This window comes from Polistes fuscatus, unplaced genomic scaffold (assembly GCF_010416935.1).
Source record: "Polistes fuscatus isolate 324 unplaced genomic scaffold, CU_Pfus_HIC Scaffold28, whole genome shotgun sequence".
Classification (NCBI taxonomy): Eukaryota; Metazoa; Arthropoda; class Insecta; order Hymenoptera; family Vespidae; genus Polistes; species Polistes fuscatus.
In genome coordinates, this window is record NW_025113105.1 from 618854 (window position 1) to 763032 (window position 144179).

The window sequence follows — 144179 nt, forward strand, 5'->3', positions numbered from 1 at the left end:
ACCATACCAAGGGTTTTTTAATATTTGGTATATTGAATTGTCTATAACCAAAAAATAGTGAAAAAAACCTTTTTTTGGCGAAAATTCTTATTTTAGCGAGCGCTAACTGAAAAATGAAGATAGAAGGCTCAAATTTTGACACAATTTTTTTTTCGTCACTCTCAACGAAATTTTGATATGGGACCGAAAGAAAAAAATAGTCGATTTATTTGGCACAGTCTAATATATAATAAGATTCAGTTTTATTGCAGTTATACGGATAGTGAGCATCATTTTTTTATATTTTAAAGTTTTGTTGTGTTATTGATATTGATATCGATAATTAATATTATTATTGTGGATTATTATATTGTAATTATATTCACATAAAGTGAGTGAAAATTATATAAACTATGGAAGAAACTGTGTATATAATAGTGTCGAAAAATCCGATAAACCGTGGGTGCTAGATATGTTTAAATTCATGTATTATGCTCCTGAAATTAGTAGTAGATCCACGGATAGGACGGAAATAGCGATGAAAACGGCAAGCAAAAGGAAATATATAATGAAACGGAAGAACATGAAAACGCTTAGAATAGGAGCTGGAGCGTAACTTCCATAAAAAACGAGACCCGTAATTAATAGAGGAAATGAGAAAATGCAAAATAGATATCTGCAATTTTTCCGAAACAAAAATAAAGGCAAAGGAAACATTCGATATGGAAAATACATCCTATTCTATAGCGGGAAGACAAAGACGAAAGAGCCACCTCAGGAGTAGGCCTTACTGGTACACAAGAGATACGTAGATAATGGTACTAGAGTCCAAATACATCAGCGACAGGATACTACAAGTACTGACAGCTCCAAGAAGACAAAATACCGCCACACACAATTAGTGTATATGCTCCAAATCACAAAATCACAAAACGAGAAAGATGAATTTTACGATCTGCTGCAGCACACCTAGACAACATCTAAACGAGATGAGATTGTTGAAATACCCGGGAACTTAATAAAGGACATGGGAGAAATTCTCGGCCGACATGGAACACGACCTACTCGAAGCACAGAAAAAAGTATGGAATATGCTACGAAACCGAAGAAAACATGTAAAGTGTCCATGCAGACCACCAAAATCACAACAGTTGAATAGGAAAAACAATGCACAGAGCTGTACAAAAACGAGACGAAGGAGACTTATAACAGATGCGAAGAAGAAGAAGAGGAGGCACTAAACGATTGAACTATCTCATCTGGAGAATACAAAAAACATAGACAAATTGAAAAACCGAAAAACACCAGGAACAGATTAGCTAACAAACGAACTAATAAAATATAGAGGAAGACAACTAACAGAACAACTAAGTACGCTATTCAATAAAATAGTAAAAAACATAAAAGTGCGAACCCAATGGAAGGAGAGTATAACAGTTCCCATATTTAAGAAAAAAACTAAGACAGAACCGAAGAACTACCGCGGAATTAGCCTCCGAGATGCAGTACAGAAGATGATAACTACTAGTGTGTGTACTTATGTACGCACGTAAGAAGTTCAGCCAATCAATTTAAAATTTGCCACTATAATAGTGTAAAGCTACAGAGTTATGCTATCGTGTATTCCCTTCTCTATTACTTGTTTCAGAATCCACTATCGTGTGCCAATAAAGACGATCATGCGAGAATGTGTTACTCTTTGAAATTTATTAGAATAATAAATAAAAAAATAAGGTAAACAATAAGTAGATTAAATTGAAGTATTATTATTTAAGGTTATAAGGTAATAGATAAAAATATATTTGAAGTTATTTGAAGAAAAGATAAGAGAGAGAAAAAAATAAGAGAACAAAATATAGAGTTTTCTTTTCTTGTCATATTATTATCACGCCCATATCCAGCTATATGCGTTGCAATGCCTACATTTAATTATAACAAGAGTGAAAAATTTCTTTGATACTCAAAGCTTAAACGCTTTGAGACCGAATACTTTTTTATCTATTTTCTAACTAAGTATTCTTGTTTGAGTGATCTGGGTCAATTTCTGGTTTATTAACTATAAACTATTTAATGAATTTATTGTTGGGTGCTACTTAGATTATAAAACTAACATACCTATTATGATTACTCCGTGTATTCTCAGCTAGCTCGACTATTACTTGAGACGATCAAAAGACAGGTAGGACTAAATGATCTGAAAATTTATTTGTTGCGACAACAAAGGAAGCAATTTATTATTTTCTTAAACAAGAAATGAGATTAATTAAATGATACTTACCTGCGTTTATTCGAATTTTGAGTGCTAATCGTTTCATTGACGAATGAATCTGTTTTGCAAGTAGCAAAATGATGAAAAACGTATTTAGAAATTAAGATTATTCGAGATTGACTCAAGAGAAATCAATATCTATTTACAAACTATCTACGAGACTCTTCTGGAGCTGACTTCATCGCTCTAAGACGGACGGTGAAAAACGTTTACTTTCCGCACTTTATGACAGTCTATTGAAAAATATTCGTTCTTTGTCATATTTCACAATCCATATAAATTCGGCGTACATGCAGTACGTTCTAAGGCTGCCTTATCGAACCCGTGAATTAAGTGGCCACATTACTCAACTTGTTCTGGCTCGTTAATGCTATGCCTATCTTTGTCGGTATGAAGATTTCTGTCTCGAAATCTATAACAATTACAGAATAAAGATAGTATAGAAGATAAAATAATTTCAATAATTATAATCTAGTGACATGATTTCTCGCTCGTGCTCAAGGAAATGACGAGGCCGATGACCTCGAGAAACGTTTCATTTTCCAATTTCTGTGAAAATATTAGTGTAAAGTTTATCAAGTCGTAGCCTATATGAAAAAAAGCGTATAAATTGTGTGGTTTGATGTATGAATAAGAAATATTTTTTTTTTCCATAGTTTCTGTCAACATTGATTTCATTTATTTTAATAATATTCGTAATTCGATACGTTTCTCCATTAAAGTAACAAAACTTATTAATTAAATAATATCAGCACGACTAAAGAATGTAATAATATAATAATGTAATAATAACTTATATAAATTTTAAGGAAGAGGAATCGGATGCAGCGAAAAAACTCACCGATGAATGAAAGTTTTTAAGGATGGTATTGCGCATGGAGATTTAAGTTTAGATGCAATACAACGATGTGGGAAGAATGTTTATCGCAGATATTTATTGGAAACACACAAAACGGTATACAAGAGCAACCTTAGCCTTCAAAAAAGATAGAGTAGAAGCTTTCGAAAGAAAATTAGAAGAAATCGGATGCAGATGACTGGTGAAGCTAAAAAAGCCGCTAGAATGGAATAAAAATTGGATAGTTTTAACAGGAGGTTATCTCTCAGATAATTATTTAACATATATAGTTAAATATATAGTTAAATATTGACATTAATGCAATCTTAACATAATTTTTTTTTTAGACCAGGGCACAAGCTTAATCAAACAATTACACGATTGTGTGCGAACAAATAGAACAAGCCTATTTGGAACTTTCGACATTTAAATTTTTACAAATCAAGAGGAAGCAGCAATTCCGAGGAGANCATCACTGAATCGGTTTTTTAACACGTTGAGTGCCACGCGAATTCTTAAGGGAATCTCTTAATGTTAGTACTAAAAAAAGAATTAAGTGTTAGTTACCGGTGATTGACATGGAAATCAACGTGTTAAAAATGAAATTCAAATTTATAAATTGAAAATCGCTTAAAACAAAATAAATCTATTATAATTAAAAAAAAGAAGATAAAAGAAAATAAATAAAACTTCACAAAGTTATGAATTTAATTATGCTCACTATATACAATGCTTCTGTGCCACGTTCAAAAATATTTAAAATATTTGACAAAAACCATAACTAAACGGTCCGCAAAATAAAGACGATTAGTTCTAGTGAAATACAATAATACTGTATCATTGAAATAGAGGAATAAAAAGATCTCTTTAGTCTCTAATAGTACAGTACTCATATACATACCTATACTCGATTGTAGGTAAGATTTTGTTGTCTGCCGGGATGTTATTACCGAAAAAAAATTTCTGCCGTATAAAATTTAGGCTCCTAATACATATAATAATGTTCCGTTGTTGTCGGAACACTTAAAGAAATTTATCGCAAGGGATATTCTGAACATATTCATAAGGAGATAAAGATACCAGACTAAGAATCTACACAGTAATGAGAATATTTATTTAGGATCCCAGGGTTTTTCTTCGTCGAAAAACAGACGAATATCAATAGATACCTAGCTATCGTGTCCGATATCCTATCTTAATTTCTAGAGTTTGGAGAGTAGTATTTGATCAGTTACCCCCACTCCAAGTCACAACGGTGCCTTGGTGAGACATACCTTAGAAGTGGCGGGGGAAGACCGCTACGTACCAAGTTAGTTGCTTCAATTGTCCATACTCGTTAGGCGGAATCACGCACAGGTGATCCGTACATAATTCAATCTATTACATAACTTTAGCTAGCAGTAAAAATTAGAAGTTACTGTTAGTAAAAAACAACGAAATTAGGGCAGATAGTGATACAGGGTCCAAGCGCCACACTGATTTGCTGCAGAACGTGTATTAAATATATATCTTCAATTCATTACGTTTGAAGTGTATTATTTCTGGATCAACTCCTTCCGTCCTTACAACGTGGAAGTGGAAAAGGATAAAAGTCCTTTTTCAAATAAAGTGAGAAAGCGCGTGCACGAGAGCGTGCACAGTACCTCACAAATAACATATTACAATTTCGGATTTGTTAAAATACATTTGAAATTTGATTTTGTTTCAAAAGTGTATTCTTTTGGAATAATATTAATAGCAAATAATAAAATATCCAAATATTTACCTTAGTAAAATGCTTTCGAAGTTAGTTTTAATTTTGTATCTGTGCTACCTGAGTGACGCTATATGGACCGCTGCCGAGCTTAGTTAGACTCCCTCTAATGTAGTAGGTATGAGGAATTGACTGGACGAAATTTGGAATTTGGTAAATTACATGCAGTCTGCTGATTACTAGTTTTTGGTCTTAACACAGAAACATACCAGGAGGCGTTCATGGTAGGAGAGTGAGAGAGAGCAGGAACGATTCTCCTCTCTATCTTCCTAGCTGCCTCTGAAAATAGTAGACGCGCTCATGGCTAGAGAGAAAGAGAGAAAGAAAATGAGTTGGGAATATTCTCCCTCTTTTGTCTACACTTATTACAGCAAACATTTTCCGTAATATTCGTATGTATATGAGTACTGTACTGTTACGTCCGGAGACGCGAAACGTTAAAATGTAACAAACAAAGCCTATTTTGGCCACTCTGCGTACACCGAGTATAGCCGGGACCAGACAGGCTCGTCTTTCTCGATGATTTAATAATTAAAATGGCGAATAAAATTTGGAATATGAGTAAATTATTAAAGGAATAAGGAATGAAACGAAAAGATTTATTAGAGGTGAATGCCAATTCTCGTTTACCGATGCTCTGGTTCAAAAGATATTTTATATAAAAAGAAACTATTACTTATAGAATAAGTCCTTAAAACGAGCAGCACGCTTACATACACACACAAACTTCCAAATACAAGCTTATAATTAGTAATATTCGAATAATAAAAAATGAAGGAAATAATAAAATAAATGCTTCTGAGGAGAAATGAATAAACTTTGAAATATAAAACTACGGAATATAAGGCTTTTGATAAGTACGACTTTTTGATAGGAGAGCTTTTTGGTCAGAGACACTTTTAATAAGAAGAGCTTTTCCGGTAAGAGTTTTTTCGATAAATGATTTTTCGATAAGAGAGCGCGGGGCCAAAAAGAGGCTCTTTATCCTTTGTATCTATCCTGATAGGGGTTTTGTTTTCCACTCATTTCGTCATCTCAAACAAAATCTGCGAGCATCCGCAATGGCGGATTGCTACACGTGTACGATCCGTTTAGCGGCAGCCCGCAATCCCGCTTTGTTCCGTCACAGAATGTCCATTTCCTAGCAACGGTTCCGTTATTGTCGTTAGCAACGGCGTCGGTTTTGTTCTTGTACACGTACATCCGCATCTCTTCCTGGTGGGGGTTTGTTTGCACAACCTCGCAAGCACATCACAACGGCGGAGAGTGCACTTGCTGAGCGCGTGTACCGCCATAGAGGACAAATGGGTCGTACACGTGCAGGAAACAGGGAGTAGGGGTTTCCCGATATGTTGTATAATGGAAAATGTATTACAAGAGAAAATAACAATGTTAAGAAATTTTACGCGTGGCGGGACGTCACAGTACTATATAGAGACTAAAGAGATATTTTTTATTCTTCTACTTTCAAGGATACAGTATTATTGTATTCACTCGACTAATCTCCTTTTTTTTGCGGACCGTTTTAGTTACGATTTTTTGTCAAATATTTTTAATGTATTTTTGAACGTTGGCATAGAAGCATCGTATATAGTGAGCGTCATTAAATTCATAATTTTGTGAAGTTTTATTTAATTTTTTTTCTTTTTCTTTTTTTTTTCTTTTTTATCTCAGTGCATGCGAGTAACTTAACCGTGGATTTACGTATGTAGCGGGCATTTTATCGTGAATCTCGCGTAAGTTTGGTCAAATGCAAAGCATTGCCTAGAAATATAAATACGTGTTTTTACAATCTACGAAAAACGTAAAAATACGTTTCCCGCAAGCAATATGTTAATTGTAATAAATTTATTTTATTTTAAATATGACTGGTTCAATTTACAAATTTGAATTTCATTTTTAAAACGTTGAGTTCCACGTCAGTCACTGATGAATAACACTGAACTTTTCGTTTATAATACAATTGTTTTTTCAATTCTAACATAAGTAACGCACGTGGCTTGACGAGGATTTCTTTAAAAAGTCGCGTAGCACTCAACGTGTTAAAGAAACCGATTCAGTGAATGATGAAAATCTATCGTATGATGGAAATGATTCCGAAAATGACATCGATGAATAGAACAACAGAATATTTGTTTTAGATATGAAAATATATTATTTCTTAGTTGTGTAAACAACTATTATTTTCTTTTATTAAATTCGTGTTTCGCTTTAAACAAATAAAAAATACAAATGCAAATTTCAATTATATTATTAGGTTGGGGAAAAAGAAATCCATTATTTTTTCGATGGGTGGCTTAGTAATCGATATCTTGTAAAGTATAGATCAAGCACAATTTCAGATTTATGCTCTTTGGAAAGGTGACATTGCATACTAAAAAAATTCTTTTGCTGATTTTTGTTTGGTCCATTCAGTTGTGAGTTACAGGGTGTTAAAAATGGAAGTCAAGAGAGAAAATTCGGTACATTTTAGTTTTTCTTTGATAAAGGCGAAAATACGATCTTTACGAATTGTACAGTTTGTAGATAAGGTTTTGCTGTCTGCCGGGATGTTATTACCGGAGAAAATGTCTACCGTATAAAATGTAGGCTCCTAATACTATAATAAATAACGTATTAAATTCACAATTTTTAATTTCAAATTAAAATACATTTGAAATTTTATTTCTTTTGGCACTTTCAAAAGTGTCTGCCATAACTTTAAGACCGTCATAAATGTTTGCCATTATTTTTTTTGAATAATAATAATAGTAAATATAACCAGATAGCAGCCTTGGTAAAATGCTTTTGAAGTTTTTATAGAAAAAAATGAATAGAAAGAATTTTTATAAAAATTTCGAGTTTCTAAATATAATTTTCTTTATGACAAATTTATTTTATTTTAGTTACCATACCCGATTTCAATTAAAATATTAGTGATTTAAAAATTTTGATTTATAATGGCTTTGCACTTCATGTATAAATTTTTCAAATTATTTTTTTTTTTTTTATTCATTACAGAACATACAATCAATTCTCGACGAGAATTATAAGTACTTTAGGCTGGCGTGATGTAATAACATGAAATGTAAATAAATAAGATTTACAATGGTGAGTGTAGATATAATACATTAGACTCAAATAATATTACTATGTTTTAAATCATTCAAATCTTGTTTTAAGGTCAGAAGGGTAGAACCTTTTTAGTCTTCGTACTAGTTCATTTGTTTCCAGTAAATTTTTTGCTAAAGGGTTGGGATGTTTGGCTAAACGGGAGTTGTAGCGTTCACTGAAGCTAACAATTTCTTCTTTTATTGTAGATATTCTTAAATCTTGATGAATTCTTTCGTTTGTAACGTACCATGGGGCATTGCAGATGTTTCGTAGAGTTTTTGATTGGAACCTCTGTAAAATCTCTATATTGGAGTTACTCGCAGTTCCCCATAGTTGGATTCCGTAAGTCCATATGGGTTTTAGAATAGCTTTATAGATAGCGAGCTTTTTTTCCAAATCTAACTTAGACGATCTACCAAACAGCCAATAAATTTTTCTTACTCGTTCTTTGAGGTGTTTTACTTTGGTTTGTATATGTTGCTTCCATGTCAGCCTTTTGTCTAGGATAATACCTAAATATTTGATCGAGTCTCTAACAGGAAATTTACCCCATTAATGACCACAGGGGGACACGTGCCTCTGCGCAATGTGAAGGTTATATGAGCTGATTTACTTTCGTTGATATTGATTCGCCATTTCTGACACCATTTTCTAGTAAGTGCAGATGACGTTGGAGAATATCAGTCGCGTTTCGTGGATCACTCTCAGATGCTAGCAGAGCTGTATCGTCTGCAAATGTAGCAGTAGTTATCCCTTCCGAGGTAGGTAGATCTGCCGTGTAAATTGTGTACAGTATGGGCCCAAGTACGCTGCCTTGTGGAACACCGGACAAGATTGGATAAGCTGAAGTGAATTGGTTTTGATATTTAACCATGAATTTTCTATCTGTAAGGTAGGATTTAAGGATCAGGAAAAAAGGATATGGAAATATTTTCTTAAGTTTATAAAGTAGTCCGGTGTGCCAGACTTTGTCGAAAGCTTGCCTTATGTCCAGGAATACTGCGGAGCAGTATTTTTTCTTTTCAAGATCTTGCGATAGTTGACGAGTTATTCTATGGACCTGTTCAATTGTTGAATGGTATTTCCGAAACCCGAACTGATGGTCGGGAAGAGTAGGGACATCCAAGACATTTAGTAGGCGATTAGTGAACATTTTTCAAATAGCTTAGATAAAGGGATAGAGACTGATTGGTCGGTATGACGTAACGTCGTGAGGTGGTTTACCTGGCTTGTGAATGAGTGTAATCACTGCTACTTTCCATGAAGTAGGATAGTAGCCTAGGCGTAAAATGGCGTTGAATAGTGAGGTAATATACGCTATTCCTTTTTTTGGTAATTCTTTGATCATCTTTCCGTTGATTAAGTCGAGGCCAGGTGCTTTTTTCGGATTAACGTGTGATGCAATTGTTGCTTTGACTTCCATTGAGGTAAACGGTTCTATTTGTGGAGATAATTGGAAAGGTGAGTGCATAAATGTCCAGACGTCTTCATCTTCTGCAGGTACTGAATGAAGATGGTTTGAATACATCTGCCAGGTAGGAGGCGAAGAGATTGGCTTTATCTATTGGTTTTCTTGCCCATTCACCCTGGGACTGACGGATAGGTGGAATGTCTTGAATTGGACGAGTAAAACGCCTTGTTGCTTTCCAGAGTGAATAGTTAGAGTCTGCAGTAGGAGTTAAGTTCTGAAGGTAACTTTGAAGACCTTCATTTTTAAGTTCTGCAGTATTTTTTTTAACACTTTGGTAGCTTTATTAAGTTTACGTTTGTCCTCAGGAGATCTACTATTGTGCCAATTTCTACGCAACTTACGTTTTTCTACAATTTTATTTAAAATATATGCAGATAGTCATGACCAGAAAATACTCCAGAGAAGGTGTAGAGGCTCGAACTGCATTTATTGTTGTGCGTTAAATGGTTTACTGCATGGTCCACATCATCAGTTGTTTTCAATGGTAAAGTGGTATCAACAGTATTATTGAATGTTTCGCGGAAGAAATCCCAATTTGTTAGTCTATTGTATAAGGAGATTGGTGGCTTTTTGTCGATAATAGTTGTATTTATTGTTGCTATGATTGGAGTGTGATCGGAAGAAAGGTCAAATGAAGAGCAGACCTGTATAATCGAGGAGATAGATTTTTAGCGATAAAAAAATCAAGCAAGTCAGGGATTTTATTTACATCAGTTGGCCAGTAGGTAGGCTCACCTGAACTAATGCAACATAATCTATTAGTTTCGATACTTTTGAGAGTGCTTTACCTCTTGGTGTTATAATTCTACTACCCCAGATGTTATGTTTGGCATTAAAGTCACCTCCGGCTAAGAATCTAGAGCCTAGACTTTCGAAGAAATTATCAAAATCTTCTTTTTTGATAGTATGTCTAGGAGGACTGTACACTGCCGAGAAAGCTATTGGGCAATGCCAGTCATATATCATGACACTTGTTGCCTGAAGATGATCTTGTTTATATGGCGCAAGCTCGTAATGTCTTATGTTAGATTTAACTAGAATCGCAGTACCACCATGTGCCCTTCCACTTGGATGATTCGTGGAGTACATCTTATAACCGAAGATTTTAAAATAATTTTTAACCGTAAAGTGTGTCTCCGATATTAATATAATTTGTATGTCATATAATTTTAAAAATGCTTCCAGCTCCAATTTACGTTTCATTAGGCCATTAGCGTTCCAAAGAGCAATGCGTAATGTCTTCATTATTTATTAGTACACGACAGCTTACTTACTATTACCGTTAATAATGAAATGAGATTGTTTGATTGTTCGATTTGTTTATTTATTAGTTCACTTTGTTTTTCGATGAGTTTTTCTAGTCTACTTATAGAATCTGTAAGACTTGAGCCGTTATTATTGTTTACGTTATTTGAATGCTGCGGATTTGAAGTATCTGATATTTGTATATTTTTATTTACGGCTTGTGCGTAAGACATAGATTGGTCGGCGTAACGTTGAATGTTTACCGGTGGGTTGGTTTCGAGATTAGATTGAATATTTACAGTTTTCCTTATTCTAGGTGTAGGAAACGTCTTTTTGTACATCTCTTGGTAGGAAGGGCACCCTTTGTAGTTCGCAGTATGGTTGGCACCGCAGAGGAAACAAGTTGGTGGAGTATCTATAGATTTCTTACAATCTGCCGTAGCATGCTGACCAGAACATTTAACACACTGAAAATTGCGATTGCAATACTTTTGAGTGTGACCATACTTTTGACATCTCTTGCATTGAGCAATTTCCTTTTTCTTACGTGGTGATTCAAATTTGACTATTGTGTTATTCAGTTTTTTTATATTGTAGACCATGTTGTTGTTAGGTTTTTGTTTAAGGTCAATAAAGAACATGGATAGTGGGTTGTGTGTAGCTCTGTGATAAATATTACTGATGTTTACAACTTCGTGACCCAGCTCCATTAGTTCGTCTTTCAGGTCGTTCAAATCAGCAGAGTGATGTACGTTACGTAACACAACTCTAAACGAACGTTCTTGTTTTAATTGAAATGTGTGAAAGCTAGCATTTAATGATTTTAAGGTTTAGTAATTTTCTGTAGGAGTCCGCATCTGCTGGTAATATACGAACCTGATTATTACTAATTTTATAGGTGTAATTATCTTTTTTAACTACATTATTTAGGCATTTAGTTAAAGATTGAATGTCAAGGACGTCATCTATGTAAATTGGAGGAGGTAGTGGTATTTTCTGCACTTGTTCGTTTTGCGGCATATCGCAATCTGTGACTATACTTGAAGTTAAGACCGAGAATCTGTTAACGGTTTCGGGTACTCCATTACTTCGAGGAACATTGTTGTTATCATCATCTATTCTTGCTCTTTTATTGCTACAAGAAGCATGCTCACGCCTATGAGTAGTAACCTTTTGCCATGATGGAAATGTGGTTGATGTTTGCATATCCCGGTCAAGGATATGCGAAAGGTTTATTGCCATGAGCAGGTGACCGATTTGTTAAAAATTTGAAAATTAAACAACCAGGTAACGAATTTATTCGTTATACATAAAATGTAAACAATAAAGTTATAAACACGCGGATCTACACTCTGAACGTCCGTACACTTCGAATGCTAAGACGCGACTTTTCAAATTATAGACTTGGGTTTCTAAAATTTTGTCGGTTTTCAAATCCTTGGTAAGATAAGTAAAAATTCAGTTTTATGTTTAGAAAAGTAATAATAAGAATTTGTAAACGGTATTAAAAAAGTAAGAAGGTAACAAAGAGATAAGAAAAGAATTTGAGACCCAAAACGTGATAAGGTGAATAAGAAGGAGGAGTAGAGAGTGGCGAGACCATGTAGACGGGATGGACGACAGTAGGCTGCCGAAGGTGGCAAAAATAGGGAAAATAGGGACAACGAGACCACCTGGAAGACCTCGAAAAAGGTGGCACGAAAGCTGGACATCATCGTCGCAGAAACAACAAACGGCCTAAAAAGAATATATATAAGAATATATATATAACAGGACGTAGTCCTAATAAGAAGAAGATGAAGAAGAAGAAAAATTCCAGGTAATCTGCTAATTACCTAGATAATCTGCACATTACCTACTAGGTTACCTACTAGGTTACCTACTAGGTTAAAGTGATAATAAGATGTTTGCTTGAAAAACAACAACAATTTGGTACGCTTAAATTAACATAATGTTATTTATTTTATAATCAGTCATTAATTGTATTAGGCGAAGCTACATGTTATATAGGCTATATAGAATTGAAAAATCCTAGATTTTGATCGTTTAAATCCTTTCTCTGCTTATGGATATAAGAAAGTGAAAATTTGGAAATTTAGAAATTTAGATAGCGCAACGCTACGAATCTTTCTTCGACGAGTCAAAGGAACACTTTTAATTTTAGTCCAACTTTCAGAATAATCCTTGCGTTTTTTCTGGAATTTTTTTCTTTATTTTTAAAGAAAATTTACAAAGATTTACTATTGTGAGGATAAGAGAAATTCGGAGTGAACAAAAAAGCAGTATTTCCTGTCTCGAGTGAAAGAAAAGAAAATTAAGACGTAAATTACGAAAAGTAATTACTATTAGAAGTGTGCGTATAGATGTTTCGAGAATAACTACGGACGATTTCCTTATAGGGAAAGTTAAAGAAAATGTTGTTTCTTTTGTCGTGGGTGATGGTGTGAGTTGAGTGTATGAAAATGGATGTGTGTGTGTCGGATGCGTGCTTGTGGCGTACGTGACCGAAAGCAAGGAGATCATACGATCAATTGCCATCCGCGAGGTTGCGAAGTGGGGATTCAAAAGAAAGGAAAAATTAAGAAAAAAGACATTACAAAGAAATGACGAATGACGATAGGGGGTATTAATACGTATGTGTAACGAAAGGCGAGCGCACTGTATGTATTGTTTTGATAAACTATAAAGAATGTATTTTGTACGACTCTGATGTTACCGATATCTATATCTTATCTCGACTGTGCGTGAATCGGCAAAGGGGCAGGGGCAAAGTATGTTTTCAAAGTCGGTTAAGGAGCCAGTCAGTATAATATGATCTAACATCACGCTGATCTTCATTGTAACAGAATAACAGAATACATTTTTAAATATTAATAATTGTATTTGTATCTTTCATATTTACAATTATATGCATGGTTTTTGATACATTTTTCAACAAAAAATTATTTTTTGTTATTATTATATATTATTTAATTTATAATTATTAATTCTATCACTTGCGTAGTAATGTTGATTTTTGAATTAAATTTATAACGTTAGCAAAAAAAATTCACACGCCCTATAATATTATAAAAATGCACTTTTTTTGTTTAATTATATTCCCTATAAAATTAATATAAAAATACTCTAGAAAAAATAAAAAAAAAAAAATTTATTAGTTTAATTCATAATAAGGAAAAAAAAAATTAGAAAAAAAAGGAAAACATACTTACAATAAGATGTGACTCACTGATCGACTCTTTGTAAGAGTCTTATTCAAAAAACTTTACAATTATTATCGAAAAAACAGAAGAAAGGTTGAATACAAAATGACCAAATGAAAATAGGAGGTGTACTTTCGAAAAATTTAAGTATCAATGATGATTTGTATCTGTATATTTGTATTGAAATATTTGAATAAGGTAAAAAAGGAGAACAAATACAACAGGGTTATATGTTCAAGATGGGTGAAGGTATGAGTGAGCGTAAGTATTGGATGAATGAGCAGAAAAGACTGTTCAGTATGTGTAAGATAAGTGGAGTCGTGGAAGCATGTGCTAGATTGGTGAGAAAAGTTGGAAAGGCGGAGTAAAGCGTAGGGGAGAGAATCTGTTGAATTTTAGAGGGGAAAAGTGAATGAGAGAGCTGGAAGAGAATAGAGAAGAGAAGAGGAGAGGAGGGAGAGAAAAAAAAAAGTCGATGAGAAAATAGGTGAAGTAGGACAGCCTCTGTAAGATTTGATGTGCCTTTATTAGAGTGTTAAGTATATTTTTAAACAGTTTTATGGTTTTGTTCATTGTTTATTTCTTATTATAGTTTTATGGTATTGTTCAATACATATTGTACATATTTATTTATTAGCCTAATCTTATGTTCACGAAGATAGCATTGATAATTAATGCAGATAGATTATAAGGATTTTTGTTAAACGATTATAAAGGGAATGAACCACTCAAACTCATAAATGAGAGTTAAAGAGACAGTTAAATTATAAAGTATACAATAGTTTTAACACGTAATTAATAAAATTAGGCTAATAAAATCAGATTTTTTAAATATTTTATCTTAACTATTTTTGAAAAAATTACTTTTCAAAAATGCCCTGATATTTAGAAGTAGATATTAATAATTTAACAAATTTTCAATAATTATGGGTTCATTGTTTTGAATTGTCTTTCTTTCTCTCTCTTTTTCAGTATTATTTTTTTCAATAATTTATACATAGTAAAATATACATATTATAATATGATAATGTCAACATACAACTATCCACATACGCACATCTATACAATAATCTTTCATGCTTAGGTTAGCAAAGTTTTAAGCATACTTATATCACATATAAATTTCAAAATATTATGTTTAAAGATTAATACAATTGTTAACATTTGCTATATAATATTAACATTGCTGAAGTTTATCTTGCAATTGTGCATATCGCATTTGTAATATACGTTCACGTTCAGTTTGTCTATTAACATCTTCAATAAGAGCATTGACTCTCCTCGGAACTGCTGCTTCCTCTTGATTTTGTAAAAATTTAAATGTTGAAAGTTCCAAATGGGCTTGTTCTATTTGTTCGTACAAATCGTGTAATTGTTTGATTAAGACTTGTGCTCTGGTCTAAAAAAAAGTCATGTTAAGATTACAACTAATGTCAATATTTAACTATATATTTAACTATATATATTAAATAATTACCTGATAGCCTCCTGTTAAAATTTTCAATTTTTTTTCCATTCTAGCAGCTTTTTTAGCTTCACCAGTCATATGCATCCGATTTCTTCTAATTTTCTTTCGCAAGCTTCTACTCTATCTTTTTTGGAGGCTAAGGTTGCTCTTGTATACCGCTTTTGTGTTTCCAAATATATCTGCGATAAACACTCTTCCCACACTGTTGTATATGCATCTAAACTTAAATCTCCATGCGCCATACCATCTTTAACAACATTCATTTCATCGGTGAGTAATTTTTTCGCTGCATCCAATTCCTCTTCCTCAAAATTCATATAAGGATGTTGTTCGAGATATGCTTGTGCTTGAGCTAAAGAGTTGGAAGCACTCTTTCTATTCTGTTGCATAGGATTTTGAAGCGCATCATATTGCATCATTGTAATCATTTCCCTTTTAATTAGCTCTTCTGCTCGTTGCATATCCGTTAGTGAGTATCCATGAAAGGCCTTAAAATATTCATGTTAACGTCAACTGGCCTTGGCAAATCCCGTTGTATAACTTGTGATCTACGAGCTAATTCCCTTTTCTTTTGTTCCAGCAATTCTTGTTGTTGTCTAACATCTATATCAGCTTGATCTTCAATTATGTCATTTGCAAGAGTAGAGGTATTTTCATTTATAGTTTCATCATCAGGAACAACTATTTCGTAATCGTTACGTGGTGTTGGCAATGCTATTAAGCCTGCACGTAATTGTTCTTTAGCTTGTTTCTGTATCACTGGTGTTTCTGACCCAGAAATACCATCATCAGGATTAATGCTAAGTTTATCACGAATTGGTGTTGCCAAAACTCCATTTTGCAGTCGCGAAGATGCTGGTGTATTAAACGAATTCAAGGGTGTTCCGTCGCTACGCTGAGAACGGAAAGGAGTTGCTAGAATAGTATTTGGAGTTGCAATAGCATTTGTTACAGGTACAATGCCAGAAAAATCAGAATTATTTAACGGTGTGTTTAAGCCACCTTTCAATGGAGTATCAACATGTGTCAAGCCATAACATTTTGAGCTTCTTGAAGAATTTTATCTTGCGCAGCTGGAGTTCTGGGAGTTACAGCAACATTTGTTGGAAGAGAATAATCAGCTAATAAACTATCCGATAATGTAATTCCACTTTCGGTAGCAACTTCACGTGCAACCTCTGATGCACGTCCAAGTTTAACCACTTGTTGTAACTCTTGATCAGAAATCTGTGGTTCAGGTAAAACAAGTTTACTTCTTTTCTTCACTGGTTCTTCATTATTAAGCATTCCCATTGGAATATCATTTTCTTTCCGCTGCTTCAGTTTTTGCTTATCTTTCCTACGTTCATTTCTTCCTTTTCCTGTTTATGATCTCCATCTAATTGTTGTTGTCTCATTTTAGAAAAATCTATTGCAAGTGGATCTATATGTTCCTTAGAAGTATCATAAAATCCTGGAGCAGGACGTTTTACAAAAGGTATTTCAGAATTATAATTAAGTCCACGCTTGCGCTTATTCTTTTGCGACACTGTTATCCCAGCAGCGCGTAATTCCCTACGCTTTTGTAAAGCTGCAAGCCTGCGTGCTTCTTCTAATTGTTTTTCGCGAGCTTTTCGTTTAGCTTTTTTCCCTTGAGTATTAGCGAGTCTTGCACGAGCCTCGGACAACATTTCCAATTCATCCTCGTCCATGTCTTTAGGATCAGGCCTGGCAGGTTTTGTCTCAGGATTAGGATCTATTTCACCCGGCTTTAGTTTACGAGGATCATCAGCTGCATCGTCTCCTTCCTCTTTTTTTTGTGCTTGGTCTAATAAATATTCGTACCTTTCTAAGCATTGTGCTGCTGTACGTCCTACAATAGGAGCTATAGTTCTCCACTGCGTTGGCATGAGTTTGGCTAAATGTAAAAGCTTTTCATCTTCTTCTCTGCTCCATTCTGTTTTTTTAATACTCGGATCTAACCATTCAAACCAACGTGCTTTACATTGTTTTGCAGATTTTCTATGTAATAATGAGGCTATACGACTCCATTGGTTTTTTCCATATTTCATTACAGCAGCTTTCAAAATCTCATCCTCTGTGTTACGCCAAACACCACCTTTTATCATTATACGCGGCATTTTGATTTATATACAATCAGTTTTTAATACTCTAAATATTTTTGTCGCGTACTTTACAATAAAGGCGAAAACCCGACAAGTTTAATTCTTCGAGTCTTCTATTACCACTAGCTTAAATCTGGCTTAAACTATACTAATAAAAGATCGGCCGTTTGCTAGAATCGTCGCTTGTCCATTGGACAAGCCATTCAGCGATAGTCATGCCTCTTGTGGATGTAAGACTAACTAAATACTATTCAATTGAACCTTGTGCCCTTAATTTCGCCATAAATAACATACAACTAACCTCTACGCCAAACATATCAAAATAATTTAGAAAAAAATTAATACAAAAGTTTAAATTACTAATTTTTCTCATTTTGAAGTGAAACTTTTTAAGTGACAGTAACGAAGAAATTTTGTGAAACGACGTGAAAAGAGAGGGAGCATAGATATAATTGTCCAATAAGTCAAGCGTCATAAATTAAATAAACATCTCTCAAATTCGGATAATGTAGCCTGATGAGAACTTTTACTATCATCCGAATTCAGACGACGTAGCTATTAACGTGTTAATTGACAGAAAATCTGGAATTATTGTAATTTAATTTATTCAATCTACAATCAATCTCTTGTATTTGACAATTTATATCCGAACATAAAGCAGTTTCAGAGTTTCGAGAATTCATAGCTGAAATTGAATTAACAATCTTTTCCATAAATGCAACCATAGTATTACAGTCATGCAATTCATAATAATCGTTTTTATACATAGATATTATAAATTTTAATTGGCGTGATAGTAACTAAAATACAAATTTAATTAGATGGATTGATTTGTATGGGGTAAGAAATATAAATAAAAAGCAATTCAAACTTGGATTTTTACGAACGAAAAATGTAAAAATAATTCATCAGTTACTGATAACAAAAAATGTACAACATACTTGCATTGCAAGAAGTACATTCATTTTTTAAAAACCTTCAAGCTTTAGATAATGGGGAGAGAATTTAAAAGCAATAAAGCGTTAAGAATTTAATAAGAATTTAAAAACGATTTTTTAGTTATTTATTCAATTACTCACTCAGAAAGATAGAATATCAATTATTCTATTTCTCAAACATTTCAGCAAATGTGAAAAATCAAATACAAACCATAAGTTTTTAATAGAATCAAAGGGATGCGTACAACTAAATTTATGGTCTTCTATTCCAAACAGTTTCCACACTCTGCGGTTCCATTGCGCACCATCGCAAGTTATTCAATCAACATGAAATCCTGATTTTTCAAGTAACAGTACGCATTCTATAAGTAACTTAGGTTAAATTTCATTAGTCACTGCATTTTTATTGAAGATACGCAACAAAAGATAATAAGATATCCAACAACTTGTACCCAGCCACCTTGGAAAGACTGTAACATGAACACTAAATCGTGAGCAGCTCTAATGTTCATTAAATGCTCTGCTCCTAATAAAAATATGTGCTTTCAAATTAACAATGCCATCCAATTATATACTCAACCTCAACCCTCCTATAACGGTACTCTCAGAACGCGGAGCTGAAAATGCGACAGCCCTCCTATAACGCGGTACTCTCAGAACGCAGTTTCCAAAACGCGAAGCTGAAAATGCGACAGCCCTCCTATAACACGATACTCTTACAGCGCGTTTCCGTCAACAGCATCCCATAAGTTCCTTCCGCGTAGCCTAAGAATGTTTAGCCTATGTTTAGTTCGTTAGGGCCAGTTTCATGTAGGTCCAGGCAATCGGATCGCGACATAGTAACTAGATATGTTTATATAAAGATTATCTCCGGCTTATCTGATAGCCGTCTACGACATCGGTTTTAGTCTTCTCAGAGCTCTTTCACAGTGTACACGTTTTGTTGGTGACCAAGTCTTTCTAAAAATTTTTCTGCACCGTCCGTTCGTTCAGCTTTTTGCTGCTTAATTTGTGGTTTATAATTGGACAACATTACATAATACTGTAAGTAATATTCTTCATTTGTTCTAATATAATAATAATAAAGTAATTATTAACCCTAGATTTGCATCATGTCAAACACGAAAGAAACAAGGAAAGGATTAAAAAGAAAGTTTATATCTCTTGAAGATAAAATCGAAATTCTAAATCGTTTAGAAGGTGGGGAAAATCTATCGTCGGTTGCAAAATCAACCAAGTTGAATGAATCTACAATTCGAACCCTAAAGAAAAATGCAGACAATATAAGGAAAACTGTGGCAGATGGCTGTCCGTTAGGTCGAAACGTGTCACTCGCACACGAAATTCTAATATGGTTAAAATGGAACGGGCGTTAATGATCTGGTTGGAAGACTGTATAGCCAAAAAGATTCCTATCAGTGGAAATCTTATCAAGCAGAAAGCACTTAAAATTTGAACATTTAAGGAATATTGGGCATTCTTCTGCAGAGCTAGAAAATCATTCGTTTGTCGCGAGTAAAGGGTGGTTTGAAAAACTAAAAAAAGGTACTCATTACACAATATTAAGTTTCAAGGAGAACAGGCCTCAGCAGATGCTGAGGCTGCCGAGAATTATAAGCTGGAATTAGCTAGAATTATCAATGAAGGAGGCTATTCACCTCATCAGATTTTTAACGCCGATGAGACGGCATTATATTGGAAAAAACTACCATCTAGGACCTTCATTTTGAAAAATCAAAGGCGTGCTCAGGGGTTTAAACCTTCAAAAGAACGTGTCACCCTTCATATGTGCAGCAATCTATCAGGGAGCCTGATGATAAAACCTATGATAATAAATCGTTCTTCAACTCCCTGTGTTATGAAAAACATTAATAAGACCGAATTGCCTGTATTCTGGCGATCTAATAAGAAAGCTTGGATGACCCAAGATGCACCCACCTCAAATCCATTGGTAAACGAAAATAAGGAAAACGAATGGGTGCCAAATGTCGATTTACAAGATGTGAAAAAAGGGCTAAATTTGGCTAAAGAATTAGAACTCCATTTCATTCAAACTGATCATTCAACGGTGCGTAGCGCAAAGTTTAAAAGAGAGTTAAGAAATTGCTTAGCTCCCTATAGAGAGGTTTTAGTGGAGTTAGAAAAAAAAGCTACAATCGAAAACCAATGTGAAGATGAGCCAAGTGAGGAAGACATTTTGCCTATTAAAAGAAGACGAGTTAGGCGACTCATATTATCTGACAGCGAGGATGAGTGTTGAAAGATTAAATTTTACAAAAGTCTTTCTTGTTTTTGTTGGAAAACAGTTTTTCAGTTTAGTTTTGGTATCATTTCTTTATATAAACTCTTCAATTCAATAAAAATAATTTATAATTTATCTTGTCCTTATTGGTCTCCATATAACGTGGTACGAATAATGTGATTTGTACTAATTCTGCGTTTCTTATAGCGCGGTTTCCATACAACGCGGTAGACGGTTTCCATAGAACCCGCTACGAATTAGCCTGGTTTGTACGGTTAAATCCGAGTTTCTTATAGCGCGGTTTCCATATAACGCGGTACGCACTCACCGCGTTATAGGAGGGTTGACTGTAGTACGTGAATTTAATTTAACCCCTTCACTTAAAGCTATTTTATCAATAAGACGTGTGCTTGATAGAAAATGTGTTGAAATTTTTTAAATGAATTTTATTCAAACATTATTGCAAAGTTTCAAAAAGTAATTATTTGAAAGCAAATGAAAAGTTGATAAAAAGAAAGACACTGGAGCAAATTTACAGAAGAGATAAAGCTAAAGAGGAAGAGACAACAGCAATTCGATAGTTACATGAAGAATAATTTAGGAAACCGAAAACACTATTCAATTTTTGGATGTAAGATTTAAAGTATCTTTTCCAAGTTGGTCATATACTGCGGGGCTTTTAATTCTAATTAGAAGACACTTATATACCCATTCTATATCATATCTTTGCTTTCTTAAAATTTGTAATCTTAGCGGAATCGAAACTGGCACGAACGACTTTTTGTTGGATTTCCAATAGGTCAGCTATTGCTTGCTCGAATTCTTTCACTTGTTACTTCTGCACATTTTAATTTTAGCTCATTAATTAATTAAAACAGTTCATTATTCTACATATTAAATACACTAATAAACTATTAATTCGAATAAACCATAAAAATACTATATACTACACTTTAATTACCTTTATTTGCAAACACGAGCATTTGCTTTTTTTGAACATTTATTTATATTTAAATTTTTGATACAATACTTAAAACGTTTTGTAACTGTCTTCTAAATGTCCAACAGGATTCAAATTGATATACTCCTTTATATTGTTATATTTTTTCATTTGGTAAAATTATATTAGTTCACGTTGTAGAAAATCTGTTAAAAAAGCATCTGACTTCAGAAATTGAGAAGTTTAAAATAAGAGAGACAAAACAAAAATAGTTTTTTTATAGGATTAATGTTTAAATATATAACAGAGAAAGAAATTATAAGATATAAACTTAACATTTTAAATGATAACATCACAGTTAAAAGCAGAAAAATATAATATTTTATGTTATTTTTATATTATTTATTTTTATATTATGTTATTTTACCTATTACTATAAAAAACTAATTCTATCACAAAAATGACTACTTTTCATCCGTTTTAATAAGTTCCAAAAATCACATCGATGCTTGAAAAATTAAAAATAAAATCTCTAGACACGTTGGTTTTAATATTTGTTATCTATACGTCAAAAAACAATTTGCTCTTATTTGAATGTTAGTCATAATAAACAAAATAAATTTTAATTATACCAATAAGATACCTCGATTTTCAAAATTCGTTTTTCGTTAAAAAATTGAATTAATGACTACTTCGTCCGAGTTTTTTTCTCCATTTCTCACGTTACTTATTCACAGTCACTTTTGAATAAAACGCTACACAGGAACGCGGTAGACGCGTGAGAGTGAGAGAGTAGGGACGATTCTCTCTCTCTCTATCTTCCTAATTGCCACGTTTGTTGGTAGGAGAGAAGCGTCACGCTGCACATGCGCAAAACCTTCGGTATATCGTATGCGAGGGAAAGAGTAGAAACGACGTTCTGTCCTCCTCGCTCGTTAAGTATAGAGAGGGAGAATCGTTCCTACTCCCTCACTCTCACACCATAAGCGCGTCTATCGTATGCGAAGGAAAGAGAAAAGCGTAGTATGAAAGTTTAAGAGCTTTGTTTCTTGCATTTCAATTTATAAGTATTAATTAGAAGAAAGGAAAATTTAACCAAAAGTGTTTTACACAATGATTTTATATTTTGTATTTAATATATTATTCTGTAGGAAATAGTTATTCTAAAAATTGTAAAGTATTTAAAAAGTATGATATTAGTAGAAAAAATAAATAATATTTGAAGGGTGTTATAGATTTCAATGGACAAGAATTTCTTGAAATTAAAAAAAATGATGACTATTTGACACAACCGATAAGCTAGAGTTTTCAAATAGGCATAATAAAAGGGAATATATTTTAATTCGAATGGAAGAATAAGATTACATTTATTTGGATTAATTAGTTATTTCATTTATTATTTAATTTGATACTAAATTGATTATTTTTTACATTCAATTGAAACATATATAACTTTTTGTTGACATATTTGCCATTGTGCCTTAGCGAACAAATTCCAATCATAGCGTAGAACTTATTTTTTGCTTTACTTATCATAACAAATTTATAATACTGTACTTTCAATGGAAATCATTGTATCATAGATATCTAACACTTGTAACGAAACAGGTAAACGAATTCGTACAGAACGCCAAAATCACAACAGATGAATGGGAAAAACATTTCCCAGAGATGTACAAAACAAGACGAAGGAGACTTACAACAGATGCGACGAAGAATAAGAGATGGCACTAAATGTCTACACTATCTCATCTGGAGAAGTACAAAGAACAAGACAAACTAAAAGACGTAAAACACAAGGAACAAACAGATGAGATAACAAACGACCTAATAAAATATGAGGAAAGTCCACAAACAGAGCATAACTACCCTTCTTTTTCTATATTATTATTATTATTATTATTATAATTATTATAACTTTTATTTTAACATAGATTATAGTTGATAAAGAAACCTGTTCCCACCCCCCCATCCCACTGCTTGATGACGAGTGATCAGCTTTTTTCGACGATCTTACATTCCTGAAAGAAAAAAGGCGATGTTCCCTGAGGGGTTTTCCTGAGCGGTGACGCGAAAATAAAACAAGAAAAAAGAGGAGAATGCTTGATGACATATATAACGTGTCTCGTGAAATTGAAACGAAATTTGTCGAGATATAGGATGATACGACGATATTTTCGAAAAATCCTGGAAAGTCACTAAATTTTCTAAATCGATAGACGTACATGGGTATTGGTTGCAACGAAAACAATCATAATAGGTATATATCTTTCCGAAGCTATGGCGAATTTCCTACTCTTTCGATTTGACGATTATCATATAGACGTGTGTTCATGTACATACAAGTTTATAATCCACTAGAGAATCTCGATCGTTTTTATCGGTTTCGCTTATTTATCTTTCTATTCCATTTGTTTCTCACTCTATTTTTCTTGAAAATATATTTCAAAATCGATATGTATTTATCTATAGAAAGATCATTACCCATCAAACTGACCCCTTCGGAAAAATAAAAAATAACTCGTATATATTATCAAAAGTGTTGTTTAATTTTGGTATACAATGTTTTAAATAATACAATATAATACAATCAATATAAAGTTATATTTTATATAAAACAACTATAAAATTTTCTACATGAAAAATAAGTTAAAAGTTAAAAGGTAAAAAAAAAACAAAGGTAAAAAGTTAAAATAAAAGTTAATTGAGTACATTATAAACTATATCCGGATAAGGATAATGAATTCCCATGGCTTCGTATCTGTCATGGAGTTCCATTTCTTTTGCAATATCTAGCATTTCTTCCGCGTTTAATTCCTGCAGTTTCCATAATACAGATTGAATCAATTCATTTCTTAAACCGTTACAAAATTGTATTTTTATGGCAGCCTCTCTAAGACGTCCAAAATTACAATTATTGCACATAATTTCAAGCGTGTAAAGAAAACTTGATGTCGATTCGTTCTCTCTTTGCTTTCGGTTTCTGAACGTTCTTCTATACAACTCGTATACCGGAACTTCTTTGAAAGTATCTTGTAATATATGTGCAAGATCTTTGTACGAGGAATTACTTAGTTCTGTAAGACTTAATCCTGTTTCTTTCTCGACGTCGGTTAAAACATGAGGTTCAATCAGTTTTAATAGGAAAGATACTTTCATGTCATCCGGTAGCTCAATTCTACGCGTGGTTCTATTAAATTTTTGCTCCCAACAAATAAATTCATTGTTACTTGGATCGAACTTAGCAATTAGTTTAATAGCTTTAGATACGAAGTATTCCAAATCTTCTTTGACAGTGGTATCCTTCATTTTGTCGAATATATTTCTAAAACAAATTGAAAATTATTCGTTAGATCTTTTGTTTCACTTTCAGCAACGAACACTATGTCCTTATCTCGTACGTAAGATAGAGATTTTTCGTGTAATTATTAAAATACCTTACCTCGTTGATTAAGAAAAATAAGAACACGAGCACGAGCACGAGCACGAGCACGAGCACGAGGAAGTTGCACGTTGGATGATTCTTCGTTAAACGAAGAAACGAATTTGATGTATCACTTAGGATTCCCAAATGAAAATCGATGGAGCTCGAACAACTCAACTCGAGCAACTTAAACTTGAACAAGGCAAGAACGTTTCTTGGCAAGAACGACTATTAGCTTCGATGGGCAAGACAGTAATAAGGAAAAACTTTTTGGGAAGTGGTTTCTATAGGGTTCCAGGTTCAGGAGGTATCAGGAGAGGGGACAAAAATTGAATGAATTTTGAATTCATGGTGGTGGAAACCTTGACCAAAACAATATGCGTCCATTGTAAAAAAGGGAAAGTTTTACGGGAAAGTTCCTAATTGTTGATCCTGCACGTGCAGGGCACATGCATTGGTGAAGGAAGAATAGGAAGAATAAGGAAGCAAAAGGTTTCTGTATTTTCTGTCCTTTACTGTAAAAAGTATCGAAAAGGGACAAAACCAATTGTTGGTCTTCCTTTTGTCGCTATTGATAATTACGATTGAAAGAAAATTAAATGATATTTTAATCCTCAGGTATGAATTTTTTAATTCAGGAAGAGGAGAAACACAAAGAATAATTTCCCTTTAGGAGGGTTTACCACCGTGCAAGAGTACTTCCAAATTTGTCAAGCTAAAGATTTTGTTGATTTTTCAAAGAAAAATTTTTCTTACTTTTGGAATGTCTGTTTGAAAGGAAATGGAAATATAAGAGTAACCTTGAAATATCAATGTGTTCATTTATTTTAGGATACAATGAACGTATCCAAATGTTTTGTAATCTTTCATTTTCTCTATCGAAATGATCGAAAGATAAATTCGAGTATGATTTTTCTTTTGATTGTAAGATTTCTCTAACACACGTGCAGAGGGTGACTCGTAATAGTAATAATACTCGTAATAGTAATACACGAATAATCTAGCTTCGTAGATTTTCTTTTCTACTAAATTTCTATGACTACGACGCAATAAGCTTTTTCTCGAGAACTAACGTTGGGATACTCGTACGAAAGTCACGATAGAACGTAACGTGGACAAGTAGATTCTAACGATACCATGGAAGCAAAAATTTCAGAATAGCTTCCGGCTATTTTCATGTGTATGTAAATATAAAAATATCGTGTAACATTATGAAAATAAAAGTAATCGATAAAATTCCGTTCTTCTTTGTATTATTCATAGAACAAATTTACCAAAATTTTACCATTTATTCTTTTTTTTTCATTGATTTAATGAATTTAATGAATTTAATGTATTATTAGTATTATTAGTCTATTGTTAGTTTAGTAGTCAACATATGTTCATTATAAATCAATTTGTTGTTTCAATATCGTATTAGTACTGTATTAGATATCTCTTCAAATATTGAATTTGGGAGAAACTTTTTCGTATTTTCCCGATAGGAAGTTTTGCTATCGCATAATTCTGGTAATATTAATCGGATCTGGTAATAAATGAATGAATTTGAAAGGTGACATAGCATAAAGTAATTAACTTCAAAAATAAAAAACAAAAAAGTTGTGTTATTCATTTATTAGATAAAAAGTTATTGTCACTTGAAAATGAGTGAATGTAAAGAAGAAATTCGATCTTTCTTGAAATTTTTGTACAAAAAGAAAAAACTGATGTAGTTACTGACATGATGCTGTTTTTTTTCTGTTTTTTACAAAACAACAAAGCACAGCTAATTACTATAACTAAGGTCAGAGTGAAGGCGTGAGGGCAAAGCCCTCCTAGTTTTCATAGGGACCAGAGATTCTGTCGTGGAGGGGATTGTCCTTTCTCCACCCTTTTGGCGCAAGCCAACCCAAGCCTTCCTGATGCACCACAACTTCTAGAACATTCTTGTGAAGGCTCACATATTTTCATTAACATTACGTAGATAATTAATACAGTTTCTTAAAATCTAAGTCTTATTTAATATTTCCTTTACATATTTCCATCGTTTATCCTTATAACATGCAGTCATTTTCCTTCCTTTAACATTCGAATCTTATTTAATTAGTTTCGACGATATTCATATAATAATCCTTTTTTAATTATTCATTAATAATATTTCTATAATTCCTTTTTCATTTATTCTTTCGTCGTACGAGTATACATAGAGGATTCGTATTTCAGCAATTGTTTTAGTATTTCTGAGTTTCGAGGATTCAAGTCTAAGCTATTTGAGGATCTTCCATATTTTTCCATTAAAATCATTCGAGAAAGTTCTACGCATTTCTTTTAGTTCATAATTGTTTAAGTTTAGTCTATCGGTCGGGTGACGATTAGTTTTAGTTTAATATTTATGTCTTTCATGGCGAGGATTCTAACAGAGATTTCTTTATTAAGTGAATGGCAATGTATTCATGGCGACAATGGGGTCCCGGAGACAATAGGAGAAAGTTGGTCCTTTCGATCTTAGATTTCACGTTCTCCGATCCTCCTGGCCACGCGGTCTACGGTATTTTATGATTAGCACGTATTTACGAAAAAGGGTTGATGGTAGGGGGCAGGCACATGGCTTATCGAATTTTTGGGCATTTTCCAATGATATATCGTGGTTGCTTTTGTATCGTTAGAAGACATATGTTTTAATAAAATCAACTAGGTTTCGAGAACAATTGTTACGTGCATTTTATAAATTGGTTATGATAAGTTAATCCTTTATCAATACTACTGTTGTAATTTTTTTCGGTACTTACTACTAAAAATGGTTTCGGTTGAAATTTATATAAATCACTGTAATAATGTCTCTGTTAGTTAATATTATTCTACTGTGAAAAAATTGAAGAAGATAGTCGTGGCGGGACGTCACAATATTGTATAAGTATATAAAACAGATTTGAAAAAAGAAAGTAAAGTAATAACTTTTATTAAGATTCGATTTAAATATATAAGACAATTTTAGATCACGTTCGAGTTCTGGTATCGATAATATTCAACAAAAAAAAATCATTGAACCAAAGTCGAACTTTTTTATCAATCGATAAACACTTCGTGATAAAACTTTTAGCGAGGATTGTTAAATCATTTATTACGTATTGTTACGTAAAAATAACAGAGAAATATGTTATCTAATTTTAGTAACGGAGTAAAGAAGATTTTATAGAAAGAACAATTAATTAGGAAGCTAACCAATTAATTAGTATATCCAAATAATATTAATATACATAGACACGTATGGCAGAAGAAGGACAGATAGATAGAATTAAGATTTCCATAAACTTGAGCTGTATCTTGGAAGTTGGTATGTGTACCAATATATATATATATATACTCTAACATTTGATTTTAAAATCAAGTTTACTGTGCTATTATATTTCTTTCCGGATATTTCATTTATCTTCTTTAAGAACAGCCTCGCGTATACACAACGTCATGAAGTTTATTTCACGTAAAGAGTAACTTTACTTTTTATTATTTTACACGAACATATTATAATATATATATAATATATATATAATATATATATATATATAATAACACGAACATATTCCCCCTCTTTTCTCTTTAACCTTCCGCCTTTGTCGTGAAAATGCCTCGTTCGACTAAATCGCGTAGTGAGGTCGAACGCGTTACATTGAGATACGGTCATATTAAAAGGAGAATCGAACAAGTTAAAAAATTATTAAGTGAAGTAGATCGCGCAAATCCGCTTGATATTAAAAAATTAAAGGTTAGAATCATCGAACTCGATAAAGATATAGTGATACTGAAGGAAATATTAGGGGGACCGGAAAGTAATGTCGTTTCTACGCATGCCAATACTTGATTGTCATTTGTCAGCTCATTGTTTGGTTCAGAGGCGTACCAAAGACATTGTGAGGTTATAGTGATTTCTTTACTTATAGACAATTGAATTACAATTTTTTTTGTAATTTTGGGTAAAATGGCCAGCCAAATACCAGAAGAGGTACACATCCGGCATTGCATGTTCTTTGAGTTTCGCAAGGGAAATAACGCAACAGTTGCTACCAAAAACATTTGCGATGTTTATCCAAATGCACTGGACATTCATAAATGCCAAAGGTGGTTTTCCAAGTTCAAATCGGGTAATTTTGATCTTTCCGACTCGTATCGATCAGGAAGACCATCAGCGTTAGACAACGACGTGTTAAGGGCGGAAGTGGAAGCAAATCCGTGTCAGACGATCGAGGAATTGTCAAACAGTCTCAACCAACCTTGGTCGACCATCCAAGAACATTTGAAGCAGATTGGGAAAGTAAGCAGAGCAGGTGTTTGGGTCCTGCATAATCTGTCCGAACAGAATAAGGCTAACCGATCAATCACATGCAACTTATTGCTTCAACGAACAACACAGAAGCGTTTTTTGATCGCTTGATCACAGGAAATGAGAAATGGGTCCTGTATGATAACCCAAAACGCAAAAGGCAGTTGCTCTCTCCAAATGAAATCCCTCGGAGTACTGCTAAGCCAGGTTTACACCCCAAAAAAGCGCTTTTGTGTGTTTGGTGGAGTATTCGCGGCATTGTTCATTTTGAATTACTGAAACCTGGACAAACTGTTACTGCAGACCTCTACAGCGAACAATTGCAGCGAGTCAATCAATCTTTAATTGAAAAGTGGCCAGCGATTGTCAACCGAAAAGGCGTCATTCTCCAACATGACAATGCAAGACCGCACTGCGCAAGGCGAACTCTAGAAAAAATTAATGAATTGGGGTGGGAGGTGCTGCCTCATCCACCATATTCGCCCGATGTTGCACCATCGGATTTCCACTTATTCCGAGCGCTGCAACACTTTTTAAGTGGCAAAACATTTGCTAATTTGGATGATATCCAAAATGCAATCTCTAGATATTTTGCCGAAAAACCAATTAATTTTTATCGATCAGGGATTGAAAATTTACTCACTAGATGGCAAAAGGTTATTGACAATGATGGGGAATACATCATTGATTAAAAATAAAGACTCGTTAAAAATGTATGTGTTTGTATTTAGCGTAAGAAAACGACATTACTTTCCGGTCCCCCTAATATTAGAAGCGCCGCCTGAAAATATCGAACAAGCATTATTTGAGGAGATTAACTCAAATTTAGAAATCGCTTTCGAGATCAAAGCCGAAGCCGAGTTAGTAGTAGAAAGATTCGAAACAATTAGCGTTCAAAGTACAAATTCACCGGCCGCGAGTTTGACTTCTCATACGGGCATAGTGACTAACAATCCGTCCATAGAAAATAATTATAGGATACCAGCGGTGCAGTTGCCTCGGTTCGACGGGCAACACGAAGAATGGCCGAGTTTTGTGGACGCGTTCCAATCGGTGATAGGAAAGAATTCCGAACTTCGGGATATACAAAAGTTTAGCTATCTAAAATCATGTTTATCGGGACCGACCGCAGAGAAGATACGTACGCTCGAAATTACCGCAGATAATTATCCCATAGCGTGGAAGAATTTAATAAATAAATTTTGATCCTTAAGAGCTTTAAAAATAAGTTACTTTATACTCTTTTTATCGAGGTTTTAGGTAGAGTTCTTCTTTCTCCTAGGAAATTTAGAGAAGAAAGGTGTTGTCTAACCTTCTATCGACCATCAAGGATATTTATCTCATACACCGAATGAGTGTGAGGTAAAAGGCAGGTACGCCTTCCTGTTGCGGCTTTGTTCAGTGAAGTTAGAAGTTGGCAATGAAAACGAAGCAACTCGTCGCAACAGAGTGAGAGAAAGAGAATTCTCAATAGAAGAAGAATGTATGCTGGGCCGCAAAGGAGACTAGCTCCTAGGCGGCGCCCCCGGCGAGGCTCCGGGCAGCTTTGGCGGCGCCTGGCCCAGTCTAGCGCGTCGCTTCCCCCGAGATGAGTGTTGCATGCGGATGCATGGGATGCGTGAACCCGACCAGTGCATCTTGGGATGGATGGTCGGGTTTGTACATATAAATATATAGGTGAGTAAGTTGCGCCTCCGGAAGACCGTGAGGCGCAGTAGTTAGTTAGTTTTAAGGTGTGAGTGTTTTGTATGAATGAAAGAGCATGGCAAAACACGGCCAGGCTCATCGGGATGGGAAGTGGGTGTGTTTTTTTGTGACATATATCACGGATCCGCCTCGCCCATCCAGCGAATGAATGATTTGCACCAGGTGGGTTTTTTTAGTCGGTAGAAATCCGATACTCCCTTGGGTACCGGGCCCAGGGGGCCTTTGAAGGTCTTTCCCCCTGACGAAAAAAAAAAGGATTACGCAACATATACAGCCCCCTTGAACGGGCACCGATCAACACGCTACACACACACTACATACTACATTATCAAATGCATACATTCAATACATACTTCACATAACAATATTACAGATGGTATTAAACATAAAATAATTACTTCTACTAAATGCATTCAAAATTTTTATGCATCGTACAGCAAAGGAGAAAGACGTTTAATACCGCGTTTTAAAGACCGTTGGCGGTTTTCACAGTTACCACGCGTGCTATACCGTCGGAACCTTTAGTACGTCCGTAACGCGTTCTAAAGGCCATTTAGAGGGGGGGAGTTATCTTCGCGGAGAATGACTAAGTACCGGGCTTATGTCGTCGGTTGTACCGCTGTGCCACTTTTTTCTAACTGTCTGTTCATTTTAAATATTCCTTGTTCCAACGATTCCAAAAAGTTTTGTTTCATCTGCTGGACATGTTGGCCATGTGATAGACGTCCCGAATGGTATATCCGAAAATCATCTTCGGGTAAACTCGTCAATGATCACCAATTAAAGAAATGGCCAGGTGTGAGAGCACGAAGATCATTTGGATCATTAGACAGGGAGTGAGAGGACGGGAAAGGATTGCCTCTATTTTCTAAAACATAAGTTAATAACGCTTCGTACCCTAATAAAGTATCGCCGATAATTCGTACTAAATGATGGCTTAATGATTTTAACCGCCGCTTACCCGCAGACCTCCGAAATGAGGGGATAAAATGCCAGCTTTATCCTTCGTTTGCTAACTTCGCGATACACGGGCCTCGAATTCGTTCGCGGACCTATAAAATTTGTCGCATTGTCAGAATATATGTCCGAACACTTACCACGACGTGCCTAAATCTATGTAAGGCTGCTAAAAAGGCTCAGTTGTTAAATCGCTCACGAGTTCTAGATGTACGGGCCTAGTGCTAAAAGCAAACGAATACGCTACGTAATATTTAACGGATATTGAGGCGTGGTGGGTTTTAAAACCGCCGACACATGATACACTTATATATTACTCTTTTTACGCTATTTCGCACCGTTTATTGGCCAAAACGATTCGCGAATAGCATTCAATGTGGTTGCGTACCACCTTGACCTATCTGAAAATGTGTTTTCACGTATTATAAGGCTGCTAAAAAGGCTTCAGTTGTTAAATCGCTCACGAGTTCTAGATGTACGGCCTTAGTGCTAAAGCAAACGAATACTGCTACGTATATCTTAACGGATATTGAGGCGTGGTGGGTTTTAACCGCCGACACATGATACACTTATATATTACTCTTTTTACGCTAGTTCGCCCGTTTATTGGCCAAAACGATTCGCGAATAGCATTCAATGTGGCTTGCGTACCACCTTGACCTATCTGAAAATGTTTTTCACGTATTATCGCGTTCGTAATCGCATGATCCTTGGGCAGCAATGCCGGATGTCTTCGTTCGTATGGCAAATTACTTTTGGCTAATCTACCTCCTACTCTTATTATTCCCAGACTATCAATAAAAGGGTTAAGTACAGAAAACGACGCGCAAACCTCTTTCTTAGATTTGATACGTTCGATGATCTCGGAGAATGCTTCTTTTTGCACATATTTAATAGCAATTGATTCTGCGTCCTTTAATTCGTCTACCGTTAATTCGCCTATTATCCTTTTTTCTTTTGTATTGCGCGAGTTGTGTGCGAACCTAACGCAATAAGCTATTACCCGTTTTAACTTTATGAATGAAGAATACCGCGTAAATAAATTAAATGGAGTGTTCAATATCGCGTGCGTTGCAATCCTTCTTATTTCTGGAATTTCGATTGGTTCTAATCGACTATGTGGCCAATTTGATTCCGGTTTAACGAGCCACGCCGGTCCTGACTTCCATATTTTATTTTCACGAAGTTCAGTGGGGGTAACGCCTCGAGATATTAAATCCGCGGGGTTATGTTCCGATGGTACATGTCGCCACAGCTCGCGGGCTGTGTTTTCCTGAATTTCCGCTACGCGATGTGACACAAAGGTTTTTAAGGTGTGCGGCGGAGTGTTAATCCAATGCAATACTATTGTCGAATCTGACCAAAATATTGTACGGCGATTGTTACTTCTACGTAAAGCGTTCTTTGTGGCCTTAAATAATCGCGAGAGTACTAATGCGCCGCAAAGTTCTAAACGCTGGAGAGATTGTGTTTTCAGCGGAGCTACCCTTGATTTTGCGCAAAGTAACGATACTCGGGGATTCTTTCCCATGGTTTTCACGTATATACACGCGCCGTAAGCCTTTTCGCTCGCATCGCAGAAACCGTGCATTCCTATTTCTTTTCCGTCGCCCGCGACGTTTCGCGTGAATCTTACCTTCTCAAGAGTGGGGAGGTTTCGTCGAAAAGTTTTCCATATCTAGTTCATATCGGCTGGGACTTCATCGTCCCACGATGATTTTAATTGCTATAAACCTTGCATCACGATTTTGGCGGTGATTACTACCGAAGCTAACAAACCTAATGGATCGAATAGTTGCGATATCTCAGATAATATGCTACGCTTAGTGACCCTTGTTTTATCATTTACTCTCTTTACCGTATAACCTATGTTATCCTCGGTCGCGTTCCAATTAATACCTAAATTGTAATACCTAAATAATACGGTGCCTGACGAATCCAGGCTCACTATATTATTATCGGTAGTATCTAAATCCTCTAAGATTTCTACGCAGTTAGAAGCCCATTGTCTCAAATGCATACCTGCTTTCTTGGTGATTTGGATTAATTCATCGCGGATTCGTTTCGCTTCTCTAACTGTATGTGCTCCTGTTAATAAATCATCCACATAAAAATCCTCTTTAAGTACGATAGCGGCATTTGGGAATTGCTGAAATTCGTCGCTCGCGAGTTGATGCAATGTTCGCGTTGCTAAAAACGACGCGGAGGCGGTTCCGTAAGTTACAGTGTTTAACCTATATGTTCTCACGGGCTCGTTCTTATTCGGGCGCCAAAGAATATTTTGATATTTGCGATCGCGTGGATCCATTCGTATTTGCCGGTACATTTTCGCGATGTCCGCGGTTATCGCGATAGCGCGCGATCTAAATCTCACAAGAAGTGTAAAAAGGTCCTCATGTATTGTTGGACCAACCATTAAGACATTATTTAGCGATTTTCCGTTGGTTGTCTTTGCCGACGCGTCAAAAACTACTCGCAACTTAGTGGTAAGACTAGTCTGTTTTAGTACGGCATGATGAGGCAAATAATATCCTTCTTCACGGGATGTTCCTTCTATTCTTGTCATATGCTTTAGTTCCTCATATTCAGATAAAAACCATGTGTACTCATCCTTCATCTCAGGCTTGCGCGATAACGATCGTTCGAGCGCGTGAAACCTTCGCAGCACGTTCGCGTAAGAATCGCCTAACTGTCGATCCTCTTCCTTAAAAGGCAACCTCACTATATATCTGCCCGATTCATCCCGTCGCGTATTGTTTTTGTAATGAACCTCGCATAACTCTTCCTCATGCGATCGAATATTATTATCCGCTATTTCCTCAATTTTCCAAAATTTTTCTACTTGTGATTGTAACTCGATGGTAGCAGCGTGACAACTAACGCTCTGTGGAATACGCGTGTTCCCTGCGTTCATAACGAGCCAACCTAACACCGTTTTCTGTGCTATTAGACCATCACTTAATCGGATGGTCTGACCCTAGCGCCATAAGGACGCAAAGGTTTCGATCCCTACAATCGCGTCCACATTTGCAGGTTGATGAAATTCAGGATCTGCCAATTGGATCCCTGCCGGAATGACTAACTCTTCTCGCGGAATTCGTTGAGCGGGCAACCGATTCGTTACGGTTGGTAAAAGTAAACATTTTAATTTTGTCGAGTAATCTTCAGTTCGCGATTTCATAATTGTCTCGATCGCGTGGCCAACTTTAGTTCTAGTTTGATTTAATCCCGATATCGGTACGTCCACGTCTTGTGTGGCTATACGTAGAAGATTCGCGAACCGAATCGTTAGAAAATGTGCTTCGGAACCCGAATCCAGGAGTACACGGCACTCGTGTGGCCCCCCGTCGCGATCTAACAAGTGCACCACCGCCGTTAGCAACAACGCGGGTGTTTGCGAGTGACTGAGCCGTGCTTGTGCATCCTGCATTCTCAATGCCCCTTGGATGCCATTGTTCGTGGTGCCCACCGTTGCACTTGCTGCAACGGTCTCTCTTATATGCAACAACTCATGATGTCCGCCGTTGCACTTCCTGCAACGGCCCTTCTTGCACACATTGAAGCGATGACCCGCTTGAAGACAATTCAAGCATAAATTGGCATTAACCACGATTCTTTTGCGAACCTCAGGTTCCGCCCTAAGCAATTGCTCGCACTCCGTAGTATGATGCCTATCGCGACATACGTCACACGAGATAGGTGCACGAGTGGAATACGCTTGAAGTCGTCGTTGTCCTCTTCGGTCAGTATTTCGCGGCCAATTTCGCGGCCAATTTCGCGGACTGTTAAAAATAGGCTCGTTACGCAATGTTCTCCTTGACCGGAGCTGAATCCTATCGGGTTTTGTCGGCGCGTTCCTACGTTCAATTCTTCTATTCCTTTCTGTTGATTTAGTGATTAATAATGCCTTTCCTCTCTCGCGTAAAAAGACCACAAACTCTTCTACCGTAGATAACGTGTCTCGTGATCGCTGTTTCTCCCATCGGAGGCGAGTAGCCGAATTTACTCGCGAGAGATGCGCGGAAATGGCAAACTGATCGACGAACGACTTTTTAGTTGCTAATAACGATCCATAATTAGCATTCAACGCATCGGACGCGGCGATTAATGACTCGGGGAAATCATCGTTAATCGGAGGGCCTTCCAAAATGGCCTCCACGTGCTTATTAATTAATATTAGTGGATCGTTGTAATAGTCGGTCAACGTCTTCCACGCTATGGGATAATTATCTGCGGTAATTTCGAGCGTACGTATCTTCTCTGCGGTCGGTCCCGATAAACATGATTTTAGATAGCTAAACTTTTGTATATCCCGAAGTTCGGAATTCTTTCCTATCACCGATTGGAACGCGTCCACAAAACTCGGCCATTCTTCGTGTTGCCCGTCGAACCGAGGCAACTGCACCGCTGGTATCCTATAATTATTTTCTATGGACGGATTGTTAGTCACTATGCCCGTATGAGAAGTCAAACTCGCGGCCGGTGAATTTGTACTTTGAACGCTAATTGTTTCGAATCTTTCTACTACTAACTCGGCTTCGGCTTTGATCTCGAAAGCGATTTCTAAATTTGAGTTAATCTCCTCAAATAATGCTTGTTCGATATTTTCAGGCGGCGCTTCTAATATTTCCTTCAGTATCACTATATCTTTATCGAGTTCGATGATTCTAACCTTTAATTTTTTAATATCAAGCGGATTTGCGCGATCTACTTCACTTAATAATTTTTTAACTTGTTCGATTCTCCTTTTAATATGACCGTATCTCAATGTAACGCGTTCGACCTCACTACGCGATTTAGTCGAACGAGGCATTTTCACGACAAAGGCGGAAGGTTAAAGAGAAAAGAGGGGGAATATGTTCGTGTTATTATATATTGTAACGCTCCCGCCCAAACACAGATTTCGTAAAACAACAAGAACAGAACTTTATTAAACAGCGCGAACTCTTACAACCGTTAAGGCTCTTTCTACAGTTTCCCGTATTACAAACACGTCAGTACTTTCCGAGCTCCTGTCAAGTTCTGTTGATCAACAACTCGTAGCTTGGAAACGGCCTTCACGTCCTTTTTCCAAGGACGGCTCGAAACAGGGCCGTAACACTACTCCCCCTCTTCGAAATTGTCGTCCCGACAACTGCGGTCTTCGTTTGGCGCCCTAACTTTGGCTCAGAGATGAGATGTTCTGCCATGGCCTTCTCTTCGCCGTAACCCGACCTGGTATTCACCCGGAGCATCAACTCACTCCGCCTAGAGGGAAAACCATGGCGTAAAAACCCCTAGGAGGCCGTCGCGCCTGTCAGCAATCTTTCCGTTTCCTTCTTTGGCTCAACGTCCCCACGCTTCCATAGCCTCGCTCTTTCTCCAGGACAGTTTTTTTTCCTTCAAAGTAGTTCGGAACTGAACGCCTTCCCCCGGGAAACCACGTCTTTCTTAACCACCCTAAACGGAAAGCAAGAACTGCAGAAAATTTCCCGAATTAAACAGCTTAAAATAAACCTAATTTTCCCCCCAAAGTAAACCTACGCTACTCTAGCTGTCTCCCCTTACTCTCTTCCCCCCTCTCCGTAAAAGGAGCAAGACGGTCCGCGTGCACCACGCGCTTTTTACCCCTTCCAGACCTACCAACACTAAAAACTAAATCATTAATTTTATTAAAAATAAAATATGGTCCCTCCCAATCACTCTCCAACTTCTTTGCTCTTCCTTTTTCCCGCCGAGGATTGTATAACCAAACCCTCTGTCCTTCTTTAAAATCTTTCTTCTTGGCCCTTCTGTCATACCAAGCCTTCGTCCTACAGGACTTCATCTCCATCCGCTCCCTTGCGAGCGAATGTATCTCTTCCAGCTTCGACCTGAGCCTTGAGCCGTAGGTCCCCGAAGATACTTTCTCCTCTTCGCCCGGAGGACACCCCCGCAGCAAATCCAAAGGCAAGCGTAGCCCCCTTCCTCCCAGCATTTCCGCCGGAGTAAAACCCGTTGTCTCATGCTTCGAAGTCCGATAGGCAAGTAAGCACATCGGTATCCAACGGTCCCAATCCCTCTGATCTTGGCTGATATACTTGGCGAGGTAGTCGGTAATCGTTCTATGCTGCCGTTCTACCTGTCCGTCCGATTGTGGATGTAGCGCCGTAGTCCTCGTCTTGCGGATTCCAAGCCGTTCCGCAACCTCTTTCATCAGCCGAGACTCAAAGTTCGTGCCTTGGTCCGTATGGAGCTCCAACGGAACCCCATAACGTGAGACGACTTCTTCTACGAATGTCTCCGCAACCGTCTTCGCTCTGAAGTTCCTCAGAGGAAATGCCTCTACCCACTTGCTGAAGCAATCCACGACAACGAGCAGATATCTATTTCCCCGTGTGGACTTCGGGAATGGACCCAGGATGTCCATCTGCACCCTCTCGAAGGGCGCCCCAACGTTGTAGATCTGCATTTTACTACTCCCCTTCTCCGTAGGCCCCTTTCTAGCGATGCAAACGGGGCAAGCCTTGCACCACTCCTCGACATCCCGTTTACAACCGAGCCAATAAAAACTCTCCTTAATCTTGTTCAGAGTTTTATTGACTCCAAAGTGTCCTCCTGCCGGATTGTCGTGCGCCATCTTAAGGATCTCCTTGGACCGAGCATCCGGAACAACTACCTGTAAAGTGTACGTTTTTAAGTTCGGATACTCCCATCTCCTGAAAAGTACCCCCTTCTCCAAGACCAAAGAATCCCACTGCGCCCAATAAACTTTCGCGATCGGCCCAAGCGCCGAAATTTCCTGCCAGGACGGCCTTCTACCGTTCCTCTTCGCCCGAATCAGCGGCCCGATGTTCCTATCTTCTTGCTGTGAGTTGCTCCAGTTCCTGGTTTCATCTTCTCCTAAGATTATCCTTCCAACCTTCTCAACGTGGGCGTTCCCCGTTTTCTCCCGCTTAGCGCAATAAGAGCATCCAGATTCCGCACACGGACGCCTAGATAAACCATCTGCGTTGCCATGCACCCTTCCCTTCCTGTGCGTGACCACGAAGTCATAGCGCTGTAAACGTTCAAGCCATCGCGCGAGCTGCCCGTCCAGCTCCTTAAACGAGATGAGCCACTGCAGGGAGGCGTGATCCGTTCGCAACTCGAACTTCGCTCCGTAAAGATAATGGTGGAAGGTCTTAATCGAGTCCACCGCAGCTAGGAGTTCCCGCCTCGTGACGCAATAATTCCTTTCAGCCTTGCGGAAAACCCTGCTGTGGTAGGACACAACCTTCTCTCTTCCATCCTGGATCTGCGACAACACTCCACCCAGGCCGTGCTCCGACGCATCTGTATCCAGAATAAACCTTTCTCCCTCCACTGGAAAGTCAGAATCGGAGGAGTTACCAGGGCCCTCTTTAACTCTTCAAACGACCGCTGGCTCTCCGAATCCCAGGAAAACTTCGTTTCCTTCTCCGTCAGCACGTACAGGGGTCTGGCTATCTGCGAGAAACCCCTCACGAACTTCCTGTAGTAGGAGCATAGTCCAAGGAAGCTTTTCACTTGAGTTTTACTCCGGGGAACCGGCCACTCTACCACCGTCCTGATCTTCTCTGGATCTGTGGAGAGACCTTCCTCGGAGATGACATGGCCCAAGTACTTTACTTTCTTCTCGAAGAACTTACACTTCTTCGGATTGATCCTCAGCCCAGCTGAACGGAGCCGCTCAAAAACTTTGCCTAGATTGAGTAACATCTCCTCGAACGTGCGCCCGAAAATTATCACGTCATCGAGATAAACTAGGCAGCTTCGGCTCAATAATCCCCTCAAAACTCTCTCCATCAGTCGCTCGAACGTCGCTGGGGCATTGCATAACCCGAAAGGCATAACCCTGAACTGCCACAATCCTCCTCCTACTGAAAACGCCGTCTTACTCTTATCCTCTGGGCGCATCTTCACCTGCCAGTAGCCACTCTTCAAGTCCAGGGTCGTGAACCAGACCATGCCAGCCAAGCGATCTAAAAGATCATCTATCCGTGGCAGCGGATAGGAGTCCTTCTTCGTGACTTCATTAAGCTTCCTGTAGAACCGCGCGCGCCTCCCCCCGTAAACTCGTCGCGAGAGCCAACGCCCTCACCGATTCATCCCAGCTATTCGCCCTAGCCACCAACTCGAAATGTGAAAGAAAATCTCCCAAATTCACGCTGGCGCGGACGCTCCGCGGCTAACGTCTGCCCTGTTTCCCTACGCTCCCATCCTAAGAAATCCCCTCGAGAGCAAGAAGGAATACTTAGCTGCGGTCCACTTCGAACTGCAACGTCCGTAGCTTCCAACCGCGCGCTTAATTCAGCGTTCCTCCTCTCCTGCTCCTCCAACTTCCCTCGCTGATAATGCAGCTCCTCCCTGAGCTCCTTCACCAACGACGCGAGAGCCTGAAACTCCGCTCCTTGAACCCGCTCCTTTTCCTCTGCCTGCCTTCCCCGACGACCTCTGGCAGCCATACAAAACTCACGCACACGTTTCCGTACAAAACGGATCAAAACGTATCCCGGACGAGCCCCCAAAAATGTAACGCTCCCGCCCAAACACAGATTTCGTAAAACAACAAGAACAGAACTTTATTAAACAGCGCGAACTCTTACAACCGTTAAGGCTCTTTCTACAGTTTCCCGTATTACAAACACGTCAGTACTTTCCGAGCTCCTGTCAAGTTCTGTTGATCAACAACTCGTAGCTTGGAAACGGCCTTCACGTCCTTTTTCCAAGGACGGCTCGAAACAGGGCCGTAACAATATATATATATAATATGTTCGTGTAAAATAATAAAAAGTAAAGTTACTCTTTACGTGAAATAAACTTCATGACGTTGTGTATACGCGAGGCTGTTCTTAAAGAAGATAAATGAAATATCCGGAAAGAAATATAATAGCACAGGAAACTTGATTTTAAAATCAAATGTTAGAGTATATATATATATATACTCTTATATATATATATTGGTACACATACCAACTTCCAAGATACAGCTCAAGTTTATGGAAATCTTAATTCTATCTATCTGTCCTTCTTCTGCCATACGTGTCTATGTATATTAATATTATTGGATATACTAATTAATTGGTTAGCTTCCTAATTAATTGTTCTTTCTATAAAATCTTCTTTACTCCGTTACTAAAATTAGATAACATATTTCTCTGTTATTTTTACGTAACAATACGTAATAAATGATTTAACAATCCTCGCTAAAAGTTTTATCACGAAGTGTTTATCGATTGATAAAAAAGTTCGACTTTGGTTCAATGATTTTTTTTTGTTGAATATTATCGATACCAGAACTCGAACGTGATCTAAAATTGTCTTATATATTTAAATCGAATCTTAATAAAAGTTATTACTTTACTTTCTTTTTTCAAATCTGTTTTATATACTTATACAATATTGTGACGTCCCGCCACGACCATCTTCTTCAATTTTTTCACAGTAGAATAATATTAACTAACAGAGACATTATTACAGTGATTTATATAAATTTCAACCGAAACCATTTTTAGTAGTAAGTACCGAAAAAATTACAACAGTAGTATTGATAAAGGATTAACTTATCATAACCAATTTATAAAATGCACGTAACAATTGTTCTCGAAACCTAGTTGATTTTATTAAAACATATGTCTTCTAACGATACAAAAGCAACCACGATATATCATTGGAAAATGCCCAAAAATTCGATAAGCCATGTGCCTGCCCCCTACCATCAACCCTTTTTCGTAAATACGTGCTAATCATAAAATACCGTAGACCGCGTGGCCAGGAGGATCGGAGAACGTGAAATCTAAGATCGAAAGGACCAACTTTCTCCTATTGTCTCCGGGACCCCATTGTCGCCATGAATACATTGCCATTCACTTAATAAAGAAATCTCTGTTAGAATCCTCGCCATGAAAGACATAAATATTAAACTAAAACTAATCGTCACCCGACCGATAGACTAAACTTAAACAATTATGAACTAAAAGAAATGCGTAGAACTTTCTCGAATGATTTTAATGGAAAAATATGGAAGATCCTCAAATAGCTTAGACTTGAATCCTCGAAACTCAGAAATACTAAAACAATTGCTGAAATACGAATCCTCTATGTATACTCGTACGACGAAAGAATAAATGAAAAAGGAATTATAGAAATATTATTAATGAATAATTAAAAAAGGATTATTATATGAATATCGTCGAAACTAATTAAATAAGATTCGAATGTTAAAGGAAGGAAAATGACTGCATGTTATAAGGATAAACGATGGAAATATGTAAAGGAAATATTAAATAAGACTTAGATTTTAAGAAACTGTATTAATTATCTACGTAATGTTAATGAAAATATGTGAGCCTTCACAAGAATGTTCTAGAAGTTGTGGTGCATCAGGAAGGCTTGGGTTGGCTTGCGCCAAAAGGGTGGAGAAAGGACAATCCCCTCCACGACAGAATCTCTGGTCCCTATGAAAACTAGGAGGGCTTTGCCCTCACGCCTTCACTCTGACCTTAGTTATAGTAATTAGCTGTGCTTTGTTGTTTTGTAAAAAACAGAAAAAAAACAGCATCATGTCAGTAACTACATCAGTTTTTTCTTTTTGTACAAAAATTTCAAGAAAGATCGAATTTCTTCTTTATTCACTCATTTTCAAGTGACAATAACTTTTTATCTAATAAATGAATAACACAACTTTTTGTTTTTTATTTTTGAAGTTAATTACTTTATGCTATGTCACCTTTCAAATTCATTCATTATTACCAGATCCGATTAATATTACCAGAATTATGCGATAGCAAAACTTCCTATCGGGAAAATACGAAAAAGTTTCTCCCAAATTCAATATTTGAAGAGATATCTAATACAGTACTAATACGATATTGAAACAACAAATTGATTTATAATGAACATATGTTGACTACTAAACTAACAATAGACTAATAATACTAATAATACATTAAATTCATTAAATTCATTAAATCAATGAAAAAAAAAGAATAAATGGTAAAATTTTGGTAAATTTGTTCTATGAATAATACAAAGAAGAACGGAATTTTATCGATTACTTTTATTTTCATAATGTTACACGATATTTTTATATTTACATACACATGAAAATAGCCGGAAGCTATTCTGAAATTTTTGCTTCCATGGTATCGTTAGAATCTACTTGTCCACGTTACGTTCTATCGTGACTTTCGTACGAGTATCCCAACGTTAGTTCTCGAGAAAAAGCTTATTGCGTCGTAGTCATAGAAATTTAGTAGAAAAGAAATCTACGAAGCTAGATTATTCGTGTATTACTATACGAGTATTATTACTATTACGAGTATTATTACTATTACGAGTCACCCTCTGCACGTGTGTTAGAGAAATCTTACAATCAAAAGAAAAATCATACTCGAATTTATCTTTCGATCATTTCGATAGAGAAAATGAAAGATTACAAAACATTTGGATACGTTCATTGTATCCTAAAATAAATGAACACATTGATATTTCAAGGTTACTCTTATAGTCTATTTCCTTTCAAACAGACATTCCAAAAGTAAGAAAAATTTTTCTTTGAAAAATCAACAAAATCTTTAGCTTGACAAATTTGGAAGTACTCTTGCACGGTGGTAAACCCTCCTAAAGGGAAATTATTCTTTGTGTTTCTCCTCTTCCTGAATTAAAAAGTTCATACCTGAGGATTAAAATATCATTTAATTTTCTTTCAATCGTAATTATCAATAGCGACAAAAGGAAGACCAACAATTGGTTTTGTCCCTTTTCGATACTTTTTACAGTAAAGGACAGAAAAAACAGAAACCTTTTGCTTCCTTATTCTTCCTATTCTTCCTTCACCAATGCATGTGCCCTGCACGTGCAGGATCAACAATTAGGAACTTTCCCGTAAAACTTTCCCTTTTTTACAATGGACGCATATTGTTTTGGTCAAGGTTTCCACCACCATGAATTCAAAATTCATTCAATTTTTGTCCCCTCTCCTGATACCTCCTGAACCTGGAACCCTATAGAAACCACTTCCCAAAAAGTTTTTCCTTATTACTGTCTTGCCCATCGAAGCTAATAGTCGTTCTTGCCAAGAAACGTTCTTGCCTTGTTCAAGTTTAAGTTGCTCGAGTTGAGTTGTTCGAGCTCCATCGATTTTCATTTGGGAATCCTAAGTGATACATCAAATTCGTTTCTTCGTTTAACGAAGAATCATCCAACGTGCAACTTCCTCGTGCTCGTGCTCGTGCTCGTGCTCGTGTTCTTATTTTTCTTAATCAACGAGGTAAGGTATTTTAATAATTACACGAAAAATCTCTATCTTACGTACGAGATAAGGACATAGTGTTCGTTGCTGAAAGTGAAACAAAAGATCTAACGAATAATTTTCAATTTGTTTTAGAAATATATTCGACAAAATGAAGGATACCACTGTCAAAGAAGATTTGGAATACTTCGTATCTAAAGCTATTAGACTAATTGCTAAGTTCGATCCAAGTAACAATGAATTTATTTGTTGGGAGCAAAAATTTAATAGAACCACGCGTAGAATTGAGCTACCGGATGACATGAAAGTATCTTTCCTATTAAAACTGATTGAACCTCATGTTTTAACCGACGTCGAGAAAGAAACAGGATTAAGTCTTACAGAACTAAGTAATTCCTCGTACAAAGATCTTGCACATATATTACAAGATACTTTCAAAGAAGTTCCGGTATACGAGTTGTATAGAAGAACGTTCAGAAACCGAAAGCAAAGAGAGAACGAATCGACATCAAGTTTTCTTTACACGCTTGAAATTATGTGCAATAATTGTAATTTTGGACGTCTTAGAGAGGCTGCCATAAAAATACAATTTTGTAACGGTTTAAGAAATGAATTGATTCAATCTGTATTATGGAAACTGCAGGAATTAAACGCGGAAGAAATGCTAGATATTGCAAAAGAAATGGAACTCCATGACAGATACGAAGCCATGGGAATTCATTATCCTTATCCGGATATAGTTTATAATGTACTCAATTAACTTTTATTTTAACTTTTTACCTTTGTTTTTTTTTTTACCTTTTAACTTTTAACTTATTTTTCATGTAGAAAATTTTATAGTTTTTTATTAAAATATAACTTTATATTGATTGTATTATATTGTATTATTTAAAACATTGTATACCAAAATTAACAACACTTTTGATAATATATACGAGTTATTTTTTATTTTTCCGAAGGGGTCAGTTTGATGGGTAATGATCTTTCTATAGATAAATACATATCGATTTTGAAATATATTTTCAAGAAAAATAGAGTGAGAAACAAATGGAATAGAAAGATAAATAAGCGAAACCGATAAAAACGATCGAGATTCTCTAGTGGATTATAAACTTGTATGTACATGAACACACGTCTATATGATAATCGTCAAATCGAAAGAGTAGGAAATTCGCCATAGCTTCGGAAAGATATATACCTATTATGATTGTTTTCGTTGCAACCAATACCCATGTACGTCTATCGATTTAGAAAATTTAGTGACTTTCCAGGATTTTTCGAAAATATCGTCGTATCATCCTATATCTCGACAAATTTCGTTTCAATTTCACGAGACACGTTATATATGTCATCAAGCATTCTACTCTTTTTTCTTGTTTTATTTTCACGTCACCGCTCAGGAAAACCCCTCAGGGAACATCGCCTTTTTTCTTTCAGGAATGTAAGATCGTCGAAAAAAGTTGATCACTCGTCGTGTGTCGTGAACAAGAGATCTTTGTCTTTTGTAATATTTACAGAAGGATCTGTAGGGAGCCACTGAGGTAAAAGGTAATGCACGTTTCATCTTTAAATTTCCGAGATTTCTCAGAAAATCCACGTTTCTTCAGTTTTGGTGTCATCAACTTTAGACGATTTTAATTTGTACTAGTGCATTGTCATACACGCATACAATATGACCTATGTCATACACGCATGACATAACTTACATTTTTATAACTATAGTAATAGGCATTACACTTTTCTCTTCACATTTTCCCAAATACGCTAAAAGAAATATAACTTCAAAAAACCGAAAATTTTGTTGAAACGTTTTTTCATATGATCCTTTAAAGGAACACGGTCCAATGACTTTATATGTCTACACTTTGAAGTTATGTCGTGCGTATAATGCACTAGTACAAATTAAAATCGTCTAAAGTTTATGAAACCAAAACTGAGGAACCGTAAAGGAGAAATCTCAGAAATTTCAAGATGAAACGTGTATTACCTTTTACCTCAGTGTCCCTCCCTACAGATCCTTCTGTAAATATTACAAAAGACAAGAATATCTTGTTCACGAGACACGACGTGTGATCAACTTTTTTCGACGATCTTACATTCCTGAAAAAAAAGGATGATGTTTCCTGAGATGTTTCCTGAGCGATGACGTGAAAACTAAAACAAATTAACATAGGTATGTATAAGTGTATTATTTGTGTGTTTTCTGATATCTATTAGATTATTTTCATCGATAAATAAATATCTATGGATAAAGTTGGGAAAAAGGAAAAAATGGAATTCGCTTTACAAATATCAATGAATAAGAAAATCTCTACCTCTCTCTTTTGACTGAATTTCAAATAATATCAAAGTAAAATATAAAGATAAGGATAGCAGAAGCTATGTTTATTTGTAACATGGGCGTACTATCTTCAATGCATCTTGTGGTTATCTTCGTATCTAGTCGTGTCTTAAAAGTGCTTTTTTGAATAACATTATATTCTTTTACTTAGATGCATAATAAGAATGCTATAAAAAGTGAAGAAAAGAAAGGAAAAAGTAAAAAAAGGAAAGATAGAAAATGTGTAGTTGAAAGAAAAGAGATGATGACGTTCGCTCGAGCACGAAGGAGAAGAAGAAGTTTGTAGAACAGTGTCAAGACGATATGATTGGTATTACGAAAGAAAATGAAACGTGACGTAAAAGTATATAATAAGTAAGGACGTTGAAACAGATAACGTCGAAATAATTTTTCTATATTACATTTTTCTCAATTAATTCATTTCAAATATCGTTTATCTCATTAAAATTCTTTTGCATTTTTTAACAAATTTTCCGTTACGCGAATCATCAAATTGTAAAATTAAACTGGATAACTGTGCTTTTCATTAAAAATAAAAAAAGAACAAAAAGTAAAAGAAGGAAGAGAACTCTCGATCGATATTTTCTTACAATATTATTTATCGACACTTAAAGTAATTCGGAAAATGTGACGGCGGATCGATGTGAAACGACGATAGAGAAACTTTTCGAATACCAACCGCTAATGTAGGAGGGTGGTAGAGAATGTACACGTTTAACCATAATTAATGTCTGTTATGAAAGATGTTTCTGTTCGATGTTAGATAGTTTATGTAAAGAGAATGATTTATGATATATATATATAACGTGTATAAAAGAAATAAGTTAATCGTTCATAATGTATAAACAATAGGTAAATATTTTGTAAATTATAATTTTTATTTCTTTTCACTACCCTATAGGTTGTTACTTTGGAAATCAACTTTAAATATATCCCCTGCAGGTATATATATATATACCAATTTTACTTTCATTTTTTTCAAAGTGCGCTTGTGTCTTGAATTTGTGGTTGTTCATGCGTATAACATATCTCCCACTTATGACATCGCCATTTCATAATTATTCAAAGTGTAATAATTAGTTTCAACTAATTAACGATAAATAAAAAATATTTAATAAAATAAAGTTAAGGAGCCGGACAAACAAAAAGTAAGTAATTGATTGAAACCAAAAAACAATAGAAAATTTCATTGCTTTGCTTAGAAATGGGAAAAAATATTTTTGTTTTTTTAATTAATAATATATATATATATATATATATTCGGTTCATAACGTTCTCCGACGTCTTCCGATTCCCAATCGCCATTATTCTCTATCGTAACACATGTCTTCGTTCAAGCCTCTTTCTTCAATTTCCCTATGAATTCCTTCCATCCAGCTTTTCCTAGGTCTTCCTCTTTTCCACCGTCCTTTTGGTGCCCACATTAGTACTTGTTTGAGTAATCTTTCGTCTTCCATACGTTGTACATGGCCAAACCATCTTAATTGTTTTGTTTTTATATCGTCAATTATAGTATGCTTTACATCCATTATCTCCAATATTCTTGTATTTCTGATTTTATCTCTTCTTGATACACCAGCGGCTCTTCTCCAGAAGTCCATTTCAGTTGTTCTGAGCATATTTTCGGATTTTTCTTTAAGTGGCCAAACTTCGCTGCTATATGTTATAATACTCTTAACAATGCTGTTGTAGATGTTATGTTTATTCTCTTTGAAAATACTTTTGTACCATAGGATTGTGTTCAATAATGCGATAGCTTTCCTTCCTTGTGTGCACCTTTCTTGGATATTCTTGTCCAATGTTCCATCTTGTGTAATTTTAAGCCCCAAGTATTTATATTCCTGACAGTGATTGATAGTTACTCCGTTTTCCAATGTAAGATCCTGCTGTATGCCTCCAACGCACATATATTCCGTTTTTTAGTATTCACTTCTAAACCCCATTTCCGGTACTCTTCTATGATTTTTTTACGGGTTCAATATCGTGATAATCCTGGGCCATGAGAATCTGATCATCCGCGAAACATAGAGTGTATAGCATGTTATCATTTAGCGGTATACCCATATTTTACATTTCCTTTTCCAGGGTTTCAAAACTTGTTCCAAATATATTTTAAATAACGTCGGCGATAGACAGCAGCCCTGCTTCAAATCCTTATTCACTTCAAATCCTGACGAGATTTCCTTGCCTAGCTTAACTTTTGCTATATTGTGGTGGTATATATTTTTTACAGCTTTAATGAGGTTCAGACTAATGTTAGTTTTATCGAGGGCTTCCCAAAGTTTACTTTGTGGCACAGTATCGTATGCTTTCTTTAAATCTATATACACTAAATGAAGTTCTTGATTGTACGTTATTTGTTTGTCTATTAACTGTGTTACACAATGAAGATGGTCAGTGGTGGATCTGCCAGCGCGGAAGCCGACTTGCTCTTCGGCCTCTAAATCTTTATATTCTTCTTCAATTTTATTTTTAATAATTTTTCCGTAAACTCTGCTGATGGTACTTGTGACAGATATTCCCCGGTAGTTATCGCATATACTTTTACTGCCTTTCTTGTGTATTGTAGAAATTACAGACATCTGCCATTCTTTTGGTGTGACTTCGCCATTCAGACATCTATTAAATAGATCTCTTAGGTGTTCGTACAGGGTGTTGCTACCATATTTGAGCAGTTCAGGTGCTATGTCGCCAGGTCCAGCCGCTTTCCTATTTTTTAGGGATCTGCATGCATTTCGTACTTCTTTTAGCCTTAACCGAGTCGGTGAGCTACTTACAGTTATATTGACACTTTCTTGGTCTTCGTTTTTAATAAACTCTTTTCTATTTTCTACTAGTAACTGTTTGAAATAGCCATCCCACTTTTCCAGAGTAATCGGTGTTATTATATCCTTTTTGGTATCTGTTCTCAACGTTTTAAGGAATTTCCAACTCTTTGTGCTTCTTGTCCCCCCTATATAGGCATTAAGTTGATTGCATTTTTTTGTCCAACTTTCGTTTTTCTTCTTAATTGATAATAACTAATTAAATAATTAATTATTGAAGTTAGAAATTATGGATATTAAATTAGCAATTTGTTAGCATAATAGTGTACTTATTCATTTTTCTCTGTTATTTTAAACTACGTTGCTTTACTTAGAAATAAAAAAGTTTTTGTATTTTTAATTAATAATAACTAATTAAATAATTAATTAAAAAAGTTAACAATTATGAACTTTTAATGAGCAAATAGCTAGCAATTAAATGCATTTATTCATTTTTTTTCAACTATTTGAATTCTATGACAACTTTTTAATGCTCAACTTATTTTAAATAGCACAACCATCACCTTTTTTTGTTGCAGGTTCCAAAGGAAAAGAAATATATCATCATTGTCTGAGTAAATTAACAATCCATAAGCTGGCTTATTATGAAGAAAAGATTCGAATGAATATATCCTCTGTAATTACAAAACTAATCATTAAAAATGCCTACGTAGAAAAAAATTATTTTATAAATAAATCGTTTGAAACCTTATGTCTCTTGTAGCATGTCGTTTATTTGTTTAATTGTTTATTTGTTTATTGGGATAAAAAATTGTGAGTGTTGGCTGATGACTGTATCGTGAGCCATAAATTTACCACTTGGTAAAATTAATTTAATATATTCTTAACATATGTACAGACCTTACATTGCTTTTCTAATTTTCCATCATGTGAGCAATTATGAATTTTGATTGAGCAATTAGTGAGCAATTAAGAGCACTTATTCATTTTTTTCTGCTGTTGTGTTTTTATGCCAACTTTTTTATACTATTTTTTAACCATAAATAAATATTTTTGTAAAAATATAAAAATACAAACTTTAATAATAATGAGAATTAAATAATCAAAACATTTAATTTTGAGTAATGAATTTATACATAAATTTAAATAAATTTAATATTTGGCAGTAGTATTTTCGTACTGATTATTATAATTATGATTATATCAACTTCCTTTCACGATTAATTCAATTGATAATTAATTTTAACTTTTTTAGTTAATTATTATTGCTTAAAGAATTTGTAATAATAAAAAAATAAAAATATTTCCTATAAATATAAAGTTACCGACAGAGCAATAACTAATATCATCATGGCGAAGTAACCAAACATTGAATTTCGTAGTGTGTATTACTCGTATCACAGATGTGCATTTAATGTGTAATAAAATGCAGATGCAGTGAAAGAGAGAGAGAAATAGAGAGATGTGTAGTAGAGTTTTACTAAATTTGTAAATTCTTAATACATTATAATTATTTTATGATGGAAGATATTAGTGATAAGTTTTTTTACGTGTACAGTTCATCTTTAGATACCAAAATCCAAATTAAAATGTAAGTATTTATTCTAAGCAGATTAAATTAAAGATAGAAATATTAGTATCAGCTGGTTATATTAAGTAACTAATAACAACTAGTAACGATATTTGAATAGGAATAAATTTGAAATAATGACGTTAATGTTAATAGCATAATCAGATTAAGTCTCTTAATAATGATGATAGCAATATCTAATATAAAATTGGTATACATTTGACAAGTGTTGCTTCTGCGAACATTTAAGTCTTTCGACGGATTAATAATACAATGATAGTACTAATGTATATTATTATTTCACAGAGGTACCTTGGAAGGTAAAAGACAACGACCTGAATATGATAAATTACTTCTGGATCCGATGTTAAAATATTCTGGTTTATATAGTGCGAGCGGTGGTAAAGGTGATTTATCAGCTTCGCTACAAGTATGGGCTGGTGGTAGACCATTAGCTTTACCAGTTCACACGGCCTACAAACACTTCACATCGCGTTGGAAGTAATAATGAATTCATTAATATTTTTTATTTGTCTTATATATTTGGTGTAATAATAAATATTCATTTATATTTTGCAGCTGGAATCAATGGGTTACTTTACCTATATCTTTCTCCGATTTGCCACGTGATGCTCATCTGTGTATAAGTTTATACGATTGCGCTGGACCTGGTAGACAAATACCTGTTGGTGGTACAACCATATCTTTGTTTGGAAAACATGGTGTGTTTCGTCAAGGAATGCTCGATCTGAGAGTTTGGCCTGGCGTAGAAGCTGACGGAAGTATTTGTACAAGCACTCCTGGAAAATCAAGAGATCACGGAAAAGAACAAATGCAACGTCTTGCTAAACTTGCTAAGAAACATAGGAACGGACAAATGAACAAGATCGATTGGTTGGATAGATTGACGTTTAGAGAGATCGAATTAATAAATGAGCGAGAGAAAAGGGCATCAGAGTATCTTTACTTAATGGTTGAATTTCCAGAAGTCACAATGGATGGTATACCGGTATGAAAATTGTTCATAATTTAGGATATAAACTTTCTTACAAATATCGCATCTTATTTACAACATTTTTCTATCGTTTCAGTATTCTATTGTGTATTATGAAAAAGATGGAGACGAAGTTGTTCAACACAGATCACAACCGGATGTTGTTACACTTCCAGATTATGAAATTTTACAAGTAAGAAAAATTATAATCTATAATGGATTTTAACTTTTCTATCTTAGATGAAACAAAAACAATTTTTGTATCGATTTAAGGCCTTCTTTAGAGCATTACTTTTGTAAAGTCAAAGAATCTAAGGACATTTTATGTTTCAGAAAAGCGAAAGTTCGCTTTTTCTATTTTACCTGTGCAATTCACAATCAATAGAAACAAAAATTCATGAAATTACTAAAGAGGTAAAAAGAGCTGTCTTGACATGATTCATTTAGATTTTCTTGCAAGTTGGCAATAATAATTACGAAGAAGGCTTATAAGATGCAGTATAAAAAACTTTTATTAGTCAATGCGTATTGACAATTATCTAATCTGAAGCCATACTTATTGAGAAAGTAAGTAAGATGGTAAAAGGCTGACAAATACAAATATTTTATTCTTTCAAGTAGGAAAAAATTAATTAATTTTTCCCCTTCCTAAAGAAAAAAAAGTATTTGAATTATATATTTCTTTTTATATTACTCGAGTCATAATGGTGAATGTCAGGTAAAATAAAATTACGGGTATTAAATTTTCGTTATTGTTCTTGTTATCATCGTGATAATCATTGGCATAAAAAAATTGTATACTCTATTTTGAAATATTGAAATATTAAAACAGATTTTGGAATATAAGCAGTGCTTATTTATATGCTTGAAATAAATACTTGCTGCTCTATTTCCAAAGATTATTATTTAAAATCGTAATATCATTTTATCAGTATACTCCTAATAAGGTCTTTTTTTTAATTATTTCAGGAAAACCTTGTAGAAGCTAAACATCATAAACTAGCGCGCAGTTTACGTAGTGGTGGAAACACGAGAGAATTAAAACCAACATCTAGCGTTCGAGATGCATTAAATACAATATTGGGCTATCCACCGACAACGACGTTAACTACAGAAGAACAGGATCTTATTTGGAAATACAGATTTTATTTGTCAAGTCAAAAGAAAGCATTGACTAAATTTGTAAAATGCGTTAATTGGAAAGTATCCGGAGAGGAACGTCAAGCATTAGAAATGTTAGCTATTTGGGCACCACCAGATCCAGAGGATGCTTTGGAATTACTCGGACCGGCGTTCACGCATCCAGCTGTAAGAAGATATGCTATCAAACGTCTAAGTCAAGCTCCCGATGATGATTTAATGTTGTATCTCTTACAACTAGTACAAGCTTTGAAATATGAAGATTTTGAAGGTATGAAAAGTACTTTTCAAGCCTTCTTACATGATACAGAAGAGAAAGAGAAGTTTGAGAGGGATATAAGACCCGGTGATGCAACTTCGACTCCTATGACTGCTGTAAGTTTTTCATGTATATATATATATAAATATTTAAAATAAAAAATACCAACAATTACTTTGTCACATTAAATGAATTATTCTTTCTTTTTCTAATATTACATTTGCCTTTATAGTCAATAGAGTCAGCAGAATGTCTATCTACGTGTCAAGATACTTTTATGGACTTGGCATCATTTTTGATAACCCGTGCTTGTCAAAATTCTACCCTGGCTAATTATTTTTACTGGTATCTATCGATCGAAGGTGAAGATCAAAATGATCCAGTTATAACAGCCAAGCAAGACACTCGTGTAAAAGAAATGTATATCGCAGTAATGGATATGTTTACTACTATGTTAGCGCATGGCAATATTGTCTGGCAAAAGAGAAAAGATTTTCTTTTAAGACAAAAAATGTTTATTGATCAATTGGTATCTCTTGTAAAAGCGGTAGCAAGAGAGAGTGGCAATCGTAAGAAGAAGGCAGACAGATTACGAACGTTACTAGCCGATCCGGATCCTGCCTATAAAATGAATTTTTCTAATTTCGAGCCAATACCTTTTCCCTTGGACCCTGAAATTTGTATTAAAGGAATTATTCCTGAAAAGTATGCAATTATATTTTTATATATTCAATTTTCTCTCTCTACAATTATATATATTTATAATAAGAGAATCAATCTGTGTGTGTGTTTTATTTTACAGAGCAAGTCTATTTAAATCTGCTCTTATGCCATCTAAACTTACGTTCTTAACAACCGAGAATACGGAATACATTGCCATTTTTAAACACGGCGATGATTTGAGACAAGATCAATTGATCCTGCAGACAATAGCCCTTATGGATAAATTATTAAGGAGAGAAAATTTAGACTTAAAATTGACACCATACAGGTGACGAATTATCAATTATTTATCGTCGTGTTTGTTATCAATTAAAAAATAAACAAGAACTAATTGTTAAATTATTTTCAGAGTGCTTGCTACAAGTACAAGACACGGTTTCTTACAATTTATCGAATCTGTAACTGTAGCTGAAGTTCTCGCTAGCGAGGGTTCGATACTAAGTTTCTTTCGAAAACATCATCCTTCCGATACAGGACCTTATGGTGTTGTACCTGAAGTTATGGATACGTATGTTCGAAGTTGTGGTGAGTAAAAATTATTTCAAGATTTAATTGTACAGAATAATGAATTTTATAGATATTTTCATAATATTATCAAATTTTAGCTGGTTATTGCATAATTACATACGTATTAGGAGTTGGAGATCGACATTTAGATAATTTACTTTTAACGACGTCAGGTATATTTAATTGATATATGCTATATGTGTCTGATATTAGGTGTGGTTAATGACTAATTAATTACATGTATTTTATAGGCAAACTTTTTCATATAGATTTTGGATATATTTTGGGTAGGGATCCTAAACCTTTACCACCACCAATGAAGCTTAGTAAGGAAATGGTTGAGGCCATGGGTGGTGTGACATCTGAACACTATCATGAATTCAGAAAGCAATGTTATACAGCATTTCTCCACTTGCGCAGACATGCTAATTTAATATTAAACTTATTTTCATTAATGGTTGATGCTAGTGTACCAGATATAGCTTTAGAACCGGATAAAGCGGTCAAAAAGGTTCAAGACAAATTACGATTGGACTTGAGTGACGAAGAGGCAGTTCATTATGTTCAAAACCTCTTAGATTTGTCTGTTACAGCAGTAATGGCCGCATTAGTGGAACAATTACATAAATTTGCTCAATATTGGCGGAAATAAAATGAAAGAAAAGATAAAAATAATTTTTAATACGATCTTAAAGACTGTATCCCTTTATAAAATTTGCAAATATTAATCTATTGTACATAAATGACCGTATATCTATAAACAATATAATTTATTGTATTTTGGGATTATTTTAGGTAATAAAGATTTGATAATAATGTTGAATTATGTTAATAATCCTAATTTAACATTGGTATATAATATTTAAACGATACAACAATTTTTATTTCAATATTAACAATAAATTCATTCAATTCAATGAAATGAGAGGATTGAAAATCTTTTGTTTGTGGATAAAATAATTATAATAATCATACGTTATAATCTGTTATGTAAATATTTGTATATTTATTTTATCTCTTACTTAGTTACAATTGTGAATGGTGCACACAGTAGAAATAAGAAGATATTATTGTTAGTGTTGAAAATATCAAATTGTTATTAATATACATGAACGCAATAGTATTATTTTATTCATTATCACTTTATGCCACTTATATTCAATTATTTTAACATATTAATACACATATCCCAACATACGACAGAACCAATGAAAGTTCAATAGAAAATGTTTTTATTATTTTCTTCGCGTGTCTCTCATATAATATTTAATTACTATATTCGTAGTATACACAATTTGTATTTAAATCATGAATTCATGAGAGCGAATAAGAGATGTACTAGATATAAAAAAAAGGGCATTAATAAGAAAACGCTAACAATTCAGTCCATTTCTTCTTATTCTTTTTTTGTTGATTTATTTTCCAATATCGGCTAGTTATGCCTAGAGAAAAAGAGGATGCCCTAATATATTTGTTGAAAGCTATTTTAATAAGAAAATTCATTTTTCTCAGATATCAACATAATATGTACACGCGTGACGATGATTAAAAAATGTCACGAGAAATAAAAACATAACTTTATTCTTGATAACACAAAATTATGTATAGAATATAATATAATTCCTAGTAAGATAATTTAGCAAAATCTGTCTTGTTCAAGTGAAATCAAATATAGTATATATATATATATATATATGTTTTTTCTTTTTTTTATATTATTTGTTTTTTACAAATAAATTTACCTTCAGAATACTTCAATAACTGTATAATAATTAATTATACAGTAGAATCTATATGTATAAACTTTCTACATATCCTAGTATACACAAATATATTAAATCTTTCAATTCTTAATGTTGTTGGTAATAATATATATATTATAATAAAATTCCGTCTCTTTTGTGCACATTCAACTGATTGCGATTAAAAATAATCGGATATATTCAAGATACGTGTATTATAAATTTGGATGCGCCTCAAACACGACAGATTTTCTATTATACGATTATATTTTTTCTTTGACATTTCATTTTAAACACACACAGATTTACACAGCGGCTGTGATAATTAAAATTATAGGCATTTTTATTTTATATTTGTTTACTTTTTATGGATATTTATAAGCTATTTCTTATGAAGTAAACATTAAGCTTAACATACACAATCCTTGGTTCGCTTAATTCTTTTTTTATATATACGATTGCTCGTGTGTATATATATTTCTTTTTAAACTAATATCTGCAGTTACGTTTAACAAAAGTTGAGGAATCAATGGATCTATTTATAGAATGAAATCTTTTATTATTGATTTAAACATCTCGTGAATTAAATGGAACGAAAAAAATTGCAACGTTAACATAAGTATGTTACTATAAATTTATTTTAATGTACCTGCAGACAAATTTTACTTTAGTTGTACAAACGAAGAATTGCCCACCATAAGTTGACATCACAGAGTAGCAGTAAAATCCTACAATTCGCAGATTTATTTCTTTTTTCTTTTTATTTTATTTTATTATTTTTTTTTTTAATTATCTTTTAATAATTTTCAATCACGAAATATAACAATGTAAAAATATTTATTAACTCTTTTCAATAAGATTCGATTATATCTCAGATCATGCGAAACGTTTGAATAATATAAAACATCCCATATTTGCATATTCTAATAAAGTTATACTATGTCGTAATGAATGATCTGTGAATCTTACTACTACTCAACGATATTTCATATTATTATGATAATAAAATGTTTTTCACATAAATGACTTAACAAGTTACATAACATTTAGGAGAAAATTAAAAGTGGATTAATAAAATGTCCATTCTATATTATTTAATTAACCCATATGTAATTCGAATATATCGTACAAACGATTTTTTCGTTTTTACATCAATTTGTGTCACAAGGTATTTACTTATACGATATTACTGTAATAAAATTCACATTTTTTCAATCCTGACCTACAATATTTATGTACCAAATCGAGTGAACGGATTGTAGTATCCGTGCTTATTATATGCGTATGTATATATATTTATATATATATATGTATATATATATATATATATACTATATATAGATAAGTATAGATATAAATTATTATAAGAAAATTTAGTCTTAAATCTAAGCACTTATTTCCTTATTACTCTATGTACATTTAAAAATAGACTCGAGGTTATTATTCCATAACTATAAATCCAAATAGTCTATTTTAGAAAAAAGAAACTTTCCATTACAATAATTAGAAAAAATCTGTAACAATGTATTACCTTTCCATAGGCTTAGTGGCTGGTACAGAACTTTCTACGAGGTCGTGCCTCTCAATTGGAGAATTATCCAATGTGTAATCAACGGGATATCGTTCAGAATATGTTGGAGTAGCTTCTCCTTGTTGCCTTAATCGTAATTCATCTGTATGTTCTTGATAAAAACTTTGCGATGCTTCGATATTTTGTGAACTAGATTGTTCAGCTTTTTCTAGATCATCTGTTGAATAGTAACTTTGACTGGCTTCACTTTCCGGTCTATGACCATAATAACCAGACGAAACATTTCTACTGGAATAACTTGGAGTTGCTTCCTGTGGTGTAAAATAGCTTTGACTTGCTACTTGTGAGTTACCTTCGTAATAACTAGGAGTTACCTCCTCTTGTGGATCTTCTTCTAATCTGGAGTTCCCATCCTGATCAACAGATTCGTAATAGCTAGCTGTTACTTCTTGATGATGGGTATAATAGCTTGATGGTTCGTTTCTATGATCTGTACTTTCGGTAACAAAATTCTGCGAGGATGTTTCTTCTAGGCCAGGCATCGACACTGGAACCTCGTAAGAAGTTGATACATTTTGTTCTACTATAACTTGATCCTCATAGCTGGATGAAGGTACAGAATCAATATGAGTGGAAGTGATATCTGGATTTATATTATACGAAGATGTAGGTATTTCAGGTACTCCATTGTCATGGATACTCGTATGTTCTGCTCTAACTGATGTATCTGGTATTGTACTGGATGAAGCTATGTTCAATTCCTCGCAAGGTGGGATCTCATATGATGATGTACTTATTGCACTTTCTTGATCCTGATCTCTTTCTTGATTTTCTGGAGTCTCTGGAACATAGGATGAACTGGCTGTCTCATCTTCGTTTAAGCCAGAGTTATTGGTAGAAACTGATGATGTGCCAATACCATCATTTCCAATGTCATTTGATTGGGATGGTATATTTCCTTCTTGACTAATTTCTGCATCCGTTTCTAGATTATCTGGTATATTTTCTACCTTGCCAACTTCGTAACTTTGGGTCGGGAAACTTTGATCATCGATTGGTTCGTTCGTAACGATTCTACCGTCATGACTTTGCATCAATTCATTGAAAGATTGTGTGGGTGCATTTACGTTCACTTCGGTAGATGTCTCGTAAGACTGAGAAGCTTCATTTTGCTTTAAATGTTCGAAAGATTGAGTTGGTGGTTCTCCAGCAATTGTTTCTTCATCTGTCTCCATCGGTTCATATGTTACAGACTGCGATGGTTCACCAGAATTTTCAAGTTTAGAAACTGATTGACTGGGTAAATCTGCAGGATCATTTGTCATCGATATATCAAATTGTTCAAAAGATTGTGATGGCGTTTCTTGATTGCTTTCTATTTGACTTTTTTCAAAATGTAGTTGAATATTTCTTTGAACGTGATTACCATTCGTTTCATCTTGCGACGATGGTTCATCTGCTTGACAATCTTCCAATGGTTTTACCGTGGAGTCATATATTTCAGAGTCAACAGCTTCTTCTACTTTGATATCTTCTGCATTAGTATTACTTAATGATTGTGCTGCAGACATACCTTGCAATACTTCATGTATTGTTTCTGTTTGATTTGTCGTAGTAGTTTGTTCTGCGAGTGTTGGAGAAGCAACTTTAATATTAGAATCTTCCTTATAAGAAAATTGATTAAATTTATTCTCAGTACTCGGTTCTTGAGAAGAGGAAGTTTCCATATCACCTGAATCTGTAACTTCAAATGCCATATGTTCTACAGATTGTACTTTAATATTAGATTGTGATTGTATTAAAGAATTGTTGTCTAAAATAGGCATGCTACTGGTCATGGAATTTACAGCTTGATCTACTAGTTGCATATTTAGTATATTTTCGTTACTAGGTATTTTTTCTTCTGCAGTAACTGCTATGTCACATGTTACATCTTTTTTAATGTTTTGTTGCAAAATTAGTTCTTGCGATGAAACAGGAATTTCTTGAGTTGGATAAATTTCTTCTAAAGGCATCGTTGTATCCTCTGATTTTTTCAAAACGCAAGTTTCACTCGTCGAAGTAGATGAGTTTTGAGAAGGTATAGGAACTTCTTGAGAGATTACATTCATTTCTGGTGCAACTGTTACATCTGATATTTGTGCGTTTACTGGAGATGTGATGGAAGCTTTAGAAACTAACATTTCAGATACTGGTACATCGGAGAAACTGTGTTGCGTAACGATTGCAGTTTGTACAGATGTTGAAAATTGAGTATTATCTGAATATGTGTCATCTATTATAGGCATCGATGGAGTTGTTTGAACTGGTGTAGTTTCTAATACAATATTGCATGGTAATGAAACTGAATAAGAAACATTCGTACCACTTACAGCCTCTTGGGTTTTAACAGTTATGTTTTCATCTAAATTAGGTATTACTAAATATTGAGTGCTAGTAGGAATGTCTGTTCTTGGTATTTCAGTTGAAGCTGAAGTATCCATGATTTCTCCAATATCTGGCATCGAATTACCAGGAATTTGAATTTGTGTTTCTCCTGTTGATATATATGAAATATTCGGATTTGTAATGGTGATTGGCAATTCTAAAGAGGATGGTATCGTTGAAACTACCGAAGTTGTAGATTCTGATTGAATTGGAAGATTGCTTGGAACTTCAAGCGGCGTCATGATCGGTTGATTCAAAGTCAATGATGTTTCTAATACAGATGGAGAAGATATTGGTTCTGTTGGTGGTATAATCGTTGATTGTAGAATCGTTTGATTAATTAAACTAGTCTGAGTCAATCCAGTGGTCATTACACTTCCTGCTGAATTTTCAGGTAGATTAATTTCTTGTTGAAAATCTGTGTTGGCTAGAGCTGCTGCCAAGATATCTTGATTTGATGTTTGTATAATTTCTGATGTAGGGAAACTTTCTGACATTATTGCTTGGCTTGTTTCATTAGTATTGGTTGATACATTTGGAAGTACTCCATTGTCAAATTGAAGAACAATATTGTCTAATGTTCCAGCCTCGCCTAAAGAACTAGGATCTATATATAAAGTTCTTGTTCCATCTGGATTTTGAGTTGTTCCCTCAAGAGACATTAGTGTATTATTATCTAATGGATGTATTTGACCTTGTTCATCTATAGTTACCAGAACATAGGTTTGAGTACCGTCGCTACTTTCGGTTGGTAAAGCCATGATCTGTGGCTGGGTAGTCACTTTTGGCTCTTCTATCTTTTCCATTTCTATATTCTTTTCTGTATGAATTTTCTCTACCTTTAATTGTTCTTTTGGTACATTTTCAATCATTGTATTATCTAATTTCAATTTTTTCTCTGGCTCAATAGGTTCTAAAAGTGGTAGAGATAATGATCCAGTCAAATTAGTGTTTACAGTTGTACCAGTCACCGAATTTATAGCAATATTTAATAAATTCTTTTGAGAAGCTTTATTTGATGTCTGACTCTTGGTGGCACCTTTAGGAGTCATTGTATTTGTACTTGTGTATTTATGTTGAGTTATTGTCTTAGAAATATTAGGTAATGTAGTGTGAGAACTTAAAATGTTTTGTTTCGACTGAATATTTTGCCCTGTGTTTGTTTCTTGCACTTTTTGAACCAAAATTTTTTGCTGATTTCTAGATTGACGGCTTCGAGGTATAAGAACTTTTTGAACGCTTGATGAAGATGCTGATTTTCCTTTCTGTTGAACTTGCGACATAACCGTTTGTTGTGTATTACCTTGACTCGAAAGATTCTGCATAGCAGTACTCTGCTGAAGGGCTATTTGTTTATTCATTTTTTTACTTTGCGAAACAGATTTCGAGCTTGATCCAGTACCTTGGAATACCATAGTACTACTTGATGATTTTGATGATAAAGAACTTCTACTTTGTGACGAAGGAGACATCTGAACTTTTGGAGCTTTTTGTGCAGTAGATGATAATTGTATTTTTTGTTGAACCGATTGATATTGCACTTTGCTACTTTTTGATGGACTCTTAGCCACTATTGCTTTAACTTGTTGCCCTGTAACTGGAGTAAGAACTGTACCTTTAGATGTAACAATATTTGCTCCAAGAATAGGTTTTCCTCCAATGGATTGAGATATTGGTGTCAAAATGGCTTTTGGTCCACCTATATTTTGAGAAGATAATATTGTAGCACCTTTTGTAACTAATGCTTTAGAATTGATAATTCTACTTCCTAAAGCAGAAGCACTTATAGGAGTATATATTCCACCTTTTGTTAAAATACCTTGCGACAAGGTCCCTAATAATGCAGTTTTTGTAAGAGTTCCAGACAAAGGTGTCAATACTCCTTTGGAAGTAATAATACTTGGTGTATTTATGATTTTTGGACCAAGTTTAGACGTTGTAGGTGAATTACTGTCTCCTTTTGGAGCAATAATAGTCTTTGAAGTAACAATATTTTGCGGACTGATTGGACACAAAAGTTGTCCTTTGTTTGTTACCATTCTTTTACCACTTAACGTTTTTGATATATTTAATGGTATCATTTTTGTTTGACCAGACTGTGCTGATGTAAATATAACCACTTTCCCACCTTGTACTACTTGGGGATTTCCTGTACCTTTCCCAGTAGATACAGCAATTTTTTGTTGCGTTCCAGATTTGCCCTGTACGCTATAACGCAACTGTTGACCTCCGGATGTATGTACTACTACGTATTTTCCAGGTGATGCCTTTTGTGCCAAAATGGGTGACGACGTTTTTGCAGCTGGTGGGTTTTGAAATTTCAATCCTTTTACGCCTCCTGTGAGCGGTGGTACAATTGTTCTAATATTCGTAATTATAGGTTTTGTTCTGTATTTATTTTTCAAAATTGCTGGTGTGCCACTTTTCTTTTTTGTTGCAGATCCTTCAGAAGTACTCTCACTTACAGATTTAAGTTGCATTTGGTTAGGTGTTACAACTTGAGTGGTAGGAGTAAGCGCTAACGTATGTGGTACTGAACTAGATGCTGGTATAATAGATGATATTACAACAGGCATTTGTTCTATGCATTCTGGCGTTAATACATCTTCGCTTAAAACGAATGGCATTGAATTAATATCCAAATCCATATCAGTCAAACTTTGTGAACTTTGTTGTATATATTTTGCACTTCCTGATGAGGCTGCTGTTTGTACATTTCCCTTTTCAATAGCAGCACTTTCATTTTCTTCTGCCTTTAATACCTGAAGTTTTTGCGTCAACGAAAGATTTGGAGAAGTTACCTTTAATCCAGTTTTCATTTTACTGTTAGAAGGTAAAGATTCGATTTTCATTATTTTTGTTTTAGGGCCTCCCTTAGGATCTCTTTTTCCATCCACATCCAATTTATGTTTTATTCCTTTCTGAGGTAATTTATCTAATAGTTTAGATTTTAAAATTTGCATTGGCTCCGTCAATGTAACATTTTCAATTATCCTTGGCATTTCACGCTTTTTTACTGGTATACTAGCTTCGGAGGTCGGCGAAGGAGTAGGAACTTCTACTTTTAGTGATTCCTCAATCTTTTGAAAGTCTACATTAGTAGATTTTGCAGTATTTTCTATTATTGGTGATTGAGTTTGTGTTATCAGATTGAAGTCACGGGATGAAGACGGAGTTTGACTAGTATTCTGTAAAACGGGTTCATTGACTTTTGCATCAGTTTCAATATTCTCTTGTACTACTACTTCGACTCCATGAAACCCACTCATAATGGAAATATCAGAAAGATTATCTTGACTTTGCATACCAGAGACATTTTCTGGTAAATTTGTGTTTTCTTCTACATTTCCAACTTTTACTTCTGGTTGTATACCAAATATTACTGTATTTATATTATTGAGTTCTTCGCTGTTTAGTTTGATTGATGGTTTCTTGCCCTTTTTTCCTTTGCTAGTAATTAATTCATTATCTTCTGAAACAGGTTTTTTCTTATCCATCTGTAGAGTCTTTAAAAAAGCTTCTTGAAATGTATTTATCGGCTTCTCTTCCAAGAATGCATCTTTTTCTTTTTTTGGTTTTACTCCTGTTGTTTCTAACATTACTTTTCCTTTATACCTAGTTGACATTGATTTTTGCAATGTATGAGGATCACTTGACGTCTTGTCGATAAACTCGGACGTTAACACCTTACTTTCTAAACAAGAATCTTCTTCTTCTTTTTCCGTAGACTTTTTGATTTCTAATTTCTCATCACTTTTTGTAACATTTTCTGAGACAACTGTATCAGTTTGTTGTAAATTTTTATCTTCTATAATCGAAATCTCCATACTTTCTTTCATTTCAACCTCGACATTTAAATCAGTCAAAGTTTTACTTTCTGTTTTTTCAATATTTTCTGATCGGAAATCAATACTTTTAGTTTCTAAATCAGTTGTCTTTAAATTTATATTATTCTCAGTATCAATAGGTTTATTTTCTTCTTCTTGAGATTCAGTATCTTGATTCATGGTTGTGCTTTCGGAAGGAATATCAAGTTGCGATAACTCAAATTTTTTTATCTGAGATTTTTTTGGTGGTAACATATCGATAGCAGTTTTTGAAATATCAGACGATTGTTTTTGTGTATCGGAATTATTAGATGTTTGAGGTTTAACTGTTTTTAAAGAATTTTCGTTTTCATTTTCATTTTCATTTTCATTTTCGTTTTCGTTTTCGTTTTCGTTTTCGTTTTCATTTTTTAATAATTCCTTATCAACACAGGTTTTATTTGATATAAGATCTGTATTCGTTTCCTGATTTATAACTTGTAATAATTCCTTTTCTTCTTTCAGTGGTTCAATTGTAACATCTTTGGGTGGTAATGTTATACTCTCTGACAAAAGAGTCGTCATATCTGATTTCTCCACGTTAATTTCCATATTTGTACATTCAAGTGACGTTTTCTGAGAAGTACTGCTAGTTATTTCATCAACCAAAAGTTTATTTTCAACCTCCGAAATCATGAAATCACTTGTGATATCATTTTGATCAGGAGAATCATGCTTTGGACTAATGTTAGTTGTTTTATTAGAATTATCTTCTGAAATTTCCATCATTTCTTCAGATAGTTCTAATTCTTCCATTTGCTTTATTTTATCAGTATCCTTCTTTTGTTGTCCCATCAATTTTCTTCCTTTTCTAGGTTTGACTTTTGGTTTTTCATGAAATCTTTCATCTCCCTCTGATTGACTATCATCAGTTTTAAAAATACTCTTCTCATCTTGCGTGGATTCATCCGAATCTAAATACTTTGTATTCGGTCTTCTCATTCTTATAATATACGAACGATCAGTATCAGATTCTGACGTTCTACTTCTATTATCTTTAGATGTTTTTTCGCTGTCCTCAATAGAAGTGTCTAAAGATTCCAAACTTTTTCGAGGCCTCCCTCTTCTTCTTTTAATCTTGGAAGTTAATTTTCCTTTTGGATTGTGTAATAAAATATTATCCTTCTCAGATTTAGGCACTTCGATCATGTCAACGTCAGAGCTTTCACTTTGTTCAGGTAGAGTCTCTGCTGATTCAGATACAGTTTCATCCTCTGTCTCTGTAGTAAATGGATCTGACAATGTGTCATCTGTTTGTTTTGAAATAGTATTATCATGACTTGTTTCAACTTTTTCTACAACGTTATTCGTAACAGGTGTCTTACTAATCGCAGACTTCTCTTCTACGCACGTCTCTTTATCCGTTACATGTTTGTCAGAATCAATTTTATCTGTTAGAGTTTTAGGCTCTGATCCCTTATCAATTTTAATATTTGCAGAATGACTGTTCTCACCTTCTTCTTTCTCAACTTCCAAAATTTCAACTATTTCTAATTTAGTTTCGCAATTATTACTAGATATTTGTTTCTCATTATCTTGTAAAGTTAATTCACTTCTTCCTTCAATCTTATCTTCATTTTCGATCACCTTATTAGTAATCCCTTCGTTTGTGTCCAAACTTTTATTACTGTCATCAACTTTTTCAATATCTTCCACGTCTGAATTACCTTTTAATGTGGTTTCTTCAGTTTTGTTAATCTTATTAGACACTTCGTTTTCCGTTGCAACCAGATTCTTATCATTTTCCACTTCTTTCTCTGTTTTCAAAGCTTGACTCATTTCGAATTCCTTAATTATTTCTTTTTTTAATGATAAATTCTTTTCCCCAAAAACTCTGGGTATTTTCCTTACCGGTGGTATAGACGGCTCGGGCACGTCATCTTCGTCAAAATCAAAACAAGACAATCGAGATTTTTTGTCATCTTTATCGGATTTTGAATGTTTATTCTCGCCCTCTAACTTCAATATTTTTTTCTCTTTATCGAACTTATTTCTTAAATCATTTTTACCAAGATTCGGAGATAATGGCTCTTTGTCTTCTACATTGGATTCAACTTTATGCACAATGCTGGCCAATGTGTCTGAATCTATTTGAATGGATGCAAATTTTTCAGTTTCCCTAAGTAATTTTTCCGTTTCTTCTAAAATTTCATGAGGATTTGCTATCTCAGAAGTTGATACATCCTTATTATGTTCTTCGGTAACATCTATGTATGATTGATCTCTCGTGGGTGAATGTCTGCTCGTACTAGTATTAAAAGATTTAGTTTGATTAAAACTCGTATCTTCGTCAGATTCATCGTCCCAATCCGCCAATAATTTTTCCCGAAGTTCAGGATCAGTTTTCTTCTTTTTAGGGGATTTTTCGTTCTGCTTACTTAATTTTCTTTTTCCAAAATCTGTAGGACTTTCTGCTTTAGTTTTATGTTGATTCTTCTCTTTCTTAACGTATTTTCTTTTAGGCGTATCGGAAGAATCTTTACTTTTCGATTGGGAATAAGTTTTAACTCTTGATCTTGATGCTGATGAATTACCAGATCTGTGACTTTTGATGTGACAAATGATAACGTTGACTCGAGAAGAAATAAAATTGCACAAATGACAAGGATATTGCGGAGAAGATAAAATATTTGGCGTGCTCGGTACGCTACTTGGTTGCTGCCGAATACGAACTTCGTGGTCGCTTTCTTTCAAAAATCTAGGATGCGTGATTTTTCTCATAGTTTCACTTCCATCACTTCTTCTATGTGTATCATCTCGATCTTTCTTTTTCTTCTGTACTTTTTTATCTCCGAACAACGCGGATATATCTGGCTTCTCTTCTGGACTAAATTTATTGCTGCTCAATATATCCGGATCACCGCCAGTTAGTTTCTCTGCCATTTCAACATCTCCGGGAAATTTGGACATGTAACTAGAACCATCTTTGATCTTACTCCTATATTTATCTGTAAAAATATTCAAATAAGTATAACGTTGTAAAAATATGAGATATTAATTTTAACTTTTACATACCTAAACCTTTCTTTATGAATTCATCTTTTAGTGTACAATTATATTTATAAATTTGTTGATAATTTTTGACATATTCGCTGCAAAACAAATATGTAATGCGATACTACACACTAAAATAACAAAATACGTTAATATCCAAAGACAATTAAGCAACTTACTACGTGTCTTCTTGAAAGAATTTGACAACAGCGATCAACGGTTTCTTTTGAAATTCTCGTTGAATGTCTTCAGGTAAATTATGAAAACCAGTGACTTGTCCTGGCCACCAACAACCTCCTAACTTCACCCAAACGACATCGCCGTCCAAATAATTTATTTCCGTCTGCTCGCACATCTTAGCACAATAGATGGATAGATTTCTTTATAAAATCAACATTGACTCGATGAATAAATATCATAGAACTGTCTTCAGAACTACGATTAAAAGAGCATTTATAATAATAGCGATTAAGCAAACTTAATATACTTTATAACGATAACTCAAAAAAATTCTATAATCTTTGTATAGATATTTTAAATGTCTTTCGGCATCACAATTGATATATTCAATGCGCTCCTCTTAACAAATTGTGATAAACGATAAACAGAATACGATGAAATAAATCAAAGTACAATAATAATATTTTTACATTAGTAATTCCATGTTAGGTTGTCATCATCGGAAGAAGAAAGTAAAGATTCAAACTTGTAACTAATCTTATTCTAAACGTATGAACTTAGATAAAATGACAAAGTTATATATTAGCTTGTCGAGAAGTTGTGTATCGCAAGCACTTAGAGTAGTCCGATTAACATGTTCTTAGCATAGTTGAAATTGTAAGTAGAACGTCTTTCTTTGAACCTTCTTTCTAAAATATCTGACAGCAACATGCTCTCTGTCCCTCTTTCAGAGGTTGAAAAGATGTTGGCAAAGAGCGTTGATCAAATGTCCTCTCTTGATTGAAATATCGCTGAGGAAGGAGGATGAAGAGGAGGAGGAGGAGGAGGAGCAAGGAAAAAGAAAAAAAAAATAGAAAAGAAAGTAAATAAGTAAGTCAAAGAAAGAAGTCTTAAAATTGATAGTCCGTTAGATATGACGATAGATGTAAGGTGGTGATCGTTGATGACGAGGATGACGATATATTCGCGGGAAAGCACGATGGAGCGTCGTTCCCCTGGCCGCGCACCACCTTTTCGTAGATGGTTCGTTGAAAAATGTCGAGGTTCTTGCCAGAAGGAGGATTCACGTCGGGCATTTTAGCCCAGGAAAATTCGTAATATTACTTCGCTCGTAGATAAATATCTTTGATGAAATTTTTCGGAGCACAGATGTTAACACGATCTGTTCTTAATGTGACTTTAATATCGGGTGGTCTTCGATTGGACGATTTACCTGCTTTATTAAAGAGCTCACATATATCTTGACTCTGTTGGAATTAGGCTTTTTTGGAAGTCCCAAGAAAAAAATAATAATAAGAAGAAAAGTAATATATAAGGGATAAAAGGAATGAAACGAAATAAATATAAATATTCTTTTGGCGCCTCGCCTCTTCGTTGTCCTAACTCTTTCTCTCTCTCTCTCTCTCTCTCTCTCTATCTATCTATCTATATCTCTATCTCTCTCTCTCTCTTTCGTTTGTCGCGTTCGTCGTTCTCTCTGGTATCTTTCCTCTCTTCTCACCGCTGTAGCAAATATTTTACATACACCACTACATACACCGAGTACAGTAGCGGCAGCGATGACAACACATCAGCAATACACCAGCCCACTACCACAACAGAAGAAGAAGAACCAGCAGCGACAGGAGGATCAAGAGAGGAGGTGAGGAAGCTCGCGGACTCTCTCAGTCTACTTCTAACTGACTGCTTACTATTTTTCCTCCAAACAAATAAACTTATTAACAACACTAAAATCCGTTATTTCGACGTCCACACGCCAAATGAAATGATCGTATTTACGATTTGTTTAATGTCCGAAAACACCAGAAAAAACACACGCTTAACGCTTTACGTCTATCCTACGACGTACGTACATGTTTCGTTTTACCCGACGTGCAACGGGGCCTTTCACATACGCTAAACGATATGCTTGTGTAGATGGATACTTCCTTCTCTCTTGTTGCTCGATTTCTCGATAAAGCAGCGCGCACCCAGGCTTACCAACCTTACGTTGTCTACACCAATCTACGAATAAAATTTACTCATTCAACGATTCTAAATCGATTACTTTACTGCGAGATTTTTTGGATTGTTTGACTTTTTTTTTTCCTTCATTGTTTTCTTTCCTCGTTATTTTATCGTTTGGAAACAATTTAAAGAAGTTTTTCTAATTATTTTCATTATATTGTAATGCAGACAAATATTATTTTACATAGATTTTATAACAATTGCTGTTTGATACAATCCTCGCGTAGATCGGTTTAATCGAGTATAACGTAATTTGTTAAAGATTTATATTTTATTTACGAGATTACCGATCAAAGGGGTTATAATTCTGCAGGTAAAAGTACGATCGAACTGTAAACGTAATCGATATATTTTTTAATTACGCTTCACAAATAACATAATATCGTATTTTATATTTTACAAATTAACGAAATCTCTATTATAAATCGTACGATGATAAGCGAAATGTTGTAATCAAATTCAAAAAGTATCGATAAGCGATTTTAATCGATAAGTTGAATAATCGTACAAAACAGATCAAGATAAATGTTTAATTATTGATTAATATTTTTAATATTTTAAATAAAATACATTAAGGAAAAAAAAAAAGAAAAATAATAATTAAACTAAAAAATTGATAAATAAGATTAAATATTAATTATTAAACAGTTGTCAGTACTGTGTCGCCGGGCGGGTAAATAATTAGTTCGATGTTTGTACCACTAGAGGCGCTAGATTTATTACGTCGACATTACTGCCGGCTTCCGGTTCGCGTAGTCGTACGTTGCGATCGAACGTTGCTTTTTTTTTCTCGATCGTTAGCCGATAAATATAATTGAACGTTGAACGAATTGTGTTTTAATAACGATTAAAGGATTATTCAAATACATTTGTGTGCGTGATAATAGATATTAGATTAATTTAATAAGTACCGTAATTATAATTTATAAGATACCGGAAGTTATATATATATATATATTTTTATTTTTCTCTCTATCTCTGTCTTTCTTTTTTCCTCTTTTGATCCATTCTCTCGTTTGACTGCGTGAATTCGTAAATTATAAAAATGGCGACCGCTGTGCCGTCGCGATTTGCGGTTCTCAGTATTGAAGATGACGATTATAAACCAAAGAAGCCACAGAAGAATACGTCGACAGGTAAAACTAATCAAAAGGGCAAAGGTGACAAGTCGAAGCAACAACACCATCATCAACAACAACATCATCAACAACAACAACAACAGCCGAAGAAAGATGACAAGAAAAAGCAAAGCAAGGTAAGAAGTCACCTGTTCAAATCCTTGTTTTTATTTTTATTATGAACTTATTTTCTGATCCATTAGTCGAATTATGGCTTTGTTGTTTTAATTTTCTTTTTTTTTTTGTACGCGTCATTTTTACAGTTACGCGACATTTATGATCAACGTAGTTGAGATGAAATTTATATAAGCGCAGTTTTTTGTTGTTGTTAATGTTTGTTATAATTTTCTATTTAAATTTTATAACCTTTCTTTTTCCAGGGAAAAAAGAAAAAGTCCACTAACGAGGAACAACAATGGGAGCAGTGGAAGCAAAAAGATTCTATGGTAATGAGAGTAGAAACACATGTATATGTATGTTATTTAAAATTAATTTGAAATAGTCTCGACATAAATCTCTGCTTCTAATCCAATTCTAATGCAACTGCGATGCAATAGTTAGTTCAACTATTGTATGCGTTAATGGAACTTCGTTGGAAAAGGTGTTAATTATACATTGTTAAAAAACATTTCTTAGTAAAAAAGCACCATCCATTAAGTTGTAACATTGAATCAAAGATTTTGTTTCAGTAGTCGTGTATTTATAAGTCTTGTGTGTTATCACGTCCAATTGTGATTTCCTTAAGGCTGTCGAGGAAACATTTGAGCAAGATCTGCATCAAGCCATCTTGTTATCAAAATTAGATTACGAAGAACAATTAGTAAATGCGGCTAAAACTGAGAAGGAACAGGATCAATGTAAGAAAGGTGGTAAAAGGACGAAGAAGGCGACCATGTCATTGGAGGAATTCAACAACATGAGAACGAACAACACGCAAGTTCCAGTTGTAACAACCGAACCGGAAGAAAACAAATCCAAAGGTAAAATACTTTACGTAGGGTACAATTGTCTTAGGTAAAATGTGATCAATGTGGTTTGAGCGAAGCAGGTCATGGAATTAATCATTGCTGCAGAATTGGATGCTGAATTCTTCGAAAGGGTTGACAAAGAGGCTAAAGAAGAAATTATCAAAGGAAAAGAGAAAGACATATTAAAAGCAAGATTAAACAAAATAGACGATGATATTACATCGGCGCAGTTAAGAGTGGAAGTCGAAAATAGAGATAAAATAATTAATCAACTTAGACAAGAGGTTGATACCCTTAAGGAAGAACTAACGCAAGTTAAAGAAAGAAACACGAAACTTTATCAAATTCTTTCGCACGGAGAAAGTAAGTTTGATTGTATTATATATTTCTGTAAACTATTTTACAATGAAATAACTAACATTGATTTATTTGATCATTTGCAGTGAAGGATAAGGCGTCTGTGTTAGCAGAAGTTGCGAAGTTACAAGAGATTCGCGACGAGTTAACTTCGGAAGTAGCATCCTTGCATGCGCAACTAGAACAAGAAAGATCCAAAACCCGTACGTCCAGCGTAGATGTTAAATCGTCCAAACAAAGTGTAAGAAGAATATTTAATTAATAATTTTGTCTAATTCATCAATTGAAAATGGAAAAATTACATTGTTCTTTATTTTTCAGAACAAAAAGAGACTGGCTAGCGAGAATGCCTAAACTGTAGTAACAGTAATCTCTCAAGCTATCACTATGATCTTGTGATGTTAAATTTTTCACTTATGAAAATAATTATTTGAACAGCTTCTCGAAAGAAATAACAAAACAAGAAAAAACAAAGAAAACAAACGATATGATCTCGTAAGAGTACGTTTTGTATGTGACACGTTAAAAGCAAAAGTCGATGAATGTACCTTATTTTTGTAGACATGTGATGGAACCATTGTCGATGATAACAAAAATTGAACAACAAAACAAAAAGAAAAAGAAACGAAAAAAATGCTTCTATGCTTATAATATGTATAAAACAACACTTTTTTGTAATTAATTTTTTACATTTCTATACAAGATAATTCTCGTGAAAGTTATTAATATAATTATATAAGAGTTTTCCTTTTTTGATTTATTATAAGTGAAACAATATTCGAAAATCTAAAAACATTCGTTACGAGTTTATAATCCGACACATTTTTCTAAACGAAACTTTCAAAACTTGTTCTTCCATAATAAGAGATTGATTGCGTGTATAATAGCTTTTATCTTCCAAATTGTATACCGAAATATGCCGCTTATTAAAAGAAAAAACGATAACAAAATATATATATATATATATCACACTTAAAAGTATTTTGTAATAAATATGTTCGATAAATAATTCATATTTCTTAATGGCCTTCGTTTAAAAATTTGATGTTAAATTGCAAAAAAATATAATTAATACTAAGTCATTAAAATTTTAACATTATGTTTAATTGTCGATTTGCGAAAAATTATTATTCAGTGAAAACAGAGTCCTCTTTTAATAATTCGCGTAGAGATATCAAAAATGTTTTGCATTTATAAAATAACATATAACAAAAAAACAAAAAAAAAGTATATATAATAATAATAATAATAATAATAATAATAATTATAATAATAAAATAATTAAAAAAAAAACAATATGTTTAGTTTTATATATAAACGATCGATTAAATGTGTAGATGAGTGAACAGATGATGAAAATTAATGTTAAAAAAAAAAAAAAAAGAAAGAGAAGGAATGGCGCAACCGATTTTAAAAATCCGTTCCAAACGAATAAACTTGTAATGAAATATCAAACGCAGACAACGTGTGATCATTTAAAAATAAGAATATTCGAATGACTTTTTTTTTTTTGATTTATTTCGTTAATTGTAATAACAAAAACTAAGTTTAACGTATTAGTCGAATTTTACTTTTAACGAAAAAAATTAAGCACACAACGTACACACGCATACGTCGTACACACGTAAATCCGACAAATCCCATTGAAAATCCGGCAAGTAGTCATTTTATAAAGGATGTCCCTTTTGACTATCGATATCTTCCTATGTCCATTCTTCGTCTTTTCACAACCATTTCCATCGGCGGTGTTCGTCCATTCGCACGATGCTAAGCCTGATCCGGATTACGCATGCAGACGCGCATTTTTATAGAAATTTTTTTCCTCGCTTCCACTTCTCTCTCTCTCTCTCTCTCTCTAGTTGCTTTTGCATATGAATTTTTCTCTACTTCGTTCTAGACGGCTTCTCGGACGTGCAGTTCAATATAATATCGCACTTTGCATTTGCAATTCTTTTTGTTGCAAAGTCCTTCGTAAAAGTTATTTTAATATTGTCCTATTTTTTTTTCCCCTCCCATCCTCCTCCTCCTCCTCCTCCCCTCTTCTATCGGTATTAGAAATTACGCGGAGATTTATAAGAAATATAAAGTAGAAATAAAATATAGAGAACGAAAAAAAAGTAGGAATAATATAGAAATGTATTGTTTGGAAAAAAATGAATTGACATTTTTATTTGAAAAATAAAAAAAGATCGTGATTATTATAATAATAAAAAGTAGAATAAGAAGAAGGAGTAATCAATCGAGGGGGGTGCGTTTAATTTTCACCGGAAAGCAAGTTGAAGAAGAGAGAGGATCGTGCTGAGGGTGGTGAGGAGAGGAGAGGAGAGGAGAGGAGAGGAGAGGAAAGCAGTCATCTATTCAGGCTTTCGGTTGAAATCTTGACCAATAAAAGGAGCATTAGCGCTAAGTGGACGCCTCGCCTACTCGGTCATAGTCCTGTTTGCTACAAGAGCCGAGGGTGAAAAGAACGAGGGGGGATGCGGTTAGCGAGAGATATAAAGTACCACGGAGATTAAGCTTGTTCTCGCACCCTTCGCATATTGTGAACTCATAAGGGCGATACTTCGTCCTTTTTTTACTCTTTTTCCTTTCTTTTCATTTATATAATAATAATAATGATAATAATAATAATAATAATTCGTAAATTTGTTTTGAATAAACATATTGGATTGTGTCCGATAAAGTTAACATTTATTAATTAATTATTATTAATTAATAAATTAATATATTATTAATATATTTATATTAAAATTATATAATTAACCCTTTGCACTCGAGCGGCGCCGATACGGCGCCCGGCCGATTTCAAGTGTCAACTACAACCAAAACTAATTACAGAGTGTAGTATTTATCAAAGTTTGTTTCTTTTCGACATATAAATGAATAAACTGATGATATTTTATCATTTCTATACGCTTGTTTGTTTATAAATGTTTTTAAAGTACCTGTAAAATGTCTACTTAATTTGGCCGAAATCGTCTCGAGTTGCTGAAAAGGCCTCGAGTGCAAAGGGTTAATATATTTCTTCAAATCAATAAGAGTTTCATATAATTGACAATTGAATGATTTAAGTTTTAAACGATCTTTATAAGAAAAAACAAAAAGTATGAATCCGACATTAAATTCACGAGTAAGAATCAAATGCGTAGAAATATTTAATGTTTATATTCGAGTAAATTGCGTATATGCATATATTAAACGTGTATGTACATATTAAAAAAAGGATAAAAAAAGAAAAAACTCGTACGAAAATTTAGTTGACGTTAGGGTTTCGTGGATCGATTCTCGGTAAGATCACGCAATTCAAGTTTGTTCCTCGGAAAGTAGCGCGTCTCTTTCGAAGCTATCGCTGGTAGGTAAAAGAAAGAGAGAAAGAGAGAGAGAGAGAGAGAAGAGGGAGATGGAAGGTAGTGATGTAAACCGTGCAAGAGAGAGAGGAAAGGGTGAAATGGGGAGGAAGGAAAGGGGAAGAGAGAGAGATAGATAGAACGGGATCGAGGGTAGGTTTTAGGACATGGAGTGACGAGGGTGGTGGAGCGGTGAGGTAGGGGAAAGGGTGACAGTGGGGATTCATTATCTGACAGTCTATTGTCATTCCTACGGGCTGAGATTTTGCTCGGGCCAGGAGCACCCACCACCGCAGTCATAGCTCGAGTATACTTGCCCGAGTATGCGATGTACCTTTTCAAAAACTCGTTTAAAAAGTCACACATATACACACACACATATATTTATATATATATTTTCATGGACATTATATTGTATTTTTACGTTACAAACGCAAGCACGCACTTATCTCCTTGGTGGTATATGATGAAATTATTTATAATAAAATTCATTTTCAATATAAATGCTATTAAGAATTAATATTCAATTTGATGGAAAAAATTATCTCGCGTAAGAAAAAGTAAGTATGTGTGCATATAAGAGAAAGAAAGAAAGATATAGAGAGAGAGAGAGATGGAAAATGAAAATGAACAAATGCTCGAGCGTAAAAAGAAAAAAGAAAAAAGAAAAGAAAAGAAGCGAACGGAAAATTAATCCGAACATTAGGCAGGAAAATTAAGGTTCGGAGCTTGAACAACGGCGGTCTCTCGTTATTACGATGTTATTCATCGTGTGTATATCCTCGGTTATCATTAACGCGGCTTCTCCGCGAGTGTACATACATACACCCATTGCCCCGACGTGAAGTGTCGCCTATGTTATCCGCCAAGAAAATTGAGACTAACGAGGAAGGCATTTCTGAACTTACGAGAGAGAGTAGGGGCTGGCTTCTTCCTACCAACGATAAAGAAATTCCTCTTAGAGATTCCAACCCCTCCTTTCTTCTTCTTCTTCTTCTCCTTCTTCATCTTCTTCTTCTTTCTCTTCTACCAACATTCTCGAATCACCTTCCCCCTTTATCCTACCCCTCCAATTTCATCGTCATATTCCCCCCTTCTTTTTACAACGAAATAACGAGATCTTAGCTTAGCTATTATTATTCATTGCTAATCACGATAACGAAATATATTTCAATAATCGTGAATATATCATCTTCTCGATTAATTTTTTGATTGATTCGTCTAACTAAGAGTAGGATGATGAGTTTCTAACCTAAAAGAAAGAAAGAACAAAAAAACAAGAAAAAAAGAAATAAACAAATCGAGAGTAATAATAAAACGTGTATTAGTATATGAACGTAATAGCAAACGTTTAGGATTCTCGTTGAGTTGAATCTTTTGCCTCATGTATCATACCTTTAGATTTATTAACAAAAAGCAGACATCTATAACTGCAAATAAAAGAAAAGAAAAAGAAAAGAAAAGAAAAAACACACACACACACATAGAAAAGGTGTAGGATGATTCGCCTAACTAAGAGTAGGATGATGAGTTTCTAATCCTAAAAGAAAGAAAGAACAAAACAAATCGAGAGTAATAAAACGTGTATTAGTATATGAACAAACGTTCAGGATTCTCGTTGAGTTGAATCTCTTGCCTTATGTATCATACCTTTAGATTTATTAACAAAAAGCAGCATCTATAACTGCAAATAAAAGAAAAGAAAAAGAAAAGAAAAGAAGAAACACACACACACACAGACACATAGAAAAGGTGTAGGAATATTTTGACATCGAACTGTGCTCGAGGAGGATGCATCCACACACGTAGAACGATTAAAGTTTTAGAAGTATCGATTTCGTGGCGTTACCGTTGACAGACAGAGGGATCGTCAAAGAGCATAATAATTACAGCGCCCGCAGAGAAGAGGCTCAACCCTTTGTTCTATAGTCACTTTGCAAAAGGGGGCTGCCAGGGCGCGAGAGGGATACTCTCGCGAGAGAATGAGAGAGAGAGAAAGAGAAAGAGAGAGAGAAACGAAACGGAGGGAGGTCGTGGCTCGTTCTGAGAGAAAGAGAAAGATATATATATATATATATATGTATATAGTAATATATAGATAAAGATAGAGAATGAGTATGAGAGAGAGAGAGAGAGAGAGGGAAATAGATAGAAAGAGAAAACGGTTGTCGGTGCTTGGAGAGCATCCGTTTCAGCCGCGCCATTATGTAATTGATCTGAGCTTTCCGTACGCGATCATCGTGTAATGCATTCTCTGGTACTCGACACGTGCGATTCCACAGAGATTTTTCTCTCTCTCTCTCCCTCTCTCTTTCTCTCTCTCTCTTTACCGAAACCGCGAAATATATAGAAAAGTACCGGGCCTCCTCCCAAACCGAAACTACCACCACCACCACCACCACACTCCTTCCTCTTCCTTCTTTCATTTTTTTCCAGGCCCTTTTCTCTCTCTTTCTATTTGTTTTTGTTCTTTCTTTTTTCTTCAGTAGCAGTAGCAGTAGCATCGTGATATAGGTGAAAGGATTATACGAACTTTGCTAAAGGCGAAAGGCTAGGGAAAGGTCAAACGATTTACCTACGCCGATGATTTTGTTGAAATCCTTCAAAGGAATTCTTCTTTGCTCTTTTCCAATTCGTCTTTTCCACTTTTATGAAAACGGTGCGATTCCGCAAAACACTTCCGACGATACTCTCTCTCTCTCTCTCTCTTACTCTCACGTTCTTCTTAGTTTTCTTCTTCCCTTATCGAAATCGAAGATGACATTTTTTCCTACCCATCCTTGGAAGGTTTAAAAAAAAAGAAAAATGAAAAAACAAAGAAGAAGAAGAAGAGGAAGAGGAAGAAGAGGAAGAGGAAGAAGAGGAAGAAAAAGCCGAGTGATTATACGCGATTTTCCGTACGCGATCAAAAAGCTTTGCGGTAGGATTCCCGTTAAATGAAAATATCGTCGTTTATGTGTGTCAAGTACTACGAAACGTACGTACTACTATACGACGACGAGAAAGATTTCAACGGGCTTATAAATGAAAAAGAAAAAAAAATGAAAAAAGAAAAAAAAAAAAAGATAAGGATGGACGATTTGTTGTAATTAATAGAGAAATTAGTACGCTTATATGATATAATATGTACGTAGTAAATAGAGTAATATATACTCGTGATCGTTGGTAGAATCAATTAGAACGGGAGAGATTAATGCATGTACTACCATTCATTCATCAAGTTAATCTTTCAATGTGTTCACGATTTAACGTGCATTAAAATTATTCATTTGATCGTATATATATTTAACTATGCGTACGTGTATTTTCATTTCACATAAGTGTTTCATTCCTATCAATGGAAATCCAAATTCCGTGAAGACAATCAAATGAAGGGAATTAAGAGTAGGAAAGGGGGTGGGGGTGGTGGTGGTTGGATTATATTATCGGTAATGATTTTGTTCGATTTTTGTTCCTTTTTATTACGTTTCCTCCCTCATTCCTTTTTCTCATCCCTTCTATTCTCTTCTATTCTCTCTCTCTCACTCCTATCTCTCTTTCTCTCTCTCTCTCGACTACGTTCCTAGAATAGATATTTAATTAAAGTTGTTTGCGCGACCAAGTTCGGAAAGTTCGGGGATAACTTAGTGGCAGGAAACAGGGAAGGAACCATTTAATTGTCTTCGCATTAAATGCATCGCATAACTCATGGATTATCTTCTTCTTCTTCTTCTTCATTCGTTCGTTCGTCATCATCATCATCATCATCATCATCATCATCATCATCATCGTCGTCGTCGTCGTCGTGTCAGAAAGTTGAATATCGTACTTACTACCTTTCTCAAACGTGATAAAAGTTGAGACTAAAAAGAAACATAACTAAGTATGATCCTGAAATAATCGAAACTTTCATTATTATTCTTCCCTATCTCGTTTATGATTTTAATGATTCGATTATTTATTTATATTAATATAATAATATTTTATTATTTTTATTTATTTTTTATTATAATTTTTATTTTTAATTATATTAATTGTATTATAATAATTCGATTTAATCGATCGATATACAAATTGGATTACATTTTTTCTTTTTTCATAATACTTACGTAATTAATAATAATAATAATATATTATACAATGTATATAAACGAAACAAACTAAAAGAGAATGAATACTATTGAAAAATACTGATACGTATATATATATGTGTGTGTGTAATCGAAACTTTCATTATTAAAAAATATATTAATGATCATACAAGTAACTATAGTAATTATTTATATATAAATTTTTATATCTATACATACTAATATATTAATATATATATATAAATTAATATTTTTATATAATTATAATATAAATATATAATATATAATAAATATATAATAAATAATAATTAATAATATATAACATTAATATATTAATATATAATTTATAATATTATAATAATATAAATATAATATATAATAATAATAATTATATATTAATAAATATATAATATAATAATAATTAATATAATATATAATATATAATAAATTATAATATGAATATTAACCCTTTGCACTCGAGCGGCGCCGATACGGCGCCCGGCCTCCTATTTCAAGTGTCAACTCAACCAAAACTAATTATAGAGTGTAGTATTTATCAAAGTTTGTTTTTTTCGACATATAAATGAATAAACCGATGATATTTTATTATTTCTATAGGCTTGTTTGTTTATAAATGTTTTTAAAGTACCTGTAAAATGTCTACTTAATTTGGCCGAAATCGTCTCGAGTGCAAAGGGTTAATATATAATAATTAATAATAAATATATAATAATATATAATACTAGTTTTTTTGTTTTTTCCTTTCGTGTGTGTGTTTCTTATAATACATAGATAAATGAACGATATGAGAATATTCGTTTTTGGTAATATGGAAGAAAAAGGAAATTTAACGTTGTGAACGATGCTTTAACTTGAGAAAGGAGAAGCCGAGCAGCGATCGCATAAACGTATTCGTGTCAAAAGCAGCTCCGGTCGAGACCCGAGTTATCCTCTGACCTCGCTCCGTCATCTCCAACTTAGCTTGCTTCTCGTTCGCAAGGCCAAACCGATTTTCTCTCTCTCTCAAACTATTCATATTTTTTCCTTTACCAACAAAGTTTTACGATGCAAAACACTTTGATACGATACCCGGATTATTCTAAATAAATCCAAAGATTTACCTACGTTAAATCAAAAGTTCAACGTTCAACAAATTTATAACACGAATTTTATTTTTTACAAGCTTATCAATTATTTCCTTATATATATATATATATATAAATACATGTATGTATTTATAAAAAGACGTATACATTCCCCTACCACCACACACACACACACACACATATATACGTATCAGTACTTTTCAATGGTATTTATTTTCTTTTAGTTTGTTTCGTTTATATTCGTTCGAGCGATACGAAGAGAAACGAGGATTCGGAAGAGAAAAATAATCTGACGACGCATCTATCCCTCTAACCCCCTGGCCCCCTTTTCCCCCTCTAACCTGTTCATCCCCCTTTTTTCTCTACCGTCATCCTTCTCTACTTTCTCCACCTACACCTTTCTCCTCCTGTTCGATTCGTCGATAGAAAAATTTTCTTTCGACGTATTCCCGTTATCTACTACATTCGCACACCCAAAAAGAGAAGATAGTAGAGTATGATACTGAATATTCTATAATACGTGTGTTTGGATGGGTTGAGCCGATGCATAGCAGCGGATGCGTTTGCACGTTTCTACTACGTTAACGTGTAGAATATATATATATATACTATTTTGAGGAAAATTCTGTTCTTTCATAGGATGAGAGAACACATTGGCAGCAGCGTCATAGCTGCTGCTGCTGCTGCTGCTAACACACACACACACACACACACACATATATATATACATATATCTATAGCTATATCTCTTTCTCTTTCTTCTTATTTTTTGTAAAAAAACCCGCGACATATGCGAAGTCTCGCGAATATTTCGCGAGCACTTCGTCACTTCGTACTCGAGGTTCAACACACCGTGATAAAGCTTCACAACTTCGCGGTGCTTCTTCCTCCCCTAAGTCTTCTAGGTGTTACATTCCCACTTCCCCTTCAACCCATTCCTCCTCTCTTTCACTCGTAAAACCAAAAGTATAAAAGTTTGATTTAACACGGTGTATCGCCCCGTTAACAGAGAGAGAGAGAGATAGAGAAAGTGAGTGCAAAACACAAACGCATACTTTCGAGCGTTTAATAAAGACTTTTCTCTCCCACATTTTTCGAATAACGCATTTTAGGAAAAAAAAACGTATATCGGTGAGATAAAAACGTGTTCCGTGTTACGTTTGTGTGTTGGTAACTTCTACCTATCTACTTGCGGTATTCTCACGTAGGATGTATTATATACGTGTATGTAAAACGAATACGTACGTAGAGTATATATATATCTATGCTGAGAGAGAGAAATGTTAATTTAAAAGAATTTAATTAAATCGCAAGAGAGAGAGAGAGAGAGAAAGAGAGGGAGAACGTTTGAAATTTTCCAACGAAATTGTACAACTGCTTAACGGCAGTTGTTCGGGTTTTTATTATTTCCTACCATTACTTACTATACCCTTCTATCGAATTAACGCGAAACAGATGTTATGGAAAGGATAGACAAATAGAGAGATAGACCAAACATTGACTTTACTCGTTTCGAAAAGCAAATCGGTAGGCAGGCAGGTACGCAGGCAGGTAACCGGCAATCGCCTTTCTCCTTTCCAAGCTTTCGATAACATCGATTAATCAAAGTGATCATCGATAATTGTTATATCGAATGAAATGTATTTATTAAAGGGATAATACGTATAATATATATATATGTATTTAGATGTTATTAATGTTAATCAAATTTCGTGTCAATCCTTACGAATATTTGAGATAGAAATTTTTCGTTTTACGTACGATTCTTTTTTTTTTATTGTTCATTAGAAATTTCTTTCATCTGACTAATACGTACGCGGTATATGGAAACGAATAACGCGCGTAAAAAAAAGAACCGAAAAAAAGGAAGAGGAGGAGGAGGAGGAGGAGGAGGAAGAGGACGTCAAGTTGGAACTCATAGAATTTGGTTCCGCATTGAGAACGTTAAATCGAGTGTAACGTTCTCCGCTACGTTATGTAACACAATGACCGAACAACGTTTCATATCCTACAAAATCTTATTGTAAAATAGTAATCTGATTTTATCGAGACGCTATATTGAATATTACGTCGAGTGTATTTAACATTTTATTGAAATAATAATGAGACAAAATTATCGGATAATCGATCTATAAAACAAAGATTTGCTAACGAAAATTTCAAGAAAGAAACCACGTTTCAACGTGACCATAAATGACTGAATAAATTTTAAACATTGCCCAAGCAATGTATTTTGTCCGAAGAAAATTATCGAAAGAAAAAACAAAATGACAGGTCTTCGTGGCTCAAGTGGTAGAGCGTTCTTTCCGTATGCGAAAGATCCTGGGTTCGAATCCCGGGCCTCTCGATTTTGTTAAACAATTGAAGCTCGAATTTATTGGGAGAGTTTTTCGAACGAACAAATGCGTCCAGGGTTGCGTCACTAAATAAAAGAAAAAAACAAAAAATGTAGGACAAATTAAAACTTATTGCCTATCCATCATCCTAAATAGACAGGGTCAATATTCCTGTTGAATTAGTAGGAGAGAAACCACTCGAACATTATTCGCGAAACACACATACATACGTATATACACATAAACACACATCGAGCACAATAATTCGTGTAATATAGCGCGCGAGTATGTTGCGGACATCATGAGGGAGCAGGGGTGAGGAGGAGGAGGAGGGGAGGGGGGGGGAGGGAGGATAGAGCCTAGCGTAGTACCGGTAGAGAGTAGTACATAGCTCGTTATTACACTTGGCACACGTTTGCTAGAAACGATATGTAACACGTTAAAGGTAGGAGAAGGACACCAAGAGTAAGAGAGAGAGAGAGAGAAAGGATCCCATAGGTGGACGCATATCCGGCAACCTGCCGACGAGGGTTCCCGATAAAGCGATCCGCGATCCTCTACGCGTAACGCATGACGTGTTGTACAGGGGGGAGGGGGGAGGGGTATATCTCTCTACATGCTTTTACGTCTATATATATATATTGCGTGTATGTGTATGCGTACGTCTATGAGTGTGTATAGTAGAACGTATTGTATATATATATATATAAATATATATATATATGTATGTATGTATGTATGTATGTATAATAATACAGGTGTGGGTCGCGTTAAGTGTAGCATAGCTCAGTCGAAGCTCACTCTCCCCCCCTCCTTCCAACAGCTTCCATCCCAGCACCCCCCTCTCTCTCTCTCTGTCATTCTCTTTGATTCTATCCTTCTTCCCTGTCGACCAACCAACCACCCAGCCACCCCCGCAAAGCCGGCGTCACCAGCCAGGCAGTCGCATCATATCGCAAACAAAAGACGAACGAGCGAGCGAGCGCGCGCCACTCATCGTTCGCGCTCGATGCGACAGCGAGTGACGTCCTCCCTCGTTCTCTTCTCCCACCTTTGATGGAACACCAACGGGAGAGAGAGAGAGAGAGAAGGAGAGAGAGGAAGAGATACATCCACCCTTCAATCCACTCTCTGCCTCCAACCGGCCTCTGTTGTCACCCTCCTCTCCCCACCCTTTCACGATTCCTACCGACTCTCTCTTTTACCCCCTTCCCCCCGTTTGTACCTACCTACCCCGGCCTATCTACCTACTACTACTACTACTACTACTACTACTATACTACTACTACTACTACTACTACTACTACTACTCTCCTCTTCATCCCTCGGATCGTTCTCTTTTCTTCCCCTTCCACTACTATTCGTTCGGTCGGGGTGGTAGGTTCCCTTACGCCCCTAAAACTCAAACTCCACTGACGACTGTCGTCGTGCGAACGAGAAAGAGAAGAAGCAAGTGTATATATATATATATATAGGATTGAACGCACACGAGTGTCCCGATGCAGGCAGACGTACCGGCAGAGCTATCTCTTGTTATCACCAGTTATTTGCATCCCTTCGGATAGACGCTCACCGCCACTGTCGTAGTTGTTGTAGTCGTAGTCGTAGTCGTAGTCGTAGTCGTAGTCGTTGTTGCTGCCACCACTGCTGGCAGCCGCAAGAGAAAGAGACGGAAAACTTGCGAGTAGGTTCTGGGGGGTGGGTGGGTGGAGCAGGGGGTTGAGGAGGCTCAAGGGGGGGTGGGATTGCTGGTGATGTGCTGCTGCTGCTGCTGCTGCTGAGGGACGAGGAGAGAGGCTTGAAATTCTCGGGAGCTTTACTTCCCGGGAATATTACACGCCCCGCCGTGAGCACTCGCCGATTCGAGTGATTCCCAACCCCCTACTTTTCTTTCTCTCTATCTCTATCTCTATCTTTCTCTTTACCTTCCTTTATTTTCCCTTTTTTTTTTATACCCTTCTTCTTTCTTTCTTTCTTTCTCTCTCTCTCTCTCTTTCTCTCTATTTCCCTAACAGTTTTCTTCTTTTCTCTCTCGAACCAGCGGAGCATCCAATGTACACCGCGAGCTTTTTCTTTTCCTTTGGCTCATGAATTTCGACGACTGAGATCCGGGCCGCTTTGTTTAAACGTTTAACTGGTTGCTGAGAACGAGAATGAAAAGAGAGAGAGAGAAAGAGAGAGAGAGAGAGAGAGAAGGAATCTTAGATTTTTTTCTTACCACATTCATTTAGAAAAGATTTCCTATACGAATATTTCCAAAATGGATTAGAGCAACCTTTCCTTATTTTTTTTTTACGTAACACGAAAGATTTGGAATCTATGTTCGAATAGGGAAAAGAAAAACTGCTACTCACTTCTTGAGACGCGTAGGAGAAAGTTGGGACCTGTCGGCAACCAGTTAAAAGCACTCTTTCGTTAACGTTCACAAAAATTTAATATCACAAATTTAATTCTTTTTCTAAAGGGGTAAAAAGGACTAAAGAGAGAAAGAAAGAGAGAAGGAATCTTAGATTTTTTTCTTACCACATTCATTTAGAGAAAATTTCCTATACGAATATTTCCAAAATGGATTAGAGCAACCCTTCCTTTTTTTTCTTTTGACACGAAAGATTTGGAATCTATGTTCGAATAGGGAAAAGAAAAACTGCTACCCGCTTCTTGAGACGCGTAGGAGAAAGTGGGGACCTGTCGGCAACCAGTTAAAAACACTCTTTTGTTAATGTTCACAAAAATTTAATATCACGAATTTAATTCTTTTTCTAAAGGGGTAAAAGGACTAAAGAGAGAGAGAGAGAGAGAGAGAGAGAAGGAATCTTAGATTTCTTTTTCTTACCACGTTCATTTAGAGAAAATTTCCTATACGAATATTTCCAAAATGGATTAGAGCAACCCTTCCTTTTTTTTTCTTTTAACACGAAAGATTTGGAATCTATGTTCGAATAGGAAAAAGAAAAACTGCTACCCGCTTCTTGAGACGCGTAGGAGAAAGTTGGGACCTGTCGGCAACCAGTTAAAAGCACTATTTCGTTAACGTTCAAAAAATTTAATGTCACGAATTTAATTCTTTTTCTAAAGGGGTAAAAAAGACTAAAGAGAGAAAGAAAGAGAGAAGGACTCTTAGATTTTTTTCTTACCACATTCATTTAGAAAAGATTTCCTATACGAATATTTCCAAAATGGATTAGAGCAACCTTCCTTATTTTTTTTTTTACGTAACACGAAAGATTTGGAATCTATGTTCGAATAGGGAAAAGAAAAACTGCTACTCACTTCTTGAGACGCGTAGGAGAAAGTTGGGACCTGTCGGCAACCAGTTAAAAGCACTATTTCGTTAACGTTCAAAAAAATTTAATGTCACGAATTTAATTCTTTTTCTAAAAGGGGTAAAAAGGACTAACGAGAGAGAGAGAGAGAGAGAGAGAGAAGGAATCTTAGATTTCTTTTTCTTACCACGTTCATTTAGAGAAAATTTCCTATACGAATATTTCCAAAATGGATTAGAGCAACCTTTCCTTATTTTTTTTTTTATGTAACACGAAAGATTTGGAATCTATGTTCGGATAGGGAAAGAAAAACTGCTACCCGCTTCTTGAGACGCGTAGGAGAAAGTTGGGACCTGTCGGCAACCAGTTAAAAGCACTCTTTCGTTAACGTTCAAAAAAATTTAATATCACAAATTTAATCCTTTTTCTAAAGGGGTAAAAAGGACTAAAGAGAGAAAGAAAGAGAGAAGGAATCTTAGATTTCTTTTTCTTACCACGTTCATTTAGAGAAAATTTCCTATACGAATATTTCCAAAATGGATTAGAGCAACCCTTCCTTTTTTTTTCTTTTAACACGAAAGATTTGGAATCTATGTTCGGATAGGGAAAAGAAAAACTGCTACCCGCTTCTTGAAAGGCGTAGGAGAAAGTGGGGACCTGTCGGCAACCAGTTAAAAGCACTCTTTCGTTAACGTTCAAAAAAATTTAATATCACGAATTTAATTCTTTTTCTAAAGGGGTAAAAAGGACTAAAGAGAGAAAGAAAGAAAGAGATAGAGACTACGTTAAGTCCTCAAAGAAACATCGACTAATCTTCATCGAAATCCTACTCACCTAATAGATATTATCAATACCGCTTTTGCATAATCGAGCTTCTTCTCTCGATTTCGAACGAACGAATTAATTCCGCATGGTTTCCTTCAACCACTCTCCCTCTCTCTCTCTTTTACTCTCATTTAAGATACAAGTACTTACAAGTTCGTTCGCGGTCGGAAGAGAAGTAGAAGGGAGAAACAGTCGAACCTACTGTTGCTGTTGCTGTTGCTGCTGCTGCTGCTGCTGCTCTTTCCTCGAGAACGTCGTCGACGAAACGTCGGTAAAACGATATTCCAATTTGGGAGTAAATCAGTAGGATACTCTCTTCTCGATGTGAAAAATATTTCGGTTGACTCGCAGAAAGAAAAAAGAAAAAAGAAGAAGACAGAAAGAAGAAGCTAGAGACAAGCTCAAAAGTAGAGGGGGGGGGTAGAAAAGAGAGAAAGAGAAAGGAAAAGAAGAAAAAGAAGAAGAAGAAGAAGAGAGTAGGGAGGAATGAACGGTGTTTAAAATTCCCGTGAGGCTTCGCGGTTTCGCGCTTCGTACAGGAGTAGAGGAGAACGAGGGGGGTTGAGAAAAGGGGGGTATAAAGGGGGTAGAAAGGGGGTAGAAAGGAGGAACGTCGTTCCTCGTGGGGAGCCAGTAACGGCGGGGGTTTCGAGTTCGGAGGGGTGGTTCGAGAGTCGATGGAAAGGCGTTGGAGAGCCCGTTGGAGTGGTACTGGAGAAAGGATGCCAAGGAAAACGAGGAGAAGGAATAAGGGCTTGCGCGTTCGAAGTCGACAGATTGCCGTGGGGACAAATAGAGAAGTGTGTATCCCAGAGTCGCCAAACGCTACGACGAGGCGAATTTCGGCTAAATTGTTTTCTACCTCCTCTCTTTCCTCGTTTCTCTTCGTCTTTCGCTAGACATTCTAAAAGAGAGAGAAAGAGAGAGAGAGAGAGAGAGAGATGAGTGGAGAATGAATGGATGGAAACGTAAAGAGAGAAAGAAACAGAGAGAAATGGAAATCTCGGTACCCTGAAATCGTCGATTTAAATTTAGGGTGTTTGCCCGCGGGATGAAGTACCCCTACGAACTTCTACAGAGTCACTACTGCTACTACTATTACTACTACTACTACTACTATTAAACGTTACCATCAATGTCATCACAGATATACATACACGTACACACATATCAACTATTTCTTTCCTTTTCCTGAGAGAATCTTCCTGGATTCGTTACGTTACCTTTACGAATCTCACCACTGTTATTATTATGTCAGTTTTAATTATTATTACTCTAATATACTTTATTATTAAGTTTATTTTCGATTACTTTTCTATGGTATATTGAAAATTTTTAGCGTTTTTCGTGTACGATGATACTAAGTAACTATAGTAACTATTTATATATAAATTTTTATATCTATACATATACTAATATATTAATATATATATGTATAAATTAATATTTTTATATAATTATAATATAAATATATAATATATAATAAATATATAATAAATAATAATTAATAATATATAACATTAATATATTATATTTAATTATATATTATATATAATATATTAATATATTAATATATTATTATTATTATATTAATATATTAATATATATATATTAATTATTATTATTATTAATATATATATTATTAATATATTAATTATTATATTATTATATATTAATATATTATATATTAATATTATATATTAATATATTAATGTTATTTAATATTTAATTTATTATTATTTATTATATTTTTTTATTTATATATTATTTATTATTATTTATTATATTTATATATTAATATATTAATGTTATAATTATTATAATGTTATAATGTATAATATAATATATATATATACATATATATATTATAAATTTTTAATTTATTTATTATTATTTATTATTATTATTAAATTTTAATTTATTTATTAAATTTATTTAATATATATATAATATTAATATTAACCCTTTGCACTCGAGCGGCGCCGATACGGCGCCCGGCCTCCTATTTCAAGTGTCAACTCAACCAAAATTAATTACAGAGTGTAGTATTTATCAAAGTTTGTTTTTTTTTCGACATATAAATGAATAAACCGATGATATATTATTATTTCTATACGCTTGTTTCTTTATAAATGTTTTTAAAGTACCTGTAAAAAATTAATTTGGCCGAAATCGTCTCAAGTTGCTGGTTCAAAAGAAAAAAGCTTCAAGTGCAAAGGGTTAAGATTCATTAGTAGGATACTTTTTTTAATTCTTCTTCTTTTTTTCTTTTTTTTTTAGACATGTTTTTAAAAGAGAGAGAGAGAGAGGAGAGAGAGAGAGAGAGAGTGCAATGAAATCGTTCGAGTATTGTGTTTCATGGGAATGGCTCTGAATATCGATTGTAAATAAACACGATATGCTTTGTAGCTCTGACGCGTTAGTTAATACATTATTCATAACTACGCTCGTGATTGTTGCGGAAAAATGAAAAATGTTAAATCCCTCCATGTGAAAAATCGTCCCTTTCTCTCTCTCTCTATCTCTCTCTGTGTGTTTCGTAGGCAACAACAATCAAAAATAATCAGATAATAATTGACAAGTCAGAGAGACCGCATGTTTCAGAACAAATTTTCGTTTGCACTCATTCTTGTTACGATAAAAAAAGAAAAAAGGAAGAAGAAAAAAAAAGAACACGCGTGCGCTATAATTATGAAAGTGTCTAAATCTAAGTCAAAATGAAAAAAAAAAGAAGAAAACAAATGAGTTTGTTAATTATTTCACGCAAAATTATTTGAAACTAAATGAATTCAATGTTATTTTCGTAACGATATTGTTAAAAATGAACCGTTGGATGGTGTTTGTTATTTCAATATTACATAGAATTAGTTTTGTTGCAAAAAAAAAAGGGGGATCTAACAATAAGATGTAACAAAAATGATGACAAATGACACTAATAAGATCGCAAGGATGAAGTATTTTTTATTTATTCTTTACTCCGCTCCTTTCGGGTTTGGAAGGCTTCCCTTACAATCTTCCTTTTTCCATATCTTACAATACTATTCCATTTAACTATATACATATATATCATTTTATATAAACTATATTACAAACATAACAAATTAATACTCAAAAATTCGAATTAATAACTGACTTTATAAAAAAAAAAAAAAAAAAATTATCTTAACACTCTTCTCTCAAACCCTCTCCGCTTCCTTTCTCTTTCCTATCATTCGTTTTAGTATTTCTGTCTCCTTCGCATCCTGATTTAGTAAAGATACAGTAAATGAACCTATTGGAAAAATTGAAAAGAAATGAATTTTCTTTCATCGAAATAAATACGATAGTTCGTTCCAGGTAGAAAGGGGGGGACGGGGGATGGGGTTGTGTGATAAAGTATACGAGTGTGTTTTCACGGTTTACCCTTTGTAGCCGACCAATTAACAACGTTCCAGGAGGACGCGTAAGCTACGAAGAGGAGGAGGAGGAGAAACTTTCCCGCGTGTTCGTCAAGCTTTTACCAAAGAACACGATAGAGGATAGTAGTTTATTAGTAGTGGTAAGAGTAAGAGTCCGAGTATGTAAATAATGAATATCGTAGATCGTCGACAAATTTTCCCTAAATTACGTATCATCCCACTTTTCTCTCTTCAAAACCCCTACGATGCGAACGACAAATCCGTCCTTGGTCCTCATTCCTCCTCCTCCTCCTCCTCCTGCTTCTCCTCCTCACCACCGAGTATCTTTTATTTTTGTATTTCTTTGTTTTTTTACCCCTTCGCTCCTTTAAACATCCAACCACAAATTTGCCTTATCCTGCCGGCCGTTAAACGCTGTCCTAAAAAAACTTGACTAACGCAAATAAAGCACACCCCCATCCTACCCCCACCTCCTTCTCATCCTTCCATTACCTTATATGCGCGATTCCACGTGAGAAATATGCTCCTTTCTCAAAATTTCTCACATTTTTTTCGTAATTTCGCAGAAAACTCATCTCGTATTATACCAAATCTAATTCATGAATCTTTAGGGGGAGAAGAACGAAGGAAAGAAAGAAAGAAAGGAGGAAAGATAGAAAAAGAAAAAACAAATCCCTACTCGATATATACCGTTAACTAGTTGGATAATTTTCGTAAAAGTAAAGAAAAAAAAAAGAAAAAAAAAGGAAGAATAATAGAAGAGCAGCAGCAGCAGCAGCAGCAGCAGCAGTTAGTATAACACGCGAGTCATTAGATAGGAAAGAAAAAAAAAAAGAGAAAAAAAAAGAAGAAGAAGAAGAAGGAAAAAAAAAAGAAAGAAATCTTCATCTCCTTTCATCCAGCATTAAAAATCGATATTTTGAAGGGAGTTCGCAAGCGATTCCTCTTTTCAAAGTGTAAACACACCGACCGTCGACGCATCTGTAAAACGAAACGGAATACGACGAACAGGGAGAATCTGGTGGTTGGGGAGTGGGGCTTGAGGGTTGGGGGTTGGGGGTTGGGGGGTGGTTTGGGAAGAATGGAAGAGGAAGAGGAAGAGGAACGGGAGGAAGAGGAGGAAGAGGACGACCGAGTAGAGTAGAAGAGTAGAGTAGAGTAGTAGTAGGAAAAGGAATAGAAAGAGTAGGAGGATGATGCAGAAAGGAGAAATCTTTTGGCTATATCTGTTTTCCACTTTTTTCGCTCCCTCGGAGAGACGAGCAGAGGCAGTAACAGCAGTGCCAGCAGTGCACAGGGGGTACATCGCAACCCCCCTCCCTCCTCCACTCTCTTTCTCTTTCTCCCTCTTTCCCTCCCCTTTTTAGTACCGCCTCCTCTTCTCTCTTTCCCGCCGTTTCCCTCTCGCTCGTTCTCACATTTTTTCTCTCTCGCACTTTCTCTCCGTTCCTCTGATTTCTTGTTGCTCCTCTACCGTTCGGTCTTTCTCTCTGTCCTCGGCTCGAAATGTGGCATTCAACAGGGGCTTCTCTCAACGGTGGTGCTTGCGGTGGCGCGGATTCCGCGCCGGTTTGCCACGGCGGCAAACGGGAGGCGTGGGGGAGGGAGGAAGAGAAGGAGGAGGAGGAGGAAGGGGGGACGCAATGGGGAAATGATGCGCAGATTGGCCGGATCATCTCAAAAACCACCACCCTCTGCCTCCGGCTTTCTCCTCCTACTACCACCGATCATCCCCCGTGATTCCTCCTACCTCTATCTATCTGTCTATCCATCTCTTTCTAACTTTCTCGTTTCTCTCTTACGCACGGACAGACGTATACACACACACGTAGATACACAGGCACACAAGGATAAATGATAGATACGTATATGAACACGTTCCTCGTACTCTGGCAGGCTGGCAGGCAGGCAGGCAGCCTCGTTCGCACTCCCGCCACCACGGACTCTCTCGTCAGGGGTTGGAATACAACCCCCACTGGCAGCCAGAGTCGCCGTCGAACAACCACCCTGCCTGCCACGGTGCTGCTGGCCGACGACGAGTGACTGAGTCCTCCGATTATTATCTCATTTGCCGGCACGAGCAGCACGCGGCAGTACACCACCGGCCTTTCTCTCTTTATATATATATATATATATATATATATATATATATATATATACACATAGATATATATATATATATATCTTTCTCTTTCTCTCTATCTATTATATACATATCTCTCTCTCTCTCTCTTTTTCTCTCTATCTATCTCTTGTTCCAGTTATCGTTATCGTTCTTCTTGTTATAGTTTTCGTTCTAGTTTTCGTTCTAGTTTTTGTTTCGTTTGTTCGAAAAAAATCACATAATTTATCTTACATATATCTATATATATGTATATATACGTATTTATAGTTTACAATATTAGATTATATTTATATTTCTATTTATTTCCTTCGTATTTTTCATCGTTATCCCTTTCTGCCATCCTCCCACTCTCGCTCTAGAGATCCATAGATCGTTTAGTCGTCTTCTCTCGGAGGATCTACCATTGGAAGAAGTTACGAGAACTAACCCTCCAACTTGTAAGACTGGATTTGGAATAGTGCGAACAGGTGAGTTCGTATAACGTTTTATATTCCTTGTGTCCTAATTTTGTGTTTCTAATTTAAGTTATCCTTTTTTTTTTTAAACTTAATGTACCTTGTTATTTATTTAATCGAATTCTTTAAGATTTTGAACGTTACTTTCATTTGAATTCTCTTCGACGAAAGGGGGTTTTGTGAATTTTGTTTAATTCATTAATGAATGACATTTATGTGGTTAGATTAGAAAGATTGGAAGTAAAAAAACCCATCGTGATTTTTTAGTGCGTGACAATTGTTACGAAACGACGGAAGGAAGGACGACGTTTGAAAGAAAATACAAAAATGTACTCGTTCGTTTAGAAATCAGTTCTGTGAGTGTGGTATAACTATTCGCGTGTGCGTGAGTGAGTAAGTGAGTGAGCGAGTGAGTGCATGTTTACGTGCGTGTGTTTAACGTGTGCGTTTGAGTGATCGCGATTACGTTTTATATGCTTTACCCAGCTGGTTAACCGTTTCTCCCTTACCCTTAATACTCGCCAACTTGTTGTTAATCGTAATGACGCGAGCCGTTTGTTATTTTGCTTTTTGACGAACGATAAAAATAAAAAGAAAAAAAAAAGAGAAAAAAGAGGTAGGCAGGGGAAAAGAAATGGCAAGGTCGTTCTCATAGTTGTTACCACTTTTTTACCACTTTTAAAACATCGATCGATCTAACAGTCGCGTGTCAAACTTAAATTAACAAAAAAAAAAAAAATAAGAAAAAAAAAAGAAAACATTTCCCGTACGATTATCCAACTAATCAGTCAGGAATCTCGTTTTGGTCTGACAATAAAAATAAATAAAAGAAAAATTTATTGCACGACCTAAACGTAAGGGGGGGGGGCGGCGGGGTCGGTAATAAATAAATAAAAAGAAAAAAAAAAAACTTGCCACCAGAGTCGACAGGAGCGATGTGCGTGTCCGACGATGACGCAATAAAACGCCTGGACACCTCGTCGCGTTTGCTCGTCCCGTTTTTTTCTTCTCTCTTTTTTTGTTGTTGTTGTTGTTTTCCTTTTTCTTCGCCACTTTTTCGACGCTTTCGAACGATTCGAACGAAACGAATACAAAATATAAAACACGAGCAAAAGTATAGGAAACGAAAGTTATTAAAGAAAAGAAAAATAATATATGTTCGATGTTTTTTTTTTTTTAATTTATCGTCAAATCGACAGAGACGAACGGGTTGACAACCCTAAAACCTAAAACATTATACACGCGTTCCCCATTGTTCGACGGACAACCCAACTCTCGCGTACATATTTTCCACGTCCCTTCTCTTCCCTTTTTTTTTTTCTTTTTTTTTTTCCGTGTCCAAAAACTCATACCTATACTCAACCAACCCTCCCCCCCTTCTCTTCTCTTCCTGCCCTCAGTTTCGTTCATATCGACATCAAATATCTACACGCGGACGCGTATTTCATCGTTCGTTGAACACCAGATTCGGAATAATCGTTTCCCAGTTTCCATACGATACGTGATCGTGGCTTACTATTCCCATTCGTGGATAGAAAGAAAAAGAGAGATAGGACCTACTACATCGCACACTTCATACACACACACACACACACACACAGAGCTAGTTACGTTTGTTTGTTTTTCATTTGACGAGCTTGCACGAACGAATATCATCTCGTCTGATTCGTTTCGCAATCTTAAATAACAAGAGACAAGCCAAAGAAAATGATATAAATTATTTGATTAATATTCAATTTTCGATTGATATTCAATTTTCGATTGATATTAAAGGTTAATTTCGATCGTTAACGAATAATCATTTCGTTGGCTTCATTTGCAATATATTTCTTTTTCTTTTCTTTTTCTCTCTTATTGAGGGAAAGTGAGGAAAACGGAAAAGAGGACTAAGTTACTTCTCAAATGTATATCGAATAAAAAAAAAAAAAAGGAACGAAAAAATAAAAGGGGAATTATTGTTCGTTTGTAGATTATTAATTGGAACGAAAAAAAAAAAAAAAATAAAATAAAATATGTTTCGTAGATTTTATTTTCGAATGACCGACAGCTATTTCTGTCCAGTTAAAAATGATTCAACGACGAAAGACATTTGAATTTGTTCCATCTGTAATTATACGTTGGTTGTACTCAATGCGGGCTTGTTTTATTTTTGTTTGTTTGAAATGTAACGCCTTGTTAGAGTTTTTCCACAGTTTCCGACGATCGAGTCTCTTGCATTTTTCTTATTCCTATTTCTTTATTTTTTTTTTTTTTAGCGAGAAACAAGGACTCAACGAAGTCCCATTCATCGACGTTGAGATTAACAGAATCGAGAATAATAATTATAAATAAAGAAAGAAACGGGGAAATATACGTGTATACCGCGTTTGAATAAGGAATTATTTCTTTAATTTCGCGTTCGCGTGGTACGGTATCGGTCATTGTCTTTGAGAAACCCCCGGGTGTGTTTCTTTGACAGCGGCACACTTTTTTTTTTTCAAACCGAAACTGATTGCGAGTGTTGGTACGAAACGTTCGAGTTACCTGAAGAATAAAGTCATATAAAAAAGAAACAAGAAAAAAGAGAAATGAAAGAAAGAAAGAAAGAAAGAAAGAAGAAGAAGAAGAAGTAGAAGAAGATAAACAGAGAATGAGAGAAGTAAAATTCGTAGCAGCCAAGCCGCACGACGTTTCTTTCCATTATGTAAAGGGAGAACGTTTTGCGAAAGACAAGAACCCGTGTAATAAAAATGTTTATATGCCGACGGTAGATATAAAATACGCGAAGCTTCTTGTATTTCTTTTTTTCTTCTTTATTTTTATTTTTTTTATTATTTTTACCAAAACTAAACTCTCCCACAAAGAAACGGGATGATAAAGAAGTTTAAATAAACAAACAAAACTACCGTGGATGGGGTGAGGGTGGGGGTAGGAGGGAGGTGTTGGTTTAAAGGAACGTGAAATAATATGAAATATTTTCATAAATTTGTTTCTACTAAATTTTATATAATACGAATTAAAAACGTGGCTCGTATCAGAAAAGATGCGTCTGAACATACCGAAGGGACCATTGACTACTTCAAATTAAGTAGTAAGAGCAGATGTGTCTGACTGTGTCTGATCATACCGAAAGAAACCATTGGCTACTTTAAATTAAGTAAAGGAACAGACGTGTCTGACTATGTCTGACCATACCGAAGGGACCATTGACTACTTCAAATTAAGTAGTAAGAACAGATGTGTCTGACTGTGTCTGTCGTACCGAAAAAAACTATTGACTACTTCAAATTAAGTAGGTAGAACAGACGTTCTGCTGTGTCTGACCGTACCGAAAAAACCATAGACTACTTCAAAGTTTAGTCAGACAATCAGTCTGACAATCACCCTTTTTATTCCCACAAATTAAATGTAATTACATATAATACGAATTAAAAACGTGGCTCGTATCAGAAAAGACGTGTCTGACTGTACCGAAGGGATCATTGACTACTTCAAATTAAATAGTAAGAACAGACGTGTCTGACTGTGTTTGACCGTACCGAAAAAACCATTGACTACTTCAAAGTTTAGTTAGACTGATTACCTTTAACTACTACCCTTTTTATTCCCACAAATTAAATGTAATTACATATAATACGAATTAACGTGGCTCGTATCAGAAAGGACGTGTCTGACCATACCGAAAAAACTATTGACTACTTCATATTAGGTAGTAAAAACAGACGTGTCTGACTGTGTGTGACCTTACCGAAAAAACCATTGACTACTTCAAATTAAATAGTAAGAACAGACGTGCCTGACTGTGTCTGACCGTACCGAAAAAACCATTGACTACTTCAAAGTTTAGTCAAACTGATTACCTTTAACTACTACCCTTTTTATTCCTACAAATTAAATGTAATTACATATAATACGAATTAACGTGGCTCGTAACAGAAATAACGTGTCTGACCGTATTAAAAGAATCATTGACTACTTAAAAGTCTAGTCAGACTGATTACCATTAACCACTACCCCTTTTCATCCCTATAGAAATTAGAAGAAAGAAACAAAAAAAGAATGAGACTCATAGGACGACACTAATCTTAGTATTAAAAAATTCGATTGACCAAAAGAGAGAAAGAAAAGAAAAGAAAAAGAAAAAGCAAAAAAAAAAGAAAGAAAAGAAAAGGTTGAAACCAAAAGTTGAAAGGAAAAAAAGAAGAAAAAAAGAAAAAGGTAAAAAAAAAAGAGGATTGGGGTAGTTTGGAAGCGTAGACGTAGGAATGCAAATATTCGCGGGTACAGAGAGATTGAAACAATCCGCCAATTAGAATCGTCGACGTGAACGGGATTATGCAGATTCGTGATGGTTGGATGGGAGGTGATGAGGGGTGGCCGGGGGTGGACCTAGTCGGGCTTGGATTGGCAGCTGCCGCCCTGCTCTCGCTTAATTCAATCCACCGAGTTGTCTTATGAATCGTAAACCCCCTTCCCATCCTCTCTCTCTCTCTCTCTTTCTCGTGGTATTCCAAGCGAGCATACCACTACTACCACAACTATTCGTTTCTACCTTGGAGCCCTTTTACGAAAGCGTGAAACCGAAACGGCGCGCACGAGACGTCTTGGAGGATCCTTCGAAGCATTTCGCCTCGAGCAGAATAATAATGTAACGTCGCTACCGTAAAGTTCTATCGTAAGAAAAGTGTGCAAGTGGGGAGAGGCAGGGGGCAAAGGGAGGAGGAAGGGGCCAAAGGGAGGAGGAAGGGGACGGGAAGACAGGGCTGGTTGGTGGGTGGTTTTCTTCTTCTTTTTCTTTTTCTTGACTGTTTTGTTTTTGTTGTTTCGTTCGTGTTTTTTTTTCTTCTTTTCGTTTCTTATACTCTTTGCCATATTCTCGTCGGTAGCTGGGAAAGATCGAAAGAGAAGAGACGACTGTGGAGAGATGAAAGGAGCTATTAAGATCCTTCGAGAAAGAGAAGAAGAAGAAGAAGAAGAAGGGAGAGGGAATAACAGAAAGGAAACAATAAAGATCTTCTTCAAGGAATCCGTCGAAAGGAGGAAGCTCAGCCATTCGCGAAAGCTTTTACGTCGGATGACGTCGCGCTAAATTCACTACGGAAATTAACTTTGATCCTCGTGGAATAAAGTTATTTCTTGGATTGACTATCTTTTTTTTTTTCAAATTTCTTTTCTTTTTTTTCATTTATTTACATTATTTATTTATTTATTTATGGAATATATTGCCATAGGGATTTTTTTAATTATCATTATTCTTCGCGATATTCTATCGACAATTTACAAATATTACTGTTGGATAGAAGAGATTCTTGCAAAAGAAAAATATAACGTTCGATCAACGAATCTTTCACAAATGCATACAAATGCCAACGAAATAGTTTTTAAAATCTTTTAAGTTGAATTTCGAAAAATCTTCTTCTCTCCAATAATCTTACTTTTTTCCTAATTTGTTTCTATCGTGAATTCTGGCAATAAGAAAAAAAAAAGAAAATAAATTGAGACAAACGGTAATAATAATAAAACGAACGAAAAGAAATGATTTTATAATTTTACTTTACTTTAGTTTTCATTTTATTTTACTTTATTAATTTTATTTTATTTATAATTATTTTATTTATAATTTTACTTATGTAAAAAATTGAAAATCGAGTGGTACGAATAGGACGAAAAGTCGAACGGAATCAGAACGAAGAATAATAATAAGAAAATATGTGTCTCTCCTCCTTTTGTTATCGTAGAATGTGTTTCGTGGGACGATAAAGATGAACGGAATTATGGGTAGAGTGTGTGTACCGGACGGTGGGACGGTGGGACGGACGGACGGACAGACGGACGGACGGACACAGGCGACTGGGGCTCGTATTTATCACGAAGAGTAAAACTGACAGCAGTCCATTTCCCGTTCGTCCTGCCTGTCTGGCTGAACATAATATCTCCTGACGAAACAACGTGGACGTCGTTTGTTTAGGAAACAATGGACCGAAACAATACCCGATCCCTTTCCTCCCTCCTCTTCTTGGTACGCGAACGGCGGACACGGATACGGACCTCTATTCTACTCTTCCACGATTCGTTGCTCCTTGCTCTTTCCCCCATCGTAAAAGAATCTTTCATCATCGACTTAAAAACTTCTATACCACCTTCTAACATCGAATATACCAAGCAAGATTAACGACGTCGCAACGTAAATCCTTATATATGTATATACATTTACAAATTTATATTTCATGACGGTAACAATTTTATGAGAGGCTACAATATTTTTTATGTATCACGTTGTTAATGAATTTTTTATCTACTTGTATCTTCTATTACCAATTCAAAATTAACAACGTCCATGCAAACCCTTACGTTTCCAAATTTATTCTTCTTAACAGTAACAATTTTATATGACACCGAGTTGTGGGTTTATTTCTTTAATCACTGATTATTTTCTAATGCATGTTTTTTATCTATCATATTTTTAAAAAATCTTTCATCTACTTAAATCTTCTATTAGCAATTCAAAATTAACAACGCCAATGCAAACCGTTACATTTCCAAATTTATTCTTCTTAATAGTAACAATTTTATGTGACACCGAGTTGTGGGTTTATTTCTTTAATCGTTGGTTAATTTGAGCTACATAGTTTTTATGTATCATGTTATTAATGAATCTTTCATCTACTTAAATAATCTTTTACCAATTCAAAATAAATTACGTCCATGCAAACTCTTACATTTCCAAATTTATTCTTCTTAACAGTAACAATTTTATATGACACCGAGTTGTGGGTTTATTTCTTTATGTTTTTTATCTATCATATTTTAAAAAAATCTTTCATCTACTTAAATCTTCTATTAGCAATTCAAAATTAACAACGCCAATGCAAACCGTTTATACATTTCCAAATTTATTCTTCTTAATAGTAACAATTTTATGTGACACCGAGTTGTGGGTTTATTTCTTTAATCGTTGGTTAATTTGAGCTACATAGTTTTTATGTATCATGTTATTAATGAATCTTTCATCTACTTAAATAATCTTTTACCAATTCAAAATAATTACGTCCATGCAAACTCTTACATTTCCAAATTTATTTTTCTTAACAGTAATAATTTTACGGGACACCGAGTTGTGAGTTTATTTCTTTATGTTTTTTATCTATCACATTTTAAAAAAATCTTTCATCTACTTAAATCTTCTATTAGCAATTCAAAATTAACAACGCCAATGCAAACCGTTACATTTCCAAATTTATTCTTCTTAATAGTAACAATTTTATGTGACACCGAGTTGTGGGTTTATTTCTTTAATCGTTGGTTAATTTGAGCTACATAGTTTTTATGTATCATGTTATTAATGAATCTTTCATCTACTTAAATAATCTTTTACCAATTCAAAATAAATTACGTCCATGCAAACTCTTACATTTCCAAATTTATTTTTCTTAACAGTAATAATTTTACGGGACACCGAGTTGTGAGTTTATTTCTTTATGTTTTTTATCTATCACATTTTAAGAAAATCTTTCATCTACTTAAATCTTCTATTAGCAATTCAAATTAACAACGCCAATGCAAACCGTTACATTTCCAAATTTATTCTTCTTAATAGTAACAATTTTATGTGACACCGAGTTGTGGGTTTATTTCTTTAATCGTTGGTTAATTTGAGCTACATAGTTTTTAGTATCATGTTATTAATGAATCTTTCATCTACTTAAATAATCTATTACCAATTCAAAATAAATTACGTCCATGCAAACCCTTACATTTCCAAATTTATTCTTCCCAACAATAATAATTCCATGTGACACTGAGTTGTGGTATTTTGTTATTAATCTATTATTTTATGGTACATATTGTGCACATACTTATATATTTACACGTATACAGGGAGATCAAGGGTTTGATAATTTTGTAAATTCAATTGTGTCAGTACAGAAACCGCATGCGGTAATTGGATAAAACCGGTTACCATCGTAGACCATCTTTTGTACCAGTACTTGCAATATTTTACAACACACGTTTACACGATACCACCACCATTAATCATACTCACTTAAATCAAAGGTTCGATAATTTTGAAAATTCACTTTCAACAGGAGAAACCGCGTAAAGTAATTCGATAAAATCGGTTAACGTACCTCCATCATCTTTTGTAATATATTTTATAATACACGTTTTACTCTTAACTTAATACAATATCACTAGATATCACTAGAAATTCTAGAATTAAGGGGTTATACGCAGTTAGAATTTATAAAAAATCGGTTTTTTTTTTGTGCATTTTCGGAATGTACATATATTTAAGTATATTCTCTGAAAATTTCAAATCGATCCGGCAAATATTCTTCACTTCGTGTAAGCTGCAAACAAAAATTTTTAACTATGTGTAAACGTCTCTTTGAAACTTAAAACGCGTTTTTCTCAAAACGGTATTTTCAAAGTCGGTGATCTCGATTTTTCAAAAACGGCTTAACCGATCGGTTTCAAATTTTTACACAATCTTCTTAGATATATTCCTCAGGTATTAAGTATAAAGAATAATTTTTAAAAAAATTTATTACTATTTTTTTGTAACAATTTAGAGCGAAAATTTTAGTCAAAAGCAAAAACTTTTTTTCAAATAGACCCCATTTTGTCAAAAATCAAAATTTTTAATATTCCTTCCGTTTAATACCTGCATTAATCTATCCTTTAAAAGAATCCACCATATTTTGTAATTTCAAATAATCCAAACCGCCAAAATGGAGATCACCGCCAAACGTCTTTTTTAGAGGTTATTTAATATTATTAGGTCTTTTTTTAGTTCAGGAAATCATCTACAGGAGCGGTGCAGATTAATATTTTTACATAATCGACGCGCTATTGTATTCTCAAAAGTTGGCTCTATTTGAATTACTATCACTTATTATTGACAAGTTAAAACTTTTTCTATAAAAAATTCATAAAAAGACATCTTTTTTGAGCCTCGCAACTGCGTATAACCCCTTAAAATTTAACAAAATTAAAAAAAATTATTCGACGAAAGAAAAAAGAAAAAAAATGTTTAAAGAATAAGAGAAGAAAAAATGGGAAATGGGAAATGGTAATGTCATAATTCGTTAGACGTGAAATAATCCAAACAACGTATGGTAGATCGTTTTAACATCGTTAAGAGAATGATCCTCGCATTTGGTAGTTTCTCATCAGACGATTCCTCGGAGAAGTTTTCCGAGAATTTCTGTTGAGAAGAAGGCATCCGACCGAAACAGAGTCGTGCGCTTGACAGAAATTAGTAATCCCTAATGGATGATTCCGATGCTAGACCGTCCTAAGGCTTTGCCTAACTTCATATAGGCATTACTTCCTCCTTAGTCTTGGTCTTAACAGCGGTAGCTATTCGATTAATTTCTGAAGACAATAGTACCTCGCTTTCGCTTCGTCGATTTACAACTCACACCGAGAACATCCCAATCTTATTATCATCATTTTCATCATCATCATCATCATCATCATCATAATCTTCTTCTTCATTCTTCTTTTTTCCTATTTTTCGCAGATGGTATTCAACAATATTCAGAGATTTTCTTTCGGATTCTTTTATTAATTTATTCGATCATTTTATTTATATATTATATATTTTATTATTATATATTTATTATTATATATTATTTATATTATTATTATATATTTTTATATTATATATCATATATTATATATTATATTTATTTATTATTATATACTTACATATATATATATATATATAAATTTTATAATTTATTATAATATTATTATTATTATTATAATTTTATTAATAATATTATAATTATAATATTATTATGATTATAATTTTTTAATATTATAATTTTATAATTTATATATATATATATAAATCTTTAATAAATATTTATCTATTTAAAGTATGCCTCTTTTATATATATAAATTACTAAACACGAAAGTATAAATATTAATTGTATATTACACTTATTATTTATTCCTTGATATATAAGGAATAATTATAAAAAAAACTCTCGCGAAGAATAATATGAAATTAAAAATGAGAAAAGTATCCTATAGTCGACACACTACTCGATAGAAATAATATTAAAATACATTATATCAAATGTATAAATTATGAAAATAATGAAAAATCTAAATCGCACATTATATTTTGTATTTTTGAATAGAAAATAATTGATCATCGGAAGGATATCAAAGATGACGACAACAACGGGTGATCCGTCTACTTTGAAGACTCCAGCCTCATTGTCGGGTGGTGATTTAGTTTCACGATTATTGGCAGCAACCCCACCTTACTTGTACAACGTACCACTGACACCTCACAGTTTTTTCTTCAGTGAAATGTTAAGATCGTTCGTTCAAGCTAAAGCGGAAGCAACGTCGTCGTCTACGGCAAACAGTGGTAACACGCCTAGACGTCGTAAGAGATCATGGCGAGACGTACGTGACAGGCCACTCGAACTTACGACCAAGGAGAGAAATCATCATCATCATCATCATCATCACCATCATCATAACAATCATCATCAATCGTCGCAACAGGACAAGTATTATCACGGACAAACGCAACAGCTGGCTCAGCAACAATTAGATTCGCGTTTGGAAACTAACAGGAACAAACAGAACGACACTTATGACACGGATAACAAGATAAACGTCTTCGAACAAAAATCTAATAATTTCGGTGGGGATATGTTGAAATCAATGGACGATACCAAATCCGAATTCGTCAAACAGAGTAAGAATTTTTTCGACGAACGGCCCTGTCATTTCGAACAATCGCATTCACCGGAAACCATTTTCCCAACTGTTGAGTTGCAAAAAGTTAAACCGGAAGAACAGCAACAGCAACAACAACAACAACAGCAACAACAACAGCAACAGCAACAACAACAACACGTTGATCGTAAAAATTGTAATTACGGAGATAGAAATGGTTACGAGGAACGTTCGAAGAATCAAGTTAACGTTCCCGAATTGTCCTTATTGGCAGATCAGAAAAAGCTCGATTTCTCGATGAACTTCCTTCCGGGACTTCCTGGAAGAGGTTGCGAAGTATTTCAAGGTGTTAAAGGATTTGGTTTACCCGGCAACGTAACAAATTCCGAATTTCTTCCAAGTCCACTTTGGTATCCGCCGTATCCAATGCCACAATCCTATCCTGGCATAGATCCATTACGTTTTTTCATCGACCTACGTGTCTCCGGACATATATGGGATCGTAAATTGAACGAGAGACAGTTACCATTCAAAAGCAAGCACTGTTCGGCTTTTAGCGTTCCGCAATCAAAGGAATACGGTAATCGTCCATTGAATCTCACGAGGGACGAAGCTACCACATCTAGAACCATCGACGAAAATATACACGGCACCAATTACATTTTGAAGCATCTCAGTAGGACCTACAAGGATATACAAAAGAACAAAATTTCTAAGCAAGATACACCGATCACGGAAAATGACGATATCAAACAAGGATTATCGGAAAGTAAGTTTGCATTTTCTATTGTTTTTCTTCTTTCAATATCATTTTTTACTTTTTATAAATAACAGATCGAACCTTTTCGTTTTTTCTTTTACATTAATTATTGTGGGATGCGAGCGCCTCCAAGCCAAATACTTAAATAGGCATTCGTGAAGAGATTGGACGGTGGGCCCTGGATAGCTCAATGGTTAAAGAGCAGTCGTCCGAAAAGCGGAAGTCCGGGTTCGAGTCCCAGTCCTCCAGTCAGTCCAACGGTCCAATTTTTTCACGAATCCTACATAATAAAAAAATTATACATTAAAAAATTAATCCTTAAAACAAATATCACCGTTTAAAACGCGTTAAACCATTGAAAATAGGTTTCCTCCTTACTTTTTCAAACGAACAAAAAGTTAGGCGTAAAAGTTGAGACATTCGAACGGACGATTATCATCCAATTGTTTTTTTCTAATACAGGCGAGGACTCCACGAAACAGGAAGACGCCAGCAACTCCTCTGGGAGTAAAGAAGACGAGAGAAAGGATCTGCGTGCTGTAATTGGTCTAGAATTAGTGGTTGACTACGTAAAGGAACCAAAAGGAGACCCTTCGAATGAACAAGCCACACGAGTTAACTCGGAATAATTTGTTCAAGTGCCAAAGGTGATCTTACAAATTAGATTCGTTCTTTAATAATAAATAATTAGACGATATTATACGGAAAAATTTATCAAATCCTAAATTAATAGAAAATTCATTAATTTTATTAATTTATGATAAGAAATAAAGAAGCGCGATTTTATTTCTCGTTAGAGTATTTACAATGTTATCGAATGATTTTTATTTTATTTAATATCTATAATAGTGCATACAATTAATATTATTTATAATATTTTTTCATTTATATAAATCATAAAATTGGCTTCATGATTTAATCAAATTTGTTTATTGTTTTTCTTTTTATTTCAAAGATTGTTAAATTTCCGTATAATCAAATCCAATTGTAATATAAGACTAGCGTCGATGAATCTCCGATAAATATAATTAAAAAAAAAATCCGAATTTAGTCTCGCGATTCTCTCGTGAAGAAAAACAAAAAAAAGAAAAAACAAAAAATAAGAAAAAAAAAAAGCAACCCCGAGAATTATAATCTTGACAAAATTTTTCATCCCCCCCCCGTCTCCGGCCCAATACCTGGAAAAACGAAGATTGAAATAAAAATCAAAATCGCGTTATTATCTATTTAATCGTGTTCCATAATTATAAATAATATCTCGAAATATTCTACGATCTTAAACGCTTTCGTTCATTTCTTCCTCCCAAAAATTAACGCAAAACCTTTCTCTTTCTCTCTCTCTCTCTCTCTCGTATATTGAAATACTTATTACACAATTTTCCTTGAAAAGTTAAACTTACGCGGAGAAAAGTATCGATTAATCGCGATATTTGAAAAAACAAATCAATCAATAGTTATATAATTATATAAATAAATAACGAGGAGGATTTTTTTTAGCTACCTCCATGGGACTCCTCCAATGGGGTTTCCTTTTCCGAATTCAATTGTATGTGATATGCACTGTACATATGATAGTAGTATTCCGATGTATCTATATATGTATCGATAGAAATATGATAGATTATGATGAACGTGTAAATTGTCGTAATAAATCCTATGTGATTTAGATATTATATTTTTTTTTCTCTTTCTTTCTATTAATCAACTTAATATTCTCTATTCTATTTCATTTATCGCATACAAGTTTTTTACTTTTATTATTCTTTTAAATAACATTTTGTGTTCTCTATTAATCATCTAATATTCTATTTCATTTTTATACAACTTAATAATTATTCTTCGATTGATAAAAATAATCTTTTTTATTAATAATCTAATACTCCGTTTTTTTTTTAATTTTCACACATCGTAATGTAATGTAAGTTTCAATCATTCTTAATAAATATTCACATATTCATTGACACCGAGTATAATATAAAGAATTATTGTGTCAATCATAGAAGTATTTGTATGATCATCGATTAGACACAATTAATATTGATTTATAGTTTCGAAATTCTTTTTAAAAAAAAACAGAAATATTATATATATTTTTAATATATTATAAATAATTGAACACACATTTACATTAAAATAGCGTGTACGAATACTTCTTTGATTTAGATATTATATTTTTTTTTTCTCTTTCTTTCTATTAATCAACTTAATATTCTCTATTCTATTTCATCTTTCGCATACAAGTTTTTTACTTTTATTATTCATTTCAATAACATTTTGTTTCTCTATTAATCATCTAATATTCTATTTCATTTTCATACAACTTAATAATATTCTTCGATGTGTGATAGAAATAATCTTTTTTATTAATAATCTAATACTCCGTTTTTTTTTTATTTTCACACATCGTAATATAATGTAAGTTTCAATCATTCTTAATAAATATTCATATATTCATTGACACCGAGTATAATATAAAGAATTATTGTGTGAATCATAGAAGTATTTGTATGATCATCGTTGTCGATTAGACACAATTAATATTTAATTTATAGTTTCGAAATTCTTTTTTTAAAAAAAAAAGCAGAAATATATATTTTAATATATTATAAATAATTGAACACACATTTACATTAAAATAGCGTGTACGAATACTTCTTTGATTTAGATATTATATTTTTTTTTCTCTTTCTTTCTATTAATCAACTTAATGTTCTCTATTCTATTTCATCTTTCGCATACAAGTTTTTTACTTTTATTATTCTTTTAAATAACATTTGTGTCCTCTATTAATCATCTAATATTCTATTTCATTTTTATACAACTTAATAATTATTCTTCGATTTATAAAAATAATCTTTTTTATTAATAATCTAATACTCTGTTTTTTTTTATTTTCACACATCGTAATATAATGTAAGTTCCAATCATTCTTAATAAATATTCATATATTCATTGACACCGAGTATAATATAAAGAATTATTGTGTCAATCATAGAAGTATTGTATGATCATCGTTGTCGATTAGACACAATTAATATTTGATTTAGTTTCGAAATTCTTTTTAAAAAAAAAGCAGAAATATTATATATTTTAATATATTATAAATAATTGAACACACATTTACATTAAAATAGCGTGTACGAATACTTCTTTGATTTAGATATTATATTTTTTTCTCTTTCTTTCTATTAATCAACTTAATGTTCTCTATTCTATTTCATCTTTCGCATACAAGTTTTTTACTTTTATTCTTCTTTAAATAACATTTGTGTCCTCTATTAATCATCTAATATTCTATTTCATTTTTATACAACTTAATAATTATTCTTCGATTTATAAAAATAATCTTTTTATTAATAATCTAATACTCTGTTTTTTTTATTTTCACACATCGTAATATAATGTAAGTTTCAATCATTCTTAATAAATATTCATATATTCATTGACACCGAGTATAATATAAGAATTATTGTGTCAATCATAGAAGTATTTGTATGATCATCGTTGTCGATTAGACACAATTAATATTTGATTTATAGTTTCGAAATTCTTTTTAAAAAAAAACAGAAATATTATATATTTTAATATATTATAAATAATTGAACACACATTTACATTAAAATAGCGTGTACGAATACTTCTTTGATTTAGATATTATATTTTTGTTTCTCTTTCTTTCTATTAATCAACATAATATTCTCTATTCTATTTCATTTATCGCATACAAGTTTTTTACTTTTATTATTCATTTAAATAACATTTGTGTCTCTATTAATCATCTAATATTCTATTTCATTTTCATACAACTTAATAATTATTCTTCGATGATAGAAATAATCTTTTTTATTAATAATCTAATACTCCGTTTTTTTTTTATTTCACACATCGTAATATAATGTAAGTTTCGATCATTCTTAATAAATATTCATATATTCATTGACACCGAGTATAATATAAAGAATTATTGTGACAATCATAGAAGTATTTGTATGATCATCGTTACCAATTAGTCACAATTAATATTTGATTATAGTTTCGAAATTCTTTTAAAAAAACAAAAACAGAAAAAAAAACAGAAATATTATATTTTAATATATTATAAATAATTCAACACACATTTACATTAAAATAGCGTGTACGAATACTTCTTTGATTTAGATATATATTTTTTTTCTCTTTCTTTCTATTAATCAACTTAATATTCTCTATTCTATTCATTTTTCGCATACAAGTTTTTACTTTTATTATTCATTTAAATAACATTTTGTGTTCTCTGTTAATCATCTAATATTCTATTTCATTTTCATACAACTTAATAATTATTCTTCGATTGATAGAAATAATCTTTTTATTAATAATCTAATACTCTGTTTTTTTCTTATTTTCACACATCGTAATATAATGTAAGTTTCAATCATTCTTAATAAATATTCATATATTCATTGACACCGAGTATAATATAAAGAATTATTGTGTCAATCATAGAAGTATTTGTATGATCATCGTTAACAATTAGACACAATTAATATTTGATTTATAGTTTCGAAATTCTTTTTAAAAAAAAAACAGAAATATTATATATTTAATATATTATAAATAATTGAACACACATTTACATTAAAATAGCGTGTACGAATACTTCTTTGATTTAGATATTACATTTTTTTTTCTCTTCTTTCTATTAATCAACTCAATGTTCTCTATTCTATTTCATCTTTCGTATACAAGTTTTTTACTTTATTATTCTTTTAAATAACATTTTGTGTTCTCTATTAATCATCTAATATTCTATTTCATTTTCATACAACTTAATAATTATTCTTCGATGATAGAAATAATCTTTTTATTAATAATCTAATACTCTGTTTTTTTCTTATTTTCACACATCGTAATATAATGTAAGTTTCAATCATTCTTAATAAATATCATATATCCATTGACACCGAGTATAATATAAAGAATTATTGTGTGAATCATAGAAGTATTTGTATGATCATCGTTGTCGATTAGACACAATTAATATTTGATTTATAGTTTCGAAATTCTTTTTAAAACAAGAAAAAACAGAAATATTATATATTTTAATATATTATAAATAATTCAACACACATTTATATTAAAATAGCGTGTACGAATACTTCTTTGATTCATCATCGTACTTATACGAGAATTCATTTAATCGGTGCATAGATATTAAAACAATGAACAAAGTTCATATTATAAATAATATAATACATATATATATATATATATATCATATTCTTGATGAGAACTCGTTGAAATGCAGCTTCATTATTTATTTTCTTATGTTTATTACACAAAAGGATTGTCATTAATAGATTCATTTACTTTTCTCCTCTTCAACGTAGTACAATCTCGTTAGAACTAAAAGAATTCTCGCGATGACACACATAAATGCAAAGAACAAAGTGCATATCGTGTGGGATATCATATTTTATTGATCGTCAACACTAATAATCTCATATATCTTAATGTATCTTTAATTACAAGATTGTAAACGGTGTCTTTTTTATTACGTATCGTCTACTTTATTTATCTAAACTTCTTTTATTTTATTTTCTTTTTTCTTTTACTCTTGTTTTATCGAATTTTCATCCTTACAATATTATTAGTGAAAAAAAAACAAATTTCGATTATGCATTCCTATAAATCCTGTACATGGATTTGTATTTTTCTTTTTTTTTCACGAATTAAAAGACAACAAAATTGTTATAAGAAAAACAAAAAAAATTACATAAGAATAAATAAGATTATTGAAAATTCTGAAGTAAACGAAATCATTAACAAACGTTTGTTTTTTACCTGGATTTCAAAACGTTGTAAGTTACTCCATTTAAATCATTCTATTATCATTATTATTATTATTATTATTATACAAATTGTAAGAAAAATTCGATCACACTGATATATCATTATTGTTGTTTAAATAAAACGAATTTGATTGTACGTTATAATTGTTTCTACGTACAAAAAAAAACAAAAAAGAAACAAAAAAAAATAGTTTATCGAATTAGACTCGTTCTTAGGTATAATACGAAAACCTAATTTAATAAAATAAAGATCATTAAAATGAATGACAGATAAAGATAAAAGTAATGAAAAATCCTTTATATTAACCGACACACACACACATTTTGTTAATGTGGCTTGATTACGAATGTAATTATTAACGCGAGATGATAATTAATTCCAAGTTAAGACGATTATAACTAATGTTCCCCTCCCCCTCCTCCCCCCTGCTCCTCTACTCCCTACCCCCATAAATAGACGACGGCAAAACCAATAATATTTCCCGTCGACGCGACGGGTCTAGTAAAATATGGACGATTTCAAAAAAAAATAGAAAAAAAGAAAAAAAATACAACAAAATTAAAAATAAAAGTAAAACAAAGTAAAGTAAAGTAAAGTAAAGTAAAGGGAAGGGAAGGGAAGGGAAGGGACGGGGAAAGGGTAAAGTAAAAAAAGATGAAACGAGAAGGAAGGTATTGTTCTAGGTGCATAAATCTTCACGAGAAGAGTCTAACGCACGAACGAATATTACAATTCACGATATTTCCTTTTACGTGACACAGCCTAGTGGATTTTAATAACGGAGGGTAGAGGTAGATTGTAGATCAAAAGTAAAAGAGAAAGAATAGGAATAAATGTACGTTTACATGTATATATATCTCTGTATATGTGTGTGCGTGTGTGTGTACGAATACTATCGGAAATTATCGGCTAAAGGGAGAAAAATAATAATCGAGTGAAGATCGGGTTGGAATTGATCATCGATTACATTTGAAAGCAGTCTTTCCTTTAGAAGTGCTAAACGATTTTGGATTGTCAAAGGGTAAAGGGTGGTTAAAGGGGAGTGTGGGTGAAGGTGAGGGTGAGGGTGGTTTGGTAGATGGTGTCGCGACTTGCACATGAGACGCGAAAAGAGAATTAAACAAAAAAAATGACTTCGTATTCTCTCTCTCTCTCTCTCGCTCTCTTTAAATATATTTTTTTTTGTATTTGTTTTTAACGCGTTCTTTTTTTTCTTTTTTTTTTTAACCAAAGGATCGTTTTCCATTGACTCCTGGGGTGCATTGCGGCAAGTCTTGAATAATGCATGAAATTTGTACCCTAGAATCGAATCGTTTGCTCCTCGTCGCACCAACGACGACGACGACGACGACGACGATGACGACGATGGCGACAAGAGAACGGGCATAAATCTAAATAATTTCAACCCTCGAATTTTTATTATTCCTATGACTAGAGGACGACTACGAACGGGCACCTCTCTTCAACGTTGAATATGCATATGTCGCTTTCCGCACTTCTCTCGAGTGTGTTCCACCTTTGTGTCAAAACAACACTCTGTGTTTTCACCACCGAAAGATACCTAGAATCAGCAACTTCATCTTTTTCCTATCTAATCATTCACCCCTATCTTCCCCCTTCTCCAATCCCCACCCCCCAATCGTTCAAGCAGCTATTCATAACGCTCGAGATAATACTGGGTGTATCAGTTCTTATATTATATATATATGATTTCTCTAAGATATATATGTTTTTATAAAAATAGAAAAGTAGAGAGACAACCAAATCTATCTTATTCTTTATTAAAATTGATTAACGTTAAAACGTAACCAGAAACCTCCCCCGTCAGTTAAGAAGAAGAAGGAGAAGAAGAAGAGAGACAGAGATTCCTCATAGATCAAAGGGAAATTCTAATATCGAAGAATTTACAAAGTCCGTCATTATTCACTCGTGGAATCTCGATAAATCACGGACAGGATTAACGAGCAACGAAGATGACACTGAATCCTTCGTCTCCTTCTTCTTTCCTTCCTTCCTTCTTTTCTATCTCTTCCTCCACCTCCTCCTCCTCCTCCTGCCCCTCCTTCTTTTTCTTTTCCTCGTTTCGTAACGGGACGGCCCCTAGTCGTCGGCCTCGTGAAATATAGCTAACAACTTTTCTCATATTTGAGAGTTTTCTTGAGAGGTAGCTTTACTGTGTATACTGTAATACTCGCACTACTATAGAAAAGAACGGTGTAAAACAAGAGGGAAGTTATGAAGTGGTTGGGACGAGTGGTATATAACGTAACACCGAGTAGGGGGTGAAATTTACCGAATGTTTATATCCCCAAGCAGCTTTTTTCTTTTTGCTTTCATTTTTTATTTTTACACTCGCCCAACATCGTGTAAATCCAACTTCACCCTTTCTTTCTTTCTTTGTTTTTTTTCTTCTTTTCTCTTTTAATTAATTGTAGCGTAATATCTTTGATTTTTATTTAGATAAGCGAGATTTATCTATGAAATGAAAAGCAAACTACGAACATATGGCGGCATGCGATATAGATAAACAGACAATGAACAAAATAATATTAATTAAAGGGAGGAACAAATTTGTCCGTTCGAAAGATATTTCTTTTTCTGTTTTCTAATATTTTTTTAAATTTTTTATTTGTCCGTAATACTGCACAATATCGATTTCTGAAACTTGATCTTGTATATATTTTTTTTTTTTCTATTTAGTACACGCTTTTCGCATAACAGTTTTTCTTTAAAAGTATAATACAGAGTGCATCTACACATTAATTAATTTGTACAAACTAATCTTTACAAAGTCTACTAGGATCCTTTGTCTGCCAGTAAACAATACGTAACAATTGGTGGGAATAAAAAATCTACGCGATCATGTTACGCGTTTACTTGAACGTGTCGCATGTAACGAGATACATATTTTTAATTATCTATGTATATATGTATGAGATAAATGCCATAGCGAACTTAGGGCAAATCTTCGGTATACATTATTAAATATTTGTTTTTTTTTTGTTTTGTTTTTTTATAATTATTAAATTAATAAAAATCAATTTTTACGTTTCTGTCAAATATTTATACGATTTAAAATTGTATTTTGATAAGATTTATATTGAGCACAAGTAATACAAATAGAATTCTACGCATCCATTTGTGATTAGATGAAATTTGTCGATTCAAAATAACGTTACCGCATTTAAAAGATCACAAATTTTTGTCTACGAGTATTTGGCAGTTCGTATTTCGTTATTTTCTCTATGAACTAATTTATTTAGCCTGTGCAGATACTTTCTTGCAAATTTCATTAGTATATTCACTACATTTAGCACTTCCTCCAAGATCACCGGTCAAATATTTCGCTTCTTTGATGGTTTCGTACGCCGATTGTTCTATGATTCGTGCATGATCGTTTAATCCCATGTACTTTAACATCATCACCGACGACAATAACAACGCCGTTGGATTAGCTTTATCTTGACCAGCAATATCAGGCGCCGTTCCGTGAACCTGTATTCACGAATAATTCTTTTAATCTAGTTTAAATAAAATGTAATATTTATAAAGAAGCGAGTAAAAACATTTAAAACATACAGATTCGAAGAGAGCACCATTAAGACCGATATTTCCACTAGGAGTAAGTCCAAGACCACCTACGAGTCCGGCACACATATCTGATAAGATATCACCGTAAAGGTTGGGCATGACAAGTACATCGTATTGGCTCGGATCTTGCACCATGTTCAAGCACACCGTATCCAAATACTTTTCTTCGAATTTAATCTCTGGAAATTTTTGCGCAGCTTCCCGACAACATCTAAGGAATAAACCATCCGACATACGCATAATATTGGCTTTATGTACCGCAGTTACCTATAAGCACAATAAAATCTTTAAAAAATCTATTGATTGTAACTCCTTGAAATATAAGAACATTAGCGTTAGCTTTGGCATGCAGCTCTGCGTAGTTAAATCATAGTGCACGGTATTAATTGTCATCAAAGATAATCTTACCTTCTTCCTATTATTATCTTTAGCATATTGGAAAGCAAATTCAGCTACCCTACTTGACGCTTCTTCCGTAATTAATTTAATACTTTGTACAACGCCTTCTACGATCTCGTGTTCTATACCTGAATATTCACCTTCCGTATTTTCTCTGATCGTGACTACGTTTACATTATCGTACAACGTTTTATATCCTTCCAAAGAAAGACACGGTCGTACATTGGCGTACAAATTGAATTCTCTACAAAATAGAAACAAATTAGTTTACTTGCTTATTTATTACCTAAAATGTATTATTCAGGATCAACGAGTAAACGAGTGTAGATGACACATCACTGTACAAATATCAAATAAACTACATCAAATAAGTCGGTATCTATATTTGTCTTTAAGTGCTTAACGATTACATAACATAAGAATTATTAAAAGCAGCATTGCTAAGAATGAGACAATATCATCAAACAATAACGAACAAAATTAAACTACGTTGTTTAATTACACAGCGATAAAGAAACTTACTTTCTTAACGCAAGATTTAAAGATCTGTGACCTTTGCCAATTGGAGTCATTAAAGGTCCCTTTAAACCAATTTTATTTCTGTTAACTGAATCGATAGCCGCTTGGGGAATACCGAATCTTCCATCTGGGCCTTTTACCGGTGTTACGTCTACCGACTCCCATTCTATTGGTACCTGTTGTCATAGTCAAATCCATTATTATACAAATTAATTATAATTAAAAAATAGCTTCTATATTTTTTTCGATTAAAAAAAAAACCTAAATTTGTTTCAGAAACATATAATTAAAGCACTTTAAAAAATTGAGTACTAAATACACATATACGTGTATATATATACATATATATATGGTGCATATATATAGAGATTCAATATGGATCCTTCTGATATGACATAACACTCTGAACTTTTTACATTAGAATTAAACATTGACAAAGAATAAAATTGTTAAAAGAAAAAGTCAAAAACATACCTGAACTACAGTAAGAGCACATTGAATAAGCCTATAATTGGATCAACCTGTATAAGAGTAAGATTAAAATAAACATTGTAAGGTGTTAGTGCTAAGGACAAATTAGGTCACCTTGCAAAAAATCTAATGCAATATTATATATCCTTAAATTAGAACAAGAAAAAAAAAAAGAAAAGAAAAATCTACATTTCATGGAAGGTCCTTGTGTTATCTCATATTCCAAGAGAAAAGTAAAAAAAGGAAAAAGAAATTGGAAGATTCGTAAAAAAATCGATTAACCGAAAAGTGCATAAGGAAAAAAAAGACGAAAACCGAAAAGCAAAAAAAAAATGTCAATGTTTTACCTTAGCAGCATCGAATATCTTCTGCACGGCAGCGGAAATTTCAGGACCAATTCCATCTCCTGGTATTAGAGTACATTTACGTGCACTGCTGCTGTAGAGGCGTACGTTGCCAATTTTCGTAGAGATCTGTCCTCGGAAAATCCAGAAAACTATTCAATTCTCTGCGATGACATTTAGTCCGTTTTAATCCGATGTTTTATGAATTTAATGAAAGGGAATGATAACATCTTGTTTATAATATTTGCTCATGCATTTCATACATAATTTAACGATTAATTCTTTCAATATACAGGAGAGGATTGGAAGAATCTTTGTTAAAGAGAGTAGACGAAGATTTCTAGCCAATGCGTGAGATATTCTAACCTTTCTATTTGAAAATACGATAAGATTAAATAATTAATGTAATAGGTAATAAAACGTTAATTTTAAAGCACGTGTCTAACTTACTGATTTTCGTATCCACTGGGCTGCCATTATCTCTAGTACGTTAACTTTTGTAGAAAAAAAAATTCAACCTCCACTATACTTTATATCGAAATGTACGTTGCGCACGTCAGAACGGTCAGAAAAAAAGGAAAATGAACGAACGAAAGATTGTTTCTTATTGGACGATTAAATATCATCTGTCTTCTGCTAACCGGAAACGGAAGATAGCGGACGACATTTGTTTGAAATCAACCAGTGGCGCCACCTCCTTACACGTTCCAATTATAGTTACGTTTTATAGATCATTATTATTTAATTAAACAATTAAAATTGAACTTTAGCAATAAGGAAATATTAAAATTGATAAATTTTATTTTGATAAATAATTAATACTGTTTTGGACCTTTTTGGAAATGGTTATTATTTGAAAGATAAATAAATTTGAATTAATTTAAAATAAATTTAATATTTCCCGCCTTAATTCATATCTTTAAATTCGATCGGTAATTGGTCGATGAAACGAGAGAAACTTAGCTATTTTATTCACGATTGATAATTTTATAGGAAGTTAAAAAATGCATTTCAAATCTTTTCAAATAAAAACAAAATATTGATAACATTAATGGAAATCACTTGAAAAATACTTTTATCTAATCATATACTTAATAATATTTATTAATGCGATAAAAGTATCTCCCCATGTTTAATCTCTAATCGTATTATTTATCGAAATAATACGCGTTTAGAAAATGACTTTTGAATTCGTTGTTTCCGGAATTTTATTACTTCCGTTGACAGCCATTTTATAAGACGCTTCTGTGGTGCTCGCGTATGTTTGCTTCTATTTTCAGTCGAAGACTCGTTTTATAAGCCTCGGAATTTAAGAGAGATTATCTAGGATTTCCCGTGTCGCTTATTATCTCTAACAAATTTCGAAAATCATGAATGCAGAAGAGTAAGTATAATAATTTATAATTTCCTCTACGATTACCATGAATAATTTTATTGTCGGCATGTGTATATTCCATAGCATTGCTAATTTTAGCTTTTCATTTCTTTTAATAATCAAATTATACTTATCAATGTATATGCTTTTACCTCTGATTAATATGTGTGTGTGTATGTGTGTGTGTGTGTGTATAATTATTCATATAGATTTATTTAAAAATATCAATTGCAATTAAGTTTATCTTTATTTTTTTTGTATTTTTTATATTAGAATATTCATGCTGTGCAATTAAATGTTATTGTATTATATAAATTCTTTTTTTTCTTTTCCTAATATTATTTGTAAAACCATAGGATACAAATTCCAAATAATGACGAAAGAGATCGAAGTAGAGAAAGAGATCGGATGAGAAGATTAGATAGACAAAACCGTATCAATTCTACTAGTCGTGATAGGAGTAGAGAAAGAAATGATCGTGTTGGTAGAAAAGCATCGGACACTAGGATTTATGTGTCCAATATACCATATGATTTTCGATGGCAGGACTTGAAGGATTTGTTTAGAACACACGTTGGCAAGGTGGCACACGTTGAACTTTTTACAGATGAAAATGATAAGCCTCGTGGTTGTGGTATCGTAGAATTTGAAGATGCAGAATCTGTTAAAGTTGCAGTTGAGAAGATGCATCGTTTTGACACCAAAGGAAGAAAATTAGTTGTAAAAGAGGTAATTCAAGAGGTTGTTATGTAACATCTTTTAAAGTTGATATAACGTTACCAAGTGTACGATTCAACTAATTGAATAATTAATAATTGTAACTTTTTAAGGACTTTGATGTTGAGCGTGATAAATATGGTCGTTTAGCAACAGCACGTAATAATGATAGACCGAGAGATGATAGGTTTAGGGATCCTCCTCGGCAACAAGGAGTTGGTAGACAAAACATGCCTGCACCTAGTGGAGGTGGTGGTGTTGGGGGTGGTGGTGTTGGTGGCGGCGGTGGTGGTGGTGGTGGCGGAGGAGGTGGAGGCGATAGCAAATTTGGTAACACTTATGGACTAAGTACGCAATTCTTGGAATCCTTAGGCATCAATGGACCGTTGGTTACAAGAGTCTTTGTAGCAAATGTAAGTTTATTTAACTGTCAGTAAATATCTGTAATAATCATTAATTATGTTATTCTTTATATTTTTATTCTGCTCCACAGTTGGACTATAAAGTGGATGAAAAGAAATTATTGGAAGTATTTAAATTAGCTGGAAAAGTCTTACACGTTGAGTTGGGCAAAGATAAGGACGGAAAATCTCGAGGTTTTGGAGTTGTAGAATATGACCACCCTGTAGAATCTGTACAGGCTATTTCAATGTTGCACAATCAACAACTTTATGATAGACGAATGACAGTAAGACTCGATAGAGCTAACGAACCAGATATGCCACCAAAATTGCCAGAAGGTATATTTTTTTACAGATACAATAAAGCTTCCATGTTGTGCTATATCTATATATTTTAATATAATTATATTTTTGTTTAAATTATAGGTTTAAAGGGCATTGGAATGGGATTGGGAGCTGGAGGAAACAGATTAATGGATGTAGCTCGAAACATTCCTAGCGTACAAGCCAACAATCCACCTGTTGTAAATCCAATCTCTGCTCCTGTTTTGGCTGCTGGTGCTTTCGGCGCTGGATTAAATAATGTCGTGCCTGCGCAATTAGGTATATTATGAATACGTAAACATTAATTATATTTATAATTTACATTTGTATGTTTATAATTGTGTGTTCACTTGTCTAATTTTTTTGTAGCATCTGCGTTGTCAAATTCAAACGCTGCAGCAATTCAAGCAAGTCTTGCCGGTGGATTAGGAGCAAATCTAACTACAAGTTCTTTGTTAAACTCATCTTTAACAAATGATCTGGCTTCTAATTTGAACAGCTTTGGTGGAGGAGTTGGGGGTTTATCAGGTTTGCAAGCTTCTTTAGCTGGTGGACAAGGCAATAATTCTTTTGCACCAAGAGGCTTGTCTAAAATGGACAACGACTTAGGATTCGGTGGTAATAATGCTTTCGGAAGTTCATCATTCGGTGGTGGCAGAGATTTTGATGGAGGCTTCAACAGAGGGGATGGCGATCGTATTTCTGGAGGAGGCGGTGCCTTCTCGGGTAATCAAGGACAAGGTGGTGGAGGTAATCGACAAAATGCTAATGGATCTCGACCAATGTCGGATACAATTCTCATAGGAAACGTAAGTATATACGTGTTGTGTTTGAACTTATTTTTCATTTGAGAACAGATAATTGATGAAAAATATTAATAAGATGATAGATAAATGAATAAAATTGATTACAGTTACCAGCTAACACTACATGGCAAATGTTGCGAGATAAATTCCAAGATGTTGGCGAGGTGAAGTTTGCTGAAATGAGAGGTACGGATATGGGAATGGTGCGATTTGTATCGGAATGGGATGCGGAGCGAGCAGTGTGTATCCTTTCTAAAAAATAATCTTAAAAGAAACATATCATATTTAAATGTTATTAACAATTTTTGATCTCTATGAAAAATACTGGTATATTTGCCTTGATTTCAATAATATATAATAGCAATGATGAATCGTTCAAGAATTGACGGGAGGACGATCGACGTACGCTTATACTAACGATAGAATGAACTTGGAATGGATTAAAGGTAACCCTAGTACGAATTTAATATTCGCAGAATTTGATGCTTGACCATAACTTATTGATGCAGCTAGAGGAGACTGGAGTTTGCTATCTCGTCAACAGCATTGTTCCGTTCCTGATGACAATACTTGAAATTCATCGTAGTTATCTGGCAGAGAACTTAGGACAGTGAATGATGATGAGAGAAGTTTTGGTCGTTGGAAAAGAGAGAGAAAGAGAGAGATAGAGAGAGAGAGAACAACTGTTGTGTCGTATACCTGTTCAACGTTGAAATGCTCCTATTGAACCGGCTAATGGTCAGCCTTCTTTTTGACGTGACAAATCTTGTTCTAAATTCTACCAGCGTCAGTTCATCGTTCCTTTTTACAGTCGAACTCTATTTAAACTGTTCACTTCTATCTATCGGCTTTCTTCGAGTGATCGACACGTAGTTTAGTTTGTTAGGTTTAGGTTCGTAATGTTTTCATACATAATCCGTAGGTTTTTTCAGTATCTAGGATATATACTATTTACAGTAATTGGTAAAAAGTAGATTGTAAGTTTATTTCATAGTTGTCACACGATGATGATGAGAATAAGAGAAAGAGAAAGAAAGAGAGAGAGAGAGAGTGAGAGAGAGAGAGAGAAAGAGATGATGATGATGATCAATCGATTTTCTGACATTCCGGTCTAAAGTGACGCTCTGGTCGTTCGCATACAGGTCAACAAAACGGGGCATGGTAATATTTCTTGTAGAGTATACATAATATTTTGTTTTAAATCTGCTGCACGACTCTCAAGAATATATATATTTCAACAGTTAAATTTTTGACAAATCTATCTATATATACATATATATATGCATATATATATATATATATCAGATGATAATTAATCTGTTGATATTATTAGATATGATTCGTTGTCCAACAACTCAACTCGTATATAGATATAGTTAATATGTCTATCGTTTTATTCTAATGTCAGTTTCTCTCATATCTGTTCTTATGCCTTATTAATATGTAACTAGATGATGTATCGTGGTTCAACAGGGAACAATTTCTCCGCTCCGGTTTTTTCATATCTTTGCAATTTTTCTTGTGTATGTATAATAATATATAATTTTTCTTTTTTTTTCCTTTTTTTTTCTCTCATTTATTAATATTTTATTAATATTATTATTATAATTATTATTATTATCATCATCATTATTATTACTTTTATTATTACTATTATTATTATTATTATTATTATTATTATTATTATTATTATTATTGTTATCATCCGGTATTCAGAAGACGTCGCAGTGCTATATTGTTGTAATTAAACTTTTAGTTGTTGGATGATTCAATGAACATAAACGTGTTGTTATTTCGCATTAGGAAGGTCCTTTTTTGATTCACTCACTCTTAGACTTCGGCGAACGAACATTGGATGACTTTATGCCTCTCTGAAGATTAAAATTTTTTTTTACAATTGTCTTACTTATTGTGCACAATCTCATATGTTTACCAAAAAATATGGCACATGTTCATTTATCATTTGAAATGATGAAAGGAAAAAAAGAAAAAATTGAAATAAGAGATTTCGGACGGGCTGTATGTTTTTGCTTTTTATATCACGGTGAAGAAGAAGAAAAAATAGTATATATATAATAGTATATATATATACATTGTATAATAGTATATATATATATACTATTATACAAATATATTAGAACACTATTTTACGATAATATTAATAATAATAATAATGATAATAGTTAATCGCGCGGATTTATTCTTTGGTAAACATATTTCTTTTCGCCATGTAGATTTTGAGGAACATTCTCTGCGTATTATGTAACACTCTTGTATAACCGCAACTTCATTATTTAATAGAGATTGAATAAAGTCCACATCCATTTTGATTATGCAAAAAGAAATTGATAAAAAAAAAAGTAAATATGAAAAAGAACAAAAAATGACAAAAATATATATATATATATATATATATTTATAATTTCTGTATATATGTATATATATATATACAGAAAGTAATAGTAAGAAACAAAAAAAAACAAAAAAAGAAAAAGAAATGACACTAAAGGTTAAACAAAAAAAAAAAGAAAAAAAAACCAAAAAAAGAAAATAATAATAACAAAATAATTGCTGTAGTCGTTGTGTTTTATTTTTTGTATTGTTGCGTGTCTCTCTTTTACCATTTTTTAAGCTTTTAGTTTCGCTCCAGGAAACTTTTTACTTAGGATCCACATACGTTTAGTATTCTTCTTTCCCATCTTTTTTTCCTTTCGCAAATTCTCACCCCACCGACTTCCCTCCAACCCCCAGCCTCCTCCTCCTCCTCCTCCTCCTCTTCCTCTTTTCACCCATTTCATTGTTATTTATTTAACGTTTCATTTTCTTGTTTTAATTTTTCATTTTCATTTTCCCCACAACGAACAATCGTCAAATCGGATTGTTGGTTTTATTTTTTTTTATTCTTCTTTGAACATTTTGTTATTGTCGTAGGTAGATAGTAACAATTTGTTGAATTATGTTGCAACCTTTTTTCCCCCCTTCAACAACAACAACAACAACCTTTCCAACCCACTTTGTCGAAGAATATCTATGATCTAAAGTTTCGAATCGTTATCACGGTTTCCTCCTCTAACATGGGTGGTGTTTGATCTTTTTTAAAGTGCAGAATTAGTATCGTCGTGACGATAATTCTCGGATAATTCCTTGGGGGACAAATTCTCGTAATCCGATTGATTGTCTGTGTGTCTAACAAGTACGTTACAATTATCGATGTATAAGATAGTACAAATAATTTTCTTAGATCTTTAGTTAGAATATTTCTATTTCACGTAAATATATTTATATATATATATAAAAAAAAAAAGTAAGAGAGAGAGAGAAACGATATTCGATGGGTAAGTTTGTTGTGCGTCATGGTTGTTGTTGCCGGCGAAGCTTTGTATTTTTTTCCCCCCTGTCCCAAGAATTTCGTATTTTTTTTCGATGCTCGAGGAAAGAAAAAAAAAATCCAGATCGAGGGGTGGAGGGGGAGAGTGGTACGAACTATTTCAAGGCAAGGATTTGTTCACAACTTAATTATGTGTACGTCGTGTTTCTCTCAGTGTGTGTTATTCATTCTGTCTGCCTAAGAATCATTTATTTCCTTTATATCGGAACATTCGAATAAATGATTTTCATTTTTTTCTTTTTTTTTTTTTTTAAAAAACGAAAATTATTTCTCTCAACGATATCGTGTGTCTCCAACAAATCGTATTCGTCAGATTACACAAATCGTGTAAGAAATTTGTTCATAACGTTTGTTCAGCGTATTTTAGGGATATTCTCACGTTTAAAACATTTTTTCTTCTTTTTTTTGGGGGTTCGTATGGGGAGGGGTATTTCTTATCGCAGCATTTATCCGTTTCGTTTAATTAATTTCTTTTTCTAACTTGAGATTCTTTTGTATTATATTTCCCTCCCCTACCTTTCTTTTTTTTTTCTATTATTATCCCTTTATCAAATCGAAGTATTTCTAAAGTTCAAATAAGGAAAAATTGTGATCCACGACTGTCGATAACGATTTGGATAGTTAGTATATTCGAATATGTCCGCGTTTAATTAGAAATAATTTATATTTTATGTTATCGTTTTTTGATTATTATGTATTCACATAAGTTGACAATTTCAGATATACTTGATTATCTTTGATCGAGGATACGAGGTAAGTTTATTGATCTTCAACGAACAAATTATTTCATATGTCTCTATTATTCTTTTAGGAAACACTTCATCCAGGTGGCATGTTTTTTATCGAATGGTAAGTGGTATATATATATATATTTATATATATATATGTATATGTATATGCTCTCACACGCACACGTAAATACACATACGTTTTATATACATGTTTATTGATCTACGTTAAAAGTATTCCTTTTATTTTTACCCGTACAAATGTCAAGTAAGCATTTTTATTTTTTCCTCTACGTACAGGCTTGTAAAAAAGAATAAGATAAACAATTGTTAAGCAAATCCCCCCCCCCTTATACAAAGTTATACTGGAATTTTTATATTCTTTATATCAATATTTCAAAAGTAATTAATTGTATTTTTTTCTATATAGTTTTTTTCAATAAATTTTTATATTAAAAGTAACGTAAATGAAGTGTTTGTGTGTGTGTGTTTTGTCAGTGAGTGTATACAAATTTTTATTATCAACATTTTTACAAACAAAATTCGAATAAATTTTATTAGTCATCGATAATCGTGCGTGTACTTTACTTTAAAAAAAAAAAAGAAGTAAAATTATTCTCTTTTTGCAATTTAAATGAAAAATAAATTCATATTAAAGTTAATAAATATTTGAAGAGGGATATTTTATCGCATAAATCAAAAGGGATAGTGTGGGGGGTTTTTTAAGTACGTGTGCATATGTGTAAGGTATAAAAATTGAATAAATAAACATAACAAGAATATTTTGATTATATGTAATATATACAATGATTAACAGGAGCATTCGTACCTATCCCCTCCACTGTCAATTATATAAAACAATCAATATTTCCTTGTAATACGATATTTCCAAATACATATACACAGAAACGTATATTTGAGAATTATTAAACTTTCAAATTGATATCAATTTCATTGCAAAAGAACATCTTATTCTATGAGAAGTATAAAACTGTATACAATTGATTATAAAAAAGGAATTCAATCCGATCGTTTCAAAAGTATTACAAGATACAAATGAGGACTAACAATAAAATGTTCGTTTGCAATAATATTTATATCAATTTAAAAGTTTAATAATGTTTAAATATAGATTTCCTTGTATAAGAATTTTCTGAACCATTGCGTTACAAGTAAAAATATATCAATTATTTCAAATTTACAATGAGAGGGATGAGTAAGAATATTCCTGTGACTCTCACTGTATATCATATATATATGTATATATATATATATATATTTCGTTATCACACCTGTATTTCGACAGTCTTTACACATTATAAAACGGTTCGAGTCTTCTCGTTTAAATATGTAAATAAGACGATAATTCTATTTTTTCACAGAAGATCGAGACAACGTTCCGCATAAAAGGTAAATATGTGTATAATATAATATGTGTTACGTGACTTTTCTTATATCACTTATATCTAATAGCTAAAAAAAAAATAAACATCAAACGCGGAAAATGCATACAAATTATGTATATGTATATATATATGTATGTATGATGTATAAAAAAAAAAATTAGAAACTATGATCCATCACAAGTAATTAGAAATAAATAAAAAATAAGAATATACACAACACACGTGTATAAATATGTCGCGTAAATGGGATTTTTTTTTTTCTCGTGATTTCAAGCTTACAACAAACTCTTAAGAAAAAAAAAGAAAAACAAGCGTAGCATAATAATCTTTCGCACGTTGTCTTATCTATATATATATATAATATATATATATGTATAAGTAAATGTTAATATGTTTATTATATACTTGTAATCTATATCAGTGTAGGTTTAATCATATTTGAAATAAAGATATCATAATTATTAAATATCGCAAAAGCTCAAGGCTCTCGATGTTGTTTAATATGTGTATAATTAATTATTATAATTAGATATATTTATGCGAATATCACTTATGGTATATGCGCGCGAGATATATTATCACGTAATTCTCGACTTCTTCTTATTCTCTTCGTGCTTTAATTCTATAATATAATTATCGTTTTATTATTTTACTTTTATTTCTCCCCGCTTCCCCCTTCTTCTTCTTTTTTTTTCTTTTCTTTTTTTTTCGTGAAAATGTTCATGATAAAAGACGTATCGGAATATGAATTGTTTAATTATACATGTATATATGACACACCGGTAATTAATGCATTATATTTTATATAGTGGTCTCTCTCTCCTCTTATTTCACATTAATTTGCGAAATATTTTTCTTTTTTTTTTTACAAATGACGTATCCGAAAAATTTGTGCGCTATCCAACGACGGTAATATTTTTCCTCCTCATCATAATATCTCTTTTTCTTTTACCTATTTATTATTTATCTTCTTTTCTTTTCTTTGCGATGTTTATCGTTAATATTTTTAAAACATGGACAAATGCGTTTGTATTTCAAAGAAATGTTCTTTTCGTTTAAACATTCATCACCGAAGGACAAAACCATTTTTGTTTTCTTATTTATTTTTTTTTTATTTTTTATTATTTTCCGTCGACCTTTTTTTTTGTTTCTCATCTCTCTAAATAGATAGTACACAAGTTCAATTCAATATTATTATTATATTATTATTATTATTATTATTATTATTATTAAATTTACCACAATATTTGCTCAAATATTATCAACGCGGTGTTTGTTCGTTTTTCTTCTCTCTTTTTCTTTTTTTTTACGTCGGGGTTCTTACTTGTGTAATTGGGGAATTGGGGGTTGATGATGAACAGGGAAAAGGCCTTTTGCCAAGTTTAATCGTAGTGTCAAATCACAATAATTTACGATCACGATGATCCTAAACGACTTCAGTCGAGTGTTTTACAATTTTGTTGTTTCATTTATTTATCGAACGATGATACGGATAATTTTCAACATGGTAAAAGATGTTTATAGAATATTTTTCTTAAGCTCGTGTATCTATTTTTTTCTTTTTCTTTTCTTTTTTTTTTTTTAATGTGTGTATATGTATATATATCTATGTGTATGTATATATATATAAAGCACGACGATTAGATTTTTTTTTCTCTTGGCAAAAATATTCATGGATGGCAACACTAACGTTGACAAGCGTAATGTTTGTTGGTTTCTTTTTTTTTTCATTTTCTTTTTCTTTTTCTTTTCTTTTCTTTTTTTTCTTTTCTTTTTTTTTTCATCGAACACATCATCCTTCGAATCTTTTATAAATGTTTTTTCCTTTCTACTACAATTATTTATCAGCAGCCATTTAAATTCGAAGAATTTATTTAATGATTTATTTACGTACGAACGTTTTCCCTCCTTGTTTCTCTCGATTAAAATAAAATTTAATAATTAAATATACAAACGTCTTAAGTAAAATATATCTGGGACTCTTTTCGCACGGTTCTTTTTTTTCTTTTTTTTTTCTTTTTTCTTTCTTTCTTTTTTTTACAAGTTTTAACAAATTTCTCAATAAATATGATTTCTTTTTTTTCCCCGACAAATATTTCGTATCAAAGATAATTCGTCGAGAGACAGGAATTCTACTTTATCACAAATTAATTTCTTTTTTTTTCTTTTTTTTCTTTTCTTTCATCGCGTAAACAGAGTCCTGGGTGTATTTTTTTTAATGACGTTGTTGCACGCGCTATACCGGGGTGGGGGCGGGGTTGTCGTACGTGTGCTCTGGTTATTACGATAAAAGAAAAAAAATATTCATTTCAAGCTCTTCATTTAATTTATCATTAAATCGTTAATTAAATTTTTATTTGTTAATTTCAAACGAATGTATTTTGGAAATTTTCTAATTTTAATTTTTACCTGTCGTTATCGTAATTACCTTGCGCGCGCACACATACAGATACACACACACACCCGCGGTAATGTCATATGAAAATCCCCATTTGCAATAAGTAATCTTAAAATATTTCGCCGTAAGTTGTTACAATTACAATCACTCGATTATTATCAAATAATATATATATATATATATATCTATCTCTAGTTCTTTTTTTTTTGCGATTCTAACAAAGTTATATATATATAAATTCTAATTCGGATTTTATAATATTGCAAGAGAACAAAAAAAAGAGGAAAACAAAAAGAAAAGAAAAGAAAAGAAAGAAAGTAAGAAACAAACACGATTCAATATAAAATTAATAATACGAAGAAGAAGAAGAAGAAGAAAAAGAAGTAATAGAAGAAGTAGAAGAATAAGCTGCTTCCTTGTCTAAACACACTTGGTTGTTTTCTTTTATTCCTCTCCTATTTTTTGCTTTCTATTATTATTATTATTATTATAATAAAACCTAATGCATTTTAACGAATGATCTTAAATGTTCGGGAACAATTTCGTCGAGTTGTTCTTCCTTGCACCACCTTCTTATTACCTTGGCCGCCAAACACGTCAAGGTAACGTATTTTAGTGGATTGATGGAATAAAAGTTTTGCTTGTTGCGTAGCAAACACTTGAAGGTTTTCTTATCCTTATTAACGGTATCGATATGAGCACCTGCGTCGAGAAGCGCAATTGCAAGTTCGGGACGCCAATGTGACGACATGGCAACCCAATGCAACGCAGTGTTTCCATTTTTATCTCTCGAATTAACATCAGCCCCAACTTTCAACAAAGCTGTCGTCAAATGCGGCGAGTGAAATTTGCAGATTGGATACCTTCCTACCAATGCTACGTCATCACTGTGCACAAGTTGCAATGCGTCACGATCCTTAAATAGAAATAACAGAAGAAAAGTATTAAAACAAGGGTGAATGATCGTTGTCTCCTAAAACGATCGGATTATTGTTCAAATTGGATTATTGTTCAAAAGAATTAGAATATTTTAACATATATAATATATAAATAATTAATAAATAATTAAATTTGTGTTTTTCTATAATACGAGTGGAAAAAGGAAACAGGGGTGGGAAATATTTCCAATTTTTAGCTTGGCTTTTTTTGTTTTTTTGTTTTTTTAATAAGTAATTTACCTCTTTGCCCTTTGCATTGATTCGAACCAAATCGTAAATGGCTTTATGTATGGCCTCGTACTCGTGTGTACCTTCTTGGGGCATGTCGCGTGTCATCAGACATGCTAAATGTAACGTGATCAATAAAATTCGATTTAACGACGATACGTCACGTTCTCTTAATGGAACTTTATCTAATAACTGTTTGCCTTGTCTAACTTCTACTATCTGAAACAGAGTTTCGTTGTTTCGTGTTAAAATAATTGGATTATAAAAATAGAAATAGAAAACAAGAGTGTGTTAAAAGTAATAGAATAAATCAATTATATGAAATGTGGTGTATTTTTTTGTATGTTCTTGTCCTTAAACAGTATTCCAAGATTTTCTATTAGTCATTAGTACCAATAATTATTTATCACGATTTCTTTTTGTTTGCAACAAAGAGTAATTGAGCGCGTACCGTTTTATCTTTGTTATTTATTGTCTTCGAGTTTATCGGTTAGCAAATTTATTCTCTTTATGTGCAACTTTTAAGATCCGCATAAGATAAATAACTTAAGAAATAACTTCAAAAAGAAAGAAAGAAAAAACTTGACAATAATTATTATATTAAAACGAAAAATCAGAAGAGTTCAGATCTAATTTTGGATATAAATCATCACATTGATATTATCGTAGGTGAAATTAATAGAAGAACGAATCTACGAATAAGAGTATAAACAAAAATCATGAATACGTCGTGCAAAAAACGGTTCGTTAAATTACAATTAAAATTATTGTAAAACAACTATCACTCTCTCTCTCTCTCACTCTTGTATTTCACATAAAATTTGATAATAATCGAGCCTACTTACAGCCTTTAAGAAAATGTTAAGTATTTCAGTTCTGTTAACGGGTGGTACTCTGCGTCCTCTGCTAGTTTGTCTACCTTCCTCGCCTATCATAAAGCTAAACAGTTCGGCAAAGCTGAAGAAAGAACTTTGCGTCGTCGGATTTAATGGTTCAAGCATTCCCTGTTGCATATCCAACGCGTAATTCCATAATTGTATGCAACGATCGAACCTTCCTGCATCGGCATAAACTGCACCTCTGTAACGAATATAATAACTGGTGTCTGGGTGTGCAGGGCCCAAAATTCTTTCCCTAATCACCAATGCTTGCATACGCATGTCATCCGGGTCTGCTAATAATTCATCCAATTCTTCTGGTTCGCATATCTCTTGCACACAATCGTACGCCTGTACTGGCATTTGTGGCTTTGGTTTTGGTATAACGTGCCTTCTTCGATATCTGAAATAAATATTATCGAAACACAAATCGTATGAGTTTTTTTTTCTATTGAAAAATAGGAAGAACATATATATGAGCCGTTTATTTTGAAAGTGGCCTAGCTGCATTTGTCAATTATTTCCGGTTATCCTTGATTACATGTACAACTTCAAATTATCTATCAATAAAGCATTTAAGGTTACTTATATTCCGAGTAAATACGCTAATTCTGGACACATAATTTTTCAGAGTTAGTTGAATAACTGAGCCGTTTATTTTGAAAGTGGCCTAACTCCATTTACACTTAAATTAAGATATTTATCATTGATTTTTAATATCACGACATTCGTTTTTACCAAATCATAGAGATTTTCGTGTGGTAGAAATGGCATTAAAAAAAAATAATTTACCGTTTGTCTCCCGAGATTATTACAATATTATCAAAAAGTGTCGGGAAGGTAATAACTTGTAAAGTGAAATGAGACAAGAAGATTTTGTATTAACAAAATTATTAGAAGACGCAATTTTTAAAAGGGTAAAGAATTCTAACGGAGAACCAATAAACTGGTTAAAAATATGTTGGATGGGTTTTGTCAAAAATGAACCGTATCAAATTTTCTATAAGACATCAATGAATGAGAACGAAAATTCGAAAATCCTGAATTTATTACCACGTCGGAGTAGACCAAGAAAGTTCGAAAATATTGTATTGACACCACTGTATGAAAATATAAGACAAATTACAACCGCAAAATTCAAGGACATAATTGACTTATTACGATATATACCACCGGAACATCATGATTTATTTAAATCCCTTTCACATACACAAAATGTAGATGAGTAGAAAATTGTTTTGTAATTTACGTTTGTAAAAAATGTTTTGAATCGCATAATTGATGTTTTTAAAGTGTTATAAAGGTATGTAAAATAAAACGAGTATTGTTTTTTCTCAATTTGAAGCATCTTAAATTATGTTGAATGGACTTCGGTTCCTTCAAATTTTATAACAAATCTGGTTGTTAATTTTGAAAGTGGCCAAACTCCATTCTTGATAAGAAAACGCATATTATTCACTTAATAATTGCCATTATTTTAATAAGAATTGTAAATTGAACACCTTTAGATACACTTAAGCAGCATAACTCATTGGTATTCTATACGTATATTTTTAATTGCATTGAAACGCATAAATATCTCAATTTAAGTATAAATGGACTTAGGCCACTTTCAAAATAAACGGCTCATATATATTAGTTTGTCCCATAAGTTCTTTCCTAGTCACGTTATGTTTAAATATGTTTATATGTTTTATGTTTAAATATTATGACATAATGAAGCTTCCTGAGTAACGGAAGAAGGTAATAACAGCAGAATGGTTCATATATAACACAGTAAATCAATCATATGCTAATAGATATGTTTAATCATATATTTGTTGCTTTGAGCCAATACTACTATACTACTATTATAGAACCATTATACTTTTATCTACTATTATAATAAGTTTAATAATAATTACATAATTTTAATTTCTGTTTTGTTTCACCTATATATTATATTGTACTACACTGTAATTAATGGCCTTTAGGGAACCTAGGCTCTAAGGTCAATAAAATATTATTAAATAAATAAATAAATAAATAAATAAATAAATCAACCTTAAATAATAAATATCTTCTATAGATTTCGCATAAAAAAAGAAGGAACTTATGAGACAATCTAATGTATATACATGCACACAAACATGTAACTCATTCGTTACACTGATTTATCTGTATTTTTTATTTTCAATTAATGTTTAATTAACTCGTAACCACATACAGTTTTTGTTTCAACAGTAATATTAACTCTTTGCGGTTGTAATTTTATTTTTTTTAATGTATATGTATGAATAACTGTGAATATACTTTATCATGATAGGTACAATTATATATCTGGTCTCTATCAATTATAACGTAATAACGTATGAAATGAATTTTTTGATTGAAATCATATCACAGAGAGAAATGTATTTTTTCCTCGACGTTTATAATCACGGGTTATAATTTGAAACCACAGACGTAGTACGTATTTATATGCTATATATGTTTGTGTATGTATATTCTATAGATTTCATTGACGTCAGCAAACACTTTTTATGTTTTTTTTTTTCTATTTATTGGTACAAATAAATTGCTTCTTTTGAATTATTCTTCGTATAGAATTATTACTATTTACTAAGATTACAAATGATATTTTTCCTATGAAATATTACTACAAATTAACTTGGATGTTTTATTTTGATCATAAAACATTAATCATAACGAATATAATAAACGACATTCAAAGTGAATTTATTGTCGAAGAAAAATATCGAATGATTTTTTACCTTTCGTCCATGGCACGTTTCCAAAAACTCAAAGCACCCACCATGTCCCTTTTTTTGTCGACGTATGTGGCACCGAGAAGTTCTAATGCATCTATGCGTTCTTTGCGTGTTATCAATTCTGGAATTCCTAATAGATATTCGACGATATCGGTGTTGCCTGTTAAAACAAATCCAAAATAAAAAGGATATTGTTTGAACATATTTTTCATTAAAGGGGGGGAAATACGTGTAGAGGCTTCAAAAAATTCCATTTTTTAACCAATCATTTTGAAATATGGAATATAGTTTCTTTATATAACTACGCTCTATTTGAACCTGAATCCTAAACGATATCTTTGTTTAAAGTATTTTTTTTATAATGAACAATATATGAAAAAATAGTAAAAATTCATGCTTTATGTTCATACCACCCTAAAAAATACAAATTCTCATTTTTTCTAAGGAAATGAAGTTCAAATAGAAGATACACATATAAAAGCAAGTAATTTTTCTTTGCAATTGATTTCTGATCAAAATTGTGGCTTCCAAGATGTACACACAGATGGAAATCTATAATTTGTGACAGCTGATATCTCCGCTAGTTTTCGAGATAAATCTTGACAAATTTCGGAATATGTTCTTAAATATATGTGTACAATGACCTTATAATATTAATAAATAATATAAATTTTTAATACGTTAACAAAATTCATGAAAATCTTAACGAAAACATCGTTTTACACGTATTTCCCCCTTTAATACAAAATACACAATATTTCTCCAGCTTAACCGTTTGAGTCCCAAAATCAACGTGATCTCACTCTTCAGATTTTGTGTCGAAAAATGCTAGTACATTTAAAACAACATGTTAAACAATCGCAATCGCTGTTTAGGATTTTTCGAGCTTTTTTCTTTTAAATGCTTGTGGGACTCAAACGATTAACCCCTTGGGTACATTTGACGTCTGAGACACGTCATTCACTTTTTTTCCCTAGGAGCGGATAACGTATCTAAGACGTCAAACCAAAAATTAAACTTTTAGGTAGTACATTTGAGGTGCCGTGTTTGTTATAAGCATAATATTAGGAAAGAGACTACGTGGCAGTGCAAACAATGCAAAGTAGCATTGCATTTACCTACTTGTTTTGAAAAAAATCACACTCTGCATAATTATTAGTAATTGGTTTTTTTTTTATAGCTTCAATTTATTTCATTTAGTTTTATTTTGTTGTTATTAATTTATTTTTGTTTTGCAATTGTAATTACTTGAATTACATCTCAATAGTACATATGTCACCAATATTTTAGAAATAAATACATTCTTACTCAAAATGTACTGCCTTTACATACTACTCCAAGCAACCAAAAATTATTTTCGTTTAACATGCAAATATTTTCTCAAATAAATCCGTATCCAAGGGGTTAAAATCACATTTACAATAACTCGTATTAGGCAAATCATTGATAGGAATAAATCATATTAGAAAAAAAGGTTTAAGAACCTGTAACAGCAGCAGCTAAGAGTGGGGTCATTCCGTAAGAATCAACGTCCATCTGAGCTTTGTGTTCGATGAGTAATTTAAGGATTTCCAAAGATCCACTTTCTGCACAGTCATGTAAAGCCGTATTACCCCTGACCGATTTTCGATTGACGTCCGCGTTCCACGCTAACAGCAACTCAGCTATTTGAATGTGGCCTCTGTAGCAAGCGATCATCAAACACGTGTGTCCATGACGATTTGCTATTTCGATGTCTGAAAAAGGGAGAATAACATAACGTCATAGGTGTTGGTCGTCTTGCGTAATTTCGCAAGAAATATCAATATTAGTTTTCTAAAGATTTCATTTCTACAGAATGTAAAGTGCACGCCTGTAACTTTTTTTGTTTAATCGATCAATCATTGATTCATCAATCAATTCGTTGATCGTTTCGATTGTATTTCATTCGAAGTGCTGTTTCTACTTTTGTTTTCTTATTTTTGTCTTGAAACAATAACAATACTCTATTATATTCTATATTATTATTATTATTATTATTATTATTAATTCGTCAACGTAATAATAATGCAATGAAAAAGGATACAAATATTTAATTTTCTTATTTTTGGTTTATCAACAAATAAACATATACGTAAAAATTGCTTACCTGCACCATTGGTTATCAAAAATCTAACGATTTCGAAGTGTCCATCGAAGCAAGCTGCACGTAACGGCGTAGAAATAGTTTTCGTTGTCGAATTTACATTAGCCCCTCGTCTTACCAACAACTTAACCAATTTAATATGACCAGCTGCTGCTGCACACCATAAAGGTGGCGCACCTTCTATCGTTTCACCATCGAACACCACTAAAATCAAATAATATTGATCAATTTTTCAACGAATTCATATTCTTTTTCTAATCGCTAAAAGGCAAAGCTACAAAAAACCTATTTTCCCTTCTTTTTCTCATCGAATTTTTATTATTTATTTATTATCTAATTTATATTATCTATTTATTTATATTAATATTTATTTTAATTTATATTAATAATTATAATTATATATATATATTATATTTTTTTTAAATATATTATATTATAAATATATAATATACTAATTTATATTATATATTTATTTTACATTATCTAATTCTATTCATTCTTATTTATCATAGTTTTGAAATCTATTCTAATTTACAATAAAAGAAGGTATCAACAATTGTAATGGCATTCTTTTAAACTGCGTAGATTTTAATAATCGCACAAATGCAATTAACATTAATATCTCGTGGTTTTTCGTTTTATTGCAGTTAAACACGAATGTCGTTTATGTTTTATTTATCATTCAAATTTATCGACAATTTTAAAATAGAATATTGGAATATTGATATAAAACACACGCTACCAACACCATTAACAATACTCTATTATATTCTATATTATTATTATTATTATTGTTATTATTAATTCGTCAACGTAATAATAATGCAATGAAAAAGGATACAAATATTTAATTTTCATGAATTAACAATAATCTAAGAAGCAACTGATTAAACTTTTAAGGTTCACGATTGAAACAATTGAAATGACGTTTCAATCGAAATGTTTCTTCGTAAGAATTTTAAATTGTAAATTATAACGAAAATAGAAAATGATTCATACGTCGTGCCATTTAAAGGTATTTTCTACGTTTTCTTTTCTTTCGTAAAACAAACATGATTCATACGCATAAGGAAACGTTTCGTTGCCGGTGAGGAAGGGAAACACAAATGATTTTTGTTTTGTTTTTTTTTTTCGACAAAGTATTATTACCTGAACCAGGTTGTTCGATATCAGCACCACACTTTTCTACGAGGTATTCCGCCACGTCATAGTGTCCGTTTCGACAAGCCATAACTAATGGGGTTGCCCCATGAGTCGTAGTGCCGACCAATACTTCTACCTCATGTTTTTCTCGCCGCTCCAAAAATCGCTGTAAAAACAACAAGATTTGTTTTAATGTTTTGTTTAATTTGCTTTTAATGTTTTGTTTAATTTGCTTTTAATGTTTGTCTTCTTTTCTTTTTTCTCCTATTTCAAGTATCAACTCAACCAAAACTAATTACAGAGTGTAGTATTCATCAAAGTTTGTTTTTTTTCGACATATAAATGAATAAACTGATGATATTTTATTATTTCTAAATATTTTATTTAATTATTAATTTATTATTTCTTTAAAAATTTTAAAAAAATTTTAAAATTTATAAAATTTAATTTATTTATATTATAATTTTTAATTTATTAAAAAAAAAAAATGTCTACTTAATTTAAATGTCAAATGTACAATTAATTATGACAAATATGTATCAATGATAAGTTAAAATATTAGAATTAAATATAAATAATAGAATTAAAAATAAACTTGTATAGATTTTTCTTTTGTTGACTTAGGATAATTATAATTAATAATAAAAGAGACCCCCCTCATATGGGGACAGGGAGAGGGGATCATTTTGACAAACCCTAATTCGTGTATTATTCCTCAAATTTTTGTAATAAAACATTTTGAAGAATTCAGTAAAGTGAAGTCATCGCTGTATAATTATTTTATATTATAGTAATTTAATTCTATTTATTACATTGGTAATATTTTATTTGAAAAACTATGACTGTTAGTGTTGAAATTCGATGATAAGTATTCTGAAAGTATCGTACAAATTTTTCCTTTATGTCATACTTATGTTCTTTAAAACGAAATATAAAAGAGATTAAACAAAAAAATATTAGGAAAAAATTATAATAGATTCATTTGACTAAGAAATAAAAAACTCGTTAAAGAGGAAAGAAAGAAAGAAATCGAATAAATTAATATTATAATTTTCGAATTCGTAAATAAATAAAAGATCAACCAATAAAGTCACACATCTGATGAATTAATTTTAATAAAATTAGATTAATAAACGAGTTTAGTTAGAAGATTGATGATTTTTTTGACAACGAATAAATCAGAAATATGAAAAAAAAACACAATTAACTAATTAAGGTTGTTTAAATATGATATAAAAAATTAATATATTATTTGAGGAAAAAAAAAATTTTTTAAAATTGATTATCGAGTCGAATGACGATAAATTATTCATAATTTTATAAACAATAGTAACGATCAATTAATTAACAATATATAATATTTAGGATAACATTTTTTCTATGAAAAAAAATATTACATAAACAAAAAGAAAAAATAGTATAGTCAAACTTACGTTTGAAAATACGGTACCCGTGTTGAATGGATGAAAAAAAAATCGAAACGATTCGAATTGTAATTTGTCACGACAAATTCGAATTCGTGGTTGAAACGTCCGATTTTAACGAGTTTTCAAAGTCAACTGACAGAGTTCTTCGTTTCGTTCAGGTACAAATTCACAATCGAAAGATGTTCCGTGTTAGTGTATGTATATACACATATACATACGTACATATATATATATATGTACAATTCTTATTCTAACTCTCAAAGAAGGATACACCACGAGTTGAGTATAAGAAACGTAAGAATATTTTCTTCTTCCTCTTGTCTTTTCCCTCTTTTATCTTTTTTTTTCTTCTTTTTTTTTTTTTCTTTTTTCGAGCAAATAATAAATATTTAAAATATGTTTCCCTCTCTTTCTTTTCACGTACGAGAAACGATGAGAGGATGATAATGATGTTCGTTTCTACTCGTTATCAATTCGTCAAATGTTCTACGTTTCTCGTTTCCACGACACAATTTTTTTTTTCACCTTCTCTCTTTTTTTATTATTTAAATAAATTTTTCTCTTTTATTTTATTTTCTACTCTTTTTCCTATTATTATTCGAACAAACGTTTTTCTTATTTCCAACCAATTCTTCAACACTGTTCTCTCGTTATTTCTGTCATCCTTGCAATATTTTTTCTTTCATTTATATTCATTTGAAAGAAAAAAAAAAAAGAAATATCATTTAACTGGTCGTTTAAAAAATTCGTTTGTCCTTTTAATTAACTTTAAGAGACGTTCCTTCTGCTGTGCTTTTCCTTATTGTTGTTGTTGTTCTTCTTCTTCTTCTTCTTTTTAATTTATTTCTTTTTTTTTTTATTATTTACTATTAATTTAACGACGATAATTTTGACGAGAATACGAACGTTTCGAAATTAATTAGATATTTCGATAAAAAACGTGTTTTATTTTCGACACACACACACACAAACACACACACACACAAATGCACGAGTAATCCTTTTATATTTTATTTGCAATTATATTCGATTATATTCGAAATTTAAAATAAACGTCTAACAATGATTGCCATTGAGATTATACAATCATTAATTAATGACAAAAAAATCTAAAAAGTCAATCAAACAATCCTTCGCATCGATGAACAAGGAACAACCCCGCCGCCGAAAGAAAAAAAAGGAAGGAGAAGAAACACTGAGGGGAAAAAAAAATAATTTATGCAAATTCAAAACGTTTCTTTCATCTTTCTCAATAGGCCAAGATAAAAAAAAGAAAAAAAAAAAAAAGATTTTTTAACGTACACACGTCCGCGAAACACAAACACACACACACACACACACACATATATTTAAACAGTAATCGTTGCAAAGATCACTAACTTCTATATATAGAAATCAATTAAAAATAAATTTAAAAAAAAAGACCGATGCAATTCACCCAGAAAGAAACTTTGTCACCGGTTGACCGCAATAAATTTTAAATAAATAAATAAATAAAAAAAAAGAAAAAAAAAAGAACACAGAACGATCCTCGCACGAAGAAACTTCGTAACAGACTGACACAGTAATTTCATATGAAGTCTCTATTATATTAACATAAATTCTGCTTCTTCTTTTCTTTTTTCTTCTTCTTCGCTTGTAAATAAAAACGTTCCGGAAAAACGTATTATATTCAAGTAATATGAAACTCTACATAAATATTAAAGAAAAAAGAAAAAAAAAAAGGAATAACTGGTGCAATCCTCGCGTGAAGAAGGTTTGTCACTTACTGACCGTAGATTTAAAAAAACTCCATAAGATTAACACACACACATATACACATATATTTAAACAGTAATCGTTGCAAAGATCACTAACTTTTATATACAGAAATCAATTAAAAATAAATTAAAAAAGTAAAATAAAAAGACCGGTGCAATTCACCCTAAATAAATAAATAAATAAATAAATAAATAAAAAGAAATGAATAAATAAATAAATAAAAAAAAAAAAAAAACACAGAACGATCCTCGCACGAAGAAACTTCGTAACAGACTGACACAGTAATTTCATATAAAGTCTCTATTATTTAACATAATTCTGCTTCTTCGCTTGTAAATAAAAACGTTCCGGAAAACGTATTATATTCAAGTAATATGAAACTTTAAATAAATATTAAAGAAAAAAGTAAAAAAAAAAAAAAAGGAATAACTGGTGCAATCCTCGCGTGAAGAAGGTTTGTCACTTACTAACCGTAGATTTAAAAAAAAAAACCCATAAGATTAACACACACACACATACACATATATTTAAACAGTAATCGTTGCAAAGATCACTAACTTTTATATATAGAAATCAATTAAAAATAAATTAAAAAAGTAAAATAAAAACACCGGTGCAATTCACCCTAAATAAATAAATAAATAAATAAAAATAAATGAATAAATAAAAAAAAAAGAAAAAAAAAAAACACAGAACGATCCTCGCACGAAGAAACTTCGTAACAGACTGACACAGTAATTTCATATAAAGTCTCTATTATATTAACATAAATTCTGCTTCTTAGCTTGTAAATAAAAACGTTCCGGAAAAACGTATTATATTCAAGTAATATGAAACTTTAAATAAATATTAAAGAAAAAAGTAAAAAAAGAAAAAAAAAGGAATAACTGGTGCAATCCTCGCGTGAAGAAGGTTTGTCACTTACTGACCGTAGATTTAAAAAAAAACCCCATAAGGTTAACATACACACACACACATACACACACACATGCGTACAAAACTGTGTTCTCTCTCTTTCTCTTTCCTTTTGAAGAAATTATATACATATACACTTCCCCTTCTTCTTCTCCTTCTTCCTCTTCTTTTTACTCTTCTTCCTCCTCGCCTTGTTTTTCCTCTACCACGTTTGTGTTCGTTGTGGGACGTGTTGGTCCCGTTAAACTAATATAATCGACGACATTGGGGGCCCGGCAAACGAACACACAACAAGAGAGTTACTTCGATACTAAACTAACGACGAACGATCAATACACTGTTATAGTTTCACAAGGGAAGAAGAAGAAGAAGAAGAAGGGGTAAGAAAATTGTTCATTTAAGGGGAGTGGATTTATGATTAACGTTTACGTTTTAAGACCAATTTCTTATTTGTTACACATTTCAACCATTTACGATCTTCTTCCTTTCTTCTTTCTTGTAGGGCACCACCATGGGTCCGTTATTCCGTTGACCGATTTTTCTTTCTTCAGAGTCACCTTATACATTCCCCTAACCCCCTCTCCCCACCCTCTTTTTTTCCTCTTTCCTTACTTACTTGCTACTCCCCCCTTTCTCTCTTTCTCTCTCCGATTTTTTTATCTTTTTTTTTTTTTTTTTACTGCACCCACTTCACTCGATTTCTTCTCTTCTTCTTTTTCTAATGGTTTTTTTTTTTTTATTTTTTTTTTTTACTCATCTTACTTCGAATGTAGGTAAATGGGACGTAAACCTTACCGAAAATCTTCCAATCCTGTTTCCAAAAGTAAAACTAACCCACTCTTCTTCTTTGTTTGTATTAGAGTTTCGCTTTTTAACTCATTTCAATTTGTAAGAGCTTTGGACAAATATGATTAATAAGAGAGAGAGAGAGAGAGAATATTTATGAGTTATCGTTTAATTCGGATTATATATACGGATAATTTAAAAAATAAACAACACTGTGTTTGCTTTCAAACGATTACGTTACGATTGGGAATTGATTATGTTAATTTTCTATGCAACATCTATAATGTTTAATTATTAATATTAATGAATCCTTTTTATTCATTCCCCTATTATAATACTAAACCATTCGTATTACGTTTTAAAACGTGTAAGAATGTAAATGACTCATATTAGATGAGTTTATTATTTCTTTTTTTATTATTTACAAATCGTGGATCGATTTACAAAAAAGGGTTTAATCGATAGATGGCAAATTTTATCGTTTATTTAAATTTAAATCGAATGGTCAAATAACATTACAGTTAGAATCCAATTGAAAAGGAGGACGACTAACGCAATTGGTTCATTTTCTATTTATTTTTTTTTTTTAATTTTTTTAATGTCTATATGTATCGGTTCTTATCGTTAAATCGTTAAATTCGAAGTACCTTTAAAGTTAAACCAAGAAAAAAGAAAAAAAAAAACGAATTTACATCGGTACTTGTAAGTGTTTTTTTACTTTTTTATTTTTCTATTATTTTTATTGTTGCTCTTCACAAAGCGACCCACTTAAAAAAAAAAAAAGACTTTTTGTTACTTCAAACGAATAAGCAAGGAAAGAGACATAGTTTTATAGTTATTTATTACTAGAAGAACATAAAATACGTTCTTCCTTCCTTAGGACGATTTATATGGTTTGCTTTTTATTAGGTAATAAAGGATAAACCTGTGGTTTTACACCTGTAACATCATAACTAGAAAATAATCTAACGTGGAATTTCAATTAAGCAAAGGTGTGCCCGATTATCTATCCAATTGTATTTAATTTCTATTCGAATTGTATTTAATTTTTATTCGAATTTTTATTCAAATTTAAGGGGTTATAAGCAGTTAGAATTTTTAAAAGATCGATTTTTTTCTTTTTTCATTTTCGGAATGTACATATATTTAAGTATATTCTCTGAAAATTTCAAATCGATCCGACAAATATTCTTCACTTCATGTAAGCTGCAAACAAACATTTTTAACTATGTGTAAACGTCTCTTTGAAACTTTAAACGCGTTTTTCTCAAAACGGTATTTTCAAAGTCGGTGATCTCGATTTTTCAAAAACGGCTTAACCGATCGGTTTCGAATTTTTACACAATCTTCTTAGATATATTCCCTAGGTATTAAGTATAAGGAATAATTTTTAAAAAATTTATTACTATTTTTTTGTAACAATTTAGAACGAAAATTTTAGTCAAAAAAACAACTTTTTTTCAAATAGACGCCATTTTGTCAAAAATCAAAATTTTATATTCCTGGTTTTTAATACCTGCATTAATCTATCCTTTAAAAGAATCCACCATATTTTTTAATTTCATAATCCAAACCGCCAAACGTCTTTTTTTAGAGGGCGTTCAGGAAATCATCTACAGGAGCGGTGCAGATTAATATTTTTACATAATCGACGCGCTATTGTATTTTCAAAAGTTGGTTCTATTTGAATTACCATCACTTTTGTTTGAGAAATAAAAACTGTTTCTAGAAAAAATTCATGAAAATACGTCTTTTTCGAGCCTCGCAACTGCGTATAACCCCTTAAGGGGGGAAATACGCGTAGAGGCTTCAAAAAATTTAATTTTTTTATCTTTTTTTTTTATAAATCGCTTGTAAAACTATTAAAAAATATAGTCATCAAATTGCAATTCAAAAATCCAAGTCGTTCAAAAGTTATAAACGATTAAGTAAGCGCCCGTTGAACCCGTGAACGGTCGAGCTTTTTTCGGATTTGTGTACATTCTTGCTTACAAAGTTTTTAACCAATCATTTTGAAATTTGGAATATAGTTTCTTTATATAATTACGCTCTAATTGAACCTGAATTATAAGCGATATCTTTGTTTAAAGTATTTTTTTTATAATGAACAATATATGAAAAAATAGTAAAAAATCATGCTTTATGTTCACACCCCTCTAAAAAATACAAATCTTCATTTTTTCTAGGGAAATGAGGTTCAAATAGAAGATACACATATAAAACAAGTAATTTTTCTTTGCAATTGATTTCTGATCAAAATTGTGGCTTCCAAGATGTGCACAAACTGCTCAGTCGGATGGAAACCTAAAATGCGTGAAAGCTGAATATCTTCGCTAGTTTTCGAGATAAATCTTGACAAATTTCGGAATATGTTGTTAAATATATGTGTACAATGACCTTATAATATTTATAAATAATATAATTTTTGAAAACGTTAACAAAATTCATGAAAATCGTTTTACACGTATTTCCTCCCTTAATTACTCCTACTACGTGTGTGTGTGTGTGTGTGTGTAGATAAATTCGTTTGTCCTTTTCTTTTTTCATTTTTGTAAATTGACATTTTAGCAGATTCATCGCATAACCGCGAAAATCATAAGCTTTGAAAATGCAAACTCATCTGATAAAGTCGACCTACTTTGACGTACGAAACGTTGTGGAAGAATTGTTGCTAAAATTGCATCGTCTTTCAAACATTTTATGATGAATATGTGCATTCATGCACGCGCATACCTATGTCTGTGCATTTCTATTCGTTCAAACAATTTTTTTATACGAGCAAAAAATATTTATTTGTCATCAAGAAAATGAATTTATTTGTCAGAATGTAAAAACGAATCACAATTCGTTCATTGAAATATAATAAAATGTAATTTAATTAAATTTAAAGAAATTTCTTGACAAAATATTTCATTTAAAATTCATAAATGTGAGAATTATTTAAAAACCAAGAAAAAAAGGGGAAAAAAAAAGAAGTCATCATACGAATAGTATGACGTAATATTAATTAATAACGACGAATATTAATTATTAATTTATTCTGGGGTCTCCGCTAAGTAAAATAATAACAAGGTCAAAAAGAAGGAAACAACTTTCTTTTTCGAAATAAACCCAATACGTTATAGTAACAGATCTCAGACGTTTGTATATATAAATATTGATATTATTAAAAAAGTTTTTAAAAAGACCAAACGAACAAAATTTCACATCGTTAATTATTATTCAATTCATTTCGCGTAGAAACGGTGACACGCTGACTCTTCTTCTTCTTCTTCTTCTTACTGTCACCTGGAACGTGTGTTGTTATATAAAATAATGTATCCTACGTGCGTGTGTGTGTGGGTTGACAAGTTTCTTATTTATTTTTAAATCGATGTCAATCGATATTTAATCGTTAACTTTATTTTTTATCCTGTTAAATATTTCCTTACAATTGTTTTATTTTTAAATAATATAAATTTAAATTGAATATTTAACGAAATATTTAATCGATGCTTTCTTTTTTTTTTAATCATTAATTTTTCTTTTTCGGTTAACGTGCTATTAAAAAAAAAACACACAAAAATAAAAAAAAAAAAATAAAAAAAATAAAAATCGTCAAATAATAATATAATAATCGTGTTAAGAATAAACGATCGTTATTATTTCATTCAGGTCACTTTATTAATAATAAACGATAAATATTAATCATTGATTTTTCTTTTTCGGTTAACGTGCTATTAAAAAAAAAAAAAACAAAAAAAAATAAAAAAAAATAAAAAAAAAAAAAAAAATAAAATCGTCAAATAATAATATAATAATCGTTAAGAATAAACGATCGTTATTATTTCATTCAGGTCACTTTATTAATAATAAACGATAAATATTAATCATTGATTTTTCTTTTTTGGTTAACGTGCTATAAAAAAAAAAAAAAAAAAAAAAAAAAAAAAAAAAAAAAAAAAAAAAAAATAAAAAAAATAAAAATCGTCAATAATATATAATAATCGTTAATAATAAACGATCGTTATTATTCTCATTCAGGTCACTTTATTAATAATAAACGATAAATATTAATCCATTGATTTTTCTTTTTTCGCGTGAACGTGCTATTAAAAAAAAGAAAAACAAAAAAAAAAAAAAAAAAAAAAAAAAAAGAAAAATCATCAAATAATAATATAATAATCGTGTGTTAAGAATAAACGATCGTTATTATTTCATTCAGGTCAATTTATTTATAATAAACCATCAATATTAAATGTGAATTACACGGTGAAGCCTGCAATTTTCTTCTATTTTATTATTACGAAGAAAAATAAACTGGGTTTACGATCGGCATACTCTCAGTTCGTTCTCTTTATTCATAAAAATGATGACAAAATGAAGTAAAGGAAGGAACGAAGGAAACATATATGGTGTACGAAATATTACAAACGACTTTCGAATGACGATAACGATTTAACGTGTTAAATCATTGAACACAAATCTTTCCAATCAATGTTGTTTTGCGAGGACGTTACGAAAAAAA

General features: G+C 33.1%; 12 protein-coding genes, 3 long non-coding RNA genes and 1 pseudogene across 21 annotated transcripts in view; 7 read left to right on the top strand and 9 right to left on the bottom strand.

Annotated features, from left to right (window-relative positions):
• Positions 1–14849: 14849 nt before the first annotated feature.
• On the bottom strand, positions 14850–17574 carry LOC122519020 (annotated as a pseudogene).
• Positions 16392–19635, top strand: LOC122519024. The gene is made up of 3 exons (XR_006304225.1): positions 16392–16557; positions 16722–16796; positions 19466–19635. It is a non-coding gene; the product is annotated as an uncharacterized LOC122519024 (long non-coding RNA).
• A 78-nt stretch (positions 19636–19713) lies between these two features.
• LOC122519012 (tigger transposable element-derived protein 1-like) lies at positions 19714–20622 on the top strand. Its single transcript, XM_043638177.1, has 2 exons — positions 19714–19803; positions 19930–20622. The coding sequence occupies exons 1-2, from the start codon at positions 19714–19716 to the stop codon at positions 20620–20622; spliced, it is 783 nt and encodes a 260-aa protein (XP_043494112.1).
• A 524-nt stretch (positions 20623–21146) lies between these two features.
• LOC122519023 lies at positions 21147–22339 on the bottom strand. Its single transcript, XR_006304224.1, has 3 exons — positions 22188–22339; positions 21566–21750; positions 21147–21442 (listed from the first exon to the last, which is right to left on the bottom strand). It is a non-coding gene; the product is annotated as an uncharacterized LOC122519023 (long non-coding RNA).
• A 1895-nt stretch (positions 22340–24234) lies between these two features.
• Positions 24235–35357, bottom strand: LOC122519021. Of its 2 annotated transcripts, none has more exons than XM_043638188.1 (2): positions 24987–25571; positions 24235–24869 (listed from the first exon to the last, which is right to left on the bottom strand). In XM_043638188.1, the coding sequence occupies exon 2, from the start codon at positions 24851–24853 to the stop codon at positions 24245–24247; it is 609 nt and encodes a 202-aa protein (XP_043494123.1). In that variant the 5' UTR covers positions 24854–24869; positions 24987–25571; the 3' UTR covers positions 24235–24244. The 2 variants fall into 2 exon arrangements, with proteins under 2 accessions (XP_043494123.1, XP_043494122.1); XM_043638187.1 differs by lacking the exon at positions 24987–25571 and adding an exon at positions 33952–35357 and having other exon boundaries at positions 24326–24869.
• LOC122519013 lies at positions 34907–36742 on the bottom strand. Its single transcript, XM_043638179.1, has one exon. It carries the CDS (start codon positions 36740–36742, stop codon positions 34907–34909), a length of 1836 nt encoding a protein of 611 aa, XP_043494114.1.
• Positions 36743–43552: 6810 nt separating this feature from the next.
• LOC122519022 lies at positions 43553–44931 on the top strand. The gene is made up of 2 exons (XM_043638189.1): positions 43553–44179; positions 44297–44931. Exon 2 carries the CDS (start codon positions 44313–44315, stop codon positions 44919–44921), a length of 609 nt encoding a protein of 202 aa, XP_043494124.1. The 5' UTR covers positions 43553–44179; positions 44297–44312; the 3' UTR covers positions 44922–44931.
• A 2875-nt stretch (positions 44932–47806) lies between these two features.
• Positions 47807–48409, bottom strand: LOC122519014. The gene has a single exon (XM_043638180.1). The coding sequence runs from the start codon at positions 48407–48409 to the stop codon at positions 47807–47809; it is 603 nt and encodes a 200-aa protein (XP_043494115.1).
• Positions 48410–50599: 2190 nt separating this feature from the next.
• On the top strand, positions 50600–55283 carry LOC122519039 (phosphatidylinositol 3-kinase catalytic subunit type 3). The gene is made up of 10 exons (XM_043638202.1): positions 50600–50858; positions 51144–51338; positions 51417–51846; positions 51929–52024; positions 52801–53346; positions 53463–53935; positions 54033–54221; positions 54303–54478; positions 54559–54633; positions 54712–55283. Exons 1-10 carry the CDS (start codon positions 50785–50787, stop codon positions 55110–55112), a joined length of 2655 nt encoding a protein of 884 aa, XP_043494137.1. The 5' UTR covers positions 50600–50784; the 3' UTR covers positions 55113–55283.
• A 161-nt stretch (positions 55284–55444) lies between these two features.
• Positions 55445–69100, bottom strand: LOC122519038. 2 transcript variants are annotated; one of them, XM_043638200.1, is made up of 4 exons: positions 68414–69100; positions 67200–67375; positions 67042–67118; positions 55445–66974 (listed from the first exon to the last, which is right to left on the bottom strand). In XM_043638200.1, the coding sequence occupies exons 2-4, from the start codon at positions 67373–67375 to the stop codon at positions 57730–57732; spliced, it is 9498 nt and encodes a 3165-aa protein (XP_043494135.1). In that variant the 5' UTR covers positions 68414–69100; the 3' UTR covers positions 55445–57729. The 2 variants fall into 2 exon arrangements, with proteins under 2 accessions (XP_043494135.1, XP_043494134.1); XM_043638199.1 differs by having other exon boundaries at positions 67200–69100.
• An 838-nt stretch (positions 69101–69938) lies between these two features.
• LOC122519040 (G kinase-anchoring protein 1-like) lies at positions 69939–72254 on the top strand. Its single transcript, XM_043638203.1, has 6 exons — positions 69939–70462; positions 70706–70771; positions 71071–71305; positions 71399–71656; positions 71737–71891; positions 71972–72254. Exons 1-6 carry the CDS (start codon positions 70253–70255, stop codon positions 72002–72004), a joined length of 957 nt encoding a protein of 318 aa, XP_043494138.1. The 5' UTR covers positions 69939–70252; the 3' UTR covers positions 72005–72254.
• A 17554-nt stretch (positions 72255–89808) lies between these two features.
• LOC122519042 lies at positions 89809–90680 on the bottom strand. The gene is made up of 2 exons (XR_006304236.1): positions 90488–90680; positions 89809–89868 (listed from the first exon to the last, which is right to left on the bottom strand). It is a non-coding gene; the product is annotated as an uncharacterized LOC122519042 (long non-coding RNA).
• A 1283-nt stretch (positions 90681–91963) lies between these two features.
• Positions 91964–105695, top strand: LOC122519041. Its single transcript, XM_043638204.1, has 4 exons — positions 91964–92088; positions 92480–92587; positions 102710–104031; positions 104485–105695. Exons 3-4 carry the CDS (start codon positions 102741–102743, stop codon positions 104649–104651), a joined length of 1458 nt encoding a protein of 485 aa, XP_043494139.1. The 5' UTR covers positions 91964–92088; positions 92480–92587; positions 102710–102740; the 3' UTR covers positions 104652–105695.
• A 7237-nt stretch (positions 105696–112932) lies between these two features.
• On the bottom strand, positions 112933–115794 carry LOC122519027 (probable isocitrate dehydrogenase [NAD] subunit alpha, mitochondrial). Its single transcript, XM_043638193.1, has 6 exons — positions 115629–115794; positions 115182–115307; positions 114367–114539; positions 113854–114088; positions 113434–113712; positions 112933–113349 (listed from the first exon to the last, which is right to left on the bottom strand). Exons 1-6 carry the CDS (start codon positions 115653–115655, stop codon positions 113110–113112), a joined length of 1080 nt encoding a protein of 359 aa, XP_043494128.1. The 5' UTR covers positions 115656–115794; the 3' UTR covers positions 112933–113109.
• A 566-nt stretch (positions 115795–116360) lies between these two features.
• LOC122518994 (heterogeneous nuclear ribonucleoprotein M) lies at positions 116361–124799 on the top strand. Of its 5 annotated transcripts, XR_006304223.1 has the most exons (11): positions 116361–116562; positions 116910–117294; positions 117384–117683; positions 117764–118010; positions 118098–118274; positions 118365–118804; positions 118909–119044; positions 119163–119247; positions 122910–122942; positions 123001–123038; positions 124300–124799. XR_006304223.1 is itself a non-coding variant. In XM_043638154.1 (9 exons), the coding sequence occupies exons 1-8, from the start codon at positions 116549–116551 to the stop codon at positions 119216–119218; spliced, it is 1755 nt and encodes a 584-aa protein (XP_043494089.1). In that variant the 5' UTR covers positions 116361–116548; the 3' UTR covers positions 119219–119247; positions 119311–119833. The 5 variants fall into 5 exon arrangements, 3 of the variants coding, with proteins under 3 accessions (XP_043494089.1, XP_043494087.1, XP_043494090.1); XR_006304222.1 differs by having other exon boundaries at positions 122910–123038; XM_043638154.1 differs by lacking the exons at positions 122910–122942; positions 123001–123038; positions 124300–124799 and adding an exon at positions 119311–119833.
• A 2334-nt stretch (positions 124800–127133) lies between these two features.
• LOC122519026 (protein fem-1 homolog CG6966) overlaps positions 127134–144179 on the bottom strand; it is a gene marked incomplete in the record, with an annotated part of 48793 nt that continues 31747 nt past the window's right edge. Inside the window, 7 exon segments of the mRNA XM_043638192.1 lie at positions 127134–127637; positions 127900–128106; positions 128733–129168; positions 131519–131675; positions 133000–133251; positions 133644–133844; positions 134790–134949. Coding sequence (XP_043494127.1) covers positions 127221–127637; positions 127900–128106; positions 128733–129168; positions 131519–131675; positions 133000–133251; positions 133644–133844; positions 134790–134949 — 1830 coding nt within the window.

Coding starts and splice junctions, on each gene's coding strand:
- LOC122519039 (XM_043638202.1), top strand. CDS start 50,785: ATGATGGAAGATATTAGTGATAAGTTTTTTTACGTGTACAGTTCATCT. Junction 51,847..51,928: donor TCACAATGGATGGTATACCG/GTATGAAAATTG, acceptor CTATCGTTTCAG/TATTCTATTGTGTATTATGA. Junction 53,936..54,032: donor AAAGGAATTATTCCTGAAAA/GTATGCAATTAT, acceptor TTTATTTTACAG/AGCAAGTCTATTTAAATCTG.
- LOC122519038 (XM_043638200.1), bottom strand. CDS start 67,375: ATGTGCGAGCAGACGGAAATAAATTATTTGGACGGCGATGTCGTTTGG. Junction 67,119..67,199: donor TTCTTTCAAGAAGACACGTA/GTAAGTTGCTTA, acceptor TTTGTTTTGCAG/CGAATATGTCAAAAATTATC. Junction 66,975..67,041: donor ATTCATAAAGAAAGGTTTAG/GTATGTAAAAGT, acceptor ATATTTTTACAG/ATAAATATAGGAGTAAGATC.
- LOC122519014 (XM_043638180.1), bottom strand. CDS start 48,409: ATGTGCGTTGGAGGCATACAGCAGGATCTTACATTGGAAAACGGAGTA.
- LOC122519041 (XM_043638204.1), top strand. CDS start 102,741: ATGACGACAACAACGGGTGATCCGTCTACTTTGAAGACTCCAGCCTCA. Junction 104,032..104,484: donor CAAACAAGGATTATCGGAAA/GTAAGTTTGCAT, acceptor TTTCTAATACAG/GCGAGGACTCCACGAAACAG.
- LOC122519027 (XM_043638193.1), bottom strand. CDS start 115,655: ATGGCAGCCCAGTGGATACGAAAATCA. Junction 115,308..115,628: donor CCCAGTGGATACGAAAATCA/GTAAGTTAGACA, acceptor TTCCGAGGACAG/ATCTCTACGAAAATTGGCAA. Junction 113,350..113,433: donor ATGGTGCTCTCTTCGAATCT/GTATGTTTTAAA, acceptor TCGTGAATACAG/GTTCACGGAACGGCGCCTGA.
- LOC122519012 (XM_043638177.1), top strand. CDS start 19,714: ATGGTTAAAATGGAACGGGCGTTAATGATCTGGTTGGAAGACTGTATA. Junction 19,804..19,929: donor GAAATCTTATCAAGCAGAAA/GCACTTAAAATT, acceptor CACAATATTAAG/TTTCAAGGAGAACAGGCCTC.
- LOC122519022 (XM_043638189.1), top strand. CDS start 44,313: ATGAAGGATACCACTGTCAAAGAAGATTTGGAATACTTCGTATCTAAA.
- LOC122519040 (XM_043638203.1), top strand. CDS start 70,253: ATGGCGACCGCTGTGCCGTCGCGATTTGCGGTTCTCAGTATTGAAGAT. Junction 71,306..71,398: donor GGAAGAAAACAAATCCAAAG/GTAAAATACTTT, acceptor TCATTGCTGCAG/AATTGGATGCTGAATTCTTC. Junction 71,657..71,736: donor AATTCTTTCGCACGGAGAAA/GTAAGTTTGATT, acceptor GATCATTTGCAG/TGAAGGATAAGGCGTCTGTG.
- LOC122519013 (XM_043638179.1), bottom strand. CDS start 36,742: ATGCCTCGTTCGACTAAATCGCGTAGTGAGGTCGAACGCGTTACATTG.
- LOC122518994 (XM_043638152.1), top strand. Junction 117,295..117,383: donor TAAAAGAGGTAATTCAAGAG/GTTGTTATGTAA, acceptor TAACTTTTTAAG/GACTTTGATGTTGAGCGTGA. Junction 118,011..118,097: donor GCCACCAAAATTGCCAGAAG/GTATATTTTTTT, acceptor TTTAAATTATAG/GTTTAAAGGGCATTGGAATG.
- LOC122519021 (XM_043638187.1), bottom strand. CDS start 34,843: ATGAACGCAGGGAACACGCGTATTCCACAGAGCGTTAGTTGTCACGCT. Junction 24,870..33,951: donor CCAAATCACCAAGAAAGCAG/GTATGCATTTGA, acceptor AATTTGTTTTAG/AAATATATTCGACAAAATGA.